Source organism: Hemicordylus capensis, chromosome 5 (assembly GCF_027244095.1).
Source record: "Hemicordylus capensis ecotype Gifberg chromosome 5, rHemCap1.1.pri, whole genome shotgun sequence".
Classification (NCBI taxonomy): domain Eukaryota; kingdom Metazoa; phylum Chordata; class Lepidosauria; order Squamata; family Cordylidae; genus Hemicordylus; species Hemicordylus capensis.
Window position 1 is genome coordinate 172,615,853 of NC_069661.1, and position 120,247 is coordinate 172,736,099.

At 43.1% G+C, this 120,247-nt stretch overlaps 1 protein-coding gene across 1 annotated transcript; it reads left to right on the forward strand.

Moving 5' to 3' along the window:
• Positions 1 to 39,559: 39,559 nt before the first annotated feature.
• On the forward strand, positions 39,560 to 106,795 carry TFEC (transcription factor EC). The gene is made up of 8 exons (XM_053251539.1): positions 39,560 to 39,634; positions 59,712 to 59,963; positions 61,759 to 61,854; positions 79,026 to 79,140; positions 81,874 to 81,930; positions 88,326 to 88,401; positions 96,470 to 96,617; positions 103,362 to 106,795. The coding sequence occupies exons 1-8, from the start codon at positions 39,629 to 39,631 to the stop codon at positions 103,737 to 103,739; spliced, it is 1,128 nt and encodes a 375-aa protein (XP_053107514.1). The 5' UTR covers positions 39,560 to 39,628; the 3' UTR covers positions 103,740 to 106,795.
• Positions 106,796 to 120,247: the final 13,452 nt, after the last annotated feature.

Below are 120,247 nucleotides of genomic sequence, written 5' to 3' on the forward strand. Positions count from 1 at the left end.
TCTTTTTAAAATCCTTCGAAGGTCTATTTCAGGAAGCCATTCTACATGTTTAGTGATTTCCAGATTTCATATGTTCTCCCAGGGGGTTCCAATCATGGGTCCCCAGATGTTATAGGACTAAACCTCCCATCATCCCCAGCTACTTATGGAAATTGTAGTCCAAAAACATCTGGGGACACAAGCTTCGCAGCCCCTGTGTTATGGTATGAGCATCAATAAAACAGGCCTGTATATCTTAGTTATAGCAGAAATTCCCACCTTGCCAATAATTTATCTGTGCTTTCCCATTAGGTTCTTTTGTTATCTGCATGCATACTGGTTGTTTTCCTTTTCAAAGTATTATTTAACTCGGGGCTCACCTTAATTTTCATACATTTAGGGTGGGATAAAAGTGTCCAAATGCTTTTCTCTCCTGTGCGTAAAAACCCTGTCAAACTCTAAATGTTGCAGGTTGGTTTAAGGCCTAGATTCCTTAGTATTCCTCTTGAAGGCATAGGGCATGATGCATCCCCTTCTTACAAGCAGGAGGGGAGGCCATTAGGGCTCAGGGGAAATGTGTGCATCTTAACATGCTAGCAATGACATGCTATGCGAGACCTGTATGTAGAAGCCAACCATGCTCTTCCTCCACGGAGCTGAGCATACAACGTATTTGTCCCCTGAGTAACATACAAATATCCACAGAAACCTAGGACCCACTTCTCATGCTGTGTATGAGGGTGGATCTTGCCCATTATGTTTTAACAGGATTTTAAAACATATTGGTATAATGCAGAAGCTCTTTCATGTCTCCTGAATGTGATATAGGAAGTTTATCTTGCAGTACTGGATGTTATGTCCTTGATTATGAAAATTATTCAGAATTCCGAGGACATCATTGCATTTTAAGGCCTGCTGCATAGATGGCACTTCTTAATCTCAGTCCAAGATAAAGAGTTCTGCATCGCCATGTACCTGGCTGGCTTGCCCTTTTAAATACGCAAAACCTTGATCCATATTCAGGACAGCGTTTTTTTCCTTGAGCTTTCCTGCTGTGATGAAAGAGTCATCTCATCCTGTATTAATTTTGTCTGGTATCTTGAATATTATTATGCTATTACTTTTTGAGACAGCTTGCCAGTACATTTCTGAGAATTTCTCACATCTAAAGTAATAATATATTTAAAAATATATATTCTCTGCCCTTTTAAAGGAAAAACAGAACTTTTTCTCTGTCTTAACAAAACTTTTACAAGTTGGAGCTACCTCAGAATATGGTATATTTAATTTTTTGTTTCTTGTTATTTCAGTAGTTACAGTGCAGTCCTATATAGGTATATTTTCACTGTATTGAACAAGTTTAGGACTGCAGCCTTAAATAATATTAAGAGCAAATAAAACATCTTTATTCGATACTTTTATTTCAAAAGTGCTCAGTTTTACTATTCTTTTTGTGATGCTTATGTCCCAATGGACCCATGGTTCTGCTCCCCCCACCACCTTCTCCCATCTGAATTTGGACGTAACAGAGAGTTCCCTCTCTACAGTCAGTGAGACTGCAGAAAGGAGAAGGAACTGGCTATGTGGGCTTCCTTCTTGAATGAAGGACAGCTCGCACAGCCAATTATGGTCGGAGTTGAGAGAGGAGCTTTCTCCCGCAACTCTGGTTCCAGGGGACACAGCCTGCAGTTCAGAATTTGAACAAAACATAGACTGTGCCAAACCTTGGATTATGGTGATGAAACTTAATACAACCCGAGGATTCAGATCAGAGGCAGAAAACTGTAACTTCAGGTATGTCGTCATGCGGGATCTCAGTTGCACACATTCGGACATAATGCTCACGGAACCTCTGGCCCCTTCAACTGTGGCTCCGCATTACATGCGAATATGGCCAGTGCTGGAACTTGCAAAGAACTGTACAGGAAATGAATTCCTTCTCCATAAAATGAATTGATCATTAGAGTAGGTGACAGCGTGCAGAGAATATCTTCTCTGAGGCTAATTCTCCCTTTTCCCCATAGGTACTTTGGAAGGGAAGGGAAGGATTATCTCCCCCACACTCTTATCTCCTGGTGGTCCCTATCTTGCTCTACCAGGCAAGAAGCTAGGGTGCTGCTGCGCTCTGCTACCTGGCATTTCAGTCAGATTAAGAAGAACATCCATGAACAACCCTTATTCAGGATTTGATTTCCAGAATTTAAGGGCATAGATTGATTCTTCACCAAAGATAGCGGGGTTTGTTCTTACCTTCCTGTCCTTCCAGTCTGGCATACTTGGGGTCTGCAAGTGAAAATAGATAGGTAGACATAAGATACTGCTAGCTTCTGACAAATGCTAGAAATAACTGCTAATGGAAATAACTACAAATTATTTTATATCAGTATCTGCTATCAGATGTATTATGTTTCCCAAACTGTTCCAGTGGTAGCAATAGTACCCCTGCAGGAGGCCCTTAATTGCCTGGGTCCTGCTTCGATACTTTGGGAGTATCTGCTCCTATATATTTTACCACACACATTGGCGCCTTTGTGGCCTTGCTTGGTATACTTGCTTTTACTGTTTTAAAATCCAACAGGTTACAGAGCAACTCTTTCTCTATTGTGAGCTCACATTATGGAGTTCCCTCTCTCAAGAGAGCCAGTTATTTCTGTCTCCAGTTGGAAACATTTGTTGTTTCTTAAGGCATTTGCTGGCTGATTTTGCTTTTTGCTCCTATATTTGCTGCTGCTGCATTATGTTAGGTTGTTTTTATTAAAGGTTTATTTAAAATTATTGCTGGGAGTGCACAGGTTGAAAAGCGGATGTGAGTGGCATCAGTGTACACTAGTGATGGGAAATTATATGGTATTTGCTTCTGAGCAATGGAAGGTTAGCTGCACTAAGGTGGTATTCCTTAACTTACAATCCTGTAATTCATACTAAGTGTTGGTACCAGGATCGAGAAAGCTGTTAGAGAACAGTCTCTAATTAAGAAAGCAGAACATATGCATTTTACACAGTTATGTACAGGTTCTAACTGTCATTAAACTGTAATTAAACTTACAGTGTTTGTTTTGATTTGCTGGTCAATGACCGAATAAACTTCTATCTATCTATCTATCTATCTATCTGTCTATCTATCTATCTATCTATCTATCTATCTGTTTTGATACAGGAATTAGCTGATTAACATGCAGCAGTAGTGCAACAACTTCTCAAGGGAACTGTGTTCAAAAGTAGAGAACTGCGCCTTTTTATTTTATTTTTTTGCAGTACCACTGAAATTTATGGGAGTATCCTGCTGTTTGCAGACCCTGCCACTGGCAGTTCCCACCTACCTACCACTGGCAGCCCTCACCATTTACACACACACACAAACACACACACACACACACACACCCCGCCACCCACACACCAGCTGCTGACAGCCCCTGCCATTTGATAGGGATGTATAAATTAATCTGGCTGATGATTTGATTCAAAAGGGTGATTTGATTCAAATTTGAATTGATTCTGGCCAATTCGATTCAAATCAATTCGAATCGATTTTGCCTGTTTTTAAAATTAAAGCCTGTGGGGAAGGACGAGGAGGAGACTCTCCTTTTAAAATGGCGTCAAGAGGCACCAAGGCTCCTTTCAAGTGCTGAGAGAGCAGTGGGGCGGGAGGGCAACTGGACCCGCCCTCCCCCAGTGTATCGCTGGCCGCTCATTTCAAAAAGAAAGAGGCATGCTGAGTGAAGGTGCCTTTGAACCGCTCCTCAGCAGTGCCGCCAGCACAGAGGCCATTAGAATGGATAGCACGGTGCTCTTCGAGCACTGTGCTATCCATTCTAATGGTCTCCGCATCTGCACAGAGGCCAGGTGAGCGGCCGGCCGGCCGGCTGTATGGGGGATGGCTGGCCAGGTTGCCACCTCCCGCCACCATCACTGCTGCTCTGCAGTCGGTACTGCTCCTTGGTGCCAGCAGTACCACTCTCCTCAATTACCTGTCCTGCCCATGAGCTAGCATCTGTCCCCAAAAGGGGAAGGGGCTGGGCCCCCTTTCCCCACCCCACTTGGTAAGAAATAGAAATTGGCTCCTCTGGGATAACATCTGGGGGTCTGCCTTTCAAACCCCACCAACAGCACCCCCATGCAAGCCATTTGCAAGGATGGTGAGGGCAGTGGGCTGCAGAGCAGACCCTTCCAGCCATTCAAAACTCCTGGGCCAGGGCCAGCATTACAGTGTATGTAGATATGGAGGCATGATGATTTCTGGGAGTAGAGAGCCCCATGACCAAGCCACCCAGGGATGGCTGCATTGGTCACTGGGGCCAGCCGCTACATTGGCTTGGTGGCAGTTGCTGAGGCCAGGAAATCACTTGCCCAAGTGCCCATCCCTGCAGCTTTCCTGCATGGAGCATCCTCCCTCACCACCACCACCCCACAATCTGCCACTCTTGTGAGATAGTGTTCCATGGGATCCTAGAGCATTCTGTACTGTTTGCATTAGTTCCAAAAGATGGTTCTGCTCACGAGTAAGACTTAGGGACCAAACATCCCTCCGGCAAAGGAGCTGGGGCCCCCTTCCCCACCCTTTCTGTGTGAAGAATAAAGCTTGGCAACTGCAGCTTCCCTGCTTGAGCCTGCCTTGGGGCTCCCCGCTCCTGGCTCTGTGATGGGGTACCCTGCTTGTACTTCCACTTGGGGTGCTTGTGCTTGTGGACACCCATGACTGCCGGCCCCATGTGGGCGAGCAGCTTGACAGGCTGGGTGGTCTGGGATGGGGCGTGTTGGTGTCCCTATAGCCTGTCAACCCCATAGCTGCTTGGCTGACGGGAGGGGTGAGGCTGGTTTTCCGAGTGGCTGCCAACGAGAAGTGCTGAAAGCCTGGAGCAGCTGCATCTCCTCGGGCTGCTCTGCGCCTCCTCTTCTATTTGGAGTTAGTAAATAACCGCTTAACTGCGGTAATGGATGATCAGGGTTCAGGCATAATACTTCGGTGGCAGAACCGCAGTTATCGGTGGTGAACAATGGGGAAAATCTCAGGTTCAAATTGGAATTAGTCAAGGCAGACTGGAGTTAACTTGTTAGGCTTAACTGGGGTTTTCCATGTTCAGGTGTACTGCTGTTACAAACACTATTAGCTTTAACTGCAGTTAAACTGTACATCCAAATCAGGCCACAGAGATGAAATCCTCTTTTGTGTTCTCTATGGTGATGGTGGTGGATAGATAAAGCTCTGTATCAGATTATAGGCTGTTTTGATTGTTTTAGGGTTATGTTTTTGTTTTTATCATTTTAGATTTTGTTTTTAATATTCCTTTTCTCAAAGGTTGTGGTCAGTTGAAGGGCATATAAATAAAATGGTGTGCCTAGACCAAGGACAGTCAGTTTGTTGTATAGCAAGGCACACTGAAAATATATTAAGATGATTGGCTTACAGCTAATGTTTATGTTTTGTATGTGCATAATCAAATGTACATAACATTTTATGTACATTTTGGAAGCAAAGTCCTGACTGATAGAAGTGTTGCCTTCTAGGATGCCTTTTTTCTTTACAGTTTCCATTTGGAAATTAAATGGCAATTCTTAAACTGCTTTGGAGAGATGAACATCAATTAATTAAAATCTTAATTTGCTCCTTAAGCTTCTGTAGTGAAGATGCTAGTTTTGGAATTTATGTGCTGGCAAAGAGACAAATCTGTTTCAGGAAACCACTCTTTGCATTTGGGGAAGCATGACAAATCCCCTTCATTTCCAAAATGAAAAATATCCTTCTCAGTTTCAGGAAACTATTCTTTGCCTTTAGGGAAGCATAACAAATACCCTACTCTCAGTCATCTAGAGTGATTTTGCTAATCTGAAAAATTCAAAATCATGAAATGAGCTCAGAAGCACTTAAATAGTTCCATTGAAAATCATATGGCTGAAGACCAGCCTGAATTGATTTACAGCTGGAAAATGAAGAGACAATATCAAGAAAATGGCAAGCATTGTGGATGTGGTGCAGCCACTCCTGCTGTGCTTTAGTACAGTATGGAGCGGGAAGTTCCAGACTGCACATTAGAAAGTTTTGGTCCAGTGCTTCATTTCTGAAAAAAGAGATGCCAGAAATCAAGACAGTCTGGAAGCACCATGTCATGGATCACAACGTGCTGCCACATGTCACGGCCTGGTCAAAACTAGCCCCATGATTTTAAAGTTTAACTGCTGCCACCAAGTAGACATTTAGGCTTTCTCTGGCTGAGTCTACTGAAACCAGCCTTCCAACTTCTGTTGTATTAAAAATTAAGTAGTGCGATAAAGGCTTTAGGTGTTGGGTGGAGAAAACAGACAGAAGCTATAGATTTTTTTAATATACCAACAAGAAATTTTACTTTGAAAACAGTTCAGTTTAAAACAATAGTTCCTTTGGAAAATTTAGTACCCACACAGGAACCAAATGACCACAAGGAAAATGCATCCAAACTGACCTGTCTAACACTGGGTCCCAGCTTCAGAGTCTTTATCCAGAGAGGCTAGTCACACATGTTTGCTAAACTGAGCTAAGGGAGCCCAGCCTGGTTTTGCACACATGTGTGAACTGCCAGGATCAGACCGATCCCTGCGGCACCACAGCAGCAAACCCATCTATGGAGCCTCCCCTCGAAACAGGCAAATGCTCTCCTAGCCCCATTTTTAAATTGTCTGGCAGTTGTGGCTGCCAGACTGTGGGGAGCCCAGGGAGAGGGGAGTCCCATGATGCACTGTACACTTCCATAGTGCATCAAGGTATTTCTGGGGGTAGGGACAACATACAGGTGAAACTCGGAAAATTAGAATATCGTGCAAAAGTCCATTAATTTCAGTAATGCAAATTAAAAGGTGAAACAGAACAATATCGGACCTCTGAAAAGTATAAGCATGCATATGTATTCAGTACTTGGTTTGGGCCCCTTTTGCAGCAATTACTGCCTCAATGCGGCATGGCATGGATGCTATCAGCCTGTGGCACTGATGAGGTATTATGGAAGACCAGGATGTTTCATTAGCGGCCTTCAGCAATTCTGCATTGTTTGGTCTCATGTCTCTCATCCTTCTCTTGGCAATGCCCCATAGATTCTCTATGGGGTCAGGTCAGGCGAGTTTGCTGGCCAATCAAGCACAGTACACTGTATACTTTTCAGAGGTCCGATATTGTTCTATTCTTCAATCCTTGTCTTCTTGGTTTCATGTAATATTCTAATTTTCTGAGGTTGTGGATTTGGGGTTTTCATGAGCTGTACGCCATGATCATCACAATTATAACAAATTAAGGCTTGACTTATTTCGCTTTGCATGTAATGCATCTGTCTCATATATCAGTTTCACCTTTTAATTTGCATTACTGAAATTAATGGACTTTTGCATGATATTCTAATTTTCCGAGTTTCACCTGTATACTGGCCCCCAACCATCCCTGGGCGCACAGGGAATCGTCTGGGTGCCCAGGTTGCGCACCAAGCAACGCAGCACTGATCGTCTGTGGGGAAGGTAGGTTTAACCCGCCTTCCCCACTGCCTGCTCTGGAACCCTTCTCACCGCTTGTGCGAAGAGGCTCAGAGTCTTCTGCAATCATCTTAGCTTCTCCAGCAAACCTGGCTTGTCCCTTGTTTAGCCTTAGGTCCTGCTCTCACTTTACAGTTCTGGGTTTTCATTCCCAGACTGCTGGTGAGTGATTCAGCTCTCCAGAGAGATTGACTCTGTTGATGGAACTGCCTTGGAGGTGTTTGGCCAGCACCCCCAGTTCTGGCAAATGTGGGAAACTTAGCTCAAAGTGGCAAGCAGTTCCAAGCAGTTTTAATTTGTGCAAACATATGAATTCAAGAAAATTGGCTTGAGAGAGGTTTTAATTAACAAAAAGGAGTTTATTGGAGGAAAAATAATAAAAGCAATAAACTAAGCTACTAGGTGGCCCTAACATAAAGGCAATACAAATGTTTATAAATAGACTATTTTAAGGCACATTTAGTTTAATGTTCCAGATTATATGTAAATTTCCAGGTGGGCAAGAGAGAGATGCTAAGAGAGGGGGAAAGGGGAAGTTTGAAGCAAAGTGATAGATGGGGGTTCTGAGAGCTGGACAACCACTGTACTGTACCCATCTCTAGCCAACAGGGCTTTGAGCAGCAGGAGACTCACGTCCTTCAGGGACAGCGAGGTGGAAGGCAGGAGAGTTGCAGAGGTTAATGAAAGGATGGATGCCCATGAGATAAGTATCTCATTGGGCCCAGCTCCCTGCGCCTGCTAGGGATGCTGTTTGGAAGGGCATAAGGACTGATCCAGGTAGTAATTTCAGCTTGGGTGGTCTCAATGGAGAGGGAAACACCAAGATGTTCTTTTGGAATTCTTGTTGCAGTGCAGTCCCAAGTGTAACACATGAGGAAGCACACGATAGAGTCCTTAGTAGGATGGAAAGGAGAACACAACAATGTCTTGCAGCTGGAGTAAAGTGTAAAGCACAGTGTAAAGCACAAGGGAGCACAAAGATGTTTTGCCGTTGGAGTCCTGAGTTGGAAGGACAAGGGAGCACTCTGGGTCATGGAGTTATGGATATTTATATCCCAAAACGTGCCTTGTAGGCATATTTCTTTTGTCATACTTTGCTGAATATAAGATCCCAGGCGGGCTGGCATAGAATGCATTGTGTCTGATTGTCCTTCCTGGGTGTGAATAGCCTATTGTATGCAAGGCTGATTGTAATGAGAACTAGAGTATACAGGTGCATCAAAGAATATCCTGTGTTGGGACTGACTCTTCTAATAATTCTGTCAAAAGTTTCAATAGGCACACTTTCAAAGTTACATCACTGACTCACCCCTTTTGTGATGGAGACTGCTGCTGCACTTGTCTTATCTGCTTTCCCTTCCTAGCCTAATTGCTTCGTTAGCAACAGGTGTTATCTTTCTTGTGAGAGAATGAGGGAATATTTATTATTTATTTAACATATTTTGAAAACAAAAACTAGAAATTTAAAACACAACAATTTAAAAATTTTAAAACAATATTATAAAACAGCATTAAAAACAATCGAATATCAAGTATCAGTTAAAAGCCTGGAGTTCATGACTTGGAGTTCATGACTTAGATTTCATTCTAAGTTCAAAATGATCTCGGATGCCAGATAACTCGTAATAGCTAGTTCTCGAGTCTTCTTAGCTGGGTCCCCACCTAGGGAGAGGGTGTTTGAAGCTAATCCCCATTGCAGTTTGTGTTACTTGTAGCCCAAATCTTGGGGTTACTAGTCCACTGCCATCTAAGTGACTTGTCCCCATGTATAACATAAACTGGGAGCTGACATTGTGGTCCAGCTCCTGAGCATAGCAAAAGTGTAATCTCCAAGCCTGGAGATGCAGCTGTAAACAGGGAGGCTTCTGGGAGCCAGGCAGAATAAGCTCAGCTAATAACACTCTCTCCTAGTGATTTTTCAGCTCTTATTCTCAGCAGCTCTTTTCAGTTCCCTCTTTCCTACTCCAGCTCTGCAACACTTTCCAGCTCTGATGTCCACTTAATCTTCACTCTGAATCCTTCTGACTCTTCAGTTCTCTTACTTGTACTGCACTAAACTCTGCTGAAGGCAGCCTCCTTATATTCTCTAACTTCACTCCTATTTTTCCACAACTTAAGTTTCCTCCATTTCTTAAAACACACCCAATACAATCAAACCCTCTCTTCCTTCCAAAATCAAACCAATACAATTCATCTCCCTCCAAAACCAAACTGTAGAACAGGAGCCGTGAACATTTGACCTCTGTACCACTTTCTTAACACAGGGAATAAGCAAAGCAATTGCAACATAAACTCATATACAAAGAGAGGAGGTTTAGGCTTCGTTTCTTCACACACCAAAATTCCATCTAAAAGTTATTTCCTCAATCTCTGGTGTGTTGGGGAAATCTGTAGTTACTCAATGGTGAGAGAAAAGTATGCTGCACTTACTCAGGAGCCCTTTAATCTGTGGTTATTCCATATATTCTAGAGTTTAATACTGACATTGAAAGTGGATGCTATGACTGAGTTCTGATGAGGCTTGAACACAAAGTAAAACCCATTTTAATGTTTTGTCTTTAGATAAACAGTAAACCCAACCAGCTTTCCCACATTTCTATGTTCCTTCAAGCCATTTCACTTACAATTTACAGTGTTTGGGAAGGAGGTGGGAATTTCATGGATTCCTTGTGCTTTTTGTTCAAGGATAAGGGTCTCTTTTTCTTTTTTGCCTTGCCTTATCTCCAGTTTGGCACTCTCAATGTCTTCATGAGGACAAACTGGTATGAAAATAGATAGGTAGATTTATTCCTGACAAACATTAGGAGTGAGCACTAATGGACATTGTGATGTGTCCATTTTATGAAAGTAATCTCTAATATCAGACAAATTAATATCCAAGCGGTTCCACGTGGCAACACTGCCACTGAAATATACCCTTAATGGCCTGGGTCCTGCATACCACCTGTTGTGTAAACAAAACAGACTCTCCTCCCTCCTCTTTTATTATGTAAACAGAGTGGATACATGCATACATGCATACATGCAGTTGCCCTCTCATATATAGTTTGCTCATATGTTAATGGTGTTTCTTCAAACCCAGTTTATTTAGAAAGAGGTACCAGAGAGGAGCTTTATCTGTCAACACAGCTTTTTGCTGTTTTTATTGGGACATAAACATAATTGAAGTAGGAAAAATATGAAGAACAGGGATATACCAACAAACATTTTTAAAAGCATAATGTATCCTGGAATACAGGATAGACAATGTAGCTTTCATGTTGTCCAACATGGAAAAATCATTTGGCAGGAGAAATATTAAGAAATCAATCTTTAGATGTCAGTGTACTGTCAGGTTACAGTGTTAATTTTGGGGAGTTTGAAATGTCTTCACTGTGTTAAAGAAATGATAAAAACAGTGTGTCTGGTTGCTCAGGATTCTCTCTCTCTTTTTTCTTTGTTCTGTACAAATTACACTACAAGCACCCCCTTAATTATTATCATCCGACAATCTTTGGGTTGTTACTCTATTTAAAGCAAGTTCTAAATATAGGATAGTGAAATTTCATGTCCCTGAGCAATTATGGTATAGCTCAGCATGTTTGTTCCTAGACCTACACAGCTGACCTTTGTTAATTCATAGCAAGTGTAGGCGCTGTTCACTTTGAATTTGTAATAGCAGGGTTAAGCTTTACAAAACTTTGGTATTACTTAATGCTGCAAATAGATGTCTCCAGCTTTCAATATGGTGGTCAATAAGGGTTATGTGTCAACATTCTTTAGTAATCATACTGGATGCCATGCTCAGGGGTGTCATATCGTATTTTATGGAGGGAGCAGATGTAGTGTGTAGAACTAGCATGCCAGAGATGCCTACATGGCCAGAAAAATAGGCACTTCCCCTGCCTGCCCTCGTTAAATGGCATTTCTGGCTGCTGCCACGCCATAATTAGCAGGATCACTCTGTACGATCGTACAGTTTGTGGAGAAAAGAGAGCCTTAATGGTTTCTTGCAAGCTTCCTACATACCTGTTCTGATTCAACCTTTGGATGTGACAACTTCTTGTAATGTATCCAAAGACAGCCATATGGCTTAGACCCTACATACTTTATAACTTGCAATAATGCAAAGTTGGGCTTGCCAAAGTCAATGGAAACCAACAAAAAGGATGGGCTTCTATGCACCCAACTCTGCATAAATCAGGCTGTTAGAAACTATCACCTCTCTTATGTCTCACCAAAAAAATTAAGATCAATGTAGTGTATCTTCTGAACTATACAATCTGTCTGCCAAATCTGAGTGGATATGATGAAACTCATCTTTGTCCGTATAATGCTTTTATTAGAGTAACTATTTTATTGGTAGGGTTGACATGTTGTAGAAGGATTGTTACAATCCTGAGATTGAGGGATGTGTTGGGCCAATAAAACAGCAATATTTATTTATTTATTTATTTATTTATTTGCTTGTGTCTTTATTTATTTATTTTGCATATTAAATAGGCTCAGCTCTACAGCGGGATGTGTCTGGACTGTGGAACTCTAAAGCGGGGTGGTGTGGTGACAATGGGGCAGAAATACTAAATGAAGTAAACTATAGCCCTGTTACTCACAAGTTATGCTCAATGTGCGTACAGTCTGCGTACTATCTACACACATACAGATCTGTATGCATGTATAATTATTTACATGTTATTTTGAATGCATGTACAACAGCACACTCTTATCTGTATAATGCATTTCAGGGACCACTCACATGAATACACATGTGGTCATTCACACAAAAAACATGTATGTGTGTACAGAAATATGAACCCATGTACAAACATACTATTTAAATATTGTTTTAGATTCAAGATCTTATCATGTGGCTTAATTCTATTTAATAGCCAGTAAAATTCACCAGGAGCTCATTAAGAATCATTTCTAGTTGATCTGTGTGTTTAAACACTGTATCATAACCTTGTTGTTTTATTTTGTTGGGCTTTTGTTTATAAACTGTACTGGTCTGTGACTGTAACAAAGGGATGATATTTTAAATTTTGTACACCGCCTAGAGATGTACATATCAGGCAGTATAGAAACATGATAATAAATAATGGCCCAGTTCAAATAATATTGCCCCCCAGAACGCACAGGCAGAAAGGGAACACACAGGAGCGTGCCTCTTGGCGTGTTCTCCCAGAGTGTCTCTTTACTGTATGTGAAGTAATGGTACTTTACTATATACACACTCCAAGTACCAAGTCTTGGTAGTTGGAGTCTGTATATAGGGGCCATTCAGATGAACAGCCCCTGCATGTGATAAAGGGATGATCTGGGAGGGTGTCAGGGTATGTGTGGAGGATGTCATAAGAACAGTCCTGCTGGATCAGGCCCAAGGCCCATCTAGTCCAGCATCCTGTTTCACACATTGGTCCACCAGATGCCAGTGGAAGCCTACAGGCAGGATTTGAGGGCATGCCCTCTCTCCTGCTGGTATTCCCCTGCAACTGGTATTCAGAGGCACCCATGTCCTGATGGGTGTGCTCTCAACACGTCACCTTCTTGATCGTATGTGCTGTGGGCTGTATCATTTGAACTGGCTAAGTGTCTGAATACGTCTTATGATTCTGTAAGTTTCTATCTGCAGAACTGGGGGGAGGTGAAGTTTTAAGTTCACAGAGGATTGGAAACCAGCAAGACACCCTTATCTCCCATTTAACCTGGGAGGCATTGCATCTTATGATGCTATTAGATCTCTCAAGTATGTGCCCCTTTTCCAGCAGTCCATGTTGGGAGCTATAGTCCAAATAATTTCTGCATTTCCCCAAGGGATATATCTCCTACATATAACACTGTGGGCTCTACTGATCAGGAGAATGCATCTCCTAACTCACATGCGCTCAGATATTCCTTAACTGATTTAGAAGTTGCTTGCATTTTTATAGAGGATATTCCCTGAAACAATTTCCAGCCAATTATAAACACCAACAGGAACCTGGTTTATCTTCATCTTTAATAACGTGATAGTAAGTTGATATATTCCTACTTCCTATCCAAACTGAATTAATCAAACTTATCTTTTCTCTTTGATACCCACAACGCGTATTCATGATGCATTCTGCAAAAATGCTCAAAGGGTTAAATTAAACATGAAATAGCGTGCAAGAGCATTTGGCAGAGCCCCAAAGAGTCCTATTTAAATAATTTTTTAAAAGAATTTTGAGAGGATAACTCCAGACTGGAGAATCCCTGTTTTATTTAATAATGTTAATTTCATTCATAATGATAAAACTTAATTCTTTTAAATTTAATTCTTAGACTTGACAGAAGAAATGGCTTGCCATCTGTTTCAAAGAGGAATCGGAACAATTTATTAATTGTGTGCCTGAATACTATTTTAGGTTTTCTGTTTGCATGAGAGTCTCTCAGTCTTATTATTGGGCTCTAGGCTTGCAGAGCATCTGTAATGTTAATTCCACTGATTTCATAATTTTAAACATTCTGCTCTTTAAAATTCATATTGCTGCAATTGGATTTGAAACATCAGTGGAGCTGATACTGAAAAATATCTTTGTTATCTTCTGATTCTTTGCCAACTGGCCACACCAGCAATCACAATGCCTCATGTAGAGTTTATAAGATGACACAGACCTAAGAATCTAGAATCAAAACTGTCCATGCCTAGAAGATGTATCAGAAGGTTAGGAGATCAACACCCCTGTTTATTCACTGCTCATAACATAAAGACAGTGAATGTACTCAGTAAAATTAAAGGGCCATACAGTACTTAAACACTGGAATGAATATATCTCAAGACATTGCTGAAAGCAATCAGCAAATACTGTGCACTCACAGAATATAGGGTTCTGTTCAATGCTGCTTAATTTTTTAAAACTTTACTTAGCCAGCAAGGACTAACAACCTGATCCTGTCATCTGTTGCATGAGCGCTATGGCTCATAGGATTAGAGGATATTAAGTCAGAGCCTTAGCCATGTTGGAGAGACCTATATAGCACCCTTTTACTCCCAGCCTTTTAAATGAATGTTCAGCTTTCATTTAAAAAGTTTACGTATCTAATACTTAAGAGTTCATGATAATATAAGGAAAAATGCCCAGGCAGTATTTTGTCCAACTGCTCAGAAAGAGTTGTACGTCTTCTTGCTTTTCATTCTTGTGGCTAATGAGTGAAAGACACAGGGATGATTGGCAAGCTAAGAAAAGAGAAATGTCTTGCATCATTTCCCTCCATTGCATGTACTGACCAATGAAGGGAGGAAGAGACAGGAATTCTGTACTTCCTTCCTTTGTTGAGTGTAGCAGTCATTTTGTTCCAGTAGCAATTTGAAAAACCAATGACCCTTTTTAACCAAAGTAAATAAACAGGGAATTTTATTATTATTATTATTATTATTATTATTATTATTATTATTATTATTATTATTTATTATTTCTTGTTTACATAGTCAGACAGGTGTTCTTGACTGGTTTGTTTTATCCAGACATCGAGTTCTTCCCAAGGACCTGGGATGGCTGAATTTTATTATCAATGTCGTTATTATTATAGATATTGTCATAGAATATAGGCTGTTCCCAGTAAAGTTGCTTTTTGTAATTGGCCGATGGTGATTTCTGTGGCCCCAATGGTGTTGAGGTGCTCTTTGAGGTGTTTTGGAATTGCACCTAGGGCACCAATTACTACTGGGATTATTTTGGTCTTCTTCTGCCACAGCCTTTCAGTTTCAGTTTGTAGATCTTTGTATTTTGTGATTTTTTCTATTTCTTTTTCTTCTTTTCTGCTATCCCCTGGTATTGCTATGTCGATTACTTTAACTTGTTTTTCTTTCTTCTCGACTACAATTATATCTGGTGTATTGTGTGGCAGATATTATTATTATTATTATTATTATTAGTAGTAGTAGTAGTAGTAGTAGTAATTTGATTTCTATACCACCCTTCCAAAAATGGCTCAGGGCGGTTTACACAGAGAAAGAACAAACACATAAGATGGAATCCTGTCCCCAAAGGGCTCACATTCTAAAAAGAAACATAAGACACACACCAGCAACAGTCACTGGAAGTACTGTGCTGGGGATGGATAGGGCCAGTTACTCTCCTCCTGCTAAATAAAGAGAATCACCACCATGAATCAGTGATTTAGACTATAGGATCTCCCAGTGGTCATATTAACTGGGCCCTTAAGGAAATCCGTGAACATTATGCCCTGGCTCTCTCCAAGGTGGGGAGAGTTGCTCCGGCCCACGCTGCCCAATGCAGCGCGGGCCAATCTCCTTTGTAAATGGGGCCGCATGGCCCCGTTTGGAAGGGAGACCACGTCCCCGCATATGACGTCAGACATGGGGGGTGGAGCCAGGGGGCCGCGGCTGCACATGGGCCACCGCCAGCCTTACTCCACTCCTGTTGGTCAGTGATTCCTCTGCCCGGGTGAATGATGTTCAGCCTCTTCTAGATGGGGTTGCACTCCCCCTGAAGGACCAGCTTCGCGGCGTGGGGGTGCTCATTGATCCAGCACTGTCACGAGAGGCTCAAGGGGCCTCTGTGGATCAGAGCACCTATTATCATCTTCGACTGATATTCCAAATTTGACCTTATCTGGACAGAGATAGCTTGGCTATAGTTACTCATGCTCTGGTAACTTCTTGCTTAAATTACTGCATTGTATATGGGGCTGCCTTTGAAAATGGTCCAGAAACTTCAGCTGGTACCAAATAGGGCTACAAGATTATTAATTTATCTCAATCTCCCACCCAGTGAAATCAGCATTATGAAGGTAAACCTGATACTAATATTCTCTTTGCTACTCCTTTGGCTTTATGATATATGATTCTTCAAGAAATGTTAGATAGGGGAGATTTAAGGATGATTTCTCACATATATACCTGAAAATTAGATGTCCAGACTATGAACTGCAGATAGTGGAACAAAAACTATGTGTTGGGTGGAGTTGACTTTGACTTTGGATTAAAAGCGCAGACTTCAAGCAACTCAGACTTGCAGTGGTGAACCAAGAGACAATCAAGAATGCTTTCCCTTTAGGTTATGTGATGTGCAGGCCAGACAGTTGCTGAAGGTTCAGTGGTAGTGTTTGGGTCTCTGGAGTTTCACTGCTTTTCAATGCAGCCCTAAAGTTGTTTACTTGGAGATAATTTCCATGGCACAGCCTTAATCTCCCAACTTGTGTTTGTGCATCCACCAGAGGCATCAAGATGTGAATCATTTCAGTCTCAGGGTGGGGAAAATGTTGTGTGACTAGGCTTCTAATAATATCAAGAAATAGATCATTTTGTTCCTTACATCTGTATGATAGGGATGTGCACAAAACCACCTGGCCCAGTTCAGTTTGAGTTCAAACTGGACCTGAACCAGGCCGGGCCAGTTTGGTTTTTCCACCCATCGAACTCCCCCCTTGCTTGGTTCAGTTTAGGTGTGTGTGTGTGTGTGTGTGTGTGTGTGTCAGACTTTAAAAAAACACACAGCCTTTTTTAACGTATCCCCTCCGGAGGGTTTCTCTGAAGTGGTGGTGCGGGTACATGGAGGTTCCCCCTCCCCCACTGACCTTTTTTGTGCTGTTCAGGCATCTTCGACACTTTCTGGGCCTATTCCCGAGTGTGGTGGCCATTTTGGAGGCCATTCTACCTGCACAGTGGGACCCTGCATGGCCTGGGTCATGGACCGATCATGATGGGTCCCACTAAACAGGCCCAGTGGCCTCCAAAATGGCCACCAGCCCGGGGGTTAGACCCAGAAAGGGCTGAAGATGCCCAAACCAGGTGATTTTTAGAAAAAGGAAGGCTGGAGAGGGGAGGAGGAAGACCCCACCAGACCCCACTGCAGACCCCACCCTGTCACTTCGGAGAAGCCCCCCAGAGGGGGTAAGTTAAAAAATAAGAATTTTTTTTAAAGGCTTGACGAACCCCTGAATTGAGGGAGGGGATGTTTGGTCCCTGGTCAGGCTGAACTGGGGGGTAGTTCGGCTCGACCCCAAACCTTCAAATCAAACCCGTTTGATACTAAACCATTTTGGATTCGAACCTGTTTGCACACCCCTACTGAATGATGGACAGGCCTCCAGTTCACACATGAGCCTCAGGGCTGACACTTATTGATTCACACTGTTGTTTTTAAAAAGGGAAATCCAAGAGTTCCTGGGGAGGCACTTTGCATAATATTGTGGGGACTTTTTTATTTGCATCCATTGAGTTTAACTATGAATCTTAATTTTATTACTTCTCTGGCATAGTGGATATTTGTGTGGGTAAGGAATGTGAAATCATCCTTTCTTCTGTGATTACAAATATAAATAAATTATAAATAATTTGCAGTTATTAGGAAGGGGATCATCTTGTATGGGAATACCCAGGTTCTCATTCCTGCTGCCCTTTGGAAATGCTTGGTAATATACAGCATACATGATAATATTAATTTAATTCTCAGCTGATGTTTATTCTTGCAATAAAACTACTGCCTGTGGTTTTATGGATAGTAGAGGTAAGCCCTCATAGTTGTAGTTTAATACCCAAGACTGACATTGAGCAGAGAGATTCATTCACAATGCCTTCCTAAAATTGATATAACTCTTCCTTTTATGCCCATAGTAGCCTGCCTGTAAACAATTACCTTTTGTCTAAGCAAGCCTAAATCCTTGGTGCCTCTATATGTTGAAACTGACTCTTTTTATTCTGCCTTCATAACAAAAGACTGTTGACTATTCATAAAAGTTGTGACATTATTCCATGAGTGGTAGTAGATCTGTATGTATAAGTCAGTTGAAAAGACTGTCATGCTCTCTGTTAGAGATCTGCACAAATGTGTTTAAAAATAGGAGTTCCTGTGAGCACTTTAAGTGTGTGTTGCAAGAAATAATTAATGATTCAAACCTGTCTGTGTTTGTTGTTATCTTTTTTAACTCAGTGTGATCTGGCCTATGTTTTATCAAAAGGTGGGCATTTGTAAGATAGCAGCTGGGGTTTTTCTGAGGGCTCCTGAGTACTTAAAATATGCTGAAAAAAAGAAACGCCTTTGTAGTTTCATTAGGAAATAGGTAAAGCTCTCATTGTTGAATGGTGTTGCTGACCGTTAGTGGCAATCATCTATCAGAAAGTTGGGGTTGCAGCATAGAGATGGGACATTATTATTTCCATGTTCTAAATTCTGCTTCAGTTTTTCAGGGCTGCCTCATAATAGTTGGGTACTTAAGAGATGGATCCCACATAGGTACTCTTTCCAATCTACTATATATCTTCCCAGATATATATCTCTTATGCCACACTTGTTTGGCTTTAGGAAGACCTATGTTTTAGATTTTTTTCTGATACTTGTAGGATCAGTGGAGAAGATAGAGTTAAGTGTTCAAGCAAAACAACAATAGTACCAGGGGCATAACTATAATAGGGCAAGGGGAGACAGTTGTCTGGGGGCCCACTGCCTTGGGGGGCCCCCAGAGGCAAGTCACATGACTGACTCCCCCAGCCGCGCACCCACCCGGGCTTCCTTCAGTTGTATTCACCCTCCGAAACTGATGTGAGTGCTAAGACCTGGCGCTACCAGAACAGCATGTCTTTCTCTAGTACCATTAAATGACTTGCATTGCCCACAATTTACAAAACCTTAAAAAAAAATAAAAAATTAGGATGATGTTCTATTGTGGCACATAGGTTATCTATATCTATATCTATATCTATATCTATATCTATATCTATATCTATATCTATATCTATATCTATATCTATATCTATATCTATGCTTTTTGTTACCACTATTCAGCCTCATTTAAGATTTCTTTACTTCATGAGCTGAGCTTCAGTGAGGGGGGGCATTTTAAAATCTTGTCTCTGGGCCCACTCCAACCTTGCTACGCCCTTGAACAGTACATTAAAATTGAAGAGCTGATGTGTTGCACAATGAAACGTTGGCGTGTCCAATCTGCTTGGGCTCCTGTGCACATGAAAAGCACCTCAGGGGGTGTTGTACAGAAAGTTGGTTCCTCAATGACAGTGCATGGGCACTTCCGCAGCACTACTTCATTGTTTCCAACATAAGTAGCACAACTCAAATGCCCACAGACTGTTTCACCTCCATAACACACCCCCAGGGCTGCCTTCCATGTGTGCAGCAGTCCCAATGGGCTGGGCACGCTGACATTATGTTGCATAGTATTTTAGCCAACAAGTTGTTCTAGTAAGAACTAATCGACCTACTTTGCTTTCACTGTTTCTACAACTGGTCTAAATTTGGTGCGAATCAAGTCCACAAATTAGATCTCTTGCACCTCAAATGTTCATCTTGGATCAGGGTGGATGTCATCATTACAAACAGCACCTTTGAAGTATCCCTTTGTGTCACTAACTACAGCTGTTCCAAATTTGGTTCTAATTGGTTAGACAGTCCTCAAGTTAGTGCACTTGTGCCTCAAAGGTTTATGCATCTGCCATCTTGGATCAGGGTGGGTGACATCATCACAAACTACACCATTGGGGCAACCCTATGTGTCCATTCAGCTGTGGCAAATTTGGTTCAAATCAGTTAGACTGTCCACAAGTTAGTGTACCTGTGCCTCCAAAGTTTACGTGTCCATCATCTTGAATTGGGGTGGATGACATTGTCACAAACTTCGCCATTGAGATGTCCCTATGCGTCCATACAGCTGTAGTAAATTTGGTTCAAATCATTAAGCAGTTCACAAGTTAGCTCACTTGCACCTCAAAGGTTTATGGTTCTGCCATCTTGAATCAGGTTGGATGACATCATCACAAACTACACCACTGAGTTCTCCCTGTGTGTCATTTACTACAACTGTACCTAATTTGGTTCATATTGGTTAGACAGTCCACAAGTTCTCCCACTTGCACTTCAAACATTCACACGTCTGCCATCTTGGATTGGGGTAGTTTACATCATCACAAACTATGCTATTTGGGCTTACCTATGTATCCCTACAGCTGCAGCAAATTTGGTTTCAATTGGTTTCAATTGGCGGTTCACAAGTTAGCCCACTTGTGCCTCAAATGTTTTCATCATCTTGATTCCGGGTGGATGACATCATCACAAACTATGCTGTTGTGGTGTCCCTATGTGTCACTCACTGCAACTGTCCATAATTTGGTTTAAATTGGTTAGACAGTCCACAAATTAGCCGGCTTGCGCCTCAGATGTTCACACAGCCTCCATCTTGAATTGGCGCTTGCTCTCCCTTCTTTTAATGGTATTCCTAAATCTGTCATCTTAGATGGGCTGCCTTATTTTCATAATGGTAGGACCAGATCTGACATTGGCATAAAATCAAGCAGTTCTGACTGATCCCTGGGTGTACATGTGCACACTGACATGGAGAAATGTATTAACTAGTCAACCATGTATTCTTTCTTTTTATGTAACATTGTTTCCATATAGGAAGCAATCCTTCTCATATAGGAAACAAGAGGAATTGCCTTATTAAAAGATTCTTCTCCTACTTAACAAATTTTTGCCCTGTCAGCAAAATGGGCCAGCTGCAATTTCTGTGATAAAGGTTGCTTCCCAACACCACCCCTCCACTCCCTCATTGCAATCTTGGACCACATCCTGGATCTTCCAGGTGACAGATTGCTTGTGTTCAGAAAAAAGAACGGTGAGACAGCTAATCTTCGTTCATATATAGTACTCTAGTGGTTGTGAATAGCCTTATTTTTTGAATGCGCCTGAACCTTTTATAAAGTGTTCTGCTTGTGAGTAGCCATCACACATTGCAGTGCTAAAGAATGATGGGGAAATGACTATGAACGAACTCTGAGATGGGTCGTGATCAATCTCAAGAAGGAAATCATCTCAATAAAGTTAGTTGGCTTTAGGGGATGGGTCTGCTCTGCAAAGAGTAGAAGGTTCAAACTTCTTTCCCTGTCATCTCCAAGGTAGGGCTGAGAGTGATTCCTGAACCTTGGAGGCACCACTGACAGTCTGTGTAGACAATACTGAGCTAGATGGACCAAGTGTCTGACAAGTGTTCATGTATGGTTCATTCCAAACTGGTTCGCCTCGAACTGGGGCCGGTTTGGAGGTTCGAACGCAGACTGAACCACAGCGGTTTGGTTTGTGATTGAACAGAACCAGGCCTGGTTTGGGAGGAACAGGAGCAGCAGGGTAGGTGCAGCAAGAGGGAAAAGAAGCTGTTTACCTCGGCTGGCCGTTGCGCTGCTCGCTGGTGCACCACTCACTGGCGCTCACCCTCCTGGCATGGCAAGCATGCTCCCCCCTCCTTTACTGAGCCACTGCCTAGCCGCCGGCTCAGTAAAGGAGGAGGGAGTGCACGTGGGGGTGGGGGCGCAGCAGCAGGATGCAGTGGAGCTGGCAGCCACGCTGGCCAGCTGGGGTAAGTAGCTTTCCCCCCTCTTGCCACCGCCACCTAGGGAATGCCCCTTTCCTTTTAAAGGGTCCTCACCTTTCTGCGATCAAATCTCCAAACTGGTCCCAGTTCGAGGTGAACCGCTTTGGTCTGATCGCCTTTCACACAATGGCTTACATCTTGACTAATGAAGTGGGTATGTAAACAGCAGCTGCGGGGATGCAGTGGGACTACCTCAGGTACTCCGTGTGCTTCTGTTATGTGTGCATTGTTACACTGCCCTTACTCAGGAAGAAGTGCCGCTTGCTCAGTTGCACAACAATATGTTGAATAAATAAATAATAATCAAGTAAATAAATTGAATAAATAAATAATAAACATGAAGGGAAGGGAAGAGGGAACATCTTGGCAGGGCAGTGACTGTGTTTGGGCTTCTGCCCCACCTCTTTCTCCAGGTGTGTGCCATCTACCCTCAGCCTCTGTGGCTTTAAAGCTGGGGCTGGGCCAGGGACTGAGGAAGGGAAGAGGGAACATCTTGGCAGGGCAGTGACTGTGTTTGGGCTTCTGCCCCACCTCTTTCTCCAGGTGTGTGCCATCTACCCTCAGCCTCTGTGGCTTTAAAGCTGGGGCTGGGCCAGGGACTGAGGAAGGGAAGAGGGAACATCTTGGCAGGGCAGTGACTGTGTTTGGGCTTCTGCCCCACCTCTTTCTCCAGGTGTGTGCCATCTACCCTCAGCCTCTGTGGCTTTAAAGCTGGGGCTGGGCCAGGGGCGTGAGCCTCTTGGCGTGAGCCAAAGGGCAAGAGCATAAGGGCTCTCGTCCTTGTGGCTCTCAGCCGTGGGGCGAGCTGCCTGGAGCCCTGAAGACCTTCTCCTCCTGCCTTGACGATCCATCTTCCACCAAGCAAGAAGTCAGCAGGGACTGTATGAGTCTGGTCTTGGTTTTAAATTAAGCCAAGTAGCCGTGGTGGAATAGTCTGGGGGGATGTGTCTGGGAGAGCAAAAAAGTGGGTCTGGAGTGGGGGCGGCAATATCACGGGTAGCGGGCAGAGGGAGGTATGGCGGTGGGAGTTGGGCAGGCCGTTACAGGGGGAAACGGTCCAGGCAGTTGAGGCCTGTTCCTTTTTCCGGCCCTTCCCCCAACCCTCTGACCCTAGGGAGCTCTGAGAACACTCCTTCGAGGATTAGGGTGCTGCTGCTAAATGCCAGGTCAGTTAACGCAAAAACATCTCTCATCCACGATTTGATTGTGGATGAGCATGCTGACCTGGTATGCGTGACGGAGACCTGGTTGGATGCGCTGGGCGGAGTTGGTCTCTCTCAGCTTTGTCCTCCAGGTTTCCAGATCGTGCAGCAGCCCCGCCTCGAGGGTCGGGGAGGAGGCGTTGCGGTCATCTTTCGAGAGACCCTCCCCGTTTCCAGGTGCCCGGTCAGGCAATCTCAGAATTTCGAGTGTTTGTCCTTGAGGGTGGGCCTCCGAGATAGGCTGGGGATTCTGCTGGTGTACCGACCACCCCGCTGCACTTCAGTCTCCCTACCTGAGCTGGCGGGGGTGGTCTCGGAGGTGGCCTTGGGTTCCCCCAGGCTTATTGTCTTGGGGGACTTCAATGTCCACGCTGAGGTCCCCTTAGTGGGTGCGGCTCAGGATTTCATGGCCTCCATGGCAACCATGGGCCTGTCTCAGTTGGTATCGGGCCCTACCCACGTGGCGGGACACACTCTGGATCTGGTTTTTGCCGATCGGGAAATAAATGATCTGGAGGTGGGGGAATTTGAGATCACTCCCTTGTCATGGACAGATCATCACCTGGTGGGGTTTAGTTTGACTGCTCCGTCTGCCCTCTGCAGGGGTGGTGGGCCGATTAAGATGGTCCGCCCCCGGAGGCTTATGGATCCGCTTGGATTTCAGACGGCCCTCGGGGAGTTTCCAGTGTCCAGAGCTGGTGACCCTGTCGAGGCCTTGGTTGATCTCTGGAATGGAGAGATGGCCAGGGCTGTTGACACGGTTGCCCCCAAGCGCCCTCTCCGGCTTGGTGGAGCCCGTTCTGCTCCTTGGTTTTCCTCGGAGCTTAGGGCGATGAAGCAACTCGGACGACAGCTGGAGCGACGCTGGAGGAAGAGTCGTCACGAATCCGATCGAACACGGGCTAGAGCCCATTTTAGGGACTATGCCGTGGCGGTGGGGTTGGCGAAGAAATGTTTTTTCTCCGCCTCCATTGCGTCTGCTCAGTGCAGGCAAACAGAGCTGTTTCGTGTGGTGAAAACATTGCTCCACACATCCCCCCGGGCAATGGGGGAGGAGTCATCTACGGCTCTTTGTGATCGATTTGCCTGTCGCTTTGCAGATAAAGTCGCTTGCATCCGTGCTGACCTGGACTCCAGAGTTTTGGCAGTTCCGGCAGACGTGCCTCTGGTACCATCTGGTCCCATTGTGTTGGATTCTTTTCAGTTGGTGCGGCCTGAGGATGTGGACAAGATCCTGGGCAGTGTGCGGGCGACTTCGTGCGCTCTTGACCCTTGCCCTTCATGGCTAATAAAAGCTGCCAGGGAGGGGACAGGTAGATGGCTGGAGGTGATCGTTAATGCTTCGTTAAGGGAGGGCAGGATGCCATCGTGCCTCAAGGAGGCGGTGGTAAGACCTCTATTAAAAAAGCCCTCCCTTGATCCCTCCAACCTGGACAACTATAGACCTGTGTCTAACCTCCCCTTTTTGGGCAAGGTGATGGAGCGTGTGGTGGCGTCCCAGCTGCAGAGGGTCTTGGATGATACGGATTATCTGGACCCTTTTCAATCTGGCTTCCGCCCCGGGTATGGGACTGAGACTGCCTTGGTCGCTCTAGTGGATGACCTACGCCGGGAACTAGACAGGGGGAGTGCGTCCCTGTTGGTTCTGCTGGACCTCTCGGCGGCGTTCGATACCATTGACCATGGTATCCTTCTGGGCCGCCTCTCGAGTATGGGAATCGGAGGCACTGCGTTGCAGTGGTTCCGGTCCTTTCTTGAGGGGAGGGTCCAGAAGGTGGTGCTGGGGGACTACTGCTCGGCCCCGTGGCCGTTGGCCTGTGGGGTCCCGCAGGGATCGGTCTTGTCCCCCATGCTGTTTAACATCTACATGAAGCCGCTGGGAGAGGTCATCCGGAGATTTGGACTGAGTTGTCAGCAATATGCAGATGACACTCAGCTCTATCTCTCCTTGTCATCTGATCCTAGGGAGGCGGTGGATGTCCTGAATCGGGGGTTGGAGGCCGTGATGGGTTGGATGTGGGCTAACAAACTGAAACTGAATCCGGATAAGACGGAGGTACTGTTGGTCAGTAGGAGAGCCAATCGGGATGAGGAGATTTTACCGGTTCTGGATGGGGTTGCACTCCCCTTGAAGGAGCAAGTACGCAGCTTGGGGGTACTACTGGACCCGGCTCTGCTTTTGGAGGCTCAGGTGGAGGCGGTGGCCAGGGGTGCCTTTGCACGGCTTCGGCTGGTGCGCCAGCTGCGTCCCTTTCTCGAGAAGGCAGATCTGGCCACGGTTACCCACGCCTTAGTCACGTCGCGGCTGGATTACTGTAACGCGCTCTACGTGGGGCTGCCCTTGAAGAATATCCGGAAACTGCAGCTAGTGCAAAACGCGGCAGCGAGGGTTTTATCCAGAGCTGCCCGTTGGGAACATATCACTCCCATTTTGAAAGAGCTGCACTGGCTGCCGGTTCGTTTCCGGGTCCAATTCAAGGTGCTGGTTTTGACCTTTAAAGCCCTAAACGGTTTGGGCCCAGGGTATTTGAGGGACCGCCTGCTCCCAAGGGTTGCTGCCCGCTGGACGAGGACATCTGAGGGGGCCCTGCTCCGGGTGCCGACAATGAGGGAGGCCCGGTTGTCGTGCACTCGGGACAGGGCCTTCTCTGTTGCTGCCCCCAGACTCTGGAATGTTCTCCCAGTGGCCATTCGTTCCTCGGACTCCATCACGGCTTTTAGAAAGCTTTTAAAGACTTGGCTTTTTACCCAGGCTTTTACATGATTGTTTTCTACTGCGGCTTCTCTGTGTTTCTATTTGTTGTATTTGTTGTGTTGTTTTTATGCCTGTTTTTATATGTTTTTGTACTTTTAACATGATGTTTTTATTGTGTTGTATGTTTTTAACTTTTGTAAACCGCCTTGGGGTTATCTTTTTAATGAAAGGCGGTATATAAATGCAAAAATAAATAAATAAATAAATAAACATGTGCAGAACAGAGGTATGTGGAGCAGTAGGGGCAGTGCTGCTACATTCCTATAGCTGCTGTTTACATACATGGATTGTTAGCGTGTTTTTGCCTCTTTCTGTTTCTCTTGCTTGCCCTCCTCTGATCTTTAGACTGCATGCCTTCCAGTATTTATCACTTTGCTATCTGCAGTTGGAGATGAACTCAGTTCCTCCTGAATAGCATTTTTGAGGTCTCCACAAAGTAAGATCTGGGATTCTTTACCTCTTTTTTTGGACAGTTCCATATTTCTGGGGACTTGCTGTTGGAGATGCAACTCCTGATGGTGTCCATGATTAAGTACCAGCAACCCTATTGACCACTGGGGTAGAGATAGTGAGCAAGGGAATACCCTCTCTGATTATGCTTTCTCTACTTCCCTTCCCCCTTGGTTACTTATAGTATTAGGTTTCATTGTCTCACCTGGAGAGAGAGAGAGTGATCCTTTTCCCTCCCTCTTCCTGTATGTAGATAAAAGCAAGGCATGTAGGCCTTATCTATTTCCCTGATGGATTTCCTAAACAAGCTACTTTATTTGGAACATGAACTCCATGTCTCCAGGCAATATTAATTAGCAGTGCTCTCCTTACCTGTGCACTTCTGCTGCAGCTGGGGTAGATAAAGAAATCTCCCCTCCAAGCTCTCTAACACTTGTAGCCAAATGTTATCTCCAGGAGACAGTTCTTGTAAAGGGTTTGCTCTGTGTCTAGCACTGCACTGCTGTCATCTCTTTAACCTCTTGTCTTTAGAATTTCTTTAGATCGGGCCATATAGGGTTGTTGAATTGGTGCCATTCATAAGGGGGCTCAAAGGCATTTTCCCATGAGAGTTCTGGAACCAGAGTTCTTGACCTTTTCTCTAGGGGAGTTCTTGTCATTCCTTGGTGCTCTTCATGGACATTTTAGAACCATCTCATTCTGGAGTATTTTAGGGATTACAACGCTCTGTCCTTCCAAAAGTAAACCACCTGCTATGTGAATATAATTTATGTCTTGCCAATAAGCATTTGGTCCCATGGGAATTACCTCCTATAGCCCATTCGTGTTGGCAGAGATGAAGTATTCTCCAATTTTAATGGTTTTAATACTGTTTTAAAATACTATTTTTAAAATTTTAAATGGTTGTACTGTGTGTGTTTTGTTTTGTCCCCCCCCCCTTTTTGTCTTAACAAATGTTTTACTTTGTTTTTATTCTGTTGTAAGCCACCCAGAGACGTAAGTTTTGGGTAGTATTAAAATGTTTTAATAAATAAATAAATAAACAAACAAACAAATAAATAAATAAATAAATAATGTGCTTTTTCATTTTCTCCATTAACTTTTCCTTCCAACACTGTCAGATGTCTTTCCTAACTCTAAACTCTGCCCATTCATCCAATACTCTTGACCTCACTGTTTTCCTCTTTTTGTTTCTGACATGGTGAGGTTGAAGTAATGAAAGATCAGCATCCATTTAAGTATAGAAAACTACTGCCTCAAAGGAAGCTCCACCCTTATTTAGCCTGCCCTACAACTTCTGGCTCCTCTTTGAGAACCAGGAAGAGTCAGGGTTCTGATCATTCTACAGGCAATTGCATGTTAAATTATTATCTGCGAACATTGCTTTTTAAATAATCCCTACCTATGCTGGTGTACCAAGGGATACAATGGCCTGAATGCACATATATTTCAAGGTTTGTATTTAGGCTTCAGACAGCAATCATGTTTGGAAGATTAAAGGGTAATATGTTTGATATAAAATATTCTTGCTGCGTGATCTCTATAACATTGTGGGGAAAGTAGTATTATATTACTTGGAAACATACCTCTCAAACTCCTTGCAGATTTTTCTTTTCATCAGTAGGACTACAGTTGGAGTCTAACTCACAAACAAAGCATGCGTGTATATCATGTACCCACCTATGTTCATCAAAACATACTGCGGAGTTGGTAGTCTTGTCACATGTAAGCTACATATATTGTTGCTTTAATGTATTCTCTTACTACTTTGATAAAAGCCTTAAGATGTTGCCACTGTCCTTTGATATTTTCTTCTGATGTTACAGTGTTCCTTTCTTCTTCTTCTTCTTCTTCTTCCTCATCCAAAATTTCTATTTTGCATAAACATGAGCAGACGAGACAGTTCTAGTTAAGGTAAAATCACCCTGTTTTATTAGCAAAAAGACAAAGGGTAAGAAGTAGACTCTTCTCTCTCTTTTAGCTAAACCCATGTAAGTTTAATGAAATATTTCCTGGAACTGTTTACATTGCATATACAGTAAATGTCATCCTGTATATCAAGACAGTTGTACCCATATGAGTAACTAGGTACTTCTATAATGGATAGAAACCTGAAAAGTTGTACACACATCTGGGACACATGGTGTACACCAAAATACCTTGTGCTATAAAAGTTTTTAGATTTGACATTTTGATGTCTGCTGTTTGAATCATGGGCCTGTAGCATCCTTTTGAGGAGCCAGTACCAAGGTTTACTTTTAAAGTGAAAATATGTGCAGTCATTCACACAAAAGCATGCACATGTGTACTGACATTTACCTTCAGGACTGACTTAATGTCTGAATTTGGGCTTGATGTGGCAGCTACATAAGTCCATCGTTTTTTCCTTTGTATTATTTATTATTTTGTCTTTCAGCACCCCATCTTCTGCCACTCCTTGACTCAAACCAATCTTCCTTTCATTAAAAACAACAACACAACCCTTTCAGAGAATCACTGCATACTTTTGCATATACCATGTAGTTTGCCTCTAAGTGACAGCTTCTAGGACCAAGTTCATAGAAGGTCAGTTACCAGCTCTGTGTGATTGCACATGGGCCACCTACTATCTGAAGGAGGCCTGTGTGTTAGCAGCCTGACAACATATTAGAATTATTTGTTGATGTTACTACTATGACTACTACAAGTGTTTAAATATCACTTTTCATCAATCGTTTTCAAAGCAGTTTTCATACATACATACATACAGTGGTTATCTGTCCTAAAAGGGCTCACAATCTAAAAAGAAAAATAAGGTAGACACCAGCAACAGCCACTGGTAAGATGCTGTGCTGGGGTTGGGTAGGGACTTTCCCCCTGCTAAACATAAGATAATCACCACTATAAAAGTTACCTCATTGCTCAGCTAGCGGGGGTGTTGTCAGCTCACAGAGGTGATGTAGGCAAGCTTGTCATCTACTGACAACATCTTTGAAATAACTTTTCAGATCTTGACTCTTGAGCTCTAATCCTTTCTGTGTTGCTTCTCGCATATATTTTGCAAGAGTGGGGGTGTGGATCCTCTCTTAAACATTTGAGGAGTTTTCTCCTCATTTTACTGAACTCCTCCCGCCAATAACCTATATTTCCCCCTGCTCCCGACCAAAGTGTCTTTCCTCTCCCTTGCAAAAAATTGAAGAGTTGCTCCTTAAGCTCACCCTCTGTCTGCAGCCCTGACTGAGGCTGTGGTTGACTACTTGTTTAGTCCAGACATTCAAATTGTTCTTAGGGAGCACAAAGGATTGATGTAGCTTATCAAAATCATGATAGCTTTCAAAAGATAGTTAGGACAACAAACATACCCATGAACCACTTGCAATTTAGGCCAAAACTCAGTGACTCGATGTGTTCTGAACTAGTCAACCTTTAATTCCATATGCTGAGGTTTTATCTCAGGATGAGTTGGGATGTTACCAAATTCCCCTCTTGTCAAAATTCATGACAGAATGCATAGTTCTGACCCCTCCTGTTCCCCACTGGATCAGGTTTTGTAATCCTGTGAATTTCTGAGCGCAAGGAAAAATTATTTGAATGTTACTTTGCAAAATGTTATCACACCAACTATTTGAGTACGAAATATGTGAAAATATTTTTTTGGGGGGAGAAATGTATTTAAATACAATATTCCCCCAGTGATGTATAAGCTACCCTTTGTCCTCATGCCCCAGGGTAGTGAATAACAAATTAGAACAATAAAAAGTCAAATTAGAACAATAAAATAAAACTAAAACCCAGTTGTACACCTACAAAACCAGCTAAAAGAAAGTCAGAGAACAGCTACTCACTGGGCAAAGGCCTGAATGAAAAGGGCAGTCTTCAGTTGCCTTCAAAAGATTGGGAGTGAGGGAGCCATGTGGATCTCAATCACCAAGAAGGCCCTGTCTAGTGTGCTTGACAAATGAGCTTCAGCGGGCATTGGCATGCGAAGCAAAGCCCTCCTGGCTGATCAAATCAGTTGGCTAGTTTCAGCCAGGAGCAAGCAATCCTTAAAGTACCTCAGGCCCGAGTCATTTAAGGCAACTTTAAAGACAATTGCTAGCACCTTCAACTGAACCTGGAAACAGATTGGCAGCCAATGCAGCATCTTCAAGATTGGTGTAATATGTGTGAAGAAAACTACAGGGCTCTGTGGGCGCCAGGAGTCGAAATCGACATGACAGCACACTTCACCTTTTAGGCAGCTCCACATATCAGATCAGCTGTCACATGAGCAAGTACGCAGCTTGGGGGTACTACTGGACCCGGCTCTGCTTTTGGAAGCTCAGGTGGAGGCGGTGGCCAGGGGTGCCTTTGCACGGCTTCGGCTGGTGCGCTAGCTGCGTCCCTTTCTCGAGAAGGCAGATCTGGCCACGGTTACCCACGCCTTAGTCACGGTGCGGCTGGATTACTGTAACGCGCTCTACGTGGGGCTGCCCTTGAAGAATATTCGGAAACTGCAGCTAGTGCAAAACGCGGCAGCGAGGGTTTTATCCGGAGCTGCCCGTTGGGAACATATCACCCCCATTTTGAAAGAGCTGCACTGGCTACCGGTTCGTTTCCGGGTCCAATTCAAGGTGCTGGTTTTGACCTTTAAAGCCCTAAACGGTTTGGGCCCGGGGTATTTGAGGGACCGCCTGCTCCCAAGGGTTGCTGCCCGCTTGACGAGGACATCCGAGGGGGCCCTGCTCTGGGTGCCGACAATGAGAGAGGCCCGGCTGTCGTGCACTCGGGACAGGGCCTTCTCTGTTGCTGCCCCCAGACTCTAGAATGCTCTCCCAGTGGCCATTCGTTCCTCGGACTCCATCACGGCTTTTAGAAAGCATGTAAAGACTTGGCTTTTTACCCAGGCTTTTACATAATCATTTTTACTGCTGCTTCTGGGTGTTTTTATCTGTTGCATTGTTTTATGCCTGTTTTTATATGTTTTTATACTTTTAGCATGATGTTTTTTATTGTGTTTTTATTGTATGTTTTTAACTTTTGTAAACCGCCTTGGGGCTATCTTTTTAACGAAAGGCGGTATAAAAATGCAAAAATAAATAAATAAATAAATAAATAAATTCTGCACCATCTGAATGTGCAGAAAATTATGGTTTTAATTTTTAATTTTGATTTTAAATGATTTTAATATTAATGATTTTAATGGTTTAATTGATTTAATGTTTTAAATTATTTTAATTGTAAACCGTCCAGAGGGCGGTATGAAAATATGGGCAGTTTGGGGCAGTATAAAAATATGTTTAAATAAATAAATAAATAAAATAAACAAACTGTAGTTTCCAAATACTTTTCAAGGGTAGTCCAACATAACATGCATTATACTAATCCAAACATAATGCAACTAAGGCATGTGTGACAGATGCCAGATCATTTTTTCCTCCAGAGGGGACACAACTGGTGCACCAGCTGAAGCTGTGCAAAGGTACTTCTGGCCACCATTGCCACTGATTCCCTAGGAGCAGTGCTGAATCCAGGAGGCCCCCAAGCTGCAAACTTACTTCTTCAGAGGGAATACAACCCCATCAGAACATGCCAAACCCCACCCCATTCAAATCAGCATCACCTATGTCTTGTTAGTTAGTCCACATCCAGCCCATCATGGCTTCCAAGCCCTAATTCAAACCTCCTCTGCTTCCCTGGGATCAATTACATAGGGAGATAAAGCTTGGTGTTATCTGCATATTGATAACACTGCAGCCCAAATCTCTGGGCAATCACCTCCAGAAGTTTCATGTAGATGTTAAACAACAAGGTGGACAAGATTGATCCTTGCAGGATTTCACAGGTCAACAGCCATGCATCTGAGCACTAGTCCCCCAGTAATAACTTCTGGTCCCAACCCTCCAAATAGGATTGAGTGCAGTCCAAAACTGACTCACCCACACCCAACTCAGAGAAGTGGAGTGGAAGAATATCATGGGTGATGAAAGCCACTGAAAGGTCAAGCAGCACAGGGATCAACTTCCCCTGTTTAGTTCCTAGCGTAGATCATCCACAACGGTTACCAAGGTGATATATTCATGTTCTGTGGATTGGCTCAAACCATGTTCTGGTTTCCCTTCCTTCTGCTTTATCATGGAATTTTCTTAAGTTAATTCTGGAATTAGAGCATGTGCGATTACTACAGCTGCCGGTTATTGCTGTTTATTTGTGTCTCCCCCTCCCTGCCCCATTCAGATTATCAGTGTCCCTATTCACTTACCTGTATTGATTTAAAATGATGTCAAAGTAACCTTGATGCAGCTATTAATTTATTTATTGAATTTCTGTACTACCTAATATAGAAATCTCTAGGCAATTTACAGATTAATGGTGTACAGCTATGTGCACCATTGAATCAAATTTCCTTTTAAAGTTGCATTTCCACAATGTCCACAAATGCTGGATGGGGTGGGTGCAGATGTAAATGAAAAGAAGAAACAGAAAGTTACAGAAAACCGCACATAGACAGTGTTTTTCAAAACTTCTGACTTTTTAAAGAAAGGAATAATAATGCCTTGGTATTCTCCATAGAAAAGTCCTGGTAATTTGGGACCCAAAAATCCAGGAAAAATTTGGAAGGGACAACTTATAGGCATCTAGTTTTATCCATCTGTTTCTTCTTCCACAATTACATGAATTGTAATTGTTGACAGTGGTATCACTGATTTCCAAATGACTTGGAAATCAGTGGGACATAAATATACATTAATTTGTGCAGGTTGGTAGCTTAAATATTCATGTTCACTATGAACCAACACTTCCTTCTATTCCTTTTTCAAGATGGGTGATCAAGAAAGATTTCTAGGAGATATGATAATCCAGCTACAAATCAAAGGTGGCTCAGGCATTTTCCATTTATATTGTTCTTCTTTTCATTCAAGGTTTATGAAGGCTTTCTCCAGGCAGAAGGTGAAGTGTTTTGGTGTGAGAGTTCATCTCGATCTATTCACTCTCTTGTCAAACACAAATGTCAAATCAGCAGCACTAAGATTGTCTTTGAAAAAAAGAATGTCTCTAGTAATGTGAACAGAACCTTTGGAAGTGAAAATGAAACTTCAGTAGTTTACATGAAAGCCATGCTTCAGGAATTGGAAATGTAGGTTAACTTTTGCTAGCCTGGAGACTGAAGTGTTAATGTGTAACATGTGAAAATCACAATTTCTAACACAGAAGAAGCAGGCCTGCACAGTTATAGTGGAAATTTTACGGTTCATATTAGAGGGATATCTTTATCTTTGGGAATATGTAGCTTGTTTGTACTATATATTTCAAGCCTTTGTGATAATAAGGGTTCTGTGTATCATTTATTGATCTGTCTCCTGTGTATCTCATCCTGTGTATCAACAAAGAGCCCAGAGAGAGGAGGACATTTATATATATCAACCACCGTGTGAATTAGGTTTATTGATTGATTGATTGATTTGATTGATTTGATTTATATACCGCCCTTCCAAAATGGCTCGGGGCGGTTTACAACAGAATAAAAACAAGTAAAACCAGTTAACAATAAAAATCAAAACTATAAAAACAGAATAAAACCAATTAAAACATTCAAACAGCTAAAAAACCCTGGAGAACCAGGGCAGACATTAAAACAGTTAAAACAAATTAAAAACCCTGAAAGGCCAGGCCAAACAGATGGGCTTTAAGGGCTCTCTTGAAGGCCAGTAAGGAATTAAGATTACAAATTTCTGCTGGGAGTGTATTCCACAGCCCAGGAGCAGCTACAGAGAAGGCCCGCCTCTGAGTCGCCACCAAACAAACCGGTGGTAACTGGAGACGGTCCTGACCTCCTCAGATGACCTTAACGTGCGCTGGGGATCATGTAAAAGAAGGCACTCTCTAAGATATCTCGGGCCCAAGCCATTCAGGGCTTTAAAAGTAATAACCAGCACTTTGTATTTTGCCCGGAAACATATCGGCAGCCAGTGTAGTTGTTTCAAAACAGGCATAATATGGGCTCTCTGGGTTGCCCCAGAGACCAATCTGGCTGCCGCATTCTGAACTAACTGAAGTTTCTGGACTACATACAAAGGCAGCCCCACATAGAGTGCATTGCAATAGTCAAGTTGGAAGGATACCAGCTGATACACCACTGTTTTGAGGCCATCCTCTTCAAGGAATGGGCGCAGCTGTCGAATCAGCCAAAGCTGATAGAAAGCACTCCTGGCCATGGCCTCCACCTGAGATACCAGGGTAAGGCCTGGGTCCAGGAGTACTCCCAAGCTGCATACCTGCTCCTTCTGGGGGAGTGTAACCCCATCCAGCACAGGTCACCAGCATACTGATAACACTCAGCACCAAATCTCCTGATGACCTCACCCAGCGGTTTCATGTAGATATTGAAAAAGCATTGGTGACAGAATGGAGCCCTGAGGGACTCCATATAACAGCTCCTGTTTTGAGGAGCAACTGTCACCAAGCTCCACCATCTGGAATCTACCTGAGAGATAGGAACGGAACCACTGCAAAGCAGTGCCCCCTATCCCCAACTCCCCCAGGCAATCCAGAAGGATACCATAGTTGATGGTATTGAACACCCCAGAGAGATCCAGAAGAACCAGCAGAGTCACACTCCCTCTGTCGAGTCCCCGGTAAAGGTCATCCATCAGGCCAACCAAGGCTGTCTCAACCCCATAGCCAGCTCTAAAGCCAGTTTGAAATGGGCCTAGATAATCAGTTTCCTCCAAGACTGCCTGGAGCTGGTTGGCCATCACCCTCTCAATCACCTTGCCCAACCAAGAGAGATTGGAGATTGGCCTGTAACTGTCCATCACTAAGGGGTCTAGGGAAAGCTTCTTTAAGAGTGGTCTAACCATTGCCTCCTTCAGACAGGTGGGCACCCTACCCTCCCTCAGCAATGCATTTACGATATTAACTAGGCCACCTCCAACAATCTCCCTGCTAGACAGAAGCAGCCAAGTCGGGCAAGGATCCAGAGAACAGGTGGTAGGCCGCAATGCCCCAAGCAGCTTGTCCAAATCCTCAGGAGTCACAGATTGAAACTGATCCGATCTAATACAGCAAGAGGGATTGCTGGACACCTCCTCCATTGACCTTGCAGAAATAGTGGAGTCCAAGTCAGCCCAAATACAGGAGATCTTATTCGCAAAGAACCCATTAAAGGCATCACAGCAGAACAATTCCAGGGACTGATTGGGAGTAGAAGGAGCAGAAACCAAACTCCTCACAACCCGGGATAGCTCCGCTGAGCGTGAACCTGCAGCCGCAATGCGCGCAGACCAGAATCTCTTTTTCGCTGCCTCCACTGCCACCGCATAAGCCTTCAAATGGGTCACATGTTGAATCCTGTCAGATTTGAACCGAGTTCTCCTCCACTTGCACTCTAGTTGCCGACCCAACCGCTTCAGCCCCCGCAGCTCCTCAGTATACCAAGAAGCCATTTTTGCAGCAGGTTGGAAGGGATGCTTAGGAGCAATCATGTCTACTGCCCTGTTGAGTTCCCTATTCCAGGTTCCCACCAGGGCATCAACAGAATCACCGGCCGCACCAATGTCAAAATCCTCCAAGGACTTTTGAAATCCCACTGGGTCCAGCAGCCTTTTTGGACGGACCAGTCTAATAAGTCTACCACCCCTGCAGGGGTAGATTGCGGCTGTGAGACCAACCTTAACCAGGTAGTGGTCCGTCCATGACAATGGGGAAATGACAGGATCCCCCACCCATGGAACACCCCCCTGATCCGAACAAAAGACCAAATCAAGTGCATGGCTGGCAACATGAGTTGGTTCAGAAACTAATTGGGATAGGCCCATAGTTGTCATGGCCACTATGAACTCCTGAGCTGCACCAGACAAGCCAGCCCCAAAGTGGATATTGAAATCCCCCAGCACCAAAACTCTAGGAGACTCCAACACCAACTCCGCGACCAGCTCCGTCAGCTCAGTTAGGGAGTCAGTTGGGCAGCAGGGTGGACGGTACACCAACAGAATCCCCAATCTATCTCTAGTTCCCAGCCTCAAAAATATGCACTCAATATAAGTCAGCTGTCTCACAGGGGCCCTGGTAAGGGAAATGGTATTCTTATGGACCACAGCCACTCCAACCCCCCGCCCACTTCCCCTGGCCTGCTCCACAACAGAGTAAACTGGTGGGAGAAGCTGAGCCCACACTGGACCACTCGCTTCCCCCAATCAGGTCTCAGTTATACATGCCAGGTCAGATCCCTCATCCACGATCAAATTGTGGACAATTTCGGTCTTATTCTGAACTGACCTGGCATTGCAGAGGAGCAAGGCCAGATTATGTGGGTCATTGGAGCTGCTCACCAAGGCCTGAGAGTTGACAGAGCAGTTGTGGAAACAGTTACTAAGTTACTGATTTCCCTTCCCCTATAACGGCCAGCTGCTCTGCCAGTGCCAATTCTTCTATTCCCCACCACTACAATAATAGCTGCCCCCGAACTGCCAGGCACCCCCCCAGCACCATCCCACTCAAGAGAGCCCAAACACATGTCTGCAAAAGGCCTGGCCCAACCCAACCCCCAAAGGCCGGCCCCCTTTGGCAGCACCTACAGGCGGACTGACGGCTACACCTTTGGCGAGCCGCCTTGCTTTTAAGTTTGCAAGCTCCAGAAGCCACCCCTCTCACAAGCAGCTCCCAGGACAGGCAGCAGCTGGCAGAGCTCAGCAATCTTGGAGGCTGGCAACCAGCCAGCTGGAACTTGGCAGCCAACAAGCAGGCTGCACTCCATCTGTGCTGGAATGTCCACAGGAGGCATAGGGGCTAGATGGTGAGTCCCAGCAAGGCAGATGGAATGGCCCTGTTACCTTGTCACTTGCTTCTGGCAGGTCTCATTGCTTTTAAGCTTGCTGGCAGGTCTCCTTGCTTTTAAGCTTGCAAGGCCCAGAAGCCACCCCTCTCACAAGCAGCTCCCAGGACAGGCAGCAGCAGGTGGCAGAGCTCAGCAATCTTGGAGGCTGGCAACCAGCCAGCTGGAACTTGGCAGCCAACAAGCAGGCTGTACTCCGTCTGTGCTGGAATGTCCACAGGAGGCATAGGGGCTAGATGCTGAGTCCCAGCAAGGCAGATGGAATGGTCTTGCTCCCCCTATTATCTTCCCACTTGCTTCTGGCAGCTCTCCTTGCTTTTCAGAAATTTAGTGACTTGACCAAGGCCATTCAGTGAATTTTGTAGGAAAGTGGCGACTTGAACCTAGGGTTCTCTGTCTAAGTCCATTTTATCCCTGCTGTGCTATTTTTCTTTTGGCAATAAATTATTTTACATGGGGGAACATTTGAAATTAAATAGTATTTTAATTTTCATATCTGCACCTGTAGTCTAAGGTGGTACAACCTACTCTTTACTACTTTATAGTGATGTAATTCTGCTGTATGTGTAAACCAGGCCTGAGGACAGGAGCTAGGAAGGAACATAGGAAGCTCCCTTATACAGGTTTCAGGCAGGAGTCTCTATCAGCCCTACCTGGGACATTTAAACACAGCAGGGTTTACTGGGTTTACTGGGAGGCTTTACTGCGAACTCGAAGTAGCCTCAAAAAACTGACTCAAATAGCAGATATTTTTACCCCGGATATTTTATAAATATATAAAATATATATATATATATATATATATATATATATATATATATATATATATATATATAAATTTATACCCCGCTCCTCCAGTGCACTACTGCTCAGGGTGGCTCACAACAATAAGATAGACACAGATACAATAAAAGTAATAAAATTAACTAATTTTTTGTCAGATTAAAAACCACAATTATTAGGTTCAAATTAAAACTGAAAATGATAAAAAGCTAAAGAATCTACCAGAAAACAAAATAATAATGGAGCATTTAAAAGTCTTCTTTAAAAGGTGTTATTTTTGTTTTAAGATGTTTTTTTAAAAACACTTAGGAAGGGAGCATGGCGTAGCTCTTCAGGGAGGGTGTTCCAAAGCCAAGGGGCCACAACCGAAAAGGCCCTGTCTCTAGACCCCGCCAACTGGATCTCTGTTAATGGCGTGGTCATGAGCAGGGCCTGAGATGATGAGTGGAAGGCCCTGGCAGATTCATATGGGCGAATGCCCAATATACATTGGACTACACTCTACCACACTGCGAAAAACCCAAATTGTGTGTGAACTGCTCCCCAATAACTTGCATGGACTTGGGTGTAAATCTGGCTGATATGTGAATGCACCTCCTCCATTCCAGAGGAGATGCGAGTTAAAGGGCTTCAAAAGCCCCATGATAAAAAACTTCATGGAAATGCCAGGGATTGAACTTAGGACCTTCTGCAGCCAAAGCAGATGCTCATCCACTCAGCTGTGGCCCCATCTCAAGCTAAATCCTTGATTATCGGAAATAATAGGAGGGGGAAATTGAGAAGCACATCTGTCAAAATAATATACACTTTCAGTAAGCTCATACATGCATGTGCTTACCTGCATACGTGCACCTGAAAACCACTGAAGCCAAGATTAGACCTGGCAAATCAAAATACACCAAAAATGGATTTATTCTGATACATAAACTGGATTGTGGAGGCAATATTCAAAGTAACTGATAACGTTTCACCTTAATATACAGGAAGTTAATTACTGCAGCATGGATTAGGATGACATTGTATGTTTTTACAGAAAGCATGTGTACATCCTTTCCTGCCCCCACCTAAAGTCAGCAATGACAGAGCAATTTAGCAATTAGAAGAAAACCCATAATCTTTATGTGTGGGTGAGCTGTGTGGAAGGGTCAAGCTATGGATGACTACAGGTGAGATAAAAGACTGAAGGAAGGAGAGGATGGGAAGGAATTGTAAGGGACGTAAGTGTCTGGGAGCATGGAGAGGCATTTCTAGTCTCTAAAGGAGAAGCTGTAGTTATATATAAACAAAGAGGAACACAGAAAACTGCCTGATACTGAGTCAGACCCTTGGTCCATCTAGCTCAGTATGGTCTGGCAGACTGGCAGGGGCTTAAGCTTGTAGGCAGGAGTCTCCCTTAGCCCTATCTTGGAGATGCCAGGGAGGGAACGTATACAAAATTTCTATAATCTTCTATAAGACAATATACAAGATTTGAAATTAGTAGAATATTGTCTACTTGCCTCTCAAAATAGCCTTCACTTCAATACCAGTTTTTTCAGTTAATGATGAAAAGCTTCCCCCCATGAAAGTGCTGTGTCATTTCTTCTTCTTTATCCAAAATTCCAGCCAAGGTCCAGGAAGTACCCAAATGCACCACTTCTCCTTTCTCCTCCTCTCTCGCTTTCTCTCTAGATTTACACAAATTAATTAGTCATACATTATTCATTCTCAAATACTGAGAACCCTGTTCCTTTCTCACTTGTCATAAGCAAGCTGCTTTCACTCCAGTAACAGGGGTTCATGAGCTGGTGCTGTTTTATGGGGGCAATTATTTAAATTGCCAAAATCCAATCAATGCTGGTAGGTAACCAAGCTGCCAAGATGATAATGCTTCTGGCTGTCACTGAACTGAAGTGACCAATATCACTTTATGCAATTCCTCTCTCTCTCTCTCTCTCTCTCTCTCTCTCTCTCTCTCTGTATACACACACACACACACTGCATGTGTACTTCATTCTGTTGTTTTCTTTCTTGGGGTGAGGGGGGGAAAGTATACCTCAATTTATATTTAATTCATATGGGTGGCTGATGACCTGTTGGATTTATACAAGGTTGGTTTGTAAGATTCACATTTTTAATGTGTACAATGCTTTATGGTATTTTTCATAACTGAAAGCTTTGTTTACAATAAGAGCATTTTTAATATGCAGTTTTCTAGTGTATTGTGGATATTCACTTATAGAAAGACAGATCAGAAAGTAGAACTACTATGTAAATTCATTCTTTCATTGTTGCTTGATCATTTTATTTAAAATTCATTGTTAATTTCTTGAGGTTTTTATTGGCCTACAAAATAAGTTGTAGGAGAGCTGGTCTTGTGGTAGCAAACATGGATTGTCCACTTTGCTAAGCAGGGCTTGCCCTGGTTTGCATTTGAATGGGAGATTTGTGTGAGCACTTTAAGATATTCCCCTCAGTGAATGGGGCTGCTCTGGGAAGAGCATTTGAAAGCTCACATGCAGAAGGTTCAAAGTTCCCTCCCTGGCATCTGCCCGTTTGTGTAGACGATACCGAGCTAGATGGACCAATAGTCTGACATGGTATAAGGCAGCTTCCTATGTCCCTATGTCCTGTGGTATTCACCTTTCTCAGGAAGCACTCAACACCTGAAAGTCTGTCCCTGAGGGTCACACAGACTTCATGGATATATTGTTGTGTGTTAAAGAGCACTTCCTGTGGAAGATCAGCAAATATTGTCTCCCCTGTAGTGCTTACAGTCAGACTCTGTTTTACTAAATGTTGAGGGGAGAGTTTACACACACTGTCTCTTCTCTACACTTTAAGTGAGCATGCCAGCCATTAGCTCTATGTTTCATATGTAAACCACAAATTTCAGTTAATCTTGACATCTTATGCACTTGTGCATTTCCCTCCCAAATACCAACTTTCCCATTTGTTTAACATCACACCTTTTTTAAAACAGTAAGCTACCAGTCAATCTATAGTGTCTTTGGTATTGAAACTAACCTATCAACTGAAAGAAGTAAGCATTATGATAATTTTGAAGTGTGGCCAGTGTGGCCATCTTTGCTTCAATCCAGAAAGAGGCTAATTTCAACACCAAGACGCTATTGATTTCATGCACTGAGAGTGGTTGCAATCTTAAACAAATAGGAAAATTTGTGTTTGTGGCCACAATGAAGAGTTCAAGAGTATAACCTGAAGTTCAGGTGTCCTTTACACCTATGTAAATAGTAGTAGTGTGGGTAATTGCTGGCAGGGAGGGGAAAAGACCTCCATTTTCTACATAGGGGTAGGAATAAAGACATGGTGAAGCACTTCACATGAGCAAAGTGAAGTGTCTCAAGGTGGTTTGTGGGGAGAGTGTGCTTAGCCTGCTCTCCCCACCTCCGAGCAGGGAACCGTCCTTGGGTGGCCAGATCAGCCATCCACACAATTACTGGCTCTGTCATGGGGCCAGTAGGGGAGCCAGGGAGTGGGGGCCACCAGACCCCCAGAAGCCCCAGCATGCCTCACGCAAGTGTGAGGGGCACCCTGGGGAGACCCCCGAGGCCAGGAGGCTTGTTGGAGTCTCCTGGTCATGGGTCTCCTCATGAGTCGCTGCAGTGCAGAGCCGCACTGTGGCGACTCAGAATAGCCAAAATGGGGTTAGTAGAGCGCTTGCTCCACTAACTTCATTTAAGGGGAGTGGTACTTTGGGAGGTTTGCTGCCGGGAGCCACACAGCTCCTGTTGCAGCACACTAACTCCAAAAAGCGGGCTGGGCTCCCTTAGCGCACTTTTGGGAGGCTGTGTGATAGGGATGTGCATAAAACCGGTTCTCCCGGTTCGGTTCGGGTCCGAACCGGGTCCGGACCGGACCGGGGTTGTTCGGTTTTGGTTTTGCCGGACCACCCCCCCGGTCCGGTTCGGTTTCGAACCGGTTCAGATCCGAACCGAACTGGTTTGGATCACAAAAAGTGGCTGGTTTTGAAGGGGACATTGTGTTCTACCTGCCACCCAAATTTCAAGTCGATTGGACCTTCCTCTGATTTTTTACAATTTTTTTAAAAAAAATTAATTTTTGCCCATAACTCACAATGTGGAGCCCTTAGGGGCAAAAAAGCTGGGGTGGGTGGTAGCCACCCATGGGTGTCCTCCACCCCAAAAATCCCAAGGCAATTGGTGGCTCCTAGTATTATTGGTGAATTTTTGAAGAATTTTTTTTTCCATTGGCTAGAATGGGGGTTTAGGGCTGCCCCAGACCCACCTCTGTGGGGTGGCAGCACCCCCAAAGTGGGTCCGGGGCCATGGCAAAAATGCCCGCAGTCCCTCCCAGCAATCCCCGTAGAGATAGGAGTGATGGTTCTGTTGTTTTTCTGAGGTGTTCTGAGTGTAGATTCTATGATAGCTAATGAGATTTCCAATGAGACACCATGAATCCACTCTCATTTGCTATCACAGAATCCACACTCACTCAGAACAGTAGCGGGGAGTCAGGGGGGCAAGAGGGGGAGAGACCAGAGGGTGTTTGGGAGGTGGAGTGTGTTTCAGGGGGTCTGGGGTATGTAGCGGGGAGTCAGGGGGGCAAGAGGGGGAGAGACCAGAGGGTGTTTGGGAGGTGGAGTGTGTTTCAGGGGGTCTGGGGTATGTAGCGGGGAGTCAGGGGGGCAAGAGGGGGAGAGACCAGAGGGTGTTTGGGAGGTGGAGTGTGTTTCAGGGGGTCTGGGGTATGTAGCGGGGAGTCAGGGGGGCAAGAGGGGGAGAGACCAGAGGGTGTTTGGGAGGTAGAGTGTGTTTCAGGGGGTCTGGGGTATGTAGCAGGGAGTTGGGGGGCAAGAGGGGGAGAGACCAGAGGGCAGGGTGTGTTTTGGGGGGATTTGTATGCGTAAAGGGGGATGAATCTGGGTGGGAGGGGGCAGGCAGGGCAGGAGTGGAGGAGGAGGAGGTGGCAGTGGGGGGAGTGGGTTTCTGGAGGGGAGGGAGGGGGGGAAGCTGGGAGCAGAGCAGAGGGCCACACAGAGAGGGGAACAATCAATGAATCAATCAAAGCAAACCAAACAATATGAAAAAAAGTCCCCCCCCAAAAAGTGGGACCAATGGGCAGAAAGTCTGGGGGGGGGGAGGAACCAACAACAACCAGCAGGGAGGAATGGGACACACACACACACACACACACACACACACACACACAGCAAAACCAGAACCAAAAGAAGCTAATTGATTTCCCACAAAAAACCAAAGTAACTAAGACAGGACTCAACAGGCAGCAGCAGCACCAGGGAGGATGGGGAACAACACTCAGTCTGGGTGGGAGGGGGCAGGCAGGGCAGGAGTGGAGGAGGAGGAGGTGGCAGTGGGGGGAGTGGGTTTCTGGAGGGGAGGCAGGGGGAAGCTGGGAGCAGAGGGCCACACAGGGGAACAATCAAATTTGAATCAAAACAATCTATACACAAAGTAAAAAAAAAGGAAACCAAAGGGCAGCCAGAAAGTCTCAGGGTGGGGGGGGGGGTAACAACTACCAGGGGGAGGGACTGGGGGAGTGGGTGGGACACACACAGCTAGCAAAACCAAAACCAGAACCTAATTCCACAAAGAAATCCAAAGAATGCAAGACTCAACAGGCAGCAGCACAGGAGGGAAACAATCTTATCTGGGTGGGAGGGAGGGAGGGAGGGAGGGGGGAAGCTAAGAGCAGGGCCAGAGGGGAACAAATTAACAATCAAAATCAGAACACAAGGAATCCAATTGCAGCAATAATATAAACTAAATCCTCAGGAACACAACTCAGACAGGCAGCCAGCAATAACAATAGCAGAAGTTATTAATTAAAAACCAAAATCAGCAAATATATAAATTTACACAGAAGCAATAATTGAATGAAACTCAAAAAGTGGAACAAAAGTCAGGCAAGGCACAAAAACAGGAAAGCAATGCAGAAGATGGGTGGGGGGGTGGGGGGGGAGGAGGGCAAGCCAAAACTTTGGGAGAAGGGTTGAGAGAGAAAGGGTGAAGAGAACAGAAAACACAACAGGAAAAGTTGGAAAAAGTTGAGGGGAAAGTATTAAAGAGGTTTGGACAGAGACAGACAGAGGGCAGATGGACAAGGTGGCACACAACAACACACAGAGAGAGCAGAGAGACAGACACACACTAATGTGACACACAGTCAGGGACTCACAGCAGACACCAGCAGCAAAAGAGCAAGCAAGGTCTCAGAGATGATCCCACAACTGCAGCCAAGAGAAGTTTCCAGAGAAGAGGCTTGGGTTTATATAGGTTTGAAATTCCCTCCTTTGGGAGCCCCCACCTTTGCACTCCCCCCACGGCCAACAGGGTGCCAGCTCTCAACAGTGCAACAGCCAAGCAGCCTACCAGACCAAAGGACTCATTCTGGCCAATCAAGGATCAATAGCGCAGCCAATACAATGCCTGGAAATAGCATCACAAAACGGATGCAAGGAGGAGCAAAAGTTTCGGGAAGGAGACACAAAATGGAGGACACACTTGAAACTTTAAAGAGACACTCCAGAGACTCAATTGCACTCCCGGACCGGTTCGGGAAACCCGAGCCGGTTCGGTACCGAACCGGCTCGGATTAGGTCCGGCTCAGTCCCAGAAGGGCCCGATTCGGTCCGGGATCGAACCGGTCCGGATCCGGACCGAACTGCACATCACTACTGTGTGAATCGTCTCAGTGGCTGTTATCCTAAGGAAGCATCCATGTGCCAGGAAGATGTGACTGCACTTTGGAGAGCTTATGATTACCATAGCACAGTGTGTGATTTTTCTCTGATCTCTGCTACCTTCAGAAATGCCCTGTGTCCTCCCAAATTATGTGCCTGAGGGTGGCACGATCTTCAGGGGAAGAAGGCACCTACATCATCTCACCCACCCACCAAGACGATCCTCAGCTCCCTGGCTGCGCTTCTTGTGCCTGAACATGAGTCGCGCTGCTGGGAGTAGCACAGCCATCTGGAAGCCTGGAAAACAAAGCCCAGCCTCCAGAAATCCCACAATGGACCTCACAGATCGTGCAGTCAGTGCATTGGGGGATTTCCCCGCTGTCAGGCAGCCTGTGCAACCACAAGACCAGGAATGGGTAGTAGGACATGCTTGCACCCTTCTACCTCCGTAAAAGCCCAGGTTAAAAACCTGGGCTACCCAGCGGGGCAGCACTGGGATCAGGCCTGTCTTGGCTCTCCACACGAGCAGCCCTACCTGATTGTGCAAGCCCAGGTAGGGCTGCTCACGTGCGTGCCCTCATTTTCTAGTGGCACAGGGCATTCCAGAGGAAGCAGAGATCAAATTGCCCCCCACCCCATGCTCCACACTAAGCAGCTAAGAAAGCTCCCCACATCATGGGCACATCTTCTCATTGTGTTGATGCTTCCTTAGTCATAAAGGCAGCCAGTGCATTTATACCACATGGGCTCACACACTCGCTCGCTCACATTTGGTCACTTGTAGGGAGATGTACTCAGTTGTGGCCCTTTGTCCCACAGGTAATCAGGACTAGCTAAATTAGTTTGAGCTGTAGTGGGCAAATAACCATCTTTCTTGTACAAGAACATGTCTGGATTGTGGGCTTCCAAGTAAGGTAAATAATGAGCAGGTATAGATTTAACAGCTGTTCCCTCTGCACAGGGACCCTGGGAACTGTAGTTCTCTAAGAGAGCCAATAATTTCCCACAGAATTCTCAGAACTATCACCAGACTATAATTCTTAGGATTCTTTTGAGGAAATCCATGTCAATAAGCTAATTCAAACTGATACAAGATATGCCCTAAATGTAAGGCTGCAGTGGTCCACAACCTCTTATTTCGCAATAGCTCCGATGGCTTTAACGTGACTAATCTATGTGGAATTAGTAGGTCTGAAGTTTTAATTCTCACATTATAGCAATGTTTAGATGAATTATGTTGCTAAAAAAAAGTTCTGTTTTCCAATAGTTTTTAGAATTAAGCAGTAATCAGAATTAAGCAGTAATCAAAATATCTTTTTGATATTTTTCTGAAAACAAACTGATTCTTCAGATTTTCAGTTAGCTGAATTGCAGTTTAAGGGGAAACCACAATTTTAAATATGTATTTTCAACTCAAGATCACTTTCTCAGTGTTTCACTATGAGAATTTTTTTGTGAGTTTTCCAGCTGAAGAGAAACGACAGTGAAACAACTGCTGTGTCATTCCTCTGGTTTCTTGACCGTAAATTCTCTCTTTCTTCCCCTCTCATTACAACAGCATTCGCATAAGAAACAAAAATCGTATTGCTTACTGTTCAGTGTCATTTCCATCTTAAAGTAAATGTTGCTGTGATTACCTTTGTTTGAGCAAACAACTTAGAAACAATGCTTATACCAGTTAGTATATAATAGCTGTTTCCTGGCGATTAGCCTTCTGACTCTTATGCTTCTCTTTTCACATCAGTCCTAAATCTATAGAGTCAGTCTAGATTTTGAGCCAGTTTGTATGATACTGTCCACTGGCCCTACTTACCATGTGATAAGAGGCATGAGTGTTTATGCCTCACCTCTTTTCCAGCATGCTGTTCCATTCTGCATGATTAGATGGGGGAGGGGGCCAGAATGTGTTGATTCCCCCTCCTCATTACATATTTTAAATACCAATTGTATTTAAATTGCACAATGAAGGGCAGTTTGGACATTTTGCACCCCATGTGATTATGCAGCAGTGTGATGGTGCGCTGGCGGCATGGGAGGACACACATGCTTACATCCCTCCTCATTGCATAATTCAGTGTGTCTGGCAGACATGTCATCTGAATCAGCCTATTGCTGCCCCTAGATGGATCAACATTCCCATGTCAAGTTTTTCACCTTCCGCCCATATCGTTTGGACAACTCACCAAATATGTTGGAGATGTCATGTGATCTTTCCCATCCATCCCCTATCTATGTTAATGGCATTCACTACTGGGGACATAGAAACTCATGGTGATGGCTCTGATTCACCTGTGTTCCAAAGGACCCTTGTGTCCAGGGATTTCACTTTGGATAAAGGTCTGGTTGAGGCAATCTTCCAAGCCATGACTTGGATTAACACAAATGAGTCATAGTGATCCTTGAGTTTGCATGCTCTCTCTCCTCTTTCCTCCTCTTTTCTACATTTGAGAAGAGTGTGTGAGAGAGAAAAGTGGACATTTCTCCATTTTTGACTAAATTATGTAAATTATGTAATTTAGTACATACGTTTTCCATTATGTTTATACTTGGAGAACTATTTTCCCCCTGTCTCTAGTTCGCTAAAACAAACTAGGATCAAACCATGGTTTGTTTGTTGACTAACTAGGGCAAGAATAAACCACTGTTTCCTGAGGCTGTGTAACAGGGAACTGTGACTGTCAAAAATGAAAGTGAAAACTACATCTGAACATGGCCAATCTGTGAGTCTTCACAAGTCTATGAGTAAGCAGTGACACTCTATGGACCAGACTTTGGGGCTTGAAACTGCCCCCCCATGCCTGGGGGGCCTCCAAATGCTGAGCAACCCACACATGCCATGTTGGGTGGCCGAGCTTATTGGCGTGATTTGCACAAGCAACTGCCAGGCAGGTAGCGAGGGCTGGCTGCAGTGCTTCCTGGCCTGTCCAATCCAGCTAGGCTTGGTGTGCGTGCAGGCAGTGGGGCCAGGGGCAGCGGGGGGTGGGGAAGCAAAGAAGGCTGCCGAGTGCTGAGCAAGCAGAGACAGCCCAGCTGCTTCTGCCTGCCCAGCCATTTGACTGCACCTGTGTGTATACTTGTACACATGACACCATTCTCTTTCCTTCCTGAAGGAGCTGGCTCTCCATCACTAAAAGAAGCACTTTCCTCCTTTCTCCTCTCCCCTACTCTGTCCTGCTCCATCTGCTGGTTCCTTTACTGACTCCATCCTTCCTCATCTTCTTCCCAGATTGTTCCCAGTGTTTGCTCTGCTCCCACTTCCTCCACCAGTTCATTTACCAGCTTCCCTCCCCTTATCTCCTTGGGTTTTTCCTAGTACTCTCTCCTTCACCCTCTGCCCTGCACGGATTCATCTCTTTTTGTTCCACACTCCCTCACAGATTTCCTCGCTCACCAACCTTCCCACTAAGCAGACCACTCCACTGTTTCCCATCCCCATCAGCATTGACACTAGAGAAGAGGGACGGGAGGGAAGACGAGTGTGAGTTGAGGCAGCAGAGCCACGGTTCAGCCAAGCCAGCAGGCAGGCTCAGCATCCACCTGAGGAGGGGGGTGGGTGGGCAGCATGTGGGGAAAAGAAATGTGGAGGCAGCATCAGCAGAAAAGCAGGGGACTTGGAAGGACAATGGCTGCCTGGTAAGCTGGTTCCTGCCACCTCCAGCACACTTCTTTCCCCTTCTCCCTCTGCCTCTGACTTTCTAAGAGGTTTTTGAAAACTGTTTCTCCCCCACCACCACCTTTGCTGGAGTGGAGGTGAGAGAGGGAGAGTGGAAGCCTGGAAGGACTGCTTGCCTTCCCTGCAAAATGTGGTATGTGCAGCAGAGGTAGTCAGTGGGAAGTTTCTGGTTCAAAATTCCATCTACATTTTTTTTTTAAAAAATGCCACCTTTTCTTGAGCATATTCTGGTATAAAAAGTAATGAATTCAGATAATGTAAGTGGCAAGATTGTCCAAGCAAAATGTGGTACCTCTATGCAAGTTTATGGGAAGTATCTTATTCAGAATCTCTTCTAACAAGTCACACACACACACACACAGGTTTCCAGCTTTCTCTTTTACAGTTTTGGTGTAAAAAACATAGTGCATTGCAGTTTATCTGGTGGTGGAGGCAGCAGCGGCAGGCAGTTGGTAGAGGGAGTGGGGGCTCCAAAAGGCCTTTACGTCCAGGTTCCAAAATCACTTCGGTACACCACTGTGAGTAAATACCATGGTTCGGTTTGGAATTCACTGAAGTCTGAGAGGAACAAATTTTCTTGGGACTGTCACACCCAGGAATGGAACCCGGGTTTAATGCATTCAAGGGACTACACTTTGGTCTGACAGTGAGTTTCCGAATATTCCCCTATGTGTGGGAAATTGTTACATGTGACACAGACATAAATGCCAGCTTGTTCCTAGTGGGTTTTGTGTATGATAATGATATTTGCATGAGGAGACTTGTGACTCTGCTAGTACTGGTGGAAACCTATTATTTATTCCTTTATATATTTATTTATTTTTAATCTTCAAAACAGTTTGTGATGCAAGTAAGAAACAGTGATTCCCCAAGATCATTCAGTGAAGAATGTGACTGAACAAGGATTTGAACCCAGGTCTCTTTGGTTCAAGCCCGACTCTTTAGCTTCTTCCCCACACTAAACCTTATACTACCTTCCTGGCTCTTTGTGCTGATGCTGCAGCACTGTAAAGCTTGTCGTGTCTAAAGATAGCTCCTTTTGAGCTATTATATAAGAAGGTTTAATAATGCCTGACAGCTATGACAGAGAAAGAATCTAAGACACTCCCCCCCCATTACACACACATACAGATGTGAGAACTATTTTTAGGATATTGGTACTAAAATAGATAGCTCAATAATATGTTTTGAGTGGCCTATGCTGTAGAAAAGAGGGTGGAAACCATGAAAATAGTTGTTTCCTGAATCTGCTTCCCTTTGTTCCAAGGTTGTTGAAGAATATGATGTCAAAAGGTTAAGCTGAATGCAAAAGACTATAGTTAATGTCACATGAGTGTTTTGTTTTAACTTCAAAGCTTCTACACACAGTAACGTTTCTTCTAGACAAGACATATATTCTTCTGTTATGGCTCATCATGTGTGTGAATACAAAGGAAGTTCTATATTCAGAGTAAAGATTCCAAGAAAAAAAGTATTAAGTTTTAAAAATGAACTATAACAGTTATGGCCTGGTCATATGAGCTGGTGCAGTGAGATAACAACTCTTGATATTCTGCATAAGTCTCCCCCAAGGGGACAATCCACACCCTTGACATCTGGGGTAGTAAGAAATACAAAGCTGTGGGTGCCAGTTTGCTGCTTATGAACCAATCAACTATGGGTGGAGCCCTAGTTCTGTTGCGATAATATGAACAGATTTAAAAGAGGCCTCTATGACGTGTGGCATAACAGAGCTAGCCTGGGAAAGAGAAAACTTCTCACAGACCTCCTTCCACATGATATCACTGTAACAGCAGTGGTATCTTTTATCCACTGGCTTGTAAACACTGACCATGTAAACAGCCAGGAAGACTGTGCACTCTTCCTGTCCCCATCATCCAGGCTACAAGAGGGATCCTCTGAGAATTAAAAGGACAGCCTGTGCTTTACACCCCTTTCCTATGCTGGCAGTGTTGGAACCATTGCTAGGTGGTTTCTTCCCTAGCTGATGGAGTAAATGTGAAAAGTCCCAGGTCCTGAGGAAAGAGTCCATGCTGTGGTTCCTTCCTGTGTGAGTATTGCCTCAGTTTTAGGCATGAAACTGGTGTGGGGAACAGATGCATTGTAGACTTCTCCCACTTGGCTCAGGGACTTCTCAATTTATTATAATAAAAAATATTGGCTGATATCACTGTGCAAGTGTGCAGTGGTGAAAGGACAATTTTCACTGATCTTACCTTCCTTCTGCTGCCCTATGTGCCTCCTGAAAATATGTTCCTGAGCACCCCACAACCCTTAGGGACATATTTTAAGGAAGCACAGATGGCCACAGAAGGTAAGGGTATTGATGAAAATAATACCTTCCTTGTTGCATGCACAAAATGTTAATCGGCATGCATAATGCTAGTCTGGTTGTCAACCACTATTTATTAATATTATTAAGTATTTATTTATTCATTCGATTTATATAGCCCTTCCAAAAATGGCTCAGAGCGGTTTAAAACAGAATAAAAACAATTAAAACCAACTAACAATTAAAATCAAAACTATAAAAACAGAATAAAACCAATTAAACATTCAAACAGTTTTTTTAAAACCCTGGAAAACCAGGGCAAACATTTAAAACCATTTAAAACAGTTTACAACAATTTAAAACCCTGGAAGGCCAGGCCAAACACATTAAGAGCTCTCTTGAAAGACTATAATGGACTCAAATTATGGATTTCTGCCAGGAGTGCATTCCATAGCCCAGGAGCAGTTGCAGAGAAGGCCTGCCTATGAGTCGCCACCAGACAAACCAGTGGTAACTGGAGATGGACCACTGCAGATGACCTTAATGTGTGGTGGGAATCATGCAGAAGAAGGTGCTCTGACCTAACCATTCAGGGTTTTAAAGGTAATAAACAGCACTTTGTATTTTGCCCAGAAACATATCGGCAGCCAGCGCAACTGTTTCAAGACAGGCATAATATGGTGTCTCTGGGTTGCCCCAGAGACCAATCTGGCTACCGCATTTTGAACTAACTGAAGTTTCTGCACTACAAAGGCAGCCGAGTGCATTGCAATAGTCAAGCCTGGTGGTTACCACCTGATGCACCACTGTTTTGAGGTCCTCCTCTTCAAGGAATGGGCACAGCTGTCAAATCAGCTGAAGCTGATAGAAAGCACTCCTGGCCATGGCCTCCACCTGAGATACCAGAATGAGGCCTGGGTCCAGAAATACTCCCAAGCTGTGTACCTTTTCCTTCTGGGGGAGTGTAACCTCATCCAGCACAGGAAGATCTAACTCACCTCTCAGATTCTGAACCCCTACAATGAGCATGTCCGTTTTGCTTGGATTCAGTTTCAATTTTGTTATTCCTCATCCAGCCCATTACTGCCTGTAGGCAGGCTTTTAGAGAATTAGTGCCATTTCCTGGAGATGAGAAGGAGAAGTAGCACCAAACCTCCTGATGGCCTCACCCAGCGGTTTCATGTCGATGTTGAAAAGCATTGGTGACAGAATGGAGCCCTGAGGTCTCCATCCCAGCATCATTGAAATAAACTGCACTTATTCCCACACTACCAGCATAATGTTAGAAGGAGCCCTTTTCAGCTAACGGTGATCAACAGAGAAATTCTGCATGGACCATTGGAATTCTGAGCTTCATGTGAGGATTCCTGGTTTACTTGGCTGTGTCCTAACTAAGCAAGGTATACAGCTGTCTGCTTCAAGGGATGTGGAGAAACTGTTAGAAGGAGCTCTTTTCAGCTAACAGTGATCAACAGAGAAATTCTGCATGGACCACTGGAATTCTGAGCTTCACGTGAGGATTCCTGGTTTACTTGGCTGTGTCCTAGCAAGGTATACAGCTGTCTGCTTCAAGGGATGTGGAGAAACTGTTAGAAGAAGCTCTTTTCAGCTAACGGTGATCAACAGAGAAATTCTGCATGGACCATTGGAATTCTGAGCTTCACGTGAGGATTCCTGGTTTACTTGGCTGTGTCCTAACTAAGCAAGGTATACAGCTTTCTGCTTCAAGGGATGTGGAGAAACTACCTGTGAAAATTCTCTGAAATTTCTCCTTGGGAGAATCTCTGAAATTCAGAGAGAATTTGTATTTTGGAGAATTTTTTCTACTTTTCAACTTGGGCTTTGCTCTCCAATTTGCAAAATTAAGATAGGAATGGGAAGAATGAAAATTCAGTTTCTATGTTGCACACAAGTAGTGAAATCTGCATCATTTCACAATTTCTTGCCATCCTGCTTTGAGTGATGAAGCCAAAGTCAGTATAGATAAAGTGTCTCGTGCTGTGCAAATCTCTTTTTTTCCCCCAAAGAATTTTTGCTTTTATTAGTAATAGAAATAGAACAGGTTACATCTCTGACATTGACGTAGTCATACATGAATAAGAGCAATGACTTATCCACAGCTAAGAAAACAAAAAGAAAACACAGTAATAATATTTAAGTATACTTAAATGAGTAAAGATAATCTGTAAGAAAAAGAGAGTAGATCTAAAAACTAAATCTAATCATCAAAGAAAAAATAAAATTTAAACCTTTCACAGAACACTCCACTTGGACTTACTCAAACGATTCAGAACAAGATTAATCAATGGAGAAGAAAATGAAAATAAAAAACACTAGTTCTGCCATAACAGAAAAAGTGTATGTAATGTAAACACAAAACCACATATCCACCAATATTCTATAATCAAAATTCCCATCTCGTCCCATACAGGTGTACAAAACGCCATAATAAAGTAAATGACAGAAATCAGTTAAACCTTCAATGGTCCTTAACAACAACAACAACAATCCCGGAGAGAAAAATGGAAAGATATTATTTCATGAAGAGGAAAACTAACTTCAGCTGAGACAGATCTCTATAACCTACAACTGGGAGAATAGGCTATCGAGCTATGACACTAAGCTCTCTCTCCATACATACATGAAATCCTTCTCAATTTCCTTCTAATTGTTTGCATCACAACAAGTAGTTCATTCAACAGTTAAACTTCTCAAAGTACTATTATAAAAAAAAGACAATAAAAAAGACAATAAAAGCCCATGGAGAAAAATAAATATAAAAGAAAAATAATGAAAAAAGAAATGGGAATGATAAAGATATATATTTCTGAAAAATTGAAACTAGATTTCAATTAAAAGCTAAAGCTAACTTCAATTAATTGTTCAAAAATGCTCAAACCAAGACTTGAGAATTTGAGACGTGCTGTGCAAATCTCAGAGAGTACTGAGAGAAGTCACAAAAACATAAGAGAAGCCCTGCTGGACCATGCCCAAGTCCCATCTAATCCAGTAAACTGTTTCACACAGTGGCCCACCAAATGCCTCTGGGAAGCCCACAGGTAAAAGCTGAGGGCATGCATTCTCCTCTGTTGTTGCTTCCCTACAACTGGTATTTAGAGGGATATTGCCTCTGAGGCTGGAGGAGGCCTATAGCTGCAAACTAGTAGCCATTGATATACCTGTCCTCACTTAGGGGTTTGCACAAAACTGATTTGCCTGGTTTGGTTCGAGTCCAATCCAGACTTGAACCAGACTGGGCATGTTCGGTTTTGTGCCCTTGAACTAGAACTCTGGTTCAGCTCGAATTCGAGCCAGGAGGGGGTCTCCGGAGTTTCCCCCTCCACCCACTGACCTCCCCAAGGTCTTCTATGGGCCAATTCATCACCTTCTCAGGCTGGTTCGATCCTCTCCATTGTTGCAGTGGTCATTTTGGAGGCTGCTGCATATACACCCTTGCCATTTGTGTGGCCTGGGTCATGACCCCTGTGACCATGGCAGCACCCTCCGCAGGCTGCTGGAACCATTGGTAAGCTTAAATTTTTTAAAAAAACAACCCAAACATTTAGAAACATTTAGAGGGCGAGCTGAACCGGGACCGGTCCAGCTTGAGGCTGTCCTCAAGCCAGCTCGGTTCACACATCCTTATCCTCCATGAATTTGTCCAAGCCCCTTTTAAAGCCATCTAAGCTAGTGGCCATCAACACATCTTGTGGCAGAGAATTCCATAAGTTACTTATGCATTGTGTGAAAAGGTACTTCCTTTTCTTGGTCTTAAATATCTTGGCAATCAATTCATGGGATGGCCCCTAGTTCTAATGTTATGCGAGAGGGAGAAAAGTTTCTATCAATTTTCTCCACACCACGCATGATGTTCTTGACCTCTATCATGTCTCCCCTCAGTTGCCTTTTTTTAAAAAACAAAAAACTAAATAGCCCCAGGTGTTGTAGCCTTGCCTCATAAGTGAGGTGCTCTAGGCCCCTGATCATTTTGGTTGCCCTCTTCTGCACCTTTTCCAGTTCTACAATGTCCTTCTTAAGATATGGTGACCAGCACTGTACACAATACTCCAAAACGTTGTCACATGGTAGTTTTTTATACAGGCATTATAATATTAGCAGTTTTATTTTCAACCCCCTTCCTAATGATTCCAAGCATGGGATTGGCCTTTTTCATAGCTGCCATACACTGAGTTGACACTTTCAACAAGCTATCCACCATGACCCCAAGATACCTCTCCTGATCAGTCATTGACAGCTCAGACCCCATCAGCGTATATGTGAACCTGGGAGGTTTTTTTGCACCAAAATGCATCACTTTACACTTGCTAACATTGAACTGCATTTGCCATCTTGTTGCCCACTTCCCCAGTTTGGAAGGATCCTTTTGGAGCTCCTCACAATCTCTTTTGGATTTCACTACCCCATTTAGTTTGATGTCATCAGGAAATTGGGCCACCTCTCTGCTTACCCCAATTTCTAGATCATTTATGAACAAGTTTAAGAACACTATTCCCAGTATCAATCCGTGGGGGACCACACTTCTTAATTCCCTCCATTTAGAGATAACTTCTTACTTACTTCCATTTACTTCCCTCCATCCCCTGCCAACTGGGCAAAGAGGCACCTTTTAGAAGTGGTGATTCTCTTTATTCAGCAGGGGAAGAGCAAGTGACCCTATCCATCCCCAGCACAGCCTCCTTCCAGTGCCTGTTGCTGGTGTCTATCCTATGTTTCTTTTTTGATTGCGAGCCCTTTGGGGACAGGGAGCCATCATATTTATATATTATTTATCTATGTAAACTGCTTTGGAAGATTCTGTTGAAAAGTGGTATATAAATATTAGTAGTAGTCATAGTAGTTAGAGAACTGTCAACTCATTCCTACCCTCTGTTTCTTGTCCTTCAACCAGTTACCAGTCCACACATGAACCTGCCCCTTATCCCATGACTGCTAAGTTTTCTCAAGAGTCTTTGATTAGGAACTTTGTCAAAAGCTTTTTGAAAGTCCAGGTATACTGTGTCAACTGGATCACCCTTATCCACACACCTGTTGACACCTGTTGACCTCTCAAGGTTAGTGAGGCAAGATTTATCTTTGCAGAAGCCATGCTGGTTCTCCTTCAGCAGAGCCTTTTCTTCTATATGCTTAACAATTATATCCTTGAGAATACTTTTCATCAGTTTGTCTGGAACAGACATTAAGCGTTAAGCCAACTGGCCTGTAATTTCCCGGATGTCCCCTGGATCCCTTTTTGAAAATCCTTGTTATAGTGGCTACTTTCTGCTGGTACAGCCCTCCTAGAAACAGACCTAGAAAAAACCTGCTAGAAAGAACCTAGAAATACAGTCAAAAGTGGTCAAATCATTTTTACATTTACATTTTTATCACACTCTTCCTTCAAGTACATGGTTTCCCCCCTCCTTGCATGCGCGTCGGCCACTTCCAGTAGGATGCTGACTCGGGCTGCAAGGAGGTACGCTGCAGCCCTGCAGCAGCGATTTTGGGGAGAATGCTGGAGGGACAATGCAGCGGGGGAGGTAAAAGCACCCTACCTGCACTGTAAAGAAACCCCCCTCCACCTCCTGAACCGGCTCAAACGCCGGACACCCAAACCGGTTTGGCGATCCATAAAAGGACTGCCAAACCGGTTCGTGCACACCCCTAGTGCACATACATCAGTTAATTCTAAGTTAATTCATACATTAATTTTGTCTCAAAATTATTTTCAAACTGATCTTAACTTTTATTTTACGTTTATTGCTCTGAATTCAAAGCTGCTTTAATGATCAGGCGTTTACGTACCCTTGCTAACTGAGTAAAGAGGCATCTTTTAATGTAGTGACTCTCTTCTATTTAGTAGTGAGGAGAACAACTGTCTCTGTTCAATCCTAGCACAGCATCCCTCCAATGGTTGTTGCTAGTGTTGGCCTTGTATTTCTGTCTAGATTGTAAGCCCTTTTGGAACAGGGAACAATTTTATAGCTTTTTCTATGTGAACCATTTTGAGAACATTTTATTGAAAAGCAGCGTATAAATCTTCATCATCATAATGTATATAAACCATATTTCTACAGTGTTTTGAAGTGGTTTTGCAGCTGCACTTCTGTGTATCCCCCTTTTGCTTACCTTGAAATGAGATTCCTGATCATGCAAGTGGTCAGCTAACATAGATTTATAGCACAAGTAAATATACCAACAATTTTGCAAAGCTTTTTCTTTAAATAAAGGAGGGGAAGTCCCGACGATGACATTGCACAAGCTACTATGAACAAATGTGAAATTGAAACAAGTATGGCAGAAGGTGTTGCAAAGGTTTTCCAGTATTTTGCAATTTAATGAAGATACACATTCAAGGACAAAAACGAAATGTGTTTAACTTCTGTGTGTGTTTTCCTTAAAAAGCACTAGATGTGGTTGTGGTTGATGATCTGAAAAATAAAGAAAAAAGAAGCTGAGTCTAAGTGAAGAATGTTAGGCCTTTTCCCAGTAGCATGTGAGTATTTTTATCAGTTTTAGTAACTAACATTTTGGTGTCTACATCTCAGGTAGTTTAAAGTGCTGTGCTTAAATATTAGAGGCTTCAGCAGTTCAAGCTGTGGCTTTTGTTATAGTCCCGCTAAGGACATGATACAGCCAATTGATTTCAAGCTCAAGTTTGACACTGCCATTAACATCAGGGGCCAGTAAAGCTACTTAATTTTGGCTGTATTGTGTCTTATGTGATTTGGGTTATTTTCTCTCTTTAAAGTGGGAATAGTTTTCTTTTTGTTGTGGAGGAGTTATGGACAGAGGAAGGACTTGGCATGACTTTGCCTACTTGAACGACATTTCAGATAGCACAGAGCTAACTTGGATGATAGAAACTCGGTGGATCTGATGTATGGTAATAATGGCTCATAGCTGGATGACACTCAAATGGAAGAACAGCATTACGGTTTTAATCACAGGCTGTAGTGACAGCAGTGCCATTGCATCAATGTGTAGGTATAGGACTGTGCCAGGTATAAGACTGTGCTCCTCCCAAATTTGCTTGAAAAATGATTCTGTCGGAAGTAAGTTGAACTGACTGAGAATGGAATTGAAAAGTGTGTTAATATACTATAAATGAACAGTAATAACGACGCATATTTAACATGTACCAAACTGTGGCTAACATAAGTACGTGGGGCTTGGTTTGCATGAATTCATAGTTTGGATTGGATTTAAAACAACAACAACAACAACAGGCTGTAACAAAAACTTTACCATTGTTAAAATCTTAAGAACAATTTGAATACACTCTGTTAGAAGAAATTGGTCATTAGTCACATTACAAGAAAGCCAGAGGGTGAATGTGACAGTACATATTTGTGTACTCAGTAACCCCACAGTGGATACATTACAGGAATGTGGCAACGTTCTGAGATGGGAGTTGTTTGAAGTACTGGCTGTCAGTCTGCGCAGTCAAAGGATGGCCTAGTCTCATATAATTAGCTGTTTTTTGGCATGACCACTTAATTTATAAGGTCTCTCTGGCTGCTCTAAAGCTTTATCCATTCTTAACAGAAGCACTGTGAGCTCTGCATTGCTTGTGGTCGGTTAGTGATAATCTAGCCTGCTATTTCTGGATTATAATTTGTCTGATTGCGCCAAACCTAAAAATGCCTAATTTGACAGATTGCTCTTATTATAAGGTGAGCTAAAAAAAGTTATTGAATTGGTTTGGGTGGTGAGTAAACCTCTATGTTCTAATTTTTCCTCTTCAAATCAATAATTTTTATCAGATTCCTTTGTGGGTCTACTCAGTAGTAAGTCTCACTGAGTTCAGTAAGACTTACTCCCAGGTAAGTGTATAGGATTGCAGCCCTATTTTATAATAAATGCCTCTATTATTGGAATATGTTGCAATGTTTCTTATCTATATGTACATAAACATGGATAGTTTAGGCATATGTTTTGGCTGAAGTAAGGCTTCAATAATGTTGTTCACAGATGCACTGAGATTATGTTAAATTCTAGATAATGTATATTGGCTGTATTGCTCCTTGCCAAAATATTTATTTCTGCCATTAGAAAAAATAGCTGTGTAAGGTAATTAGTTTGGGCAGCAGATAAGACTGGTTGGTTTGAAATGTTAGAAGCCTGAGATTCTCTGTTTGTCTACAGGTGTAGTAGTACTGCTGATTTGATGTGAGTAACAGAGAGATCCACTCTCCAGTTAAACTGAGAGTTAAATTAGAGATGTGCAAAAAATGTGTCATGTTTCCTTTTTTTTTTAATGCAGCTAGATCAGGACCACCATAACAGATTAAAAACACAGTATATGTGGGAAAGATAGGTTTGACTCTTTTCACCATGTGCTGAAAGTGAAAATTATGCCTCCCAAACTGCTATTTGTGCAAATATATTTTTGTTTACTGTGGCAAGTAACAGCTGCAAGTAAGGATTTTCATCAGGAAAATTGGAGATGAGGCCACAGCTCAGTGGTAGAGCATCTGCTTTGCATGCAGAAGGTGCCAGGTTCAGGCCCTGGCATCTCCAGGTGATTCAGGTTCAATCCCTGATCTCCAAGTTCGATCCCTGGCAACTGCAGAAAAGACTCCTGCCTCAGACTTTGGAGAGCTGCTGTCAGTCCAGTGATGGAGTGATGGAGAGACAGAGTAGGCAATTGCCTATGGCAGCAAAATTTGAGGAGCAGCAAATTTTGCCCCTCAAATTTTGCCACCCCTCTCTGTGGGCAGTGGCGGCAGCAGCAAGGGTGGAGTGGGCGAGGAGAAAGTCCACCCCCTTTTACCTTATTCCAAAAATAGGCAAACATTTTTTGTTTAAGGTAAAAGGGTGGCAAAAGCATTTTTGTCTATGGGCAGCCAAAAGCTTAATCCACCCCTGTGTCAGTCTATCTATGTAGACAATACTGAGGTAGATGGACCAATTCAGTATAAGGCAGCTTTCTATGTTCCTAATGGTGTGGTTGTAAGGATTAATTCTCCTTCTCCCACGCTATGATGCTGATCTGGAGTCAGCACCCACCCCCACCAGCTGCTTGCTTGCTTGCTATTTATTTATTGCATTTATATACCGCCCTATATATATTTTTTAAAAAAATTAAATGAAAAGATGGTATTTTGATGGTGGATTTCATATCACCTCAAGTCTAACATTCTTGTCTTTGAACCATGGAACACAGTGAGCATACACAAGTTTTGAATGGAAGAGCTCTTCTAGATCACACTACCAATTTACATAAGCTGGGATTTACTCTCTCACAATGATGTTATTCAAACTCTTCTAAAAGGAATAACCATTTGTCATTTTCTTTTCTTCATAGGTACAGACCCACCTGGAAAATCCAGCCAGGTATCATATTCAGCAGACTCAGAGGCATCAAGTGAAGCAGTACCTGACACTCGATACCAAGCTGTCCAGCCAAACGTTGTCACTATCTCATTCCCATTCAGTCCATTCTTCAGGAGCTACACCTATATTAAGAAGTGGGCATATGCCTCCTGCCAATGATATCAGCACTCCTGGAAGTCCAGTGACCAAGTTACTAGCCCTTGGAGAAGAACATGAAAATGCGGTATGGCATGTTTTTGTGAGATAAACGAAAGTCTGGTGGCTGGCTTCCTAGTTTGATGGGGCTGGCAAGATGAGGACTTGTTCTCCAGTTTCTTTAGTATTGTTATGAGCTACATCTAAATAACATCTAAAGGCTTCTTTAGACGATTGTCCTATTAAGTAGGATTTTGAGGTGTGTGCATTAAGATCCAGATGATTGAGTTAAATATAATTTCTTCTCATGGCTAATAAATAAAATTTGCCAAGGGAAGATCAGGTAGATGGCTGGAGGTGATAATTATTAATGTCTTATTAAGGAAAGGAAAGGCACCATTGAGGCTCAAGGAGTGAGACCACTATTTTAAAAGTCTTCCATTGCTCCCGCTTACCTAGATACTACAGACCTGTTTCAAACCTCCTCTTTTTAAGCAAGGTGATAGAGCATATGATGGATGTGCAGCTGCAGAGGACCTTGAATGATATGGATTAACTACATTCTTTTCAATCTGACTTCCACCCTTAGTTTGGGACTGAAGCTGCATTGGTCACTCTGGTGGATAATTTATGCCGGGAATTAGATGAGGGAGTGCGTCCATGTCAGTTCTGCTCAACCCCTCAGCAGGTTTTAATACCATCAACCATGGTATCCTTCGGGATAGCCTCGGGTATGGGGCTTGGGGGCACTGTTCTGAAGAGATTCTGTTTCTTTCTTCAGCAGGAGGGTCCAGAAGTTGGTGCTGGGGGACTTCCACTTGACCCCTTGGCCATTGTTCTGTGGGGTCTTGCAAGGTCCAGTTTTATCTCCCATGCTATTTGGTATCTACATAAAACTTCTGGTAGCTAGGGTTTTGTCCAGTGCTGCTTTTTAGGAGCATGTTATGCCCATTCCCCTCATCTGCTGCTGCTTCTACACTTTTTCCTGGTTACTGCTGTTTTTTCTTTCCTGGATTCATCACATGTGTGATCCCAGCCAATCACGCATTACATAGTAAATGATATATCTTAATGACTACATAATATTATGTGGACAATCAGATTTGGCTATACTATGATGTCTTGAATGTCTTACCCTTGCTAACTGGGAGTAACTGGCCCTATCCACCCCCAGCACAGTACCACCAGTGACTGTTGCTGGTGTTTATCTTACATTTCTTTTAGATTGTGAACCCTTTGGGGACAGGGATCCATCTTATTTATTTATTATTTCTCTATGTAAACCACTTTGGAAACTTTTGTTGAAAGCAGTATATAAATATTAGTTGTTGTTGTTGAATGACAAAGTCAACTGAGAGGGAAATGCTTTCCAGATTAGTCACATATGTGATCCCAGTCAATCAGTGATCATACAGTGAATAGGATAATGAATGCTACATTAAACTGCCAAACAGATTAGGCAGAGGGCAAATGAAGGGGAGGGGAAGAAAGGAAGTGTATAAAAGCAAAAGTGAACCTGCTTACGAGTGTTGCCAGATAATTTTCAAAAGGTGGGATTTTTGACACTTTTGAAAATGTTTCCCCAAGTTAGTGTGGTTTAGCTCAGCCTTTTTCCAGTGTGTTACTTATGACACACTGAACAGCTTAGAATGACAAACCCTTTGCTCCCAGGTAGTTTCCCCATTTCACCAATTTAAATCTGCTTGGCTTCAGCATTAGAACTATACCATGTGCCTTCAGATCATTCTTTGAAAGAGAATCTTCAGGAAAAAAGAGTAGACTTTTTATGTCAAATATTAGTTATTCATTTTAAGATTTTAATTTAATGTTGTACTTTAGGTTCCTCTGTTAACCATATTCTCCTTCAACTATTGTTTCATTAGATGGAGGAGGTCATTGATGACATAATCAACATGGAATCGAGTTTTAATGATGAAGGAATAGGTTGCACTGAAGCACCACTGCTCATGCAAAGAACTGTAAGTCATTATTGACATAGTGTTTTACAAATGGAAAATTCAGCTGAGAACTGTAGTTGAATATTGTAAACAGATGAAATATGTTCACTGCCTTCCTCTCTAGTATAAAACTACCTGAGAAAAAAATCCTTTTTACTGGCAAATTGCAGAGTGATGGAGCGGGCAATGGAAAGCTACATTGTTGCAAAGTTGCCTATCAGTGTTAATTGGAGTATTGCTTTGAAGCTATTCATCCATATTCCTTTTGTTCCAATTCACAACTTCTGCAAAATTAAATATCTTGATTTTTCATCGGTCATACAGAGGTTCACTGAAATCATGTGGAATTTTTGCCATTGTCAAGAGAATCTGACAATAAATAAATAAATAAATAAATTAAACATATAGAGTGTGCATAGAATGCAATTCAGTAGAGTTTCGTTTATCCAATATTGGCAATAGGTAGTGGGCAATAAAGCCACCAAATGGCGCAGCGAGAAAGTAACTTACCTAGGGAGCAAGAGGTGGCTGGTTCGAATCACTGCTGGTATGTTTCCCAGAACTTGGGAAACGCCTATTTTGGGCAGCAGTGATATAGGAAGATGCTGGAAGGCATCATCTCATACTGCATGGGAGATGGCAATGGTAAGCCCTTCCTGTAGTCTACCAAAGAAAATCACAGGGCTCTGTGGTCACCAAGAGACAACGTCACAACTATAGTGGGCAATGGCGGCCTTCATTGTGAGAATCTATATCCCTTTATGGAACATTTCAAAATAATAATGAACATCTTATGGTAATGACATCTGGCAGGGGCAGCCCAAGTATTTGAGGCAAGATGCAAAATGCTGTCTTGCCTAATACCCCTAGTGGGGGCTAGGCCCTTTTCAAAACTGACTTTTGCAAGCTTTGAAAGTGCATAGGGAGCAGGGAGGGAGGAAGGTTGCTAGCAGCCTCCTCTTCACTCCTCATAATTCTTGCCAGTTTTGCAAGGCGTGTGTGAAGAGGCATATTTTGCAAGGATCATAACCGGTCCCCAAAAGTTGCTCCGATTGTGACAGTGGAGCCGCCTTGCTGATGCCTCAGTAACCTGAGGTGATTGCCTCACATTGCCACATGAAAGGGCTGCCCCGGATATCTGGAAACTGGTCAGGTTTTCTTTTTCCTTTTTCAGAGAAAATATTAAGAAACAGGTACTGTTTGTGCATTTAACACCCATTTCAGATTTTGAAGCTCACTGTTGTCAAATATAAAAAGAATAGAATACCTCTCTTCCCTTATATACTTTCCATTTTTATATATTAGCAGTATGTATGTATGTATGTATGTATGTATTTATTTATTTATTTATTTATTTATTTATTATATTTGTACACGGCCCCAAACTTAGGTCTCTGAATACGTCTATTATTCAGTTGCTTTTTTAATTTGTTAATTTATTATTGAAACAGATCCTGCCTTCCAGCTTCCCAAAAGGCCTCAAAGTAGCTCTCAAAAACAGATCAAACTTGCATAAGAGATGAACTGATAAACATTATTAATTATATGCCACTCATTGCAAATAAATTATTAAAAACCATAAAGATGAAATAATTAAAATTAATGTCACAGTCCTTCCCATCCTGCATATGTAGAGCCTAATATTTCAAAGTGTTGGTCTCTTACAAGCTCATTTTCATGCTCAAACCTGTTCCGTTTACACCTTAGCTAGTGCAGTCTGATGGGACAAGTTCCTGTCAGTAATTGCCAGTGTCATCAGATGTTCATATACCTTTGCTGGGAAAGCGTCAGACTAAATATTAACAACCCTGCTTGCTTATCTTGGGCAAGTTTAAAAGACCGCACAAGACAACATCAAGGCAAATGCCTTTGTCAAGCACATTTTTCGCTAGATTAAACTTAAAGTCCAGGGAAGACTCAAAGTTCACCTTGATATATATGAGGTTCAGCAGCATTGCCTTAAGCAAGTGTTATTTACAGGCTTTGCGGAAAGAGAAATGAACAGGAAACGAAAGTATGAGAAATACACCCTCATAAATTGCTATGCTTATATTGTGGAATACACCCTCTTAAATTGCTATGCTTATCAGAATGGATATGGAATCTTTTCTTCAGCAAGTTGGTTAATGTTCTGGGCACTTATTGCTACTTGTGGGTTCAGACAACTGCCTGCAAATAGTTATCAAGTAGGAATAAGAGGATCTGGTAATCAAGTGGTCTTGTTCAATACATGTGCTGTACAAAACACAAGTGAGCTGTGAAGACATGATTCTTTGTCATGTGTTGAATTTTTGTGAGATTTTATTATCATTGTGAAAATTGTTATTTCAGAAGGATGAGGTAAAATGTTTGCAAGAAAAATCCTAAATTACATCCCCCCCCCATGCTTCTTCTCAGCACAATTTCCCCAATCTGCTGCTGCTTCTTTGGCACCATCCCCCTCCCCATTTGACACAGCTTCTTTGCTGCATGATACCAGCCAGTTAGGGATTATTTAAAGATGATTACATCACAACCTCTTATACCCAGTCTGATTTGGCTGCATGATGATGTCATTGCTACATGCTGTACACTGAAACTTCCATTTGCCTCAAACCTGCTCCAGTTGCTGATGATTCGTTGATAGAATAAGAATGGGGATGTACATTTGAATTCTGCCCCAGTAGTCAAATAAGTGCAACTGGGTTGGAAGAGCAGGACTGTCAGCACAGTTGCTTTGGATATGAGGGCACGCACAATCTCTCTTTCACAACAACATCCATCTACATGTAAATAGTTTCCAGCTCTTGCAAAGAGGTGCACGATATCATCATAATAGTGTGCTTATTTGGTCCATAGACATTTCCCCAGGTGCAAAATTTCCAAAAATGTTTGCAAAATCTGACACCTTGTTCAGTTCATAGTGAAATAGATTTGAGCAACCACTTAAGACATGCTAATGTACAACAGTCATAGTAAAGCCTCTTTTGGGAAGGATATAATAGGCCTAACTCAATGTTATGGGTGTGTGTGGCTTCTACAGACCTGCATTTCCCCACAGATCTCCCAGATAATGAAGCTCTTCTCACACTTGGTGAGAAGTAGGGATGTGCGAAACGTTTCGGATACAAAACATTTTGTACCCAAAACAGCCTGTTTCGGGTGTTTTGTAGACAAAACAAAATGTCCCTGTTTCGGCTACAAAACTTTTTGTTGTTTCGGACCTCCATTTTGTGGTGATCTCTGAGTCAGTCTCCATTTTGTGTTTGACATCTCTTTGAATTTCCCACCCTTCCAGCCTTCTGATCGGTGACCTAAATCATGGGCTAACCTGCTGACAATATTCTCCTTGTTCTGCATTGGCTCTTTTGCTTCTTGCCACTCTTTACTGACCCCACATTGGCCAGGGGAAGGATTGCTAACCCATGGGGTACTGGGTTCTGTTGATTCTGTGGTGTTCTGAGTGTAGATTTTCTGGTAGCATATGAGAGTGGATTCTTGTTTTTCACTGAAAATCTCATATGCTACCAGAGAATCTACAATGAACACCTCAGAAACAACAAAACCCAGTACCCCACGGGCTTGTGGGTATGGGGGTGGTTGGCACCCTATGTGCACTACACAACCCCTCACTCTGGGCAACCCCAGTGCCCCCCAAGTGGAATTATGGGGCTTCTGAAACCTAAACCTCCATTATTCCCTATGGGAGAAATCTTAGACACGTAAGCTTCATCAAATCACAAAAGATCAGCCCTTTGCCCAATTTTTTTGAAATAATTCTGGAAGTTTCCTTGCCCCCATTCGGCACTACCACCCACCACAGTCCGCTCTGGGTCATCCCTTTCCCCTTGATTTGAAGCGATACATTTGCTGGAATCTCCATTATTCCCTATGGGAAAATTCTTAAAGATGTGTAAACAAAAAATTCACAAAAAATCAGCCCTTTGCCTAATTCCTTTGAAATTTGGCTGGTAGCTTCCACCCATTGGACACTACCACCACCACCACCCCACTCCTTCTGCCCTTGGACCCTTTTTAAAAATCCAAATCAATTCAGATTCAGAAAATTTGGGTACAAAATAAAATGGGGGTGTTTTGATTCGGATACAAATCGAAACAAGAAAATTCCAAAATGCACACCCCTATTGAGAAGAGCTTCTGTCGGGTCTGCAGGGAGAGCGGGCTTAGCCCACTCTCCCCGCAGACAATCAAAGAGCAGCCCTGAGGCCCACATGACTGCCGGCTCTGTCACGGAGCCAGCGGGGGCTGTGCAGCCCCAGGAAGTCCCAGAATGCCCAGTGCGAGTGCCCCAATGTGGGGCATCCTGGAGAGACCCCCGAGTCCGGGAGGCTTGCTTCAGCTCCTGGTTGCGGGGTCTACTCATGTGTCACCACGTGCCGTGGTGACACACAAGCAAAACATTGAGGCTAACGGAGCGCTCTCTCCATTAACTTCAATTAAGGAGAGGGTGAATTAGGCAGGCTAGCCACCTTGGGAGTGCAGTGCCTGCAAGCCCGGTGGTTCCCACGATCACTGGGAAGCAGGCTAAGCTCCCTTAGCCCACTTCCCAGTGACCGTGGGAATAGACTCAGTGTTTACAAAATAAAACTGCGTAATATATCATCATGTTCACATTCCCCCCACCTCCTCTCCCATTAATTGGCTGCTGCTTTCAGGTGTGGGCAAATGCTGAATGTGATGTTGTCATATTGCACATTTATTGCACTAGGCATCGCTGGAGAACACATGGGGTAGACACAGCCTTGCTTCCTCCATTAACATCTAGTCAGACCCTAAGCCTTCAGCGGCAAAATTATTATTAGTTTTACACAATCAAGACAGTTTATCCCACTCATGAACATCCTGCCTGTGGGATATGCAACAGCTTCAGCTTAGCTTCAGCTTAGCTTGCTGTATAGTTTCCGTACAATCTACTACAAAGCCAGAAGGGTCACTATAGTCTCCTCTCTACTGGTTGGGCTAGCTAGGAGTTTCTATTCTCTTTTCTGTTCCTGTTTGTTCCTGTTCCTTTTGTGCATGAGTCGGCAAGTTCACTACTGACCTCTTAGTGCCTTTGTTTCCCAAGTAAAGTTATCTTAAAAACCTTTCACTGGTATTTGCTCTGTAATCCACGCTGACAGAACACACCCTGCAACACTACCTATGAATGATGTGCTGGGCTGCTGTTGTAATAAGGAGTGTATAAATCAACTTTGTAGATGGAAGCATGGAAGGGAATGGAACTAACTAGCCACCTTGACATCATTACAACTTCTATAACATTCTGTATTCCAGCATGTATGTGTGTGTGTGTGTGTGTGTTGCAAGTCTAAATCTACTGTTAGATTTCCACAAAATTCCACAAAAAGCAGGGTACCCTGAGCTATGGTGTGTGCCAAGAGCTTTGCTTGGTGAAGTTGTGATGAGTAGTGAAATTTGTTAATTTTTCCATGCTGGTCTGATGATTTCCCATGATTTCATGGCCCTTGCAAATGCCACTAAAAGCTGTGCTTTACATAGATGTCCCTGCACTGGCCATTTTCCAAGCTCCTCTACATATGCTGTCTGAAGAGACTGGTGAATATATGCAGTTGAAGTGAATTCTGTGGTAATTTAGAAGGAATTCTGGGAGGGCTGTTCCCTTCTTTCCTGTTGAGCTTTCTGCCTTTGAACGGTAGGTGAAAGCTGTGAAGGGAAGCATTCCTTGCTAAAGTGTTCAGAATTTTATCTGGAGCTGCCAGTCACTTATAAATAGAAATGTGGTGGGACTAACCAATTCACACTGTCGTACATTAAAAAGACTGTGGACAGAGGAGAGAGGCAAGGAGGTTGTTAATCTTTTAAGAGAGGAGGACATATTTCTTGCAAAATGCCCCACATATTAAGTGTGTACTGCTAACTTACTATCATGCTATGCCATGTGACACATCTTTTGCTATCTCAAATAGTGGTAACCTATATGAGAAGTCTGACTCTCCTTTATTTCAAATAATTATTGTAACTGATGGCTTTAGAAAAGTGTCTTCCCTAATGGGGACCACTGTGGCTGAACCTCTCTTTCCTGACCTATTTTTCAAAAAGAGGTACAAATAGAGATAGGGAACTGGACAGGGCTTCTTTCTTTATCTCCTGCCACAGAACTAAAAACTGGTTAAGGAGCAGAGGCGCTCTTACTCCTGGATTTCTGGGCCGATGTCCAGGGCCTCCACAGCCACTGGGGGCCCCCAAATCCTCTTTAGTCTGTCCCGGGTGGTGTGGTCACCTGGCCAAGCATGATGATGCTTAATTTGCAGGGGAGGGGGGCCTCCAAAGGCCTTTAGGTCCAGGCGCCAAAATTACCTAGGTGTGCCTCTGTTGGGGAGACACCCTAAAGAGCTGATATATGGGATGAGGTCATAATCGTAGAATGAGAAGGCCAGTCCTTCCCACAAAACCAATATGTTCTGCTGAAGATGAGGTGGGAACACTCATCAAATACCTGGCAGTTAGATGCCCCACCACAAGGTCCTGTGGGGAGAAATGAACCACTTGTAGTCACTAAGTTGTTGCTGACCTATTTTATTATGGATTTCTCAGATAATGGTAACATTATCATCTAGGTGGAACAATGGTGTGTCTTAGGCCTCTCTTCAAATATTGCCTGCCTCATCCAGCTGCTCACTAAGTCAGGCACAACATGAACCTCAGTAGTTTTGCTTTCTATGTAAAAAGGCAAATGCTGTTATGGGAGTTATGACTAACCCCCCAAATCTAAAAGTTAAGGTTTTCTCAAGGTAACTTATGAAGCATGGAGACAGTGGTTAGCCATATTCTCAGGAGGGGTATAGGGAGCTTGCCTGTGGCCGGAGGGCGAAGTCCTGTGGTGGCTCCCTCACTCCTTTCTATTTGTAATTACGCACACAAAGTGTGCACACCCCAAGCCATATCCCCTGCATCTGACATCTGATGCAGGGGCATGGCTAATAGTGGGGATAGGGCCAGTCAGTCATCCCTTGCAGAATTTCCCCACTCAATGGTTTGTTGAATCCTTGACTGAGAGTTCCGTTCCCTGCCTCTGCATAGAAGCAGGGAAAGGAGCTCCAAGTCAGTGAGTCAACGAACTGCTGACTGGGGGAAACTTTGCAGGGGATGACTGTCCCAATCCCCAGTATTGGCCACGCTCCCTGCGTCTGACATCAGACACAGGGGATGTGGCTACTACCTTGGAGAGGGTCCATTCAGACCCTACCCCATTCTCCCCAGTTAGTATTTCATTGAAACACTGGCTGGCCAAGCTCCTATAACTGCCAGCTAGTGTTTCAATGAAACACTGGCCCCACACCACCAGCCAGTGAGTGCTTCATCAGCCAGCTGGGTGTGGGAGGGGCAAGGGGTGCCCTGGCTGAATGTGAGGAAGTGCCTTGATGGCCCCCACAGACCCTGGTGACCTTGTTCCATTGTCCCCACACCCTGATTTTCAGCCTTTCTGTTTGGGAGCAGTTTTAATATACTAGGCCAAATGATGAACTACCTGTGAAATAGCAGTTTTACCTTCAATTTAAAAAAGGAAATATCTTTTGATAGTTCGGATATCATTGTATAAGTATCTGCTTGAGTGGCAATAGACTAGACAAAAGTCAATGCATATTTTCTTGTTCATCTACTAGCTTCGAAGATTAAACCAAGCTATTATGGCTAGTTATACTGAATAAACCAGAAGGTAAATGATAAGAAAATGAAACAAACATTGAACAAATTGTATTGTAGTTAATAGGGGACATGAATGGGGACATGTCTCCAATTTCAGCTATCCACTTGACAGATGGAAATAGTGCAATTCTTAAACTTTATTAAGTCACCGTCAATGATGAGTGCCCTTAAAAATGAATCAATATGGTTGATGTTTAAATTGAAGGTTGCTAATATGCTCTTCTCAATCCAGGACAATTGTCACCAAAGCAAGTACTCTGCTGCCATTCAAGCAACATGCTTTGTGACTTGTCATTAATGGGGTAAAATTGGATGGAGAAGTCCTGTATTAAAATGGTCTTGCGCATGTTTTTTTGACCATATACGAGTCAACCAGCGTGGTGTAGTGGTTAGAGTGCTGGACTAGGACCGAGGAGACCCGAGTTCAAATCCCCATTCAGCCATGATACTTGCTGGGTGACTCTGGGCCAGTCACTTCTCTCTCAGCCCAACCTACATCACAGGGTTGTTGTGAGGAGAAACTCAAGTATGTAGTACACCGCTCTGGGCTCCTTGGAGGAAGAGCAGGATATAAATGTAATAACAACAACAACAACAACAACAACAGCTAATTACTTGCATGTCTGCTGCATTTGACGTCTGATGGCTGTTTCACACATGTAGGTTTCCACTTGATGTTTCAGCCACCAAATTATTATAATATTATTTATTATAATTTATTCAATTTATATACCACCCTTCCAAAAATGGCTCAGGGCAGTTTACATCAAAAATCAAAACAATTGAAATCAATTAATTAAAATCAAAACTATAAAAACAGCTTAAAACCAATTAACAGTGAAAACATTTAAACAGTTTAAAACCCTGGAGTACAAATGACAAACATGCATGTCTCACTGAAGAGTGGGTGATGTCTGCAGCAGCAAACCAAGGGGAGGAAGAATGGAAGATATTCATAGGACTCAGTGAAATGAGGCAGCATCTTTATTGATCAACAGCTTTCAGATTTTGGCATAAAGGCAGCAGGGGTGAGGCAGATGTTGCTGCACTGCCCAGCTGTTGAGAGGATGAACACTCTAGCCTGGATTTCAATGGCCGATGAAGTGCTTGTGCAATGAGCAAAGTTGTGCTTGATCAAGAAGACTGTGTAGTTGTGCTAAGTCAGTAGGAGTTTTGGATTTGTGTTCTTGCACCAAAGAATCCTGCAAAATATACGAGGTGCATTGCGGTTTTGCTTGCCTTGTTCCACTAGTACAACACTAATCTGGAATGCAAATTCCAGCCTTAGCACAGCAAGTTACCATAATAGACTTGTGTTAGCTCAAAACATTTGTGCAAGCACTTTGTTAGTCGGGATGTCAACCAGCCCAATAGCTGTTGCCCACATCTAAGAGGACCCCTAGAATGAGAAGCACACTTCTACTTTTCCATACCAAAAAGTAGATCACAGGGTATGAAAAGACTTTCATACGAGTCACCATGTAATGGAAGCTTCAAATGGCAGGCTATCTTGCAATAACTGCAGTGTCAATTGTCATGCAGTATAGCTGGATAAATCCATTCTGACTACCTTTTCACTGGAAGAATAATCATTTTCTTATTTGAGTCTTCTTATAATAGCTGGGGATAAACGATTAGAACTGTATGGAATTTAGTGGGCTTTTATCTGGATGATTTATAGCCTGGATTTTTTTAGTATTTATTTATCTTTTTGGGGTGTGTGTGTGTGTGTGTGTGTGTATAGATATAGTATTTATTTATCTCTTTGGGGTGTGTGTGTATACACTCTCTCTCTCTCTCTCTCTCTCTCTCTCTCTCTCTCTCTCTCTCTCTGAGTCTTTAAGCTGGGATAGAATAAGGCAAAGACACACGTGAAGACGAATGAAAGCAGTCTGTGGGACTAAACTCTGCTTATTTTCAAGTTATTTTACATAGTACTAATGAATGCAGGCAGTAAGAAATTGGGGAAAGATGTTCACATCAACTTAACAGAGTATATAAATATTCAGTATATAACATTCTTACTGGAATCTAATTCAATTCGTTACGTTCTGCTTTCTTAATTTTCCTTGGATGTCTTATTTATTTAAATTATACTTGCAGTTGTATTGTCTAAGTCTGGCTAGTTAACCATTTGCTGTGTTAATCATTAGGGTAGCTCAGCATTGAGTGAAATGATTTACAACAGAGGAGATATGAGAGAGAGAGAGAAGCAAAGAAAGAGAGATGTATTTTGATCAGTAGACACTGGAACAGGGAAGGCAGAAAAATGTACTGATGTGAAAGGTACCATCTCTAAATACATTGTTTGCATAGATGTGTAAAAAAATGTCTTCAGGCCTTCAATGATTCAAAATTAATGATAACATTGTGAGGAATATTTTCTGTGTGTAACGTGCCAATTGTGATAAGACAGAAACTTTCCTGACTCTGTTTGCAAGCTCTGATATGCCTTTGAAAAGTTTAAAGATAGTGGCATACCTGAACTTTAGTTAGTATTGCTCAAAATAATAGAAAGTAGTGGAAATAAACTTGGTTGTGTGACATGGATCCATTATCTATTTGTCTTCTTGTTTAAAAACTGTTTGCTTTTTGAAATTACCTGGAGAACTGAAGTGTTAACTGTGTAATTGGAGTAACATTGCCCTCAAGAAAAGTAAAACTCTGCAACAAGTCTATATTTAAGAAACAAGTTCTTTGAACAATTTCAATTAGATTGTTGTGGTGGTCATTATTGTTGTAATAGATTTTATATATCACCTTTCTACAAAAACAAGTTTTCAAAGTGGTTTACATAGCAAAAAGAAAAAATAATGGTTCCCTGTTCCAAAGGGGCTCACAATTTAAGGCTGCATTCGCACATAACATGGAACAGGAATTTAAGAGGCCAGAGGTTGCCAAACCTGCATGTCCAAATGCAGAAAACTCTGGTTCCGTGAGGCAACCGACCTGAGGTTTTGTTTTTGTAACTCCAATCTGAAGCCTCAGATTGCAGTGAGTTCTGTTGCCCCATCCTGAGGTTAAACCCAGCCTGTGTTGTGTTTGAATTTAGAACCACAGGCTGTATTCCCTGTGATGGGAGTTGAGGGAGGAAAATCCTCCTTCTCTCTGGCCATGACTGGCTGTGCGGGCTGTCCTTCATGAAAAAAGGAAGCCCACACAGCCAGTTCCCTCTCCTCTCTGCAGTATTGCTGACTGCTGGCTCCCTCCTCTCCATTATGTCCGAATTCGGTCAGGAGAGCAGGGAGTAGGGAGACATCCCTATTACATGTGAATGTGGCCATTGAAAAACATGAGGGAAACACCATATAACAGCTATTGGGAGGAACAGTATGGGACAATTGTTCTCTCTCTGATATATATATAAGGGGGGTACCACTTTAAAGGGAAAATTACTTGATTATCAAGCCAGAAGTTGCCAGTTCAAATTCCCGCTGGTATGTTTTCCAGACTATGGGAAACACCTATATTGGGCAGCAGTGATATAGGAAGATGCTGAAAGGCATCATCTTATACTGCGCGGGAGATGGCAATGGTAAACCCCTCCTGTATCCTACCAAAGACAACCACAGGGCTCTGTGGCCACGAGGAGTTGATACCGACTCAATGGCACACTTTACCTTTACCACTTTAAAAAGTACCTCTTGGCCCATTATGTGTTTGTGTGTAGGTGTGTGTGTGTGTGTGTGTGTGTGTGTATTAAACCACCCAGGGACAGAAGTTTGGGGTGGTCTACAAATCTGAAAAATGAACAAACAAACAAAATTAAATTAATAATGGCTGATATGTTATGGGCACTTACAAGGATGACACAAAAGCTCTACCTTGACAATGAGCAAGTAAACTAGCTACCCTGGAGCAAGAATGGCTCATCATAACAAGCATGGGGGGGAGGGAGTTGCCAAAGGAGGCATAGCTGCCTCTCATTCATGGAGCTCTGTTCACTCCTCTCTCTCTCTCTCTCTCTCTCTCTCTCTCTCTCTCTCTCTCTCTCTCTCTCTCTCTCCTTACACCAGGGCTGCTCAACTTCGGCCCTCCTGCAGATGTTGGCCTACAACTCCCATAATCCCTGGCTATTGGCCACTGTGGCTGGGGATCGTGGGAGTTGTAGTCCAAAAACATCTGGAGGGTCTAAGTTGAGCAGGCCTGCCTTACACCCTGCCCAGTGTTAATGAGAGCCGCACTGCCAGCAGACTGGCTTTTCAAGGTTAATCAATGATTAACCAGCCCATGCAGCTCTACCTGCTCAGTGACCAGCCTGCAGGAGTGCAGCTCTCATTAACACTGGGGTGAGATATGATGGGAGAGAGAGGAGCAAATGGAGGTCTGAGAATGAGAAGCAGCTGTGCCGCCTATGGTGCCCCTCCCCTGGTCTTTTAGGATGAGCTGCTGCTACCCTGCAGGGTTGTCTCACAGGGCAACATGTGTGGAGGGGGATGGGGACACAATTTTCACTTGTCTCCCATCCCCGCAAAAATCCTGTTTGCTTGTAGAAATAGGTACCTGATGACTGTGGAGCTCTTTGCTCTGCCCTCATAAGGGTGTGTAACATGTCAGCTGTTACCTTTTAAATATAGCAGGAATTTCACACATTACTGAGTTTGAGGTGAGGCTGAACACCAGAATCTGTTTTTTAAAAAATGCTAGGAAATGCAATAATCAACTTTGTTATGTGAGAAGTAACGTCAAAGAGCGTTAGTGCCTCTCTAAGTCTGTGTGCAGAGTCCATTTGTCCCCCATCAAGTAGTTATAAGAAACCTGCATACAGTTTGATTAGTGGCTGGAAGACTTGGACCGTGACACCTTTTTCTTTTCAGAAACTTAGCACTGTCTACCAAGAGATACTGAGAACATGACCATATTGTAGTTGTAGAAGAAAAACTGCCTCTTTTCTTCTGAATTCTAAACCACTGATGTTATTTTGTTTAATTGCAAGTACATCTCTACTGAAAGATTATTCTTCACTTGATCACTTCCTTTCTCCAAAAGGGGCACAGGGTATCCTATGGTACACCAGGTGTCTACCATAGAGGTTGCCAGGCTTTCTGGCAAGCATGCCACAAGTTGTCATTGTCATAGAGATGTGAAATCCCCCCCACAATGTTTCTCCTTGGAAATAACCTTGAAATTCTCTTTCAGATTTCATTTTGGAGATATGTTAGTGACAACCTATCCCATTTTTCCTCTGTGGAGCTCAGGACAACATACATGGAGTTATTCCATTTTACCTTCAGAACAACCTGGAGAGGAGAGCTGGTCTTGTGAGAGCAAGCATGACTTGTCTCCTTAGCTAAGCAGAGTCCACCCTGTTTGCATATGAATGGGAGACTAGAAGTGTGAGCACTGTAAGATATTCTCCTTCGGACAGTCACAGTCGATGAGGGCACTGGTGGGAGGGGGTCAGCAAAAGGCACCTTTAAGAGTAAAAGAATAGGTCCTTACCTCCACTCTCACCATACCTGAATGCTGCTCAGAGAAGAAGCGTGCCACCCAGCACCCCCTGCAGCGGGGGAGAGTCTCCACCACTCACTTGGCAGCGGGCGGGGGATCGGCTTCATGGAAGCCAGGTGAGTGGCAGAGGCGATCCCCCACTGCAGGGGGTGCTGGGTGGCACACTGCTTCTCCAAGAGTGGAGATAAGCACCAGTTCTATTATTCTTAAAGTTACCTCCACAGCACCCTCACTGGCCACTACTGCCTTAGGGGATGGGGCTGCTCTGGGAAGAGCATCTAGGTTCCAGGTTCCCTCTCTGTCATCTCCAAGATAGGGCTAAGAGAGATTCCTGCCTGCAACCTTGAAGAAGCCACTGCCAGTCTGTGTACAATATAGAGCTAGATGGACCAATGGTCTGACTCAGTATATGGCAGCTTCCTATGTAACCCTGTGAGGCAGACAGGCTTGGCTGAACCACTATGTTCATTCAGTGACTGAAGGCTGAGCTGGAATTTGAACAGCTACAATATCTACGATATCATATTTTCTTTTTTAAAAAAAGAGAAAGAGCGAGAGAGCGCTACACTAGTGCACATCATAATAGATATGGAGTTATCCCTCCCCACAAGTGATTTTGTTGCTAGTCTTTATGAAAGCCAGAAGGCAGGCATTGCCACAAGGGTGGAAGGCAATGAAGATCATCTACTCCATCATTCTCCCAGATTGGGATAGAATCCTTTATGCCCCTTACAGATTTAATGGTTGAATCCCATTGTTTAGACAGAGTGTCACAAGCAGAGAAAAAAAGAGTGATTTCTGTGCTGAAAGATTCTGTGGGACAAGGAATAGATTTATGAAACTGAAGTATAGCACATTGGAATGTAACAAGGTGTTTTTTATCTGCTTAAACAAATATCCTTGTGTGTTTTCTACTTGTATATAATATCACTTCTATTAATAACTATCTTTTCCTTCTTTTCCCCACTAAAATCACTTGACTTGTAGAAAGACCTGAGATTCTTGTCGATCTCAGAGGGCATTAAGTGAGGGATCTAAATAACTAAGAAGATCATCAATCTTATATAGTTTTCAGGATTCAGTGCCTACTTTCATTTCATACAAATATCAAGCCAGAGTAGTCTCCAATGTACATGTAGATTCAATTGTCATAGTTCAGTTAAGGAATGATTGGAAAGGTGACAGAATAAATGTGTGATTTTTAAAAAAAATTATGAGCACAATAATACATTTTGTCTTACTACTCAGGAATGAAATAAAGGTGCTTATGCTGGAAATGTGCTTAGCTTTCAAATCCTACATATTGAATGTCGCTCATTCTTGAGTAATATTGAACTGAAACTGAATATTCTTTAAAATCTAAATCCATTAAAACATAAAAAAGATGGAAGTGCATTTTCTGAAACTGACTTGGCATAAAGTCATACAGGGTTTCCAACTGTCATTCACAATTTAAACATGGTAGCTGTAATACCTATCTGCAATTTATGAATGGTAGCAAATGAGTTTTATTCTAGCTCTACGTAATGTATTTTCGTTTTTAATGCAAATAGGCTTATTGCAAGATACCAGTTTTTGTTGGATTACTAGCTTTTCATTGCAACTTCCCTGATTTTTGGTGATTTTTTGAATTTATTTATTTATTTATTTTACATGGCCAAAAATGGTGAAATCTGGCTTGTTTCAAGCCAGAACTTTACCAAAAAAAGAAAAGAAAAGAAAAGAAAAGTCTGAAACGGAATACCCGCCTTGGTCTATCATTCCACCAGCATGTGGAATGATTCCACCAGCATCTTCAGAGATTAGATACAATTCCTCATTTTTAAATATTTGATGTCATCTGTTTTTTAATTAACACAAGTATTGATCTTCAGTCCTTTAGTTACAGTCGAACATATATCCGAGTAAATCAATCAGGGATGTATCTTGTTGTAATAATGGATTGTTACATAGGCATGGGAGTACCTGTTTATGGGTGGAGAGCTAAAACAGAATTCTATTATGTTATTTCATCTGACCCCCACCTCCTGCTGCAACCCTCTGTGGCTTCTAGCTGACCATCATTTCCACGATGATGTGGAAGTGATTTAAGAACATGTCCCACAGTGCTTCTTCCCTACCCCCATCCTTATAAAACAAAGGAGTCTATCAACAAGAGGCCAAAACCATTATGAATGTGCTTTGAGATAACTTTTAAATGTAATTTTGAGTGTAGCATAGCAGTGAATTGAAATTGACTTTGCTTCACCTACTTGGCTTTCTGCTTTGTTACTACTGCCTCTTCCTCTAGTAAGAGTACCCTGTAACCACATGTCTGCAGCTTCAGGACGCTTTTCTGTAGCAAGAGAAGAGGGCATAAACCACAGCAGCAAGTGAGTTCCCTGCAGGAGAAGGGAAGAGGGATTGTCAAGGAGGTGACTTGCTCACCTTCCTCTCTTTGGTACAATGGCTGCTGGTTGTGCCACCTCCTCCTGCTGCCAGGAAAGAAAGTGCTATGGGGTGCTTCATTGCCCTAGAGGAGGCAACCCACTCAGTGGCAACCAGCTAAGTGACTGGTGCATACCAGCTCTGGATTTGTTGCTATGTTGTCATTACATGTGCATTAAAAAGTGACCTTAAAGTACATTCACAGTACTTTGAGCCTCTTTTTGATATACATCACTTTTGATCCAAAACTGAAGTGCAAACTAGGTTGGCAGGGACAGGTGATGAATTGTCCAGGGTATCTGACAACTCTATTGAGCTCAATATCCTATCCTATAGGCAGAGAGTGAAACTGTTCACACATGCAGACAAGAGCAGGCTAAGCAGCCCTGCCCACTCTTGCCTGCGCATGTGAACCCACACCAGCTGAGCAGCTGCCGGTGCTGCTGCGTGGGCAAACCTGCTTGCACAGCTGCCCTCTTAAATGAGGTTTAAGAGGTTCCCCCAACTCCATTTCCCTTCTTGTGGGCAGCGCTGGCTGCTTTTAGCAGTTACCTATTTTAGCAGGATACCCATAATGCACAATGCACTCACATTATGGGAGTTCCGAGGGCCAGGAAAATGCATCCTGTCCCCTGATCCTCCGCGCTGTCAGGGGCTGCCAGTGATCATCTCAGCACGCACGCCCAGGGAACAACGAGAGAACAACATCTGCAAGGGAGGTAAATTTGAGCAGCCTTCCTTGCCTCCCTCCACCAAGCCCTTCTCACTGATCGTAAGAAAGAGCTCAGAAATTATAGAGTAAACTTTTGTGGGGCAGATATTCAAACTGTTGTTGTTTCTTCACTGTCTGTATGAGCCAAGTTTTCATATGGTATCAGTTTATGTCAGGCAAGGACACTGTAACTTTGAAAGTTCTTCAGAAACCTCAGAAGGATATCTACAACCTTAATTCGCTGTTTTGGGGAGTATTCACATTACCCATTAGAAAGGAATGAACAACAACATGGGATGTTATAGCATCTAGGCATTCAGAGCAGATGTAGAACTTTTTTCTGATCTATCCCATTGCTCTTGTAAGGCAATTGCTCACAGCATAATCTCCAGTGCTCTGTCCAGTCCATTTTAAAATATTTTGCATCACCATCTTTTATATGCAGTATGAAGCATAAACAATTTGAAAAATGAATTTTGAGTTCAGGGAGATAGTTAAGAATTCACTTGGGTCTCAGGTAAGACCAGCAAGGTTATTTTCCCTTTCAACTTAACTCATATTTGAAGTGTAGTTGCAGTAATCCTGTTATTGGAAAATATGCTATGGCATTAATTCAAAATCAGACATCAGGGGCCATAACCAGGCATCATTCTGCATACAAAACTCACATCAGCCTCACTCAAGTTTCTGCATATGGAACAATGGTAGTCTTTGACCCTTAACATTTAATTTTATTTTATACAAGATAAGGGCAAAGTCTGCCTTTAGATGCATATTTGCAGCTCCCAACGCGATTAAGACATGAATACGCATCTGAAAAGGAATTTTGTTCTTAAGTGCCTACATATGCTTTTCACCTTACAAATCATGAATTTATTCTGATTCCCTCGCCCCCTAACTTTCTCTCTCTCTCCTTCTCTCTGTTTTGCTGAAGCTTTCAAGTAGCATTCTGGATATATACAACGGTGACCAAGGAATGCCAGCTGCTAATATGGGTCTTACAAATACTTCCTGTCCATCTAATTTGCCTGTTAAAAGGGAAATCACAGGTAATATAATGTGGCGATGTTGCCATAGTGTTCTAATTTTGAAAACAATTGTATTTTCCTTTGGAGAACATTACGACTGAAGCATCTGTAATATGCTTAGGGTAAAAAACACCAATTCAGAGTGTAGGGTAACACACTTTTTCTGCCTGAAACCAGCGCCTTAAGCCCTGCTCTGATGACACATCCAGAATGACTGAACATATGTAGAGGGGCAACCAATGCTCATTCAGCTTAATGTCTGCATGGTGCGTAACACAATACAGCTGCAATTGGGAACCCTGTTTTCCATTGTTCTCATGATGTATCAAGGGTAAGTAACTCCCATATACAAAGAGATTTCTAAGACCTACAAAGATGACCTCCCGTGAACATGTCAAGATAGAGCAGGAGTATGGCCATTGAGCATGCACCCTGATGTCCATATGGCTTCTGGTCATGATCCTGATCTTCATGGGCTCACCCATGTGTGAATGGCCTTGCACTGGTATAGTTGTATGTACACAGTGATGTTCTGTGTGAGATTAGGAACCCAGGAGCAATCAGAGTTTCTGATCACATGGGGAAACCCTACATGCATACAGCCTTTTGCATGTAGGACCCAATCACAGTGATGGTAAACATAATATGCTAGTATGGCAAGTGACCAAATATGACCAAAATATGTATGAAGGGCCATTTGTGTACCTTCACTTGAATGATTCTTCATAACCCTTTATGTGTATTCACTTGAATGAAGGCAAATGTATGCTTGATCCCATACATAGGGCTCTCTCCTTGTAAATGAGAACCCTGTGTTTCCATTGTCTCAATCATGTGGGTGTCCTTTGTGTATACAATTATACCTGTGTTAACTCCAGGCAGGCAGGCTGGTCTTCAGGACCTTGGAGAGTTCCAAGGGAGTAAGTTGATGCAAGAGAGCCCCAGCTTCAACTGAGCCCTTTTACGTCTCTTGGCCCTATTGCAGTGTGGTTCCTTAAAGAGGCAGGCTCTGGTCCTGAAGCTAAGCACTGTCGCTCAGCCACCTCTCACCTGGCGCATTCTCTGCATCAGGAAGCATGTACTGAATGGCAAGAGGTTTCTAATGCATCCAGATCTGACCCTTGGATGCTGCTTCTCTACCTTTGCAAGCATTCAGTCATTTTAGATAGAGGAAATGGCTTTATAAAGAGTCCTATGCACATCCAGCTGTGTACATATAAACGCCATGCAGACATTCATGAAGACTGGGGTAAAGTCTGTCTCTTATAGGCCACATTTTATGTTTTCTACCTTAGGTCTTCCCAAACATTGATGTGTCAGGTCCTCACCTACTGCCATGCTCTTTTAGGATCTTACTATCCCCGGCTCAGCCATTGCCTTTAACTGACTTTGTCATTGCTGTATGTTGCTTCCCCTTGGTCCATGCTATTTTGCACATGTGTGCTGTGCAAGGACTATTCTTTGGATCCCTTGCACTTGTACAGTGTCTTTATAAAGAAAGCCATGAGGTGTAAGAATAAAGGGATTTCCTGACAAACAAGGAATTGGCATTCATAGCCAGTTCTCAGGCACAAGGGCACACCTCAGCTTCAAGTCATTGAATGGCATGATGTGGAGAATTACTGAGAGTAGTCCCACTGAAATTCAAATAAGAGGGAAGGCAGTGCATCATGTCAGCCATTGTTTGCACCACTTCCATGTCACATGGCCCTCAGGGACATATTTTTGTGTGACACTGAGGGCTTTTAGGGGAAGAGGAGGTTGTTATCCCCCTCGCCCTCATGATACACTCTAGCACTGGTGCTTGGAACTCTGGTGCTACAGTGGTGCTTCTCCCATTGCACTGGCCCTTCATTAGTCTGGATGTCAGCCACTGACTTTGCAAGGCCTTGCTCATGAGTTCTTGACCCCTTTGCCAGAACAATATGTCCCCTGAAGTGGATGGGGGAGGGTGCTCCTGGGCTGAGCAACTTATCAGTAATGATCTTTCTGAACATCATGTTGCTATCAAACCTAATTATTTTAGGAAACATAACAGATTCATGCACATTTTGGCTTCTGATCAATGGTATAAATAAGTTATCGTCCATTAAATTTGTTCCAGGTTGCCACAAATGACTCTCTTAAAGGTTCACAATATAGCTATTCAAGGGAAATCCGCATTAATGGATTAACAACTTTAAAAGTTACATTCAATTAATCTAAAGAATGCTAAGAACCATGTACAGTTTATCAGTATAATTCAAATGGAACAAAGCGGTGGCGGGGGGAGTTCTTGCTCTTGCCCATACAAGTATTTTAGAAATCTGATTATCTCTTTCATGATGTGGATGTGGAACTCAAATTACTTTAGGTTACTGTGAGACTTTTTCCTCTCCGATGTAAAGTACAGAAAATTAGAAAATTACTTAGTTATGAATCTGTCATGTTTCCTAAAACAATTAGGTTTGTTAGCAGCAGCATGTTCAAAAAGATAATTGTTTAAAATTGTCCAGTTCAGGAGTAGCCCCACATCTCAGGCATTCTTCAAGTTCAGTTTCTAAAAATTAAAAATGCATGATCACAATTTAAAGAAAAACAACGAACACATGCTGAAAACCAAGGAAAGAAACTGCAGGAAGTGGCAAAACCATCTTTAGTAAATCATAAAGCCTTGCCTTAAGATGTCTCTGTCATGAAAAGGGCCCATTGTAAGGCAGGGCAATTTCTGGAACTGTGACGCAGACTGTTTCAATAGTTTTTCCTTTCCATCAGAAACAGATACACGAGCCATGGCAAAGGAGAGGCAAAAAAAGGATAACCATAACCTCAGTGAGTATATATAACATTTGCCTTTTGTTGATTGTTTATAGGTGTTGCAAAAATTTAGCTGTCAGCTACCATTGAAGAACTGAGGTGCATCATCAGAGATCAACCGTCTCAATCTCCCCAGCACCCACAAATTTTTCTTGGTGTGGTGGAGAACTCTGTTTGCGAGCAGAAGGTCCTAGGTTTAGTAACTAGTACCTTCAGCTGAAAGGTTCTCAAGTATCAGAGCTGAGATGCTGGGCAGTCATAGCCACTCATAGGAAACAATAGTGAACAGATTTACCAATGGTCTGACTCCATATGAGGCAGCTTTGTACCATTATGTTATTCCTTTTAACAGCCTGTTCTTGACCTCACTGTAGGTCTTTGTAATAATGTCATATGCTGATAGTTTGATGTAAATCGATCTTCACAATCAACTCTTTACTATGCCAAAAATAACACAGAAAAGTTATGTGTTGCTCACGTTAACATGTTAGCTCTATTTTGAACTACCTACAAAAACTAAGCTGCTCTAAACCAGGTATTCTCAGTGCTGGGTCCCCAGATGTTATTGGACTTCAACTGCCATAATCCCCAGCTCCAGCGGCCTTTGGTTGGGGATTATGGGAGTTGAAGTCCAATAACATCTGGGGACCCAACATTGAGAATCCCTGCTCTAGACCATGGAGAAATAGAATTTTGATCAAATGGTATTTAACTTGTGTCCCTCAGTTAGCAACAGAGGAACAACTGGTAATTGCAGGCTTGAATAGGAAGTTTTCTACATGCGGTGTGATTGGCTGTTGGCTGCCTCGGATTCTTGCCTGCCATACAGTGCCTTTTTTTTTTAAACCACTCTCAATATGTATGTGTGGTGGAGAGGAATAAAGCAAGATTAGGTTTTCTTGGGTTGTCACTTCATTGGCTTTGCTAAGATTTGTCACAACTTGGCAGGGATCAGGGGCATAGCAAGGTTGGAGTGGGCCCAGAGACAAGATTTTTAAATGGGCCCCTCCTCACTGAAGCTCAGCTCATGAAGTAAAGAAATCTTAAATGAGGCTGAAAAGTGGTAACAAAAAGCATAGTAAAATTTACATATATGTAAATTGTGGATGATGCAAGTCATTTCATGGTACTAGAGAAAGACATGCTCCAGGTAGCTCCAGGTCTTAACAATCACATCAATTTCGGAGGATGAATACAACTGAAGGAAGCCCGGACAGCTGCACAGCTGAGGGAGTCAGTCATGTGACTTGCCTCTGGGGGACCTCCCAAGGCAGTGGGCCCCCAGACAACTGTCTCCTCTTGCCCTATTATAGTTACACCCCTGGCAGGGACAGTACAGACTAAGAAGTGGGCAACCTGAAGCATGTCCTCAGATTGCAGGTAGTGTTGGTACAGCTCCATGGGTTGATTGGCTTGAGTTGGCGGAGGGATCTTCCTTTGGGCCTCTTTTGCCTGAAGATGGGTACATGAGGGAGCCTGGGCAAAGTTATTTATGTATCTGTGTATTTATTTATTTAATATATTTGTATACCACCCACTACTGAAGTCTCTAGGCGGCTTACAGCGATAAAAATAAATTGAGAAATTTTAACAATTAAAACATATTAAAAGATCAAATTAAAATACCCATCAAAACTACCAGATAGCTAAAAAGCTTGGCTGAAGATATGTGTCTTTAGTTGTTTCCTAAAAGCCAATGGGGATGGAGCAGCTCTCATCTCAGCAGGAAGTACGTTTCACAGTCCTGAGGCAACTAGAGAGAAGGTACATCTTTGGGTTGTCACCAGATGAACTGGCAGCACCCTCAGACGAACCTCCCCTGAAGATCTTAATAGGTGGTGGGGTTCATAACCAAGAGGGCATTCTCTTAAATACCTCTTTGGAAGAATGAACTTTGAGGAGAAGGAGTCATTGGCAGATTTAACTCACTTCCGTGATTGGAGTCAGAGTAAGGTTTCCCAACACGGGAGCTGGGTGTGTGACTGGCATTGCCTTTCTCTTAACTGGCAGACTTGCGCCTCCACTATTAAATTAGGTATCCAGCTGAATTGAGGTTATATTCTTGCTTCCTGCAGAACCTCAGAGTTATAGTTCTGTTCAGTTTATGTCTCCTACCTTTCCTCTGGGTTAAGTGGAGAATAAAGGCCAAGTATGTTGACTCATTTAGAGTCCACATAAAGGTATGATGTGTGAACTGACCTTGTGATATTAGCTTAACTGCATTGTGCATTACTCCACTGGTTTTAATGGATGGCCCAATTTATATATGCACCTTTCTCCATCAGTCTCTTAAATAAATTTTAAGATAGTTTCATAAAATAGCATACTTTCATTAAATAGCATAAAAGCATAGTTGCCAAGTTAATTCTCCACAGTTTGTATAACTTCAACCACACCATAACAAACTTGATGTGACTTAGCCTGATTTGTGAATATGATATGTCTGAAAATAAAGGCTCTGTTATCACGATTGGCCATTATAATTGCTCCATGCAACCAGGACAATCAGATTTTAAGTTCTAACATTTTTTAGCATAAACAGTTATATTGATTCCTAAATCAAAGAAATGTATACATGACACATTTTGGCCAAGTTCAGATGATAATCTAAACCATAGTTTCAATCACCATGAGTGAGCTGCCATGCACATTGGGTTAGGGGTGTGCATAAAATCAGGTTTTGTGGTTTGGTTCGAGTCTGAACCAGACTTGAACCGAGGGGCCCTGATCAACTACAGGTTCTATTGAACCAGCTGCTGGCTCTGCCCCAATTTTAACAGGGATCAAACCGGTTTCAAGTGGTTCTGCCATAGGGAATAATGGGAATTCGAACTGGCCCACTATTTCCTATGGGTAATGCCTAGGGACACCAAAATGGGTTGGGTGGTACATCATGATGGGTGCTACCTACCACCCAACCCACAAAGCATTTGGGCAATTAGGCTATTTTTAAAGATGTTTTAAAATTCTTTGAGACATCAGCAAGTTAACCCTTCACCTACTGACCCTGAAAAAAAATAAGAAATTCATTAAAAATAGCCCGATTGCCTGATTGCTTTGTGGGTTGGATAGTAGATAGTACCATTTATGATTTACCACCCAACATATTTTAGTGTCTCTAGGCACTACCCATAGGGAATAATGGGCCGAATTCCCATTAATCTCTATGGCAGGACCAGATACACATTTTTAAAAAGCGATTCTCCCACAGAACATGGCACAAAACGGACCAAAAAATAAATAAATCACTGACCCAGATTCTGTGCCAGCCACATAGTGTTAGGTGCCCTGCCCAGTGCCTGCTGATGCATCATTGCCAGTGCCAAACACCACACTGTTGGACTGGGAATCACTGCTGCTGATGGGTGTGGGCTGTGCACTAGAAGTAGGTACTCCAGCACCCTCTGCCTGTTTCTGACCCAGCCTCCTCTCCTCTACCCTCACCTCCTGAAGCAAGAGGGCCCTCCACTTGGGCAGCGTGCCAAGAGTGACTACATTGCACTTCATAGTTGGGTTATACAGGCATGCCAAAATATGTTCTGCCAATTGACCCAACCTGGTGTGGAGCCACTACACAACTCCAGTCCTCAACCAACATGCCAGGGCACATGCCTCCTCAGTGGTTAGAGTGGTCTGGAGCTTTCCCTTTTCCAGGAGAAGAGTGGCAGGCAAAGCCTGGCTCAGAACTGCTGTCTTGGCACACAAGCTGCTCATTGTGAGGAGGAACGACTCGAGTGTCAAGACCAGCTCGGAAATAAGTTTCCAGTCTGCGCTAGATGGGTTGCACACTCCCAAGCCACAGTTCCTTGCCGAGTGTGGATGGTTGCCTCTTGCTCCTGCAGGGGCTGGAGCAAGAGAAAAGTGGAGTTCCACAGAGACTCAACATCCACCTGATGCCCAGTGACCACTGAAAGTTGGTCTGCTGTGTGGTCAGTTTCCAGTGGCTCCTCATGCAGCAGAGCCCACCTAGGCTTTGCTGCCTGAGAGGATGTGGTGGCCTCACCAGCAGAAGCAGATGTCATCCTCTCTCTCTCTCCAGCCCCCACCAGCCATCACCACTTCCTCCCCCACCAAGGGAAGAAGAGGTCCTGCTTCCCTGACAGGGCTCCTCACCTCAGCTGCCATAGGCGGATGCTCTGCAGGAGCAGGCGTCACCAGAAACTTTAGCCTGTGCACAACAACCTCTAGGGGAACAGAGGCAACTTGGAGAGTAGGCCCCTTTCACCACCCTTGCCCCCGCAACCAGCTTTACACTTCCCTCTGCCCGCAACCCTTCTCTTAGACCTACCCTGCACCCTCCTCGCCATCCCTTCACCCAACTAGGCCCAAATAAATGAGAAAAATCAAGTAACTACACATGAAAGCACCTAAGCACAAAACTGAAGCAGAACCTAACTACTATATCACAAAAACTGACCAAACATACCACAACAAAACCACTACAACCTAGAACAACAGTACGCCTGAAACCTAAGAACCGATAAGAAAAACACACAAGCACTCCCCTCAAACCTAAAAATAACCACCAAACAACAAAACTAGTTTACTAAAACCAATCAAGAAATAGAAATAAATTTAATTGGGGGTGGTGGTGGTGGAGGGTGTCTCAGCAATCTGACAAGAGGGCAGCCAGTCAATACAGTCAGGTTGAGAACTTGGTGGGCATGGACAATCCAAAAAAAGTCAGGTAGGTAATCCAATAAATCCAAATAAAAAGGTAATCCACAAAGTGGGGGTCAGGTGGGTGGATCAGGCAGTGGCGGAAGCAAAGTGGGTGGGTCAGGAGGAGGCAAGGCAGGTGGGCAGGTCAGGCAGCAGCAGCAGGCAGGGGTCCAACCAGGCAGGCAGGGCGCAGATCAGAGAAGCAGGGGTCACAGAGTAGGAGGTCCAGCAGCAGACCAACGCAGAGCAGCAATCCTCCAAAATCAAGCTCCTGGAGCACAGTCAAAGCTCTTCCCCAAAAGCAAAAGAGTGCAGCAGAGACTGCCTGGCTTTAAATACTCTTCAGACTCCCCCCTTTTTGCTCCCTGCTCCATCATCCCCCCGCCAGGCCAATGGGGGAAAGGTTGCCCAGACAACAGAAAGATATAAATGAAAATAAGCCAACCAGAGCAAAGGTCATCAGTAGCCAATCAGACAGCAGTGGCCGAAAACCAATCAAGAGGTCTGAAATTTTGTAATGGTGCTTAGTAATGACAGTCGCCACATTTGAACCATCGAACTGTTTTTAACCAGTTTGATTTGAACAAGGCTTATCTTGGTTTGAACCTAGACCGGCCCACTCTTTTGTGGGGAGCCAATCCAGTTTGAACTTGAACCAGTTGAACTGGGGCAGTTTGATTCGAACCTGGATTGAATTGAACCAGTTTTGCACACCCCTACCTTGGGTTCTCCTCTTTGCACCCAAGGAGAGAAGCTTCCACTTTTGATTTTGAAGAAACCATAGTTTCCTCTTATATACAAACTCAAGGAACTGTGATTTCTTCTGACTCTCATGAGTTAGACTGAATGGTGGTTTCAGATCCTGGTTTATTAACCACAGTTAGAATAAACCACAGTTCTCCAAGTTTGATACAATAGAAAATTGCAGTGTAATCAAAACCAAAAGTAGGAAACCTTCTCCTCCCCTTGTGCTCAGGGGAAGAGGGGAAGCACAGGCACCCAGGGCTCTCCACAGCATTTCTTAATAATCATTTAACCATTTAGATGATTGTTTGAACCTAGCCATAGTGAGACAATTACTTTATTTGATTTTTAAATATATATTAAGGACATTCTCGTGACCCATAAGCAGGGTGGATAAGGTATAGGGAGGAAGGCAGGAGTGATCTGATCTTCCCACCCAAATGATCTATGCAGGCTTCCTGAAAGTGCCATTCATGTTCCCACATGAGCAGACATGACAGGGTACCTGCTCAGAAGGGTGCACTTTGTCCTTCTAACTAGGTAAGGGCCCGGGAGGAAACCTTGGGTTAATCAGCAAGGCAGAACCAGGTTCAGCCCTGATCCCAGCACTGCACACAAGCAGCCCTCTGCAAGCCTGGGTAGGGCTGCTTGTGTGAACAGCCTACCTACAAAGGCATTTTGAGTTTCACAACAGTAGCTATCTATTTCTTCACTAAAGAAGTATATGTTTTAGGATCAACACATTTCTCCCTGAAAAATGCTGGAGAATTGCTTGATTGGTACTGCTCTCTCTAATGCAATTCAAGTAGCCATTTTGTTTTTATCACGGACCAAGTGTTTTTATATGTTACAAAATGGGGCATCTTTAGCTGGGCCAGATTTCTGATGTTTGAAAAAGGCATGCCATTTTGTAAGAACAGATCTCCAAACTGTTTCAATGTCTGCTAATAAATCACCACCGCTCTGTTATATTCTGTTATCATCACAGTCTCTTGTTTTCATAGTTGAAAGAAGAAGGAGGTACAACATTAATTACCGGATCAAGGAGCTTGGCACACTTATCCCAAAGTCTAATGATCCGTGAGTTCAGCTGTCATTTCTGTCATTGTTTCTACAGTTTAAGTACAGAGAAATGGAGAAAAAGATAAACTAGATTTGCCAGATGTCAGAGTTAACCTGGATAGTTTGGTTTCATGTCATTTTTCTCCTACAGATGTCTAGAGCCTATTGTCTGGGCTTGAATTTATTGATATTTTGGTGAAACCATATCCCCACTCTCCACATAATTCTGTTGGTTAACATAGTAAGACATCCTAGCCGAGGTGTGGAGAACTTGCCATGTTAGTGCCATTTTGGGGCAGCATCCCCATGGCTAGAGAGATATGTATTATAGTCTTAAGATGCCCATATGGTCCTGTCCTGTCAATTCATCAGAACAAGCAATATCATGAAAACTGAGGAGCTTTTCAGATATCAAAATAATGGTTAGGTCTTCCACTTCCATACAGATGGTTTGCTCCCAGGAATTACCACCAAAGAGCAACCATAACTAAAAGTATTTGGAGCAAACTGCAGGTTGTACACAAATGTATATAATGAAGTCCTGGAGCCATTTTTCTTTAAAGAAAGGTAGCTTCAAAAAGGGGTGATTTTGAGCAGAAAAGTGATTGCAGCAAGGAAAAGTCCCACTTTCCCTCCCATCTGTTTTTTTTTTTTAAACTACAAATTCAATCAGTCATCTTTACTACAGCCCAAGACCAGCATAACTACTACAAATTGCCTACCCCAAAACTGTTTTTCCTCCTTGGTGGTTCCAGATATACATTTGCACAAATCTAGAACTCTGCAACATATAAAGACAGTGATGGACATCCTTACTAACCATGTGCCTGCACAGTGGGAAGAAGCACTTCCACTGAAGAGAGCTTCCTGAGCTCCACAAATCTTATCATGCAAGTGGGACAATTTCTGCTGATCTTCCCCTGCCACAGAAATGCCATGAGCCACCCAAAATTATGTCCCTGAGAGTCGTGAAGCCCTTAGGAATGTAATTTTGGGTGGCTCTCAGCACTTCTGGGGGAAGGAGAGGTTGACAAAAATCATCCCCCTCCCACTTTGTGTGATAAGCAATGTGGCGCACAGGAAGCTCTCACAGTGGGGATGCTTCTTCCTGGAACATGAGCACATGGTTAGTGAGGATGTCAGCCAATGTAAACTATAGCTGACATGATGCTCAGTTGTTATGGACACAGAGTGACTTGTGCAGTCACTGCTGGGGAGACAGAAGGAGCAGAACTGCTATAGAGATCAGGTGGTAGTGCTAACAGCTTTATTATATTTCTTCCCATAGCTGCAAATTGGGGAAACTGTGGTAACACTCATAGCACCACTGTCCGATGTCTGCAGCAGTGGCTCATAATTCCTGTTCCTAAGAACTGCAGGTCATGACACTCACTCAGTGTAAAGAAGTCACCTCTGCCTCAAGCTTGGTTGGGAGACCAGGTGCAGAGCCAGCTGAACGACGGCTCGGTGGCCCCTCTAGTTACACCTCATGTGTGTGACATCACATGCATGGGGGCATGGCTCTGGCTCTGGAAGAGCCTCGAGCAAACTACCACCCCCATGCTCCGGAGAGCCCTGAGTGAACTCTACTCTGTCCTTTTCAGGCAGCGCTTGCTGCCTGACAACATGTATTTCCCCTTCTCTCCCTTCAGCAAGGGAGAGAAAGGAAAATACATGCTGTCAGGCAGCAAGCACTTCCTGAAAAGGACAGGGAGAGCTCACTCAGGGCTCTCCGGAGCAAGGCGTGGGGAGTTGGTTTGGGGCTCTTCTGGAGCCCAAGCCACGCCCCCCCCGCAGGCTTTGGTGGCCCTTTTCATTGGTGGTCCAGGTTCTTTGAACCTGTTTGCACAATGGTGGCCCCACCCCTGTGGGAGACCCACGTATGCAACCTCTGAGGCTGGGGCTGTAGCTCAACAGTAGAGTTTCTGCTTTGCATGCAGAAGGTCCCAAGTTCAATCCCTGGTATTGCCCTTCTTAAGACCTACCTTTTTTGCCAGGCTTTTGCCCTTTAATTTTTTTTTTAAAAAAAATTATTGCTATTGTTATTCTTACTTTTCACTGCCTAGAGTCTTTGAAGGAGGCGGTATATAAGACATGTTAAACAAACAAACAAACAAACAAACAAACAAATAATGTAGGGCTGGGAAAGACTTCTGCCTGAAACCTTGGAGAAGCCATTCCCTGTTCATATGAATACGAATACAATGAGTGGAGTGTGGTTGGTGGTAGTGCCCAGTTGGTACAAGGAAGCTACCACAATTTTTTTCAGAGGAATTTGGCAAAGGGCTGATTTTAAAAGAATTAATGAAGTTACGTGTCTTTCAGATTTTCCTCGTAGGGTATAATGGAAGTTTCTGCAGTCCCATAACTCCACTTGAGGGGCACTGGGGTGGCCCAGAGCAAGTGGCGGTGTAGTGCACATAGGGTGCCAACCACCCACATGGGTTGCCAAACCATGAAGTACAGGGTTTTGTTGTTCTAGAGGTGTGCTGAGAGTAGATTCTCTGGTAGCATAGGAGAGTGGATTCATGGTTTTTCATTAGAAATCTCATTTGCTACCAGAGAATCTAAACCCAACAGCCCAGAAACAACAAAGCCCAGTACCCCAATGGGTTAGCAATCCAGGGGGGTGGTTGGCACCCCCTGTGCACTACACCACCACTCGCTTTGGGCCATCCCAGTGCCCCCCAGGTGGAGTTATGGGGCTGCTGAAACCTCCATTATTCCCTATGGGGAAAAAAAATCGTAAATCGTAAACCTCAAAAATTCCTAAGAAATCAGCCCTTTCCCCTATTTGGAATCTGGGTGCACCACCCTTGGGGCACTGCCACCCAACCCACTGTTTTGCCCCTGAAGCCCCACATAAACAAGTTGAAAGAGTGAAGAGAATGATGAACAACAAGAACACTTAATTTTTTGGCACAGTTATTTGAGAATTTTGCAGCGGGTGTGAGCCTGTCCCTGTTGCACTAGCACAGTAGCACAACCTATTTGTGGATTCAAGCAATCTTTCAATAAAAACACTCCCTCCCCATGGAACAGTGACCACAGGTCATTTGAGATAGCGAGATAGACCAATGAAGCAGCATGGTGTAGTGGTTAGAGTGCTGGACTAGGACTGGGGAGACACAAGTTCAAATCCCCATTCAGCCATGATACTAACTGGGTGACTCTGGGCCAGTCACTTCTCTCAGCCTAACCTACTTCACAGGGTTGTTGTGAGGAGAAACCAAAGTATGTAGTACACCGCTCTGGGCTCCTTGGAGGAAGAGCGGGATATAAAATGTAAATAAATAAATAAAAATAAAATAAAGCTGCCTTGGTACTATGGAACAGCTTCAAATGTTCATTTTACTGAACTGGAGTGAGCCATAGCCCAAACAAATCAGCCTACTGTTCAGAATTGTTGAGATTTATCATCACTGTATTTAAGAAAGTGCAAAACCATCTTAGAAGCAACTAAGATTCCTGGGGATGTCAATAGATTGACAGGGATATTCTCCACCCCCATCCTTTTGTCTCCTGTAGTCCCATGTGGATGGCCTGTCCCTGCAATGGCAAAAGTTGTGAACCACTGGCTTAGATATCATGTCCTTCCAAATTACATTGTGGCCTAAATTACATTAGATTGCTCAACTTGGGCAACAAAACTTCGACACCATTATAACTCATAAAAATCAGAAGAAAAACAAAATAGCTCTTCAAAAGACCCCTGAACAAGTCAAGAGATTCTTTCTAAACCTTTGGAAAGAAAAACCTGTGTAATTTCAGAACTTTCCTAACCCGCTTCTCAAAAAGCTTCTCCACACAATTTATACCATGGCTTTTAGCAAGAGCTTTGGAATTGCATTGAGCTCCCAAAAGATATTTGAGTATTTCTGTCTCAAAATGCTGTCTTCCAAATCCCTTTGCAAGGTCAGTTTGCATTTCAATCACACTGAATACAACACATACTTAACTAAACCATTCAAGCTCAAAAGCTTTTTGCATATCTTATCTTCTGCTAATCACTCAGTGCCTCAGCTGGAGTGGAGAGAGTCAGAGAAGTCAATTTCAATTGCAATGCTTTTCCAAAGAAGAAAGCATTCTGTCCAAAACACAGTCATTTCAATTTGGAGACTAAAATCTCTGTTTTTTAATTCTTGATTTTGTTTTGGTTACAAAACCTCCAAAATTGCCATTTTGGGGCACAGAACGTTTTGTACCCAAATCAAAATGCACAAACCTAGTGTCAATAACCCTGTTCAGACATTAAGCTGTATATTTTATACAGATGTCTGTACAAATATACATGTTGTTGAATGAATAACATACAAAATAACATTTTGTAATAATGCACATGCATTCATTTTCAAAGTGAACCTGCTTACAGACTTCATCAAATACAGAGTACTATACGGAAGTGCACTACTATACGTACATTGAATATGAATAACTGTGCATGCAGAATGTATATGAGTTGAACAAGTGTTAATATGGTTAATAAAAAGATAAATCACTTCAAATTGTTGTTTGTTGGTATTTAAGGAAAGTCAAGGAATATTGGATTTGTAGAAAGTGAAAACAGATTTTCTTTCAAACCAGGAGGATATCTCCTGTAAGATTATGATACAGTATGATATTTTATATTGCTTAATATTTTAGTGGGATATCAAAGTGTCTAATTTATTTTTAAAAAATACTGAATTTACTGGTAGCGTGAAACATTCTATAGCAAAAGAGGGGCTAACAGTTATAGAAGAACTGATTCAATTATCCATGCTCATTTGTCTTTTTGAAAGAAGAAATCAATGCTCTTTTAAAAAAGAAATGTAATATGACTTTATGAATGGTTGTGATGTATCTGTTAAACATATAAGCCATGATGATTATGTCAATTATATAAAGGTATTTTGTGGTACATCATGTACAGCAACATACTTTGAAGACATACTTTTTTTCTGATATCCTGTGTCAGTTCTTCATTTGATTATAGCTCTCTTAAGAAAATCCTCCTCCCATATACAATGAATGCATGAGGGGGCAGCAGAATTATCTCTGTGCATTCAACTATATGTAGAAGGGTGGGTTGCCTGAAAAAAAGGCATATGTTTTTGAAAGTGTCCACATTCTAACACCTAGGTTTCCCAGCAATACCTAGGTCAATATTTAATAAAAATTTTAAAAAGAAAGTCTAGAATGTAAATGGTATGTAAGTGCCATTCCAAAGCAGAGTTGCAACCTGTGCCTTTACGCCAGTGTGTAGACTGACCCAGGATACCATTTTAGAGTGAAACAATGAGCCGGACCTTGTGTGCTGGCAAGAACTATCGTTGCCAGATGCAGCATAGTGGCATAATGAAAAGCTGGAGTGTGCAAAAGATTGGCAGGAGGCTCACCACCCCAACAAGTAGGATGGTGAGCCAAAATCAGGAATGACATATCTATGCGCCTTTCAAAATCCTTTTTGGCTATCATGCGGCAGACATTTCACAGCAGCCCTCTCCATCTGATCTCCGATTTTAAGCCATGCTCATGGGAATGCAAATGACAGGCAGCACAGTTAGCAGCCTTACTTCTCCGCCACTGCCTCACACAGGGTGCCACAGAAGCTTTCTTTGTGCATGTTCTTGTACATTTTGTGCATGTTCTTGTACATCTTGTACATGTTCACAACTATGCAGAGCTTTAGGATCTAGGTACCAATATCACTGGGATTGAGCTAACTGCTTCTGTCCCCTACAAGGGGATTGGTAAAACATTGGCAGCAAACAGTCTGATTTCAAAGCCTAAAGCTGCATTGGCATTTAACGCTCAGTTTATTATTTACTGCCTATGCTTTCATCTGTGGATAATGCCACTCAATTGAGCCTAAATGGTATGTGTCATTATGGTTGTGTTGCCCATGCAGCTGCATATACAAACATTAGAACTTTGATTTACCCATCCCTGCAGGATACTTTGGATGAAATATCTATTGACACGCCAGCCTTTTTCCTCCAAGAGCTAAGAAGTGTTTGATTAAATTAAGGATTTTGATGACAATATAAAGCTGTGTGAAACTTGAATAAGTACAAGCTTGGTATGACAAGCCACTTTGAACACTATCGCCAGTGAAGCCCTTAATACAATCCTTGGCCCTTCTAGGGAATAATGTTTTTCACAGGCTCAACTTCCTCTACCTTATCAGTACATGATGAGCTAATCAGCATACAAGCAGCTGACATTGCCTGAGGAACTGGTAAAGGTAAAGGGTGCTGTCAAGTCGATTTCGACTCCTGGCACCCACAGAGCCCTGTGGTTTTCTTTTGGTAGAATACAAGAGGGGTTTACCGTTGCCTCCTCCTGTGCAGTATGAGAGGATGCCTTTCAGCATCTTCCTATGTTGCTGCTGCCCGATATAGTACCTGTGGGGATTTGAACCAGCAACCCTCTGCTTGTTAGTCAAGCATTTCCCCGCTGCGCCACTTAAGGTGGTTCAGGAACTGGTACCTGTTCAAATAATTCAAGAACCATCCCTCAATCCTGAAAAAGATTTTGTTCAGACACCCTGAAAAAAATATATATATTCAGGGTGCATTTTATATATTACATATAATTACATATATTAATTATTTTATTTTATTTATTATTAAAACCTTTATACCGCCCTTCCAAAAGGCTCAGGGCAGTTTACATTAAAACACCATTAAAATCAGTTAATAATTAAAACAAAAATTATTAAAGTTAATAATTATCAGTTAATAATTAAAAATTATCAGTTAATAATTAAAATCAGTTAATAATTAAAACAAAAATTATAAAGCATAAAACAATGATTAACAATTAAAAATATCATAAAACAACAATTAAATAATCAGAGCTAAATAATCAGAACAATATTACATTTATATTAATTTTATTTTCATATATATATATAATACACCAGGTTTCTCTTCATTGCAATCCAAATATAGCCAAACTAATATTTGGATATCTCGTGGGCCACTGTGTGAAACAGGATGCGGACTAGATAGGTCTTTGGCCTGATCCAACGGGGCTGTTCTTCTATCCTCATGTTAATATGTTGGATATAACTAGACCAATTTGGTCTCAGGTTGGATCAAATCTTGTCAATTAAACCCACTTTGGAATTCAGAGGGTCTCAGCAGCTGGTCTTCCATACTTCCCCCTTGATACTTTATTTACCTGATTCCACTTTCTGTCCTTGGATCTTAGAAATCAGAGAGTTGTCTTAAATTCAGAGTCCTCTTCTATTCTGGTAAATACAGTACTTTATCAATGTCTTAGCTGCTTTCCAGTACTCTCTCAGCCCTTGCCTAACTGTTGCCATTTCTTACTGCCACAATTTTAAATATTACGCATGCAGCTATTGGCAGTCACCTTGTTCGTACCAGTTTGCAACCTTGCTGTGGTGCAGCTGTTGATACACCCAACTGAATCACTGAGGAACTGCTACAGCAATTGTGTGCAATACATGCAAGGTGGTAATTGACTCACTCTGTAAATCTAGGAGAAGTATTTGTTTGAGTTTGCATTAATCTTAGTTCATGCAGATTTTGTAATATGACATGGAATAGTTTCTAAACAATGGTTTCTGTGTATCGCCTTCAGCGAGGATCAACATTAAGTGCGACTTTTTACTGCAATAAGCATAAAAGCATCCTCATTAGAAAGTCAGGTAAAAAGAGGAGTGTATTTGAAATGATCTTTAAAAATTTAGGCTTAAATTCTCAGTAATGTATGTTTCCTAGTTCATTAATGCAGAAATACTGCACATAGATTTTAATCTTAGAGTTAATAATAAAAGCAATTTTCACTAAAAATATAAAAACTGTAATGGTAGAATCATGATATTGCATTTAGCTCTCCCACAAAAAGTCACTTTATTACTTTCTTTTGACACTTATTTTCATTCTGGGATTAATTTTACTATATAAGGGCTTCTTAACTATTCTATTAAAATTTCCATTCAGAAGCAATAATATCTAAGAGTGAATAATGGTCATGTAAATCATTATTTCATATTAATGTAAAATATTTTGTACGTTCTTATGAATTTTGCTGACATGCACAATTGTGAAAAGGTTATCTCTACTTTCTGCAGTGATATGCGATGGAACAAAGGAACTATTTTAAAAGCATCAGTGGAGTATATCAAGTGGCTACAAAAAGAACAACAAAGAGCTAGAGAATTGGAACACAGACAGAAGAAATTAGAGCAGGCTAATAGGCGACTTCTGCTTCGAATTCAGGTTGGTATAAGAAGGTATCCATTCAGGACCAGGCTTTTCCCTCTCTGCTCCTCCATCACCAAATAGTATCCAGCAACATGTTCCATCTCCTCATCCTAAATACATTATGCCATGAGAGGACAATGTTGCAAATGCTTATACATGGCATTGTTAAGGTTCTGAATTTCACATGGAGTTTGTTGCTAGTAAGGTATTCTGTAAGGCACATTAGAGGGAACGAGGTGAATACATACCACCTTCATGGATATAGTACCTACCTGAAACCCAGAGAGTGAGAGAAAGAGAGAAACAATGTGATTTGTTTGTTGAAAGCACAATTTGACCCTGCAAGATTTCAATGTACTATTTTACACTGTGAAAAACACCCATGACATTGGGTTACCTTGGGGTGCGTTATGCCACATTAAATTAAGTCACACATCTTCTTCCCTCCGCTTTGTATAGCAGAGCACACATGATTTACAACATATTTAATTGGGTAGAGTATCTGGTCTGCTTCTAGGTAGTATCCCTGCATTTTGGTAGCTAATTAGCAAGTGGAAATACCAGCAGGAATTTTCTCATCATTTTAAAATAGTTCATACAGGAGCATGATCCAGCCAAAGCTAACACTTTTGGAGTGCTTCCCCAAAGGATATGCTTAACTCGCTTACAATACTCAGCGTGACTCCAAAATGCTTGCTTTTGTATGGATCATGGACATAGTACACAATTCAACCAAAGTTATGAATTTTTAGGCCTCATAGATTTAAATTGGAATTGAGGGTGTGCTTAAGCACCAAACGAGACATCTGCGTGTCTCTTTTTCCATGCCTGTTACATTCAGCAAAGGGACAGGGCCTTTGTTCCCCCACTCCAGTCCCAAGGAGCACGCAGACACAATAGGCTTGGGTAAAAGGGGCCAAATTTTATTGACGTGGTACAATCAGCAAACTGTGTGGAGCAGACTCCACCCCCCTTGCAGTGCGGCCCTAACCAGACTGGTTTTGGACATCGCTGTCCTCTCCCATGCCCCCAAATGGGCGACACACTCTGACTCAGGATAGAAGCAGGATAAGCCCACTTCATCCCCCTCCTTGTCAACCCATCAGGGTCAGGGCAACTCCTAGGGCTTCACACCCCACTAGCTGCACAGCCTTTGAGGTGTATGAAGGCCTGAAGCAGGTTTTCTGGCAAATCTAAGTCCCTGAGCTGCCAAGCCTCTGGGAACTGATTGTCCAATCCACCTTTTCCCAAACTGCCCAAAGGTGTTCACCACTTTCAAACCCATGTGCATCTCCACCCAGCCCGCACTGTACCTGCCACAAAGGGAGGTCAGCCTAGCTTGGCCTTCCTACCCCATCACCCTCCAAGATCACAGCAAGCCCCGCTCCGCAGGTTCACCAGGTAAAAATCACACCCCACTATGGACAAATGCACCCCATCGGAATGAAAAAGTTGAGGCAATGAGTGTATGATACCAGGCTACGGGATGTAACTGCACCTCTGAGTGACAACATATCTGCTCATGGCTGTGTTCAACTTCTTTCGAGCCCTTTTGACACCCGCAGGGCTTGAGGCCCCCCCTCCAAAGTTTCCAAACCCTATGTTGAAGGCAGTCAGCCCATACAGTGTGCGTCCTGGGGGCCCACTGGCGAATGGTTGGGGAGTCGGAGGTGGCTTGCTGAATCAAGGAGAGCCCAGTTCGCTTCCCTAGATCATTCCCACCCAAATGAATCACTAAATCATCTGCAGGTGGCCTGCTAGCTAGCTCTTCCCACAGCCTCAGAAGCAGCTGGCCCCACAGCATTCCCTGCATCCCAAGCCATCGAATGGTGGCGTGCTTCCCCAAACCAAGTTGGGTGCCGATCGGTGAGGTGCTGGTTTGCTTGTGGGCCCAGAAGACCAGGGAATGGCTGCAGATTAACACATGCACAGGAGCCACTGCTCCGCCAGCACCTGCCAAGAAATAACAGTACACGTTGATTAATAATAATAATAATAATAATAATAATAATAATAATAATAATAATAATAATTTGATTTCTATACCACCCTTCCAAAAATAGCTCAGGGCGGTTTACACAGAGAAATAACAAACAAATAAGATGGAACCCTGTCCCCAAAGGGCTCACATTCTAAAAAGAAAAGAAAATATACACCAGCAACACTCACTGGAGGTACTGTGCTGGGGGTGAATAGGGCCAGTTACTCTCCCCCTGCTAAATAAAGAGAATCACCATGGTAAAAGGTGCCTCTTTGTCCAGTTAGCAGGGGTTAGCAGATTAGCAAATATACTGCACCTTTCTGCAGTGGGGCTTTCTTATCGTGCTCCAGATCTTCCATCCTGTGTAACAGGGCCCAAATTTGCCCCATATCAACCTCATCCTCTAATGAGGAAGACTGCGAGGGGGGTCTCCTGGGTTGCTTTACCAGATGCCCCCCTTGCTTTCTTTGCACCTTCCTGGGGGTGGGTGGGCATGGTGACGCAAGGCTCCTAGGCCTTGCAGGGAGTATAAAATGTACACCGGGATGGACCCTGCTCAGCAAAGGAGACAATTCCCTCAGGCTTGCAAGAAGAGTAAATGGAACCAGGGAAACCCTGCTCAGAAAGGACACAGTTCCTCAGGCCTTCCCAGGAAAAAAAACAAAACCAGGCTGGACCCTGCTTAGCGAAAGAGACAAAGGCCCAGGCCTTGCAGGGAGTGTCAACCAAAACCAGGATGGACCCTGCTTAGCAAAGGATACAATCCCCCAGGCCTTGCAAGGGGAAGGAGAAAGCAGCAAAGTGTCCACCAATGAGGGCCAACTCAGCCACCATGGCAGGGTTGATACTGGGTGGAAGTGAAATACCATGGGATGTCTGCTAAAGAGGGCCAATTCCACCAAAATTGGAGGGGAGGGGAAAGCGCTGCTCCCCCAGTGAGTTTGTTCTGGGATGCCTACCACCCACACCCTCTGTAAGGCCCTGCCGCCCAGTTCCAAGCACCAACTAACCTCCCAGGGCCCTTATAGAGGGCCTGCTGTGCCCAACCAGCCAGCCGCCACCTCCCAGTGCCCAGCACACCCCCAAAGAAGTTAGCTAGGACACCCCAAGCCTAGCAACAGCCCCCAGGTGCCCCCGAACCATAGCAGCAGTGCCAAAGCCCAATGGCTCCTTCCTCCAGCTGGCCTCCTCAGTCCATCTATGCCGCCACTCCAACGGAGCCAGCCCAGCTCCCTCAGGTCTCTCCAGAGGCCTTAAAAGGCTCTTCCGGCTGCCATGCCACCCCGGGAGGGACCAGACTGGCCTGTTCCCTGCCTGAGCCTGGCCACATGGCTTGATGGAAGAGAGTGGCGAGTGAGCTCCTTCCTCCAAGCCGGCCATGCAGGGAAGAGGCAGAGGAAGCGAGGGAGCCGCTCAAAGAGTGTGCGGTCCCCACTTTCTGCCCAGCCCCGACCAATCGGGGCTCTCCTCAGGATGGTGCTGGGGTGGGTGGAACAAAAAGCCCATCCCCCAGCACGAGGCTGCAGTCAGGCCCATTTCTGTGTTCCGTCACAACTGTAGAGCTCTCTCCCCAGAGATATTCACCAGGACCCTTTCTTAGCTGCCTTTACAGGGACTGTGAAAACTGTTGCATTCTGCAAAGTTTTAATTGACCCTGTTTTAACTTGTTTCACATCTGTGGCTGTTTTTATTCTGTGGGGTTTTTTTTGTTACTTAATTGTATTTATCGTATTTTTAGTTTTATCTTGTTGTGTGTTACTTTGTGATAACATTTTCCTGAAAGGTAGGGTGTAAGTATTTTAAATAAATAAATAAATAAATTTACATATAAAGCAGAGAGTAAGAGGGTCCATTTTGTTCATGAAATGAAGCACAGAGGTGAATGGAGATAAGCATTGCCCCCTTTGCTATCTTACACTGCTGTTCTTGGTTGCTTCAAGCAGTTTTCTCTCTATCCAACTTTTTTCAGTATCAGAGCTGGGCTAGGAAAAAATTGCTTGACATGCAGTAAAAAAAGGTGGGAAAGGGAGATGGTGTCTCTCATCCCACATTTGTGCACAACTTTTCATATAAAAATTGACAACCTTCTTTGCTTTATATGTAAATAGGGCAGACATGCAAATAAATACATGTGCCTGCCCATCACTTTTAGTTTGGTCTTAAACCTCTTATTGAAATATAGGTGCTTAACTATGGCTGCATTACACCCACAGTATACATAGATTTTCATTGTATTTAATCATGCTCCAAAGAACAGCAAAGGGAGTGCTGTCTATTGATAAGAGTGGCTGACATGTTACACAATGTAAAGAGGGCAAGGAGCTGATAAATGAGCTGCACTCAAGGCTTGCCAGATAGCGTGCAGGGTGGGGAATGAAGATGTGACTTTTGCTTCTCTCCCCTCCCCATAAAAGCCCTTTTTGTCACCAGGAATATGTCCCTGAGGGCTGCAGAGCCCTCATGGACATATTTCTGGATGCAAACAGAGCTATTGCGAGTAGGGGAGAGAAGCAAAAATCACTTCACCTCCCCCTCCCCACACATGAAGTGAGGCAAGCCTCACATGCAGCTAATTTATTGGCTTCTTGCAAGGACAGATCTCTGCTACACCCTCATAAGGCTGCAAGGACTGGAAAGTAGCCAATGTAACACCAATTTTCAAAAAGGGATCCAGGGGAGATCTGGGAAATTATAGGCCAGTTAGCTTAATGTCTGTTCCAGGCAAATTGATGGAAAGCATTCTCAAGGATAAAATTGTAAAGCATATAGAACAGGTCCTGCTGAGGGAGAACCAGCATGGCTTCTGTACTGGTAATTCTTGTCTCATCAAACTCTTGGTGTCTTTAGGTGTGTAGATAAAGATGATCCAGTTGACATAGTATACTTGGACTTTCAAAAAGCTTTCGACAAAATTCCTCATAAAAGCCTCTTGAAAAAACTTAGAGTAAAGGTAAAGTTTTGCTGTTGAGTCGCTGTCGACTTCTGGTGACCACAGAGCCATGTAGGGGTTTTTTTGTAGAATACAGGAGGGGTTTATCATTGCCATTTCCCACACAGTATGAGATTATGCCTTTCAGCATCTTCCTATATCGCTGCTGCCCAATATAGGTGTCTCCTATACCAGCGGGGATTCAAACCAGCAACCTCTTGCTGCCTAGGCAAGTTACTTACCCGCTGCGCCATTAGGTTTAGCAGGCATGGAATAAGGGGAAAGGTTCATGTGTGGATTGGTAACTGGTTGAAGGACAGGAAACAGAGGGTAAGTATAAATGGACAGTTCTCTAAATAGAGGGAAGAAAGAAGTGGGATCCCCCCAAGGATCTCTACTGGGACTGGTGCTTTTTAATTTATTAATAAATGATTGCAAAGTTGGAGTAAGCAGCGAAGTGGCCAAATTTGCAGATGACAGCAAACTCTTTTAGGATAGTATAACCCAAAAGAGATTGTGAGGACCTCCAAAAGGATCTCTCCAAACTGGGAGAGTGGGCAATAAAATAGCAAATGTGGTTCAGTGTTCGCAAGTGTAAAGTGATACATATTGGGGCAAATGCCAATCCAACTTCACATATACGCTGATGGGATCTGAGCTGTCAGTGACTGACCAGGAGAGGGCTCTTGGGGTTGTGGTGGACAGCTCGTTGAAAGTGTCGACTAAAACTATGGTACGGGCACCTTTTGGAGTACTGTATACAGTTCTGGTCACCATATCTTAAGAAGGACATTGTAGAACCGGAAAAGGTGCAGAAGAGGGTGACCCAGATAATCAGTGGCCAAGAGCACCTTACTTATGAGGCAAGGCTACAACACCTGGGACTTTTTAGTTAGAAAAAGGTCGACTGAGGGGGAGACATGGTGGAGGACTATAAAGTCATGCTTGGTGTGGAGAAAGTTAATAGTGAGGAATTTTTCTCCCTCTCGCATAACACTAGAACAGGAGTCCTCCAATGAAATCGATTGCCAAGAAATTTAGGACTGACAAAAGGAAGTATTTTTTTCACAAAACACATAATTAATATGGCATTCTCTGCCACAAGATGTGATGACAGATACCACCCTGGATGGCTTTAAGAAGGATTTATATAAATTCATGGAGGACAGCTCTATTAATAGCTACTAGTCTGAGGGCTATAGGCCACCTCCAGCCTCAGAGGCAAGATGCTTCTAAATACTAGTTGCAGGAGAATAACAGTAGGAGAGAGGGCATGCCCTCAGCTCTTGCCTGTGGTATTCCCAGGGGTGTCTGGTGGGCCACTGTGTGAAATAAAATGCTGGACTAGATAGGCTTTGGACCCAGTGTCCTCTAATTTTTTTTCCATCTGTGCACGGAATGAGTTTTGTTTTGTATCACAGAAATGTGTTCGCACATGCATTCAGAGTGGGACCTTTCTGATTTAACCATAGCAGGATCTAAAATATATACACACACCTTAGAGGAAACATTGCTTGGGCCTGATCCAGCAGGGCTGTTCTTTTGTCAGCCACTATTTGAACCACTAAGACTTCGGTTTGCCATTTTATGCTTTGAAAAATGTCTATGTTGTATTACCTCAGCCAAAACAAACAACCTAAAGCTCTCTGTGGCATTTGTGACTATTTCACCCAGTGCCTATATGCTACATTTCAAGTGTGCTGTGAAAAGACTTTTCTGATTAATTGTGTATATAAATGTTATTAAGATGTAGGCATCATATGTATAAGTTCTGTATAAATTGCAGTTAAAAAGTCAACCCACTTTCTGGAATGATTGTCTAAACTGTCTGTCTTTTTTCAAACCCCAGGAACTAGAAATACAGGCCCGAGCCCATGGCCTGCCCATCATGTCTTCAATCAGTACTGTAGATTTAGCAGCCCATGTCATGCAACAACAGGCATTTCCAGAAGGGAACTCAGTAGACTACACTCCACCTCTGGCAGTGGCCCATGAACAACATTCTGACCTTGGGGATGCATCTGCAGCATTTTCAGATCCACTCTCACATTTTACAGATTTGTCTTTTAGTGCCGCTTTAAAAGAACAAAGGCTCGACGAAATCTTACTCGATGATACAATATCACCATTTGGGACAGATCCACTTTTATCTTCTGTATCTCCTGCTGCCTCCAAAGGGAGCAGCCGAAGAAGCAGTTTTAGTTCAGATGACGGTGATGATGTATAACATGAGAAAGACTGCATAACTGGAGGATGGGGTTTTTGTTGTTGTTATGTTTTTACATTGTGGGTGCTAAGAAATGGTGTTATATATTTATGTTGTTCTCAGCTCAACAAAAAAACTAACTAACTAACTAACCACCAATCAGTATTAGTTGTCAATAGAATCCATTAGGGAACACATGGTTTAGGTGAGTGCAAACATCTCAGATAAATGGACAGCAGAATAAAAAGAAATCTGATTGTATCCAGATTTCACAACTGACATTTACATTTATTCTCCATTAGGAAAGCTGTAGATTTCTTTCCATTCAGTTTTACACCAAGATTGCATGGTTTCCATAACCTAACCTCAACTGCTGTTATAATTATGGTTATTGGTAGCCGTAGCTGAATCTAAACATGGAGGGTATGTTTCCCAGTCTAGGGCACTTGAGGACGTTGCTTGAGATGGTGAAGCTGAATTCTAAAATATGAACAAACAGAATGTACTGCTCTATAGACCAGGCAAAGGTAGGTCAAGCTCTTATACAGACAAGGCCTGGTCAATCCAGGGGTTACTACAGGGTGATGTTGGACTCTTGTTACACAGGGTCATGACAGATCTCTAGACTAGGCCCCAGTCTCAGACTGTGTAGAACCTAGTTCAAGTCCTGGAGTTCCTGACACTACTTTTTTTAAAAAGCACATCTCTAAACTACTGTTACAATACACTTTCCCCAGAGTGAACAAGATAGATTGGTTAATGTGTTTAATGATGAAAAAGAAGAAATATTAATAATGTAGATTGCTCTAAAACATTGGCTACTGTAATTTGCTCTAATGGAAAGGGAGAAATGACACATACACACACACACAGACACACACGGCTGGAAAATATGTAGTTATCCCTTGAGCTGGCAGGAATTTTGCAGGATTTATTGTAAATGTTCTTTGAACTGGAAGTGCAATGCTAAAAACATTGTTTTGCAGTGCACTGAAAATCTCTGTTTCTTTGAAATGTCACATGTTTTAGTGTTCCAAAAGCAACAGACATAGGTATGGAGGTCAGAGACCAAAACATAGAGAGGGATCCTGCAGTGTTACATATGACAGATTTAAATAGTGAAAAAACCCTTTCTCCTTTTAATTCGAGGCACAAATAATTGTAACTTCCTTCCTTTCCAGCTAGAATGATTTACAGCTAAATATTTAAGAAGTGTACCTTGTAGACTTTGCTAGCATATACTATATGCTGTAATACCTCCTGAATGCCTTGAATGCATCTTGTTATCCTTGCTAACATGTGATGCTATACCTACGGTACAGAAGGAATCCTTTGTTCCTATGGTGGCGGGGGTGGGGGTACTCTATAATTTCATTATATACAAAATCTTTGTGTTGATACTTTATTAATCTAGATTTATTATCAAAAAGGTGAAGTGGGTTGACCTTGGAACCACAGTGGATTATTCGGACAACTATATGCTTTATGGTAGTCAATGTCATACACTTGTAATGGACTTTTGCAAAACATATAGATTGATGAAGTAATAGAGGTTTAGCAGGAAGAGGGCATGGGTTACTCACATCATTTTTGTACCTAGTGGGATCCTGGAGAGTCGTGTGGGTTCCTGAAGTGAATTAAACAGAACAATTCTCTATCAAATACTAATAAATCAGAAAATAAGCTGGCACTTATTCTTCCCAACTTTGTGCTCTGAAAAGTTAAGTGATGCTTTAGAAATGGGAAAGAGAGGGCGCGAGAGTTCAAGTTCTAGACACTTTAAAATTGCAGAAATCTCCATCATATTACTTTTAAGACACTAGTGGGCAAGTTCTTAATGGAGATAAAGAGATTAAATATGAATGTGCGACACAATTCTTTCATTCAGCTTTTGTAAGGGTGTCTGATCATTCCTTTGAACTATATTGATTTTAGGAGGTCCTGGTTTGTGTTAAAAAGGCATCACAATGGATGCTTCTGTATTTTAAATGTCCATTTGCTCTTTTTTAAAGAAAAGTTTCATTAAGAAACACTTGCCAAGCATCATTTATACTCAGGTACATCAACCATTTGGATAGGCAAGGATCCAAGACAGTTGAAACTCCTGGCACATGTGAAACTCCTGTATGACCAATCTGAAAAATAATTGCTGTGCAGATGCGTCCTCTTTAATGTTAAATGTCTGTCTAGTGCCACTGGCTTTGTGCCTTTGCTATTTCACTGACACTCGGCACCTAGCAAGATCAAGCTCTCTGAGATCTCATATTGAGCTCTTTATAGGAAAGGTAGTAGTTCATGCAGCATTCCCATGGATGGAAATACAGTGTAGACTGGATTGATATCTGAGTATATGCTACAAGTGTAATTTTTGGGGAAATATGTCCAAAAGGCTTCCAGTACAGCCTTAATCAAGTCTTGGTAATAGGCATGTGCTCTTCATATGGTGGAGGCCCTAGGAACCTTTACCACTAGAATATTCATTGGAACAGAAGGGCTAAATAGTCCCGTCCCCCCCAATAACAGATATTTAAAACTAATCTTATCCCTCTAGTATACATGAACCATAGTAAACTCCTCATTATGCAAAAAGAAGAGGAATTGAAATACTGCTGCCTTGTTTAATTTATGAAATTGATATAGATACTCATCGGACAACTCCCCCCTCCCCACCGCCAAAGCATTTTATGACCTACAGTGTAGATAATACGTGAAATGCTAAAATACATGAAAACATTTTTTAAAAGCCAGAATGCTGTTGCTTTATAGTATAAAGGGCTGAGAATATTTCAGTCACTTCATCTTAATAAGAACATTGTTATTTTAATACATTTGACTGTAATAGGGTTGTATATAAAATGGATAATGTAAAATTATTGTAATTTAAAATTGTTAAGTCTTCTAGATCAGTTAAGGCATTTACATTGCTATTACAAGACTGTTGAGTCATTTTTATAATAATTGCTATTTTTCACTGTCTCCCTTGTTTTCTCTCTCTTGTTTTCTAAGTAACTGTGTGCAACAGAATGTGCTTTATTACATATCTTTATGCAATCTTTATTAAAATACTTTTAATATGGCTGGTGTCTGTTTATTCTAGGTATACAATGATCAACCGGAAGGCAAAATAGCTTTTTATATGGCCCTCATGAAGTTGTTTTATTCAGATGGCATCATGTCCAGCAAGATAATAACAGAGCAGAGCATATCTGAGAGGATACTTAGCAGACATGAAGCTGAAGAAATGCTAAACACTGCATCCATTATAAGACATCAGGATCCAGTAGCCCTTCATTATATATTTAATACGATCCCCTCCTATCTGTTTATTCCTGCTGCTAAGGCTTTGATTTATGGGAAACGTTTTCAAAATGTTGCAAAATTGCTAGCAGGCAAGATGATATCAGTTAATTCATGACGAAGCTCTACAAACCCTTTTCATTGTACTAGATGTTCCCCAGACAATCTAGGATAAACAGAATATTGTACTTTAGGATGTAAAACATTTTAGAAAGCTGATAATTAGACAATATTTTGGCACTTGGAAGATACCCATATTAAATGAATTTACGGTAAGTAAGGATCTGAACTTCAGCATTGAAAATTCCCAGTACCAAGAGTGCTGACTGTTCTAGAATATATTTGCTAGCTAATGTATATGGAGAAATGGTTTTCAATGATTAAACAGGAACACAACTTAGCAATTGCTTTGTAGTCTTTGTGCATATTTTAAGGCACTGCTTTTTTTAAGCACCCATTTGATATACATCCAATGTATTTGCTTTGGAATTGTTTAATTATTACTATTTTAATTATTGTGTTACAAACAGTGGAGGCTAATTACTACTCCAGTGGCTCATTTAGAGTTTAATTAGCCAGAAAATAAAGTTGACTTTTGAACATTGTAAGCACTTGGGATCTAAATCCACAAATGGTTTCATGTTTTTGAAGCCACTGAGTGTTCAGCACCTAGCAGAATCAGGCCCGTAAAGGTTAAATAGCATGAGGAAATTGAATCACAATATACAAATTAAGAAAACATTGTATGCTACCTATTTGATTAGAGATGCTGGGATTAGCAAAAGGCTTCCAATCAAATTTGATGTCAGCATCACTTGTATTGATAGACAATGTTGATTAAAGACAAACCTGTGATGTTTTGGTGCTAATCAGTGTCAGGACCAAAAATCTAATCAAGGATGCTACAACAGTAAAGTATGCCAAGTGGTATTGGTTAAATCACTGATACCCATCAACTTAAATATATATCAGTTTCATTAATTGGCAACTACAAGACAAGTGTAGAATGCTCAGGATAGTGAGGATTCTGATAGAATCCACAACATTGTGGTTAAGTATATGATTCATGTAATAAGAAAAAGGTGCCTGCAGGCTATTGTTCCTAGCATGGATTAAAATTTGCATATTGCTTCTCCTTATGTCAAAACATCTGGTGTCTGCAAATGCTAACGTTTCGTTAAAAAGTTTCATGAGCTAGGAAAAGTGGATCGGCAACATTGCATGTGACTCATTCGAGCATTATAATTGAATAAGAGGCTATGTTAGGGAGCGAAATATTGCTGAAAACAATTGTATAGTGAACATTATGGATTCATGGGGCGGACATATTGTAGGAGATAGGGACATTCTTCATATTGTAGAAGAACTAGGTTTTTATTCCAGATTTCATTAAAAATGACAATTGTTTTTATTGAGGTCATATGTGATACTAGTGTGTCATTATTAAGACAATATAAAGATATTAATTTATGTCTGAAATTTAAAGGGAATATCTTACCCAACTAACATTATTCATTCAAATCCAAAACAAGAGAAGAATGAGAAAAATCACTGTTTTTCCTGGTACAGCAAAGCTTTTTCAGAAGCAGTGATGCATTTAATTGCTGGGAAACATAGCATGAGACCAAGAAAGAGACAAACTAAATTTAGGTTTTGGATATTATTGCATGACACATTACAACTAAATTCATTTTATTTTTAGACACATGTATCACCTATTTCCCCCAGCAAGCATACTAATTTTGCTTATTGAAGTTCTCAAGAAAATGAACCTCTCACCATGATGTAAAAATTATCAACCAGGATGCTCCAAGAGTTAAGATTTTGAATATATATATATACACACACACCCCATAAAGAGGGGGTTAGTTTGTTAAACCTCATTTTCAAATTGGGCAACTGGATGAATGTGAATCACGTAGAATAATAATAATAATAATAATAATAATAATAATAATAATAATAAATATTGTGTAGGGTGATGCAAACCAGACTCCATTTCATTAAGGGGGCTGCCTCATTGCTTTGGAGCATTTCAGAAATGGTGCCAGTTCACTTCAGCCCCATCTGATGGTGCTGCTTCAAATCAAACTAAAGCTTCAGCACTCTTCTTTGCCATTTCCCCAGTGGTGGCTCTTACCTGAGGGCAGAGTGGGCAGCACCCACCTGAAAATATCTGATAATATTTGTCATCCATTTTACCTGCTCTGTCTTCTGTAGCCATTTCTCTGTTTGCTTCCCTGTCTGTGCCTCTTCCCTGTCTGCAGCCTGGCCCCAGTGTGTTCGTAGGGTATGCGACAGTACCAGAATTTTGTAAACACCAATAGGGACACACAGAATTGTTCAAATTTGAATATTAATGACGTAGGAGCCAATTATAAGGCCTGACTTTATTTTCAGGAGGTGGGCAGAGTTTAAAGTGCTCTGAGCAATCAGAAGGCATCATGCTGATTGACAGGTAATCAGAGTGCCCAGAGGGTGGGGAATTCTTTTTTTCCTAGCTAATTGGGAAGAAAAGGGAAGGAGAAAATGGAATTGTTGCTGAATGAACCTTTAGTTAAATCTACTTAAGATTTCCTTGTGTATATGAAAGAAGAACCTATAAAACACTATTCAGAAGAATCCAATCACCATTTTGATTAGAAAGCAGGTAGGCTGTCTGGGTGGATGTCAGTAAGTCTGATCTTTTGCTGGCTTCTTTGTTTGTGTTTGTTTAGAGGGGAGAGATGCAACCTCTGCTTTCTCTCCCTTGTGCTCTGATCCAATCTGTATACATCTACAAATATGCTGAATAGTTATATACCACTTTTTAACAAAAGTTCCCAAAGTGACATACATATAAATTTAAATTAAATTAAATGGTTCCCTGTCCCCAAAGGGCTCACAGTCTAAAAAAGAAACATAAGATAGACACCAGCAACAGCCACTGCAAAGATGCTGTGCTTGGGATGGATAGGGCCAGTTACTCTCTCCCTGCTAAATAAAGAGAATCACCACTTTAAAAAGGTGCCTTTTGTTCATTTAGCAGGAGGTGAGGTGACTGGCCCCATTCAGATGTAACACTGAGCCACAGGTCCAATGCACAGCATTATGACCCATTCCCAAAATGACATGTCATAAAACATTGGAAGGAATGGCAAACTGTAAGACTCAACTAATTAGATTAGAAACTTGCATAAGGAGCCAGAAAGTTCTTTTAGAGCATATTCATGGATATCTGAATCCAAACTGTTTTTCAGATAATTGTAGAAGTGTCTGCTTGTGTTTGAACCTGCTGTGTTAGATACAAATCTACACACTACTGTAATCCTGTTGAGCACTATAAAGCAACTGATGTTTTCCATATTTCTCTGTATCTCTTCTGATGAGCAATTGAGATTTGTATTTTTGTATTTTGATCCCACTTGCTAGCTATAAATCTGCACTTTGCCAGTTATTGCTAAGAGTAGAAGATAAAATAACTTACTACTGTTATACATGGAATTTTGGTTCTTAATAGTGCTAGATATCAAGATAAAATGTATTCACATAGCCACATGTTTACTTGGTAGTCAAGGGAATTAACTTGTTGATTTTTCAGCTGTCAACTTTTAGCTTTAACTAGTTTTTTAAAGGATTAATTTTTACTTTTAAAAAAAGCTAAAGTTTTTTTTAAAATGAAATTTTGCTTTCCCCAAGTTTTTCCTTATTCTTGGATTTTTTTGTTTGCGAGACAAGGAGGCTATTTACAAGATGGGAGAAAATCGGGCTAGCGGAGGCTAGCCCGATTTTCTCCCATCATGAGAACCACCGGGCTCAGCTGCAAGAACCCGGTGGTTCTTCAGCAGGTAACCCACTTAAGTAGCCGTGCCCTAAAACCAGATTTGCAGAGCAAGCGCTTTGAAAACCCCTTTTTAAAAAATTGTGTGTTGCTGCAGTGTGGCTCCATGGCACAGCAACTCACGAGTAGACCCCCAACTGGGAGGCTGAAATGCAGCCTCTCCACTCAGGAGTCTCTCCAGCATGCCCTGCGCACTCGCACAGGGTATGCTGTAGCTTCCGGGGGCCGCACGGCCCCCGATTCTCCCAGCACCCGCCAGCTCTGTAACGGACCCAGAAGTTGTGTGGGCCGCTGCTTCAGCCACCCGGAGCAGACTGCCTGCTCATGTGCGGGGAGAGCAGGCTAAGCCCGCTCTCCCCTGTAACCCTCCCCAGTTGGCTCCCACTGATCATGGGAACCACCTCAGAGAGTGACGTCCTATGAGATAGGTTTCTTAGGGGCTACAAGTCCCAGAGTCCCTTCATTCATGCTGGTATATTCTGTGTAGTTGAAGAAGTCAACAGGCTAGTCTTTGACTTCAGGTGAGCGAAAAAGCATAAAGAAGCAGAGACATTGATCCCAAAGTGGGAGCCATTGTTGCTGCTGCTAAATGTACAAGCCCCAGATGATATGTAAGTATTTTATAAGGCTACCAGAGATTTATGCCCAGTGGGATTTTATGATAAACATTATTTCAGGGTTGACCCAGTTCTAGTGCTTGCAAAGGCGAATCCAACAAGGATTCTCCTTTACAAGTATTGGGGGAACCCTAGGGGGTTGGAAAAGGGCGAGGGGGTGTAGGGTGGCAGCATGCCTCCTTGATGGCGGTGGGCCAGTGGTGGCTCCCCTAGGCCCCTCTGGACCTCTCTCCCATCAGAGTCGGCCAGTAGTGATAGGAGGAGCGCCAGCAGGGCCAAGGACAGATTCTGGGAGCCTGCTGATGCCTCCCCCCCCCATCAGCATGGGCTGGTGGTGATGGTGGAGAGTGCTGGCATGGCCTAGGGGAGCAGCCTCTGGCCTGCCACCACTAAGGAGCTGCACTGTGGTGGCGGCACATAAAGTAATCTCCCACCCGTATCCTTTTTCAACCCCATAGCATTCCCGTGATGCTTGTAATGGGAAATCCTTACCAGACTCCCCTTTGCAAACACTAGAACCCATCAAACTGGGTCAGACTGGTTTGATCTGAATTGGATCTGGTTTAGTTCAAACTTGGACCAATCCCCCCTTTTTGGGAAGCCGATCCAGTTCAAGCTCAAACTGATTGAACAGGGCCAGTTTGACCCAAACCCGACCAGTTCAACTCAAATCTGGTTCAAGCTCGAACCAGTTCAAACATCCCTACAACATGGTATTTCTTTATTGAAATATATGTGTGTTTTAAAAATGTATGTTAAATGTACAGTTTTGCCTGACATAAGAGGTGCCTTTTTGAGTTCAGCCCCCTATCCCCCCACCAGTGAAAATTGATCTTTTAAAATTGTTCACTTAAGTAAGAGCATCACATATGCATCACATGAGCTGGTTTCTTTTTGTTTATGACTTGTATTTATATATTAACAGTGTAGTGTTGATATAACATTCTCCACTCAAGTCGTAATAAACATTAACCACAATGAAAGTATTATGATACATTTATCCATACTTTCATTGCTTCATAGAGTAATAGCACTTACATTTATATACCGCTCTATAGCCGGAGCTCTCTAAGCGGTTTACAATGATTTAGCATATTGCCCCCAACATTTCTGGGTACTCATTTTACCGACCTCAGAAGGATGGAAGGCTGAGTCAACCTTGAGCCCCTGGTCAGGATCGAACTTGTAACCTTCTGGTTACAGGGCGGCAGTTTTACCACTGCGCAACCAGGGGCTCCTGGTAATGTGATTCCTTTTTTTAAAAAAATGCCTAAGTTCCTTTCATACATTTGAGAGACTCTGAGGTGGGTCTCACAATCTGTGAGACTCGCTGAAATGGGGTTTGCGAGGAGAGCCGGCTTAGCCCGCTCTTCCCACAGACGATCCCTAGACAGCCCAGGGCGGCCAGATCGGCCACCCATACAACTGCCAGCTCCATTAAGGAGCCAGTGGGGGCTGCAGGGATTGGGGGCCGCATGGCCCCTGGAAATTCCAGGATGCCCCGCGCGAGTTTGCAGAGCATCCTGGAGAGACCCCCAGGGTCAGCAGGCTTGTTTCAGCCTCCCAGCAGGGGTCTCCTCATGTGTTGCCAGGCTACGGCAATACACGATCAAAAAGATGGGGTTAGAGAGTGCTCGCTCCGCTAACCTCAGCTGAGGGGAGAGGGAATTAGAAGGGTCTGCTGCCGGGAGCTGTGCGGCTCCCGTAGCAGCAGACGATCAGCAAAAAGCAGTCTAGGCTCACTTAGCCTGCTTTTTGCTGATCGTGAGAATCTCCTCTCTGAATTACAATCCTACCCAGGATCCTCAAAGCCTTGGGCCGCTGCTGGTTTTATGTGTGGAATAGGCAGCAGCAATATAGAAAGATGCTGAAAGGCATCATCTCATACTGTAAACCGCCCAGAGACGTGAGTTTGGGCAGTATAGAAATCTGTTAAATACGTACATACATACTGCATGGGAGAAGGCAATGGTAATCCCCTCCTGTATTCTACCAAAGGAAACCCACATGGCTCTGTGGTCACCGGGAGTCGACACCAACTTGATGTCACAACTTTGCTGTTACTTTATGTGTGGTATTGGTAGATTAATGACAGACAGAAATGTGAAGGGATCAATCCTTCACTTTAGGCTTCTCAGTATGCTTATGTTTGTGGTTTCTGTTCTGTCATACAGTGATTCCCCACTTCAACAACCAGCATGATGTCACAGGTGTAGGAAGACTAATGGTCAAAACTACAAATTAGGCTAGTTTGGATTATACTTCCCTATTCCCAATGCAGCCGGTGCAAGTAAGGATGGAGAGTGTACCTGTTCTGACATTTTTTCTAGACATTCCAACATCTTCCTGACATGTCCCTTTATTACCTGTTGGGTGGGGGGAGATTGGTCCAAACCATTGCTCTACAAATGTTCCAAATACTACTCTTTGGGCAAGTGAAGACTGGTAGTTAGGACAAACCTCTCTCCCCATGTGATAAGGGAATATGCCAGGAAGATGTTAGGATGTCTGGAAGAGATGTCTGGATATACATGTTTTTGCCATATTTCTCTTCTAAGTCACATGGGCCAATACCAAGGCCGGGGGGGGGACTTATATTCCAAACAGGGCCATTGTGACGAATCTGTCATTAAGAAATGGGCTTAAAACACAAAATGTCACTTTCTTTTTTACACAAAAACAACTTTGTATTGTGTATTGGGGTTGGGGAAGAGGTGGATTGAAACCATCGTGCACAAGAAAGGGTGTTTGCTGCTTTCTCTGTGTGCTGCTTAAAACTGCCTCCCCATCTTATCTGAGTGACTCTTTGCCCCGGAAGTATTTTATTTATGCAAATAGCCACTTTAGAGACAAATAGCACCGGGTGGTGGTGGGTTTTCAACAGGAAACGAGGCGGGGGGGGGGGGGCTGACTGACTTCCAGCATGTCATGGTCCAGATCCGGCTGCACCCCTCTGGCTGCTTTTGTTTGTTTTTTTACAGTGTTTTACTGCTGTTGCGGTGGCGATGACGATGAATATTTATATTCTACTCTTCAACCAAAGTTCTCAAAGTGGTTAACATAGAAAAATAAATAATACATAGTTAATTAAGATGGTCCCCTGTCCCCAAAGGGCTCACAATCTACGAGAATCACCACTTTAAAAGGTGTCTCTGCTCTGTTAGACATATCATTCTGACATATGATCATGCAATCAAGCTCTTCTCACGATCAGTGAGAAGAGCTTCTGTTGGGTCTATGGGGAGACGATCTTGCATGCAGGCCACCCACATGACTACCAGCTTTGTCACTGAGCCGGTGAGGACTGTAGGGATCAGGGGCCATGCAGCCCTCGGAAATTCCAGGATGCCCCGCATGAGCGTGGAGGGCATTCTGGAGAGACCTCTGAGGTCAGGAGGCTGGCTCCAGCCTCCCAGTCGGGGGTCTACTCATGTGTCACCATGAGCCACAGCATCACACGAGCAAAAAAATGAGGTTAACAGAGTACTTGCTCCATTAACCTCATTTAAGGGGAGGGGGAATCAGGCGGGCTACCCGCCTGCGGACTGGTGGTTCCCACCATCAGTAGAAAGTGGGCTAGTCTCCCTCTCCCTTAGCCCACTTTCTACTGATCATGGGAATCACTTCAATGTGTAGCTTGGTCCTAAGACATCGCAGGCCCCACACCATCCATTATGGAAATAAGATAAGGTAACAGGATTAATCTCCTAGGTAACATTTGCTGCATATCTATCTACTGGACACAGATGGAATCCCTAAGCTTGGTCATACAGAAGTGATATCATTGCCATGCACTAATACCCAGAATCTTTCCTGGCAGAGGTTTCAGGTCATTAATGGACCTCTATTGGAAGGTTTCCCTTCTTCAGTAAAGGTTTCCCTTCTTCACCAACCCACAACAAGGAGGTTATAATGAATGGTCCAGTCAATAGATTCTACAGAGATGGACCATTGAAATCTGGTCTCTAACACCACCCCCCACCCCCATTTCAGGTTTTGGTGGCAACTCTGAGGAAGACTGAACTATTGTGGTAACTTTCCATTAGCTATTTACTCTCTAAGGGGGAACCTATTTGTTTTCTACGGGGATCATAAGACAATTATTTGGAAAGGGAATTTCATGTGATTTTTTTAGATAAATCTAAAACTGGTGGCGCAGTGGTAAAACTGCAGCCCTGTAACCAGAAGGTTACAAGTTCGATCCTGACATGGGGCTCAAGGTTGACTCAGCCTTCCATCCTTCCGAGGTCAGTAAAATGAGTACCCAGAATGTTGGGGGCAATATGCTAAATCATTGTAAACCGCTTAGAGAGCTCCGGCTATAGAGCGGTATATAAATGTAAGTGCTATTGCTAATGTTCACTGGTAAATAAGATGTAACACCACAGAACTTGCACTTCCAGACCTACCCCAAATCTTTCTGCGTGCGCGTGCGCGTGTGTGCGCACACACACACACACACACACACACACACACACACACACGGAGAGCTGGTCTTGTTGCAGCAAGCATGACTTGTCCCCTTAGCTAAGCAGGGTCCGCCCTGGTTGCATATGAAAGGGAGACTTGATGTGTGAGCACTGGAAGATCTTCTCCTCAGGGGATGGAGCCGCTCTGGGAAAAGCAGAAGGTTTAAAGTTCCCTCCCTGGTTTCTCCAAGATAGGACAAGATTTTTAAAGGACAAGATTTTTTTTTAACCAACAAACTACCAAAGCATACAGTACGTTGCCAAAGCACAATTATATACAAAGTGGTTGTTTGTACATCATATATCTACAAAGATTTACACAGAAGGATTTGGAAACCCACAAGGTTATGAAATATAAGCAGGTAGTACTGGGCTGAGAGAGATTCCTGCCTGCAACCTTGGAGGAGCCACTGCCTGTCTGTGAAGACAATACTGAGCTAGATAGACCAATGGTCTGACTCAGGAGATGGCAGTTTCCTGTCTTCCTATGTTCTTACACTATACACACTATATCTATATCTATATCTATATCTATATCTATATCTATGTCTATACACACACACACATATGTATTATATTTGCAGTTGTATTTATGTGTTTATTTCAACTATTTTAATCCTGCCTTTACAGAGCTCAAGGCAGTTACAAAACTATCATCAGTTCTTCACCCACTAATTATTTGCTATCCTTCAGTACTGTAAGGCAAAAATGTATTAAGCATCAAAGTTATGGTTCAGAAGCAACACTAAAACAAGTGCAATATTTGAAATGCAAAATACACTCTTTAGTAGTTTATTTTCAAGATGCACAATGACATCTGAAAAATGTTTTCAAAGCCTTTTAATAGGAGCTGACCTTGATTGTTGACTGTGAGGTCAGATGACTTTAGATATGAGATTCTCTCTTTTAAAACAGAGAGAAATAAACACAATCCGATGTGTGGAAAAAACCTAAAGTTTCCTCCTCGGAAATCTTTATAGTTGACATTGGAGAAACTGTTTCATTGATCACTTAAGGCTTCTACCTGCCAAACACCCTATGCCAACACTTGAGGGAGGAGGCAAACACTAGTGTTCCAGTTAATAATGCCCCCCCCGCACCGCCCACACTTGCTGGCCATGCCCCCAGACGACTGTGCATTTGGCACTTGTCTACAGAGGGCAGCACTGAATGCAGGAAGAGATCCTCTTCTCACTGTGTTACCCTGGTGCTTCTGGGCTCCAGTGAATGAAGGAGCCCTCCCTACATTTGCTGCTGCCCTCTTCAGGCAAGTGTTGAATGTGAGAAGACATCCAAGTTAGACATGTGGTTATCCAGTACCCATTTGTCTCTATCACATTGGCATTTATGGCAGACATCTTAACGATACAAGGCTCCTTCTAGATATTATTTGTACACCTCAGCTGGTGTTATGGGTGACTAAACTCCCTGCATGCAGCACCAGGGGCCGTGTGTATGGAAATTCTTGCTAAACTGAGTCTATGTGTATAGTTTAGTAAGCTATCTTAAGACATGGAGGAACAAGGAGGTAGAGTATATACAACTAATGCACAACCTTTTGGGAATAAGTCCCTGTGAAATGGTGGGATTATTTCTGAGTAAGCATGCATAGTTTCGGACTATAAAGAAACATGCCCATAGGCAATTGGTGGTGTCAGCTTTAATTTTTATTTATTTAATTTTTATTTATTACATTTTATATCCTGCTCTTTCTCCAAGGAGCCCAGAGCGGTGTACTACATACTTAAGTTTCTCCTCACAGCAACCCTGTGAAGTAGGTTTGGCTGAGAGAGACTGGCCCAGAGTCACCCAGCAAGTATCATGGCTGCATGGGGATTTGAACTCGGGTCTCCCCAGTCCTAGTCCAGCACTATAGCCACTACACCATGCGGGCTCTAATTAACACTGCTAATTATTTATCTGGCAGAAAAGTATGGCAGATTGAATCCAAAGCCACATCCAGACAACTGTGGACCACCCATATATCAATGGAAGGTGGAAGGTTATATACACACACACACTAGTAAAGATTAGTAAGCATTAGTAGATTAGGCAGCATTAGTAAAGATAAGACAAAGGAGGCATGGAACAGCATGTGAAAAGAGAACAGGGGACTATGAAAGGCCTTTAAATCTGTGATACACTTTATGGGTGACATCTAGAAGACAAAGTTTTCTGGTCAGATGGCAAAACCTCTAAGCAGACTTGAGCCAGATAACTTTTCAATTTAGAAAAATATCAGGCATAACATGGGTTGATGGAAGAGAGAAGATGTCAAAACTGGATAGAGATGTCCTTTAAGATTGGGACCATTGCTGCTGGAATTGACCCTTCTTGCTGTGCATTCCTCACAACCATCTTCCTATTATGATGAGTGTGTATTTTGTTCCCTCCACCCATCCCAACAAGTACCTCTGACAGTAACATTTCCAGCTCGGATAGATTCCCTCCAATGGAAGGAATTTAACTCTTGATCTGGAACAAGCCAAGATGTCTGGCAAGACCAAGGAGGAAGGATTGACCTAAGAACCTGTAAGAGGAAAGAAAAATACATCATATGTTTGATAGTTGAATCTGAGTGATGACTCTGAGCATCATGAGAGCAGACAGAAATTGGAAGTTGGGAGCATGTACTGTTGGGGGCCACTTACATTGAGTGGCTTCATACAACCATTGCCAAGTCAGTCAGTAAGTGTACATTACCAATGGACATGTCTTGTGAAGCCACCAACTGAATCCCCAAGATCCTATTGTGGTGTGTGTGTGTGTGTGTGTGTGTGTGTGTGTGTAGAGGGAGAGAGAGGGAGCAAGGGAGATATCTTATAGTGTTTATTGTATTATTAAAAGTATTAGAAAGCATATACATTATCCAGTTTTGTTGCATGTTGTGTCAATCCTTTTAAATGCCTATAAAATAGAAAAAAATAATACCATATTTTATGGACTATAAGACGTACTTTTTCCCTCGAAAAATATCCACCAAAATTCAGGTGCGTCTTTTACTCGTAAGCCTGCCCAACAGGTTCGGGGGGGGGCTATCCCCCGGCAAAGCCTGTACGGATGCTAAAGGAGGGGGTTGGGGGCGACCCTCTATTAACCCCGTGCAGCCTGGGGACTGCTGCTCCAGCTCACCCTCCACTGCTTGGGCCGTGGACTCCTCCTCCTCCCCGATCGTGCAAGTTTTACATCACCACCAGCAATACCATTGTTATCAGCTCTCCCTCCTGTTTTACTTTCTGCAGGCATGTTCAGCTGCCTTTCTGCAAACATGTTCAGCTGAAGAAAGTGCAAAGAAGGAGGAAAGCCGAAGTGGTGGCCGCTCCCTCCTCTGGTATGTGCATTCTGGTGAGAAGAAGGAAAGCTCGAAAACGAAAGAGGGTTTTTTTTTTTTTTTAATAGGGTCAGAAGTGAGGTTGAAGAGAAAACAAGGAGTGGAGTAGGAGCAATTGAAAGAGGACTTATCTGAGGCAAGAAGAAAGGAGAACAAACTGAAGCAAGGCTGAGAGTCCTTTCCTGGAGCTAGCAGGACTTTTCGGTACAGTTTTGATAACAGTTTAATATGTTATAACTCTGAAAAACTGGATTAAAATTAAGGTGCGTCTTATAGTCTGTAGTGTCTTATAGTCCATAAAATACGGTATATATGGAGACTGTTTATTGTATATTATATTGTGTGCTCTTGCCACCCGGCTCTGTGTGAACTCGGGCTGCCTGCAGCCTGAACACCACATGACCAGAGACTAGGGTGGAAGGGTGTTAGGAGTGTGCACAAACCCAGTTTTCCAAGTAAAGTTTGAATCCAAACTGGATTCGAACCGGACCAGACTGGCTTGGCACTGCCCCCTCAGAACCAGGCACTCATCTGGGTTCTAATTCAAACTGGATCATGCCTGTTTCAAAGCTTCTACTGATGAGTAAAACAGCTTAGTTTACAGTTTCTTCTAGCAGCCGCAGCAGCCACAGGGAGGTGGCGGCAACTTCCCTGGACCCTGCCGGCCTCCCCCCAAGTCTCCAGGGCTGGACGTTCATTGGCCTTTTTTGTGCCTTCTTTGGCCCATTTCAGGCCTTTGCGCTACATGGAGGCCATATTTTGCGTGGTCACGCAAATTGCCTGGGCACATATGTGGAAGTAAAGAAATTACCTCCATGTACATGCAAAGTCCCAAAATGGGCCAAAGAAGGCCCAAACTGGGCCCAGCCCAGCCCCGGCCCAGTCCTGGAGACTTGGGGGAGGCCACAGGGGTTGGGGAGCCCCCCACCCCCATGGCCACCACGGCCACTGGGACCAGGCCAGAGCTGGCCCAGTTGGTTCAGCTCGACCTTGGA

What these genes read in the sequence shown, in the direction of transcription:
- TFEC (XM_053251539.1), top strand. An exon ending in TGTTAAAAGGGAAATCACAG is followed by an intron (nt 79,141 to 81,873) that starts GTAATATAATGT and finishes CCTTTCCATCAG; the next exon opens with AAACAGATACACGAGCCATG. An exon ending in ATCCCAAAGTCTAATGATCC is followed by an intron (nt 88,402 to 96,469) that starts GTGAGTTCAGCT and finishes TACTTTCTGCAG; the next exon opens with TGATATGCGATGGAACAAAG.